This window comes from Hippoglossus hippoglossus, chromosome 7, assembly GCF_009819705.1.
Source record: "Hippoglossus hippoglossus isolate fHipHip1 chromosome 7, fHipHip1.pri, whole genome shotgun sequence".
NCBI lineage: Eukaryota > Metazoa > Chordata > Actinopteri > Pleuronectiformes > Pleuronectidae > Hippoglossus > Hippoglossus hippoglossus.
This window is the reverse complement of record NC_047157.1, coordinates 14,141,626-14,264,678: the sequence shown is the minus strand read 5'-3', so window position 1 is coordinate 14,264,678 and position 123,053 is coordinate 14,141,626. Positions and strand designations below refer to the sequence as shown.

Below are 123,053 nucleotides of genomic sequence, written 5' to 3'. Positions count from 1 at the left end.
GACATAACATAATAATAGTACTAATAATAAGTTTATTTGTATAGCACTTTTCAATACAAGTAATAAAGTGCTTTAGTTAATGGTAATGGTAATGCAACCTGCTACAAGGAAGTGAACCAAAACGAGTACTGGAATGTTTGTGGTCATAATTAATGTCTGAAGCTACAGAATAACCACTTCATTGGGTACATCTGTGTGATTGATGCGATTATATAATATCTGTGTCGAGGATAACATGTTCAGACTTTATTACCACTGTGCATAGAGATGTGATGATTCACCTTTATGGTCATTTTTACAGCTCTAGTTAGTGGTATTGTTGGGCTCAACTGCACTGTTCTGAAAGGTGTTTTCATTTCACTCAATGTTTATGGACGATGACCAATGCCACACACACACATGCCACAGCATTTATAGCATAAGCCTTTTTGCGACGCCTGTCTGTCTGCCTTCTCCCCCCTATATAAAATAATAAAGACATCACATCACCAAATTAATGAATCAAGCTCTTTTGGATAACGTTTTTATTGCAGGGTTGTTGCATTATATTGTATTTGACTGCTTATCCAATTAGCTGTGGTATCAGACAAACTGAAATTACAAATGTGACTCAGCCATGAAGCAAATTGCTGCATCCTGGATGGACCAGATGACTACAGCTGTTCCCTCCGATGTCTACATGCACAGAGCATTTATTCACGAGATTGATTTTCAATAATGAGCCCGAGCAGCGAGTGTTCATTTGTCTTCATTACCTCTTGTCTGGTATTTAGCCGAGTTTAAAGAGAACTCAAATTAAGTAATCCACTAAGGCAACATTCAGCTGTGTGATCCCATGTCAGCAGACCACACAGGTCCCACAGAGGGATGCTGTAATGGACTCTGCCTCCACTGCCATGCTGATGACATCCAGCTCTCCACAAAATCCATCATCACTGCCTCATCACCTACTCCACTCACACCAACTGCTTCAGTTGATTAAGTCACCGACAAGTCAACTTCCTCATACTCAACTGTGACAAATCAGAGATGATCATCGTCGGCTCCAAATCCTTCACCCGACCACTGATACTCTCCTGTCTCTCCCTTACCACACATCCACAAGCCTTGGAGTCGTTTTCGACAGCAACCTCTCCTTCACCCATCAAATCAACCAAATCACCAGAACTGACTATTTCCATCTCACAAATATAGCTCGCCTCAGCCCGTCGCTCTCCTTCTCTGCTGCTGAAACTCTAATCCATGCCTTCAGAAAATCCAGAACTCTGCTGCTCGCCTGCTCACCCGCACCGGCTCCCGTGACCGAATCACCCCCTGTCCTTCAGCTCCAATTTAAAGTCTTTCTTCTCGCTCACAGTCCTCCATAACCTGGCCCTGTCCGACCTCACCAACATTGCTCCACCACCACACGGCATCCGCTCTTCTCTAACCCCCTGTCACCTCCACTCAGGACCAAGCAACGCACCTGGAGCGATAGAGCCCTCTCCAAAGCCGCGTGCCTCCTCCATCTGGAAGTTTCTCCCCAAATAAATCAGAAACTGCACCAACCCGTCCACCTTTAAAATATTACTCTTCAGAGCTGCTTTTAATGTGTGATTAATGATGTGTATTTTAAATGTCTAGTTATTTGCTTTTATTTGCTTTACTGTGTCTTTGAACATTGTTAAAATCGCCACATAAATAAAAGGCATTATTATTATTATTATTGATAAGAATAATGATAATAATAATAACGCATCACACAACAATCATTGATAATCATTCAACCTACAATAACAGCTCTTGCCACTTGAGAGGAATCAGAAAGGTGTAAACATATAAACATCAAACGTCTTGCCTATTTACAGATACAGCAGACGTGTGCATTCATTTGGAGGGGTCACCTGATGAACATAGGTTCAATATTCACTTTCCTTTTCACTCTGCTTTGGTCGCCACCATCACCCAAAGTAATTATCTGGCTCTTAAGCTGTTAAATAAACCACTACAGTATGTTCACCATCTAGTTTCTAATTGTGTCAGTCTTCTGTTTGGTGCTGAGCAGGGAAACTGTTTATTATCAAAGCTAATTTAGCTTAACGTGATGATGTTAATGGAGAGTGAACCGAAATAAAAATGTTAGGTCAAATATATGAGCTAACAGAGGCAGTAAAGATCAGTAGGCCTCAGGGGAAATGTTCTCCTTCTACGGTTAATTTCTTCAAGTGAACCCTTTTATATGCGATCAACTGTTAATGCCAGTTAAAAATATTGATTTATATTTTAAAAAATATTGACAGAGTTGCTTCATTATTTATTTAACAGACTGGTCTCTGGTCAGAAAGGAATGAAGCAGTGTTATGAGTTTCCACTCCTTCTACATTTAAGAGCATCTTGAGTGTTGTTAGCACAGTAGGCGGGACTTAATCATTTGCATCTTGCTGCACAAGGAGCAAAGACAGGTTTCCATCCTCTCCGCCTCTGAGATCGAAAAGGTTTGGATCCACATCTTTCTCCATCTGTTGTGTCACCTGACCCTTTAGATAAACGCTCTGCAGTTTGACGTTCTTTTAAGTTTCATCCTATGTATAGGGAGTGAAATATTCATACCTTCAGCAGCCCCAAGAGAGTTGGGGTCTTACACCCGGGCTCGTAGTGTTAACAAAAGATGTCTGCTACTCACTGGGGACTGCAGCAAAGAGCAGCAAGATTAAAGAAATAGCAGCCAGAGTGCTTTGGAGCTCTCCCCATCGGAGCCAACGGAGCACTTGCGCATGTGCTATTCCTAAACAGACAATTAATTTACTGCTTTTTTTTCTTTTTGCTACTGTCAAATATATATTATTCTCGGAAGCAACGGCAGTAGAAGTAGGACGCACGGCACCCTCTCCAAACCAAAGCGCTAGGTGTCGGTGAAAAGAAACTGCTCTTTGCATTTGTAGACACTGAGCCAGCAAGACAAAGTTAAAACGATCAAAAAAATATTCCAAGACGATTCTCCTTTCCAGAGTTCAGCATTTTTCAAATGGTGAAATAAGCAGCCAATCTCGATCTGCTGCCAGTGCATTTGTGTTCTCTGCGTCTATCTCATTGTCAGCAGCGCTCGCATTACCATTTCATGAGGCCCAGTTGGCAGAGAGTTATTGGCAGAGTGCTATTTGCCTAAGAACTCAGTTGGAGTGAATAAGCCTAAAACAGGATTCAGACATTTGCCTGAGATATTTTTAGTATCTCTCTCAGGCGGAGGCTGCAGGGACAGAATGTCCAGAGCTCAGACAGTAAATTCGAGATCTGTGCTGGAGCCTCTCCTGCAGAGCTGATAACAGCTCAGGACTGAGAAGTTTTAGTCTGTGGAGTGTTTGACTTTTACTTTATTGCTCTTCTCCTCACTGTTACAGAGACAAAACGTCAGGATCTAAATTCACAACATCTGGCTTCCGGATCGGCGAGATATCAAGTTTAAAAAGACCACATAACCACTATTGATTTCAGCAGGAAAAATCAATACAAGTGTGAAACTTAAGTCCAGTATTTCTCTCCCTTTTTAAAATGAAATCACTTCGAACAATAATTTTAATAAGACAAGTAAAAAGTCCTGGTGTGCTGAGATGCTGCTGTCCAGTATAATCCTGTTCAGTGTCCCTGGAAGCTTAGAGTCTTTATTAGACTTGAATGAACTACTCCCACCACTAAGACGAATCATTCCAGTGATATACTTTACAAATCAGCTGCAGCCGTCAGTGTATCATAAACTGGGATGTGTGCTTATCCTGCTGAACAAGATAAGCCCACTCGAACAGAGAGGGAAATGCCATTACTACTGTAAAACTCAGCACCTCAGCCCTTTGGGCTCTGTTGATCTTTTCCCTGTGTCCAAAAAATGTAATCGGATTGTGTGAAACTCACTGAGTCTCTTATTATGCAGATAGACAGAGCTGTGTGCAAACAGGAGTAACAGAAATTGTTTTTGGGAGGGGTTGTGAAGTGCAAAGTCATGCACAGGAAAGATTTTTCAAATATGACACAGACTTTTAGACAGTTCTCTGAGTTGCATATGAAAGTGAGTGAGCAGAAACCGAGAAGAAGAAGAAGAAAAAGATTCCCACAGCCCCAGATCTACCCTCACTCCGTTTGACTCATTAAGGAGTGCTTGTGCAATTAATGGTCAGAGGAAAGCGAGCCCTCGAGAGAGGACTGCAGTCTCACTTCATCAGGAATCTGCCTTTGCTCTAATGTTTTTCTTGAGGCCACATATTCTCATTGAGAGTAAGAAGTACAGTCGAGCAGTGAGACGGCAGAAGCACATATGTCTGCAAAAAAGACGCTTTGTTCCTCTTTCCCTTCACCATCATCAAAGCGGTGAGTGATTGAGTTCAGAAAAGCCGTCGAGTTTCTCTCCGAGGTGGGCCAGATTTGGAAGGTGCACTCCAGCCTTTCTATAACCTTGAATATCCTCTTTCCTTTGGTGTGTCAGATACTGTCTGAACATTGACCTACCAGCTATTGATTACAGCAACGAGAGAGGCAATCCAATATTCAACATCCTTCTGCTGTCATGCCAGGCTGGCATGTTGACAGTTGACTATTTTAAGCGCAGCATGAGTGGACATTCATTATTCATGAGGATATAGAGCACTTACTGTATGTATGCATCTTATGTATACAGATGTTTCATTTGTAGCTGCACGGCTTGTGTTGGATTTTGTATCAAAAATGATAGAAATATAACAAATATTACACTTTAACTGAAGCTAATCCTAACTCTGCTTGTTATTCTACTGACTGTCCTTTTTTAAATACAGAAACTCTTCCAACAATCCTGGCCAACTCATCCGCCAATGGACAACCTGCAAAGGGAAAAATTGTTGCAGAATGAGGCGCTGACAACTCATCAGCCCTGATATGTCTCCCTGCCTCGAGGGGGAGAGACATTTATTTTGAAAAGCAAGGTTCCTCCAGGTTAGCGAGAGAAGCGCTCCTCAGAGAAAGCCAGACAACTCGCAGAGCTGTTAGTGATGGAGTCTCTTCGAGGAATTCCGCTGTTCATTACAACTGCCACCACGTCAAGGTTGACGATGTTAGTGTGTGTCATCCAATACCTATAAGCAAGTGACATGACATGATGTATGCGTGCAAGGAGAAAATTAAAACACACACACACATTCACATAATAATGAACAAAACAATGTGGCAATCTAAAATGGAAAAGGACACAGGGAGTTAATTCCACCATCCCCATTAAGTATCCCCATTTCTCTGATGACATGTCAAGGATCAGCCGTCAGTTTCATGGCTCGGCTAAGTGTCATCCCTGATTGTATTCTGATTGAAATGGTGCTTAGCCTCCTGCTGAGAGCACCCCAGTGTTTTACATTACAGCTCTCCTCTAATTGACAACGCGTGTGACAGCGTGAGCGTAATGCTTACGCTGTGTGGCAGCAGCGGGGGAAACACAAAAACACAGGGTTAACACACGAGTGCATCAGTAGTGTGTTTTCTGAGTGTGGGAGGTGGGGTTTGTTGTGCAAGTGCAGGAGTCGTAAGATGGAGAGCTGAAAGAAAAGAAGAAGGGGTCGGTGAAGTGGAGATCTCAGGCTGGAAAGAGAAATCATTTGACAGGTGGAGAAAAGGTGAAAGACAGAAGAGAAAAAGGACCAAGAGAAAACATCAAGAGGAAAGGAACTGTAGTTGTGTGATTATAAAGAGAACAGTTTGACGAGATGGCCAGAAAAACCTCTTGTGTCAGCACAGGGCGGCCATAAGCTGAAGGCAGGTGTGACTTGAGCGAGGGGCTGAGATTGAGGCCAGGGCCACGAAATATCTCAGGAAAAGACAGACACTCTGCTCAGGCAGAATCATCTTGTCTTGAACAGATACAGAAAGATAGACTGAGTGGATCTGGAGGGAGGGAAGAATAAAATATTTATCTCTAACCAACCTCTCTCTACTGAAATACAGAGCTTCATTTTTTTCTTTTAAAAGAGCTCCTCTCGCTCCCACTCTCCACATCGCGCTGTGTTACTTAAAATGTTTTCCATTAAGAGAAACTGCCTTTCCAGTTGTCCAGGTCATGTATAATTTAGCAGACTTGTCCCGTGGAGTTGCTTACTTTAGAGCGTGTGTGTGTGTGTGTGTCCTCTTCTTCTTCTTCTCTCAGTCTGTGGTACAACCAGAGTGGCCCTCGCCAAGTGCTGCTGATTTGATTTTACATCCAGTGTTGCCTCAAGTGCTCTCAGGGTGGGGAGTCTAATTAACTCAATTTGACCTATGGGTTTTCGAAGACAAACCTTTGTCTTAGTCTAACACAGATATTTTTTTCCTGGAAATATGTGAAATGGACATAAAATAATAATTCATGGCGACTGTGCTTAATTGGAACGGCTTCTGTCAAATTGTGAAAAGGGCAGGTGGAACTATTTCCGCCTTCCACAATGAACCAACAAGCAAATCCATGTTTAACCTTCATGTTAAAGGAAAAATGCAGGTTAACAAAGCCAGATTCACAGCTGTGCTCATAACAAGGATTTAACAAGGGTTCAATTCTGAACACGGCTTGTTTTATCCTGAATGAGCTGACATCTCGCCCTTTAGCCATGTTCTGCCCTGTTTGCCACTCTAACTAATTCAGCCATATCAACAAAATACTAATCAACCTTCAGGATTACACATATTTCGCTTCATCTAATCTGATGTCCCTATTGGATATATAATACACTTGACTATTTTTTTCTAACACTGCTACAGTTTATTACATTTTGTCACAAAGCCACATGATTAACGTGGGGTGTCAAGCTGGGTTTTATTTGAACAATGACCCAGTATCAAAATAATCTGGTATGAATGTTCAAACACGGAGTTAAACCTGTGCTCGGTGTCTCCTGTGTGCCAGAGGTTGTGCACTGTAATGCTGGTTCGTGATCAGTATGCGCAGAGGCAAGGTGTCCTGCCCTTGGGTAAGGACCCCTCAGTATATCCTTTAGAGAGAATTAATAGAGGGACATGACCTTAACTTGGCATGTATTATTCATGTGCATTTATTGTGAACACCTCTAGAACTGTATACAATTACAACATGGGAGCACAGATTTAGTATACAGCTCCAGCCTACAGGGAAGGGAAGGGATTTTCATTGTGTTGTAGAAGTCTGTAGTGCAGAGTGTAAGGGCTGAGACAGACTTGACCAGATAAAGAGTATCTCAGCAGATGTCTTAACAACACTGGGATTATCCGGATCCCACCATCATGGCATGGCATGAGTTTGTGTGTGTGTGTGTGTGTGTGTGTGTGTGTGTGTGTGTGTGTGTGTGTGTGTGTGTGTGTGTGTGTGCGTGCACGTGTACATGCGTGCACGTGTACATGCGTGCACGTGTACATGCCTGCCTGTTTAATCTGTGCCCTCGTTTGTCAGTAAACCACACAACATGATTCCAGCCGAGACGATCTCATCCCTCCTTAAAAGGAAGTGCTCAGTGTGCCATGTCATTGAGGTTTTTCGGATTTATAACGAAACGTTTGAAGGCATTATAACATAACTGGTCCATACCCTGTCAATGAGAGGAATGGGCATCTATAAAACTGGGATCATCTTTATCTTTCTGTGTGGCAGAAATATGGCTAAGAAATACCCACGAAAAACAAATCAAACAAACAAAACAAATAATGGAATAGAGATGACCATCTGCGTCACGACTCATCAAAGACATCAACAAAGTGCTGTACATTCAAGTGGAGGAGACCAGAGGAATAAAGCTCCACCGGTGGCTCCTACAGGCTGAAATATGTATTACATCCTTTTATGTAAAAATGTAAACACCAAACGATTGAAGTGGAGCCATAAGTATAAATAAAATGATGAATGGATAACAGTATACTTCATTCATATTGCACCTTTTGAATAAAGATTAAGTATTTTACATGGAGAGATCAACATTAATTTAATTCAACTGCCCAGCATCCAGCTACTACATGGCAATATGATAATGAAAGGCTTTTTAGGTTTTAGGAAATGTCTTAAAATCGCCAGATGCCAGAGAAAATCCATCGTCAATGTGATCCATCAATAACATGTGATGATTTTTATTTCAGCCAGAAAGTGGAAATTTTAGCGGGTTGTAAAACATCCTGTGATAATATCTGTACAGGATTTCATGACAAGAGTGATTCAGGTACAGGGTGACCAAAATAAGAGAAAGCCCTGTACCCTGTAATCTTTTTGAACAATGATGCAAATGAGAGAGGAAAATATTAGAAACACAAACTACAACGTAATTAAGTCAAAACTTTTCTGCCAACAAAATATACATATGACTGCAGAAATTTGGTTGGTTATAAAGCCTTTTCTATAATAACAGTATACAGATAGTATAACATACCTGGACATCATTTGAATGCCTTTGAGATAGAATGGAATCCATCATGTGAACTAATACAATCCCTCAGTTTTCAAACAGTGACCTTTATGTTACATGTCGTGATAATCAAGCTCATATCTTCAGTCATGTTTCAGCCAGTGTCTCCTTGTGAAAATTCATGTTTTTAACACGTGAATTAATCTCTGTCAGCGTTCATGCAATCCCCTGTAACTCATTTCTGATGGAATGGTAAAACTCCGTCCAATGAGACAGAACCAAGGGAAAGTAAAGGAACGAGAAAAGGAATGACAGCCTGTGCAATGAATATTTATCAGTGCACATGATACGACGTGGACATTACTGTTTGCAAGAATACTGGCCGTGCCCTCCTGAACCTTGAAAGTGCACCACCCTATTTAAATGTAAATGTATTTATCAAATATTAATGTTGACAAATTTTCATCGTGTGTGCACTCTTACCCTGACAATGTATCATGAATTAAGGAGCATTTAATAGCATAGACTTCTGCAGCACATTTATCAGAATTTAAAATGCCTGTAGGGACAGAAGATGATGACACAAGTGTGAAAATAACTCTTGTTTTGGTTTGTGCTGTGGATCTGTGGGTGTAGGGTGCAAACTACACTCTGCTGTTGTATTTTTAATGTCATAGCAACAAGACGGATATTTATTATGTTATTGTGAATAATGTTGTTCTGGATACAAATACATACTTTGTTTCATCTCACATCAACTCTTCTTTATTCTGACTTCTAGTTAGTTTAGAATGGAGACAGGACGAACGTCCTCTGGTCTCCAGGAGTAAAATAACATCACAGCAAATCAAACCTTGTAAATCCTTGCACTATTTAATTGATATATCTCTGTGGAAAAAACGATATAATTTTCTGGGGATTTCAAAGCTGTAGAGTGAAGCCAAATGCACTAAAAGATTTACAATTTGGGCCCATATAGACTACGCGGTTAATAATGTATTTCCTCTGATGATGTTGTTTGTTTACTTTGTACTTGTTTGTGGCTCAAGGAATTTGTAATTTTAGTTTAGCACGATGCTTGAAATAGCTTTATAAGTGACAATATTATAAATGCAGTGTCTGGATTTGATGAGACAGGGGAAAGGTCCTCCAAGGCTGTCTATCACTCTCGTCTCAGGTATAATTAATGTGTGTCAGCCCGGTTCCTCTGTGATTGAGGGGTTCAGTTCAAGCCAGCAGAGTCTTTATCTTGATGAAATTGCATTGCCGTAAGTGGTGATGCACTAATGTAAAGAAGGTATTTTACATTGGCTAAGTGGGTCTAAATATAAATATCAAGACAAACAGACTGGAATGGAAAAAGAAATGTTTTGTAAAGGTGTTATTCAGCACTTCTGTGGCCAGAGAATATAACACAGGCCCCTGTTAATTAATTTAATATATCACATAATGCAGCACAGAGTCTCAGGTTGCAGCTGCAGTGTGCGTGTGCGTGCGTGTGTGTGTGTGCGAGTGTGTGCGCTTGTGTGCATGTGTGTGTGTGTGTGTGTGTGTGTGTGTGTGTGTGCATGCATGTGTGTGTCTGTGTTCTGTTGTGTCAGACAGAATCAATTCCTGCACATGAATATGCAAATGGAGAGGAATATGCCACTGGCTGGTTTCACAGCCTTGTAACACATCTGCTTTAGGAACACTGAGTCCGTCAGCAGTTTGTCTGCTGCCAGCGTTAACACTGATCGGTTTTGAGGCGCGGAGTGTCCTTAATGCATTCCAGCGGCTCTCTGTGGTGACCGATAAACTCTGTTTCTTTCTCTCTCTCGCTCTGTGTAATGAGGCACGGGCACTCCAATAGCCACTGGAAACTCAGCTGTCATTTAAAGTAAATGCCAATGTTGTTTTTTTTTCCAGTGACAGCAGTTCTGGCTGAATCCTGAGGTGGTTCACTTACCTTTCTTTCCTCACTGCGTCACATTTAATGACAGGTTCTGCTTTTTTTGTATCCCACCAGGCAGCAGTCCTCATATTTGGCCTGGTTTCTTCTTTCAACAACCCACCGTCTATGTGATTCTTAATGGACCCATACACACCTGCAAATATGAGGTCTTGATCCCTGAAGACCACCTCACCTTCTCACTTTATTTCTTTTCACAGGCCTTACTCAGTCTCTCCAGGACTGTGTGAACAGACTGGGATTGCCCAGGCATAAAACATTTAAGTTGTTTGCAGCCACGCTCCACATGCCTGGGTTAAAAGGTTTTGGGGCAAATGAGGGACAAAATGCAAACTGAGTGGTTTTGGAAATGCAGTCCCTGCTCCTTTCCACAGAAAACCTCCAGCTTGACTTCACTGCAGTTAATAAGAACTGAGTGTGACTTCAGTCTCTTTGAGTGATTGTATCACTAAACACTGCAAATGTTTTCTCCACTGAAAATGTTTACAATGCATTCGTTCCCATATCTGTTGCCATAGAAACACACAAATTCCCATATGGAGGGTGGGAGATGATGGAGGACGCATGCACCAGTGCATAAGGAATGCATTTCACTCTGAACAAAGCATTTAATCAAGAGCTTTTGCACGGCTGTCACAAGCACTGTGGGTCAAGAAGTAATCAGAGAGAATTTCTTATGAACATGCAAAGCCATGTAGCAATCTGCAACACATACTGTATGTATACTGTAACCTCTGAGTGGGGAGCAGTCACATCAATCTACACTCAATGTGGGGCAACGTGTTGGTGAATATTCATCGGTGACTTAGGAGGAATAGCTCACAGAACTGCCACCGAGAACCTTGCAAATTGTACACAAATCATCCAGAATCAATTTAAATCAATGGTCGGATGGATTGATGGATGGCTTGAACATCAGTGGAAACTAAATCAAGTTAAATGATGACCAGCTACATCATTGTTTACATCCTAATCTCCAGGAGCTGCACTCGGGTGCCTTGATGCTAAAACTCCTCAATTTAACTGTTAATGAAGCTAATGAAAACCCGCTCACATTAAATCCGTCAAAGCTGAAGCCGGTGAAGTGTATCTCGGTTCAAAGATGCAGGGCACAGTGCACCACATGATTGCCTTGATAATTTAATCATCACAGTTCAAATGACAGACTAAAATGATGCCTGTACTCACTCCTCTCTGCAAGTTAATAATGCATCCTCATATTTCACTGGGATTCTATCCCCTCACTCTGTGACACAAGCGCTCACATTGCAGAAGTTTTATTGCCTGGCGTTTTCCCACATCCACACACATAAGTGAGAATTAATGCATTTCACATTGCTGTAATTATTTCCTGTTGTGGCTCCAATATTTAGCGCTCCCATCTGTGTCAACTAGTAATTCTCCAAAATGGTGCTTTATAATCCCAGAACCAACAATTTCCTTAATTGGCAATATTGCACTTGAATGGAAATGGCAAATGGCCCCTGCAGTGCAGGGATTTATCACAGTAATAAACTATCTTGCCTCCACTCAGGCCTCAGATGATTGAGAGGAACTCAGGGTGGCAGAAGTTAAAGACAACCTCTAGAATGAATTTTCAGTGTCTCTTACAGGGAGCGTTAAGGGGTGGACATGCACATGCTGTATAAATCTGACAAGGAGGAAACGTGTCGTCGTGTAAAACTACATCTGCACGCCTTTTTTCCTCCTCTCTGACTCAAGTGGTGGTTTGTTTTCAAATATTGCAGATAGTAATATTCTCTTTCCCCCAGGCGGTTAAATTTTAATGGAGAGACCAAAGAGAATATTGCGTTCTGGACCATGCAGCTATGTTCTCTCTTTTTTGTTTTTATTGGGAGAATAGGAGTAGAAAAACAAGGCAGGCGGACTGCGTCTTGCACAAAACACAATGTCTTATTCATTGGGACTTGTCACTGCTGGAGGCTGCAAACGTAAGAAGATGCTGTCGTGCCCACAGTGTTAACTCCATGTGTCGGATATATCAAAAGCCTCAGAGGGGGGTGTTTTAAGGAGAATGGGCGACACATCTTCCTCATGTACAGATGTGTGACAGATGCAGTAAAGAGAGACTCTGAATCATTTCCACCCAAGAAGCCATGGAAGCGTAATCCTTTTGTTTTTTTCCCTGTCTTTATTTAGGAGTGATCTTTCAGTTTGAGAGCAGGGCTCATTGATTTCATGTTCAGTTTTTGTAACGCTTTCACTCAAAACCCTGCACTTGCATTTAAATAGCCCCTGCTTGTCCTTAGATTTACTCTGCTTGTGCTCTAATCGTGCGATGGCTTGGACAGATTTCCTGCGCTCCAGCTTCTCACGTTGCATCTGTGTGCGCGTGAAACGTCTGTTCTCGGATTTCTCCTCCGCTCTTTAATTTTTTCTGCCGTGTTAGCTGTGTAAATAAAACGGCATGCACGCGGTTAAAGGAGCTAAAGGGACTCTTCATGTAAAGCTAACGCACCCACAACGAGGGAGGGGCAATTTCCTTTGTCAACACTACAACTTGCAATGAATAATTTTGACAGACCAACAAATCCAAGCGCACACATAAAAATAATCCAAGAGCACTGAAGCAGCGTGAGAACCAGGAGAGGAGCTGAATTAAGCTTGAGCGAAGGAAATCTGTCCAAACAACCAGCAGAGTAAATCCTAGCACAAGCAGTGGCTGTTTGAGTGTGAGCTCTGGGTTTTGAGTGAAAGCAATAAAAAATCTGAATGCGAAATCAATAGGTTCTGCTCTCAATCTGAAAGAAACGGAAATCCTATGATTTCTATAGTCAGTATAGCTGGAGGCAATAGTTATTCGGGATTAGTCAAATCTTTTGAGGCCAAGGGGTCAACAAATCAATAGATCTCAATAGGGTTTTTGTATTGATAATGTACACTATAAAAATGGAAACCTAATGGAAACGCAGAGGGTCACAGGTAGGGTCACTAAATAAATAGATAAATAAATACTGCATTGGCTGAAATTGATTTTGATTCACAGTAAGTTTTCTTCCCAGAATAAACAAATGGATGCACTTTGGCAACCAAACGTCTTCGCCCAAGCTCCAAAAACAAACACTTCTGTGCATACTTAGGCCAATCAGGGCAGTTTTTAGAAAACAATAGATCACAGCAATGAAGGGGATGATTTTTTTGTCCAAATCAAGTCATCGACATCCACTTCATCATGCACGAAACAAGCTGTAGACAATCAGACAAACACTGAGGCACACAAATCAGAGTAATTTAGGGGATTAAAATGCGTCCAACCCGTCTAATCAGCAGCAACGAGAACATGTTTGCGTATGATCCATCATTCCCCATCGTCTGCCAGCGTCTGATTAGTGGCAGCCAAACTGTTGTGCATGATAGACCCGGACCAATCCAGGGTCCCAGCCCAATTTTATTTTGCGTTAGAGCAATTGGAACAAACGTCCACAATTCAAACAGTCTTCAGTACACAGACTGCATACTGAATAGTGAAGCCTCTTGATGTACTCCGCTATAGAATTAGACTTTATTATTGATCCTGTCTTTTACACCACTGGATCCCGACAACCTCCAAAATCACTGACCCAACATGAAAGAGGAGCTGGAGCATCACAGGGAACCAAAACTATACGTTTGACCCAGTTTTCTTTTTACTCCTCAGGACCCAGTTTTGCAAAGAGTCTTTTCAAAGTAACATCGCAGCAAAGTGGGCAGACAACGGACGGACACATTCGGAAGAGATACATGCTCAAGAGGCCACAGGAAGTCCTTTGATTGGATTGACCACACCTCTAGAAATAGATTAGTTTCGGAGATTTGTCATTAAGCCACACATTTTTCCACCTCTCCCTTCATTTCCTTTCATCTGCTTTCTCATCTATCTGATCCTAACTGATGCCTCTCTCCTACTCCTCAAACTAATTATATTATCCTTCTCTTTCGCTGGAACTCCACCAGTTTCTTTTCTGCTGCCTCCATATTTGGTGCAGAGAGCGAGTTCACTGCTGTTGAAGCGCAAAACAAGAGTCTGATTTCAAAGGGCAACGCTGACATGTGTTTTGAAAGCTACAGTTATTCCTCTCGCTTCCTCTGAATTCAAAGTGATCTAATTGTATTGTGAGACTTGTTTATGCAGCCCCTGTGCCATTACACATTGTTCTCCCCCTAATTACCATCTTTGTTGACAAATTAGAAAATGGCAATCAACGGCTGATATAACATAAAGCATCAATATTTCATGTCTAAGCTGTGATCATGGGCGGTACGTTACTGTACATGCTGGTGTTAAAGTGCTTCCAATTATTGTTATGCAGCAGTAACAGGAGCACATGTTGGGAAAAGACATTAAACATTCCTCCTCATTATCCAGACCCCTTTCGATATGTGCGCAGCCATGACGAGAAATTGAAGCTAATCATAAATCTTCTCTACAGGGTTAGCATCGGCTGTACCCGGGACACGGGGGCAAATTTAAGTGATGTGAAAAATAGCACAGAGCAACACATAATTAGATATAGCTCTGTATGCAAATCTGTGAAAGGTTTGAAGGCTACAGCAAAATCATCTGTGGGAGCAGCAGCTCAGTGCAACGCTCACTGAATATTGAACATCTCAACATCCAAGGTATGGCCGTGTTACACATTTTACTTTGAGAGAATCAGAAAGCGACTGTTTTTCTGTGTGCAGACGGATGTAGAGCGGCGTCGTGGGAGATACAGTGGAACGTTTCAGAGGCTCAGTATTTTATGCACCGTAATCTTATTTGGGGCAAAGAGTTGGATGACGTAGAGATGCCCTCCCCACAGAGCTGCATGAGGGACCTCTGGGGTTTGGGTTTCAGTTGGAGTCGCCCTCTTCTTCACAGTTTAGCACACGGGGAAGGAAACACACTTGGGAATCCCCTTATATGTGCAACTGAGGAAACCTTCAGAAGGAGAACAAATAATCTTGAAGCAACATACCTGAATATGTACAGACATAACATACAAACAGATATATTGCATGCAAGCCTTCTATCACATGAAAATATCTTACAGGACAGATATGGTTAAAGTTATACTCTGAAAAAGTTAAATGAGAAGAAACTTTGGCTTGAAGTCATACAAACAGAAATCATACAAACAGAAATCTAACACAGCAATATAGAGCTCACTAATGATCATCTTGCTTGTGTAATCCCTCGCAATTAAGTGACCGTATTGGGGCCAGCTCCACAAACCAGAAGGTTGGTGGTTCAATCCCAGATACCAAACCCCGAATTGCCCTTGATGGCTTTGCCGACATTGTATGGTGTGTGATAGAGAAAGTGTAGTTCTGTATTAGTTTGTGTGTGAATGGGTGGATGTGATTTATAAATAATAAAGTCTTTGGTTTTAGTATGAACTAGGATTGCACTCAGGAGAGCACATACCTCTGCCAAGGCCCAACATTTCCCTTAAAACAAGCCTCATCGCTAAGGCCACATTACGTTTCTCAGCTACATATTGGTGGTAGTTCCCAGTTTCAGGCCCTATTTGTTACCATATAGTGGCTGAAAATAGCCTAAACGCAGATAAAACCACATTTAAATGCACTAGATTCAGATATTTATCTGGATATGCGAGGAATCGCACACACTCATTGATACCTACCCCCTAAACATCAATATTATCCTGCATGGGTCATAACCCACCCCTTCACAAAGTCTCATGGAAATCAGTTCAGTAGTTTTTGAGTAATCCTGGTCAGTGGATTTTGTCACCAGGCTAGCTGTTTCCCCCCCCCCCCCCCCCCCCCTTCCACTGCTATGCTAAGCTAACTAGCTGCCCGTGGCCTCTATTGGAGGATGACCATATTTTCAATCCCTGAAACTAACTCAAACTGAAGTGCAGTGCCCCTTCATGCACGTGAACATCTATGAGCTTATATACACCGCAGGCGTTTTCATCAGGACGGGGTAAAATAATATCATTGCTTAGCAACGCATACCAAGTGCTCCTCTCGGCTCCATGGACACCTTGAACACAGTGTTTTCATTGCCAGCCACCTCAGGAAGAGGTAACCTCCTGGAGCTCAAAGAAAAGGCCGACTCTCTTCAGAATGACAACTAGCTGTTGACATTTTTCATTTTCACCTTCAAGCTTCAAGCGAGTGTAGTGCTTAATTTCCCAGACTCATTATGGGCCATGAGCAGGTGAGACGATGTGGAGCGGCCAGCTGGCAGCGCTGAGAGGAGCCCTTACACCAGCATGTGCCCACACGGTTGGAAAACATTACTTTCCTCAGTATACGGTTGTTTTTACCCCACATTAGCAATATGTATTTATTATTCTTGTCAGTCTGGATGATATCGAAGAAAATATAAAAATTGTATTTGCCCTGGAATGAAATGAGTAATGTGTCTTTCCATGCAGTCATCGATCTATTATTCCTGTTCTCACTCTTATGTGTATACAGATGATCTTGCTAATATCCACCATTACCTTTATAGCAATTTATTTTAGTTGTGTAGAAGTAATAAGGTGAATTGATTCCTGTTTGTTTGAGAAAATAATTAGTATGGAAAAGATTAATATGCTTTGGAACATATCTGTTTTTCTCTTTTTTCTTTTGAGCCAGTCTCAATATAAATTACAGAGGACCACAAATTCCCAGCAGCTGTATTAGTTTAGCAGCTATCAGCTATTTGCATGGAAGGTTTTCTAAACAACGGAGCCCAGGCTATCCATCATGTGTGTTTTTTTCCCCCGGCAGTGTCCCGTATTATAACGCTGCACCTTTATTCCTCAGTGTGTCCGGTCTAATTTGAAATGTTTAAACTGTTTTCTTGGAAGGAGTCCTGGCTAATAAGACGAGGTCCCAAGCCTTTGTCAGTTTTAATAATGTTGTCTGCCGTCTGGTTCATCCGTCCACTGAGAACACCACTGCTGTTCATCAATGGGGCTTTTTTTCTAATGACTGAGCAATATAGTTCTTTAAGCCAGTTCAGCAGAGAAGACACTGGGGAGGAGGACGCTATGTGATCTTTTCTCATTTGAATACGGACATGGCTCAGTGCTTGGTTTCTCCGTCCAGGCAGTTCAGGCCTTCGTATAAATTGTCAGTGTACTAAGGTTGATGTGCGTTACAAGCTGTCAGGATTTCCCAGTGTGCCTGTGCCCATTAGAGGGATTTCTATGTCATCTTCCTGGATGATTTAGGTTCAATGAAGAGGTTTTGCTAAGAGCCAGTTAACCTAATAACCTAACAGCGTCTTTTTTACACATCAAAAGCTCCGATAGTGGTTTTTTTGAAGGCCACACATAAATTGTGGATTTGTATAGTTGCTGAGATATCTTTGATTCTGGGCTCAGTCAGGAAAAGAGCACTGAACTGTAGAATCTGTTTCATAAAACTGATGCACATTGCACTTCACTGGCCTCAATGGCCCCGAGTGGCAAAATCTGACAAACATTTAGTGAAGCCTTTCCTTATCTCCAGGCTCTGTGAACAAGGCAGCTATTGTAAGTGAATTGTCTGCCTAAGAAGAACTTCAGGGTTGTTGAAATTCAAACCTTGCTGGGATGAAGTTATTTTAGGATAGTTTTACTTCTTTCACATTGTCCGGTTGAACTGACAAGCACAAACAGCATCGTGAGGTATTGGCTTCTCCGCGTGTAGAGCATGGCCGTGCTCCGAGCTCTGAGTCTCTAAGCTGCTAAAAGAAACATTGAGAAAACAACAGTCTGAGATGATGGAGTAATACTATTTCCAGAACCCTGTGCCTACTCTCAACTGAGGCTTGACTCAATATAACAGTGGCTGTCATAAAGACTGATTCCTAATTTAAGGTGAAAACATTAAAAATCTCTCTGTTTTTTTCAGCCCAAGTGTGTTATCTCACAGCATTTGCTCCATAATGACTGATTTCTCATGTGTTATGCTGAAACAATGATATGCTCATTAAAATGTCAAAAGCGGGTCCTGTGCCAATCACTGCAACAAGACCATATGGCTGCTTCCTTCCTCTGTGCATGTTGGCTGACCTCATACCTCACGCTAATGCCTCCGACCGTGACGCTGGCCACAGATGGAAGCTGTCTTCACTGGAGCTTCTGCTAACTGTTGGCCGTCCATCACAGTGCCTGCAGGTGTGAACTCACGACCACAGTATTACCCTACTTCGCCATTTGTTTTTGTCTCACTCTGAATCACATGCCGACGCTCAGCAGATACTCTCGACTTCCCCTCTCCTGCATCTTACATGAGGAACAGTGAGCGAATACAGTCACGCACCACCTGGGACCCCCTTACATCCAGCAGTCATTCCTGCCTGGATGTGAAAAACAGAGATCCATGCCATGGTCAGAGCTCACGCTGCTGCCTGCTGTTGACCTTTGAACCCCAGCGGAAAAAGGCCCAAGACACCAGTGCTGTTGTTTTCTCCTGTATGTTTTCAGTACTTGGCTGTTTAAGGCTACATCATTTTCATTTGAAAAAAGGCGTATTGGGTCTGTATCAGATTTAATCCTCGACCATGACACGCTCAGCTATCACGTGACCACTCGCATACACTGGGCATGCTCGTGCCAGTGTAAACAGGAAGGCATGTTAGGTGTGTTCCTGTGAACACACAAATTGCTCGAATAATAGCCCATCTCCTACACATTGAAGCAGTTGTGTCATTGTAAAATGCAGAACTTAACTTCACAGCAGCTGTCAGCAAAGACAACAGGGTCAGCAACCCTTGTGATTAATCATCCATGTTGCATTCTACACTGCTATTCAAGGGTAATGCCGGTTGTTGTCTTTCGAAAGGGGGTCATGTGATAGGGTCATGTCAGGGAAGGCAACACGTCATGTCCGGAAAAAAGACCCAATCAGCAAGCGGTTATGAGTGTCTACTAGTCATTGTTTCCAAACATTTACGTTTGTTAATTTGGTTTCAAATGTGGTTTCAAACCAAAACGTATTAGTATGGATGTTGCCTAAGGTTCATTTGGGGTTTTTCAGGGAGTGACAGGATGGCTTATTGTGTCACTGGTGTCCTGTTCCAGAATGTTCAGAGTCGGAGGCAGGAAATTCTTTTCACAGACCTGGCTGATCAATAAGTCTATATCCGTCGTAAGGTTTCCAAACCTTGCTGTAGATTTCCCATTAGTTTGGAGGCTTCAAGCTCTGAGTGGAGGTCTTTGAAGATATATTTAGAATCACCTGAATATCTCTTTTTCTTCTCTTATAGGTGTTTTGAATTGAATTAAATGAAGTGTAAGTTATTGGCTAAGCCAGGAAAACAAGTGGGCTGTGAATTGTTAAATCAATTGCACCACTGTTGACTCATTTCTTTGTCACTCAGTAACTATGCCACAATGATTGCTGCCATTTTAAATACCTTTATCTGTATTATTGTTCACTTCCTGGCCTCTTATCTGAACAATGGTGAGCAAGGTTCACAAACATGTGCAAGGGTGTGGGAGTAAGGCGAGAAAACAAGTGGGAGTAGGTGGATGAACTCTGCACTACCTGACTTCCTTGGGACAGTCCCGCAGAAGGCTCCAGCTGCACCATTTATATTTCTGCACCGAACATGAGGCTGTGGCGCCCACCACCACATCAAATAGATCAGTATCGAGTGGGACCGGGATTAGTGAGGAGGCCTATATGTCCCGCAGACAGCAAATCTGAAAGGAACATACAAAGAGAGGAGAAAAATCGCCTTTCTGCTATTTCTGCATCATTGTTCTTACCGAGATCGCAACAAGGGGGAGAGGGAAGGAGGGAGTACCCGCCTGCCTGCCTGTCTGCCTGTGCGTGCATGGAGCTGCAACTGTGCCTTTTGTCCACTATATCTCATTTGCTTTGCTCAAGAGCTGCTTTTTTAAAAATTAAACCGCAGCTGAAGACAAAGCCCTCCACTGGATGAGCAGGAGCGCGGGGGACGGACGCTGCCCTCGGTGCACGGGGCAGGTGTATTCGGCCAAGCGGAGGCGCACGCAGGGCGCAGAGAAGCAGGAGCGACGCACAACACAGCAGCCTGCAGACCTCAACACCTGCTGCAAAGGAAAAAGCCTTCATCCTCAGATTTGCTGCTTCTTAACGCTTTTATTCCCTTGTAAACAATTACTGGATTCTTCCCCCTGCAACTTATAACCGAAGTGATGGACGCACACCTCGTTTGGAAAACAGTTTTACGCACAAAAGCGCACAGTCGGCTTCACTGAAATCAATCTTATTCTCATCATTAAGGACATAGGGGCTTTTGCGAGGATGCCCGGGGCACTTCTCTCAGCGCAGTCGCTCTACATCGGGATGGAGGTGGTGATCGCGGTCGCGTCTGTGATCGGGAACGTGATGGTGGTCTGGGCGGTGAAAATTAACAAGTCGCTGCGAGATAACACGTTTTGCTTCATCGTCTCTCTGGCTCTGGCGGATATTGCGGTGGGCGCCCTCGTCATCCCCCTGGCCATCACCATCAGCATCGGACTTCAGACTCACTTTTACAGCTGCCTGCTCGTGGCGTGCACGGTGCTGGTGCTGACGCAAAGTTCAATCCTCGCCCTCCTGGCCATTGCAATTGACCGCTATCTCAGGGTCAAGATCCCGACCAGGTAATATGGGGACTTCACAGCACATGCACATTATGTGGAGAGACATGGATGTGCCACATGAAAAGATGATCCTGATGATGATGATATTTGATTATAATTATTTTATGTGCAAGCCTTCGCTTGCACATAAATCTCTCTATCTCTATCTCTCTCACACACACACACACACACACACACACACACACACACACACACACACACACACACACACACACACACACACACACAAGCACACAGAGCAGAAGTCACACACAGCTCCTGTGCTGTAGGCATTGCTTCCCTCATGGGTCTTGTTTCACTTCACAGGATGCGAGTCCCTTTACCTGCACATATATATGACTCACCAGTCCTGACATGACAGCTAACCAGAACATGGCTGATCACCTAACAACTCTGATTAGTGCCTCCCTCCTCAGGATCTCTAATATGTGTGGAACAGTAAGATAGTGACAGATTTAGAACGTTTCAGGGTTTGGGAGGGATGTTGTATTCACACGAATCTCTTCTTGTGTTTCTGGAGGAAACAAAAGAGGTCAGGTTTGCTGTCAACGCTGTTCAGTCTACCCCTTTCTGTATCGGATGCACAGCACCAGCGGTGGTTTCTCATGCCAGGCTGAAACAAAAGGCTGAGCAGTGGAGCTGAAAGGCTCCACAGATAAGCCTGTAGTAGAAGAGAGGGAATATATTGTCTGGGAATATTGTCTGTGAGGGCCTCAGACTTTAATCTCATGTCTAAGACACCAGAAGGTCTTCCAGGTACATGATAGCACTTTTATCATGCATTTGAGCTTTTTAGTCTCATTTGTATAAAACAGCTTCGTACATATAGATGTGTCTGTCATAACAAGCTTCATCACTACGACAACGATGCCTTGCACATGTTATTCAAATCAAACATCAGCTTCTCAGTTCACGAAGCACTAACGTTCCTCTTTCTTTCTTTTTTGCCATACTCTCTGTTAGATCATTATCTGATCTTTTTCCGAGCAGGCCGGTCTCCAGGCTCAGTGTGAAAAACGATCTTCAGACGTAGACACAACTTAACACATGCATCCCTAATCAATACTATATTCCAGCCCACAGAACCTATGAAAGCCTTTTTCTCAGGCTATACTTAAACAAAGCTGAGGTTATCGTTACTAGTGTTTCCCTTACAATTAAAACATATCAACCATTCACTATCCAAGAGGAATTAATTGTTTCACACTTTCAAAACATGCCGGATCAGATAACTGTTTTCCTCTCTGGCTGTAGGCAAGTATAAGGCTGAGTCTCCCTCTGTGTCACAAGCGGTGATAAGATTTTAGTGCCTCTGCATCTTCGACCTTCCTCTACCCCCTGCTTCTTATCCATAAACACTGTTAACAATGAAAGTCGGTTGTAGCATGCCAAACACTGCAGCTTGTATTTTTCGTGCTGCTGTTGTAAATTAGTAGATGATATTGACTTTTACCAACTATAATTCAGTTTTCCTCTGAACGAAAGAAGTATGAAACCCAGCAGAGCTGAAAAGGGCAAGGTTGACTGACAAGGGTTTTCAGAGGCTGGCTTGTTCAAGCGGAAATATCCTGCAAGAAGCTTTGTGGAGGGAGTCCAGGGGTTTTTGCTCTAAATGATAGCTCTTTCCTCTGAATCTCGCTTTTTGTCAATACATGGACACTGCCAAAAAATGAAGATCGAGGCAGAAGAGAAAGCTCGCTCTCCCTGGGAGTGCTGTTAGAGAAAGTGCTGACATGAGGCTGTGTTGTTTGCTCCTGCAGGTACAAGCAGGTGGTGACCCCTCGGCGAGCGGGGCTGGCGGTGGTGGTGTGCTGGACGGTGGCTTTCATCGTGGGCCTCACACCCATGTTGGGCTGGAACAACCTGAGGCGCCTCCAGCAGGACGGCTTGAACAGCTCCAACCTCATTATCACCTGCCAGTTTGAAAATGTCATCAGCATGGACTACATGGTGTATTTTAACTTCTTCAGCTGGGTGCTGCCGCCCCTCCTCCTCATGCTGGTTATCTATGCAGAGATCTTCTACATGATCCACAAGCAACTGAACAGTAAGAAGTTCACCACCAGCCACACCGACCCCAACAAGTACTACAACAAGGAGCTGAATCTTGCTAAATCCCTGGCTCTGGTCCTCTTTCTCTTTGCTGTCAGCTGGCTCCCCCTCCACATCATCAATTGCATCACACTCTTCTGCCCTGACTGCAAGAAGCCCATGGTCTTCATCTACATCGCCATCCTGCTCACCCACGGCAACTCCGCTGTCAACCCAATCATCTACGCTTTTCGCATCAAGAAGTTCCGCACAGCCTTCCGGAAAATCTGGTATCAGTACTTCTGCTGCAAGGACACGCCAGCTCTGGATATTCAGCCCAGCGACAGGAAGGAGATGCCCAATCCAGAGCCACTGCAGGCCCTGCCACCGCAGAAGGAAGTCCCTAAGTCTGATCCACCACAACAGCTGCAGTCTCCACCTGAGCAGCAGGAGCAGCAGCAGAACCAGAGGTCCGAACCACTGCAGCAGCCCAAAGAGCATCCACCCTCACTGGAGCAGAACACAGTCTAAGCCAAGGGATGGAACTGATTACTGGGCTGAAAAAGTAATGATCAGTACACATGCATTGGCTCGCTCCTCACCTGAATGTAGTGAGGAGTCTGAAGCGCTGCGATGAAGTGACTGAAACGACTTGGATAATAAATACAGGAAGGTCATTTATCTTTATCTCAGGAGGAGAGGATTTACTGAGGGTTTGGTGAGAAAAGAAAAACAAGGCAAAAAGGGTATTTATAAACCTTCGCAATAATGGAAGTTGTATTGACAGTGACAGCGTCTATCTTAGTAACGGACTGAAGATATTAAGCTTTAACAGTTTGGTTCCTTTTGGTGAAACAACTTGGTGTGAACATTACAAAAACGTGCAATGTAAGTTATTGTGGTTGCTCAGTATCAGATTATCCAAACTTGCTGTAGAATGAACATTCATGAGTTCAGTGTGGAGCAGGATCATCTTACTACTGTAATACTGTGTGTGTGTTTCAACTGACAGTGGCTGAAGAACATGAATGTAATAATAATGTAAATAGGAGACTGTGGCAGCACAGCTGTGAATGCTCATCACTTCTTCAGGGTCTTAATAGCACAACAGTGGCAGAGCAAGTAGCACTATGGGGATATATTTCTCTGCAGCGAGGCCGTGTGCATGTCTTTTCCTCCCATAACTCTTCCCCACTGGAGCGGAGACCTTCAGTCACCCAACAGCAAGGATCCATTAAAACGGAGGTGGCCAGGGATAAGAAACAAAGAGCTGGAGGGAATGGGAGGTTCTAACCTTTTAGAAGCTGCGTGCAGGAAACTCGTGTCTGCAAGACGAAAGCAAGTCACAGGGGAGAGAGACAAGATGCACTTAAAGCCCCTGTTTATCCAGCCTCCTTGCCAGCTGGTGCTATGAGCGGGCTTTTTGTTTCTTGTGTTTTTTCTGCTCCCCCCACGTGGACTGATAATAACCTTATCACAACTGACCACTAGAGACAGTGGCTTCCATTGCCTTATTCAGTATTTCAATTAGATGGACTGGACTAGAAAGGACAACCTGAAGATTGTGAGTATCTTTACCACTCTACAAGCTCAACTTTTTTTGCATACAGCCAAACTGGAGCGTGTAGAAGTTAAACTATGGTCAGTGTCGCTGACATGAAAAGAAAAGACTGTGTAAGAATGTAAAGTCATTTCGTTGTGTCTCTTGTGAAGCCTCCGAGCTCTGGTTTCACTGATGTTCTCCTAAGTGGGTGACAATCTCTTATGTAAGACGTTTTCTCTCGCTGTCTTGACAAACATCTTTCTGTCAGGGACGAGCAGGGAACATTTTGACGACCGACGTGACGGTGTCGACTGAAACCTTAATTCAATCCGCACCACCTGTCTACAAATCATACAGGCCAGGTAGACTGTACATATCACAGATGTGAGGAAAACAGTGGATGAATAAATGTATGATAATCATGTGCTTTCTATAGCTAATTCTTTTTCTAAGTAACCTTTACAATGTTGATCCCCATAGGACAGTGGAAAATACAAATTTGTTTCACTGTTTTATGTTTTTTCTGAGCTTGATGAATGACTTGTGGTGCAAACGTGAGGACTGACCCCACAATCCAAACCTGTCTGCCAGGAATCTTGTTTATATGCAGCTAATTTGCAACAGCGAATATGTGCAAGAAATGTAATCCATGCATCCATCATCTTTACCACTTATCCTTTGGGGGTCTCGTGGGGAGCTAGAGCCAATCACAGCTAACATTGGGCGAGAGGCGGGGTACACCCTGGACAGCTAAGAAACGTAATGCTGATTACTTCTGCCAAAGAGGTTATGTTTTCACCCCTGTCTCTAGGTTGATTTGTTTGATTGTAAGCAAGATTACATACAATTTTTGTGTGGACTTTTTTTTAAGATTGCGACATAGGGCTTCTTTCAACATTTTCACCATTTCGCAGGGAAATGATACATGGATCTTGATGTAACATATCAGGCACATTGTGGGGACTGATATCAATGAGTGTGTGGAAGTTGGTGAGGCTCAGTTGAATTTAAGAGGACTGCTGGGCCTTGGTGGAGGTATCCACTCTACTGAATAACATTCTTGTTGGATTATGTTTTCGAATAACATCCTGGTTACAAAATGTTGTCATTTGGTCCGGTAAAAATGTAGATACAGAATGTCAAGTTATTTGTTGATGTCAAGTATTTCTTTGCCAATCTTGCACTGTAACTGCTCGCAGTGACTACAACTTTATTAAACTTTGTATGGTTTAAGGCACAGCACAGTCTTGTTTAACACAGAAAAAGTCTCAGCTGATTTTCAGCATCAGACATGTATTTATTACAATTTAACAAAAATGTCCCTCACCTGACACTGTTGTGATATACACAACTTCTGGAAGACACATTCTGAGTGCACTAATTTCATAAGAACAACTACTTGTTATTCTTTATGTTAACAGTTGGTCTCACTAAAGGGGTCGATTGAAGTGATGTATCTGCATTGCTTTGGTTTGTTGCTTTATTTGACATTAAATGTAGAGACAGACAGACAGACAGACAGACAGACAGACAGACGGTTCTACACAAGTGGATGTGTAGAAGTTGCGGTTACATGGTAAACCTTAACCTTGCCTATGGTGCATGTTGCAGTCTAGGTGTTTTGTTTCTGGCTGGTGATGAAATTTGAGCCTCTTGCAAATGAAGAGCCAGACAATGAAAACATTTGACTTATATTCATCAGGTGCCCAAGATTATGCCTCCGAAATGAGTACTGATGTTTCTGTGACTGTTTGGAAACAGTTTTGCCATACTAACTTAAAAGGTGATATCATGTCACAGGTGAATAAACGAGAAATTAAATGCGGGTCTAAAGATAAATGCTTTTCAGTCTTTCCCTCCTACAAAACCACTTCCTGTCTGCAAATTGATGATACACTCATTCATACAAACACCCTCCTACGTGGTGCATCAATTCAGGTGTTTTTTTTTAAACAGAACACTATATCAGTCATATTTTCTACCCATTCACTCCTCTTGACAAGAAAGCCCTTCCTGATTTATAATTTTCCCACAGCAATCAACACATAAGGCCCCGGATATCTCTACTTTGTATTGGCACCTTGTTGCAGCTCAGCAGCGCTGTCAGAATTCTCATTACCACGGTGCAATAATGCAGAAAGCGGCTCTTGGATAACAGTCGAGAGTTGTCACAGCTCTGACAGCCCATTTCTCTCCTCTGTGTGTGAATTCCTTTAATATCTGGCAACGTAAGATTTTCCTGGAGAGAGCACGTAATCTGAGTCAAGCTGTCAATTTATTCACTTCTGTCACCTCTTTCATATATAACGTGTCCAGAATCCATAAAAAAAATTCACTGAACATGAATGCACTTTCATGCAATGTAATACTGACCAGAAAGCAATGCAAATCAATAATCTGGTTCAACTGCTGGAATGTTTTACATATTCAGCCTGTGAGGCTATTCTCATCATGTTGGCTCAGTTTCCTGGGCAAAGATGCAAAGTTTCAGGGCAGGACTGAATATCAGGTTGAAGGAGACTAAAGATAAGAACTACAAATAAATGAGCAAAGGAAATACCACTGCTGCGTATTTCTAATATAGCAGAGGTGACCTTTCCCTGTGGTAACCTCCTGTCCTTGGGGCTAACGTGGCTATTAACCGCGGACCCTGAAGGGAGGAGCGGAGCCCACAGCACTGGCCTGTTGTTATCAGAGTAAAGATGTCAGAGTTTATTTGCATTTGTTTGGTTTGCAAAGGAAATTCACAAGAAATATGTGTTGTGGTAATCATGTTTTTGGGAACAAAGGTAAATTAACATCAGAGGGTTGTAATAACAAGAATGCAAGTGACCTCCACGCCTGCCCTTTTCTCCGTTGGTGAAATACTCCTATTTGGATCAATATCTACCATGTTTCAGGTCAATATTTTGCTCTGTACATTAGCCGAAGCTCTAACAGACAAAAAACGTTTCAATTCCCCAACGACTATCTGTTCCTTCACAGGGGGGCAGGCTGAGGGGAAAATGTAAGGAATGATATTTGTGTCCCAGTGCAGGGCTTTTTTTCATAAAAAATGGAGGAGCGCTTTGATCTACCTGGTCTTTGATCAGGCATTAATGAATAAGCAAGGGTGTTGTGCCCCCAGTGCTGCTGCACAACTGGAAACAAGGCTCCTTGTCAGAACAGTTTATGCACCACCACAACATCTGTCTTGGATTACGTCACATCAGCATTTACAGTATGATGGTGTTACACAAGATAACGCAGGGCAACATCCGCCATCACGTATACGGTTGACTGCTGGCGTTCTTCTGTGTGATTTCACAGAAAAGCAATCATTCATGAAAACAGAGCGATTGTGCTGAGAGAGCATCTGTGTTTGTGTGGGACCATCCGTTTGGCATTGTCACTAATGAGAATCTGCAACTGAAAACTTAAAGAAAACGAGTGGATGCCAATTTACAGCAGATGGGAAATTTGCATCCATGCTGTAACAACTGAACAGGGCCGATGAAGACGTGATAATATGCAACGTGTCTTAGATAAGCATTATTAGATTAATGTCATCAGTCCTCCTTGTGAATATAATCTAAAAGTGCTGGGACTCTGTGATTAATTGTCTTCTACAAACCAAAAAACAGCAATGACGGATCACAGCATGCGTGAATACCCTTCAATATAATGGCATCGGGGCGCAACAAAGAAAACAAATATACCCAAACAATCAGTCATTCACCAAACAGGCTTTTAAAACAACATCAATCATGTCTTAAATCCAATCTCTGCCTCAGGAGGCATTTTGAGCGCACAGCCTTGAAGAAAGGTTGTAATATGGAAACATTTCCTCCTGCGTCAACCCTGACGAAGACAATTTGGAATAAATGGTTCACATTATTTCAGTGGAAAGGACGTTTTTATGTAACAAATCGAGCAGCGATGTTTTCTGCTTTGTTTGCTACATAATTTACACCCTCGGGTCAAAGAGAGATTTTCCACATACAGTATGTGGCTGTCAAAGCTTGATGCTACATTTTCCTCCTGACACTAATTCCCTGTACCAGAGCTCTATTTCACCACTGACTGTGCTTGTGAGAGAGGGCCCCCTGCTGGTAAAGATGATTTTTGCTCCACTGAGTCAGACTGAGCAGGGCCAGGAGGACTGTGTATCTGGCTCTTTGTGTGATGAAGGGGAAGAAGATCACATCTGGTTCCTTCATCAAGCTTCTCCCACGGGTCCTGGTGACCAGTTCAGTATCCGAAGGCTTTTATTCAAAATCTTCTGATGGCACTTCCAAAGACCTTCTTGAAAAAAAAACTAATCATAACCTAGAGACATATCTACAATGAGATCTTGGAATGGGAATAAAAGTTAGAAATTTAAAAAAAAAACACTGTTCCACATTTTAATTGACATGATCCACTGTGCTCAGACAGACTCTGAAGCCACTCTTGTTCAGTTGGACCACATGCTTAAACTGGCCTGTTTCATACTGTTCAGCAGAGCAAACACCAAAACAAGAATCTGCACTTCAAAAGGCTGCACAGTATAAATGACAGTTTATCATCTACTTTTTATCATAAACAACTTTAACTTTGTTATCATTGTAGATTTGTAAGCAGCAAACCGCTGGCTGAAGTTGTTGATTATCTCACAAAGATCCTAAAAGGATGATCCCGAAAATGTTCCCACATCAAGATCACTCACATGCTGTCACAGGGACCCACCAACGAACTTCAGAATAATGTACGACTAAAAAGACAATGAAACCAGTTTGGGTTTTATTTATTGCTTCTCTCCTCTGGCATTTCAAACAGGTAACTTAAGGTAAAAATGCCATATGCATGGGGTGGTGTTATGCTGGATTTATTGCTATCAGCTGCAGTGACGTTAGCAGATTTTTACAACCTCTAACAAAACAACCAGGAGTAATGTCAAGGTACAAGTTGTTTTTCTGCATTGCAGGAAAATGACACAGTTTGTACGTAACAAGCCACGTCATTGTCCCGGAGGGAAAATGCTGCATTTATTTAAGGTCCGTGCGAGTTCAAACCTCGGCAACCCCACATGCGGGAACTTTGAGCAAACACATCAGAGGGAGAAATAAGTGCCTGCCTCAACAAGTCTGAGCCAGAGTGTGCAGAGGCAGCTGAAGTGCTGAGCCTGACTCACTTCCCGCCTGCTACCAGCTGCTTGTCCTTTGTCAACAAGGGTAAATTCCCAACCTCTTCCCATTCTCTGAAAGATTGTTTTTAAAAACATGTTGAATGGAGCGTACCATGACCTCCTTATTATTATTGTTTGAATGACAGCTCACACAACGTTAACTGTAACACAGCACTTTAATTGTTTTAGTTTACAGGCTCTCTGTTTTCCTAGAAGATTTTAAAAACTACTCTTTAAAAAACGTTATGGAGGCTTTGCTCCACGTGACGTTAGATGGGAATATAATAATATTAGATGAAATCAGAGCTCACATCGTGGCTCAGGGAGTGACACACTGTGGCTGCGATTTGGATGGCAGAGAATGGAACGCCCATCGAGGCCACTGCCTATGACTGGCAGTAATGAGCTTTTAACAGTGGTGGTGAAGATGGCTGTCCATAAAGTCAACACAACACTGCCTGCCTGGACTTGTTCTGCAGTGGCAGCCCACGCCTCGGCAGGCGTACTCTACCCTCTCGCTCGGCTTTTGGCCAAACCCGCCTGCTGCTTGTTGCTGCTTGTTGATATTATATCATTACACGAGGTCATACAAATTGTCAGCAGCATCATTTAAAATTATAACTCCCTCGGGTGGCCTCGGGATTAAGGCGCCTACGATGAACCAGAGTGTCCCTGACCGGCCTCTGGCATGGGAATCTTTGTTGTGTGTCATTCTCTCTTCTGTCTTCGTGAAGCTATCTATGTGTTTCTCTTTCATATATATATATATATATATATATACATTTATAGATGTATATAGACGTGTACATACGTGTGTGTGTATTTATGTATATTTATATACATATACCAAGTCATTGCAAAATATTAGTCTACGTGCATCCCTGTGGTTAAAGGCCTTTCTGTCACATCCTGCTTCACTCATCAGTTTGTGTCCCAATCCTGTAGAGTACCTGAGTGGAAGAAGAGGAAGTTTGCATTTTTGGTCTGTGGTTTCCACCAAAAAATCGGTGCCAGAGCAGTGGGAACGAAAACAGTGATAAGCAGAAGTGGTTTATATGACATGCGTTTTTGAACAGCTTTGATCAAGTTGACATTGAACTGTGCTTTGATCCGCAGCAGTGAGCTGGAACTTCACTCTACCACATCAGATCGAGAGATGTAGTCATCTGCTAATGTGAACCAGATGAAGGTTTCATCAGATTAACACAGCTAGGATCTTCTTTTTGTTTTATTGTATTCCATTTTCACACAGTATGAAGTTCTCTTGGAATGACCTACTTTAAGCTAACCTCGTATTTTATGTTGCTCAGCCCGGGCTGGCTGTGACACAGGATAACACAGCACAACTGTGAAGATTGTCATTATCACTATTATTACACGTTCGGCATCTGAGAGTCATGTCTAAGAGTGTTGAAAAATATTTACATTGTATGTTTGTTACATTCCTTTCATTTTTGGAATCCACCTTTTCATGGTCATTAAGTGTTTAAACACAGGGAGAGAGAAATATTCCCAAAGGTGACTAAAGGTGACTAATTTTGATAAAGGGTTTTGTGAAGCAGAAGTAACACTCCTGTCTGTAGCCCCGGGGAGACATGAGTCAAATCTGTGGCCTCTTGTGCTCCTGCGATCCCACTCAGATGACTGTACACAACTTTACAGTGTGTTCATGGAATTATATCTGTCGCATTTATCATGCTGACTTATGAGTCACTGCAGACAAGCTGTTATATGAGTGACACTTGAGGGCTGTAGAGGCCACAATATGGATTCCTCCCTGGCCATTGCCTGTTTTGATCAGTTTCTGTTTTGGTTGTGTCATTTGTTTTGTTTGTGTTTGTATCAGTGTCACCCACAAGCATGCTTAGTATCCTGCCTAATTAGAAAGGGGTTACAAATTTTCAGAGACAGTACATTAGACATGCTGTTTATAGTTTCATTGTCATCGTGAAAAATGAGGTCGAACAACACACAGTGACCGAAAATAAAACAAAGGAAACACAGAGGCAAACTCCTTGGAAAGCCAAGATAAACTGTTGTGAGAGGTTAGTGGGGTATAAAAACAAAACTCTTCCCAGAATAACTGCAAAGGCACAGCAGACTCAGCAGGGCTGGGTAAAGTACCTGGTGATGGGGTAACCCGTCCTCCACATCAAACGCTGTGATGGTCCTGCGAGTTGCACAGTCTCTGTGTCCCACCACAAAGTCAGCAAACCAGTAAAACTCAACTCAGCTGAACAAGGAAGCCGGCCAGGGAGCCACATCAACTGCCGCAGACAGGAAGTGATTTTTGCATTTATAACTGCCCGCTAGAAACATACCATAAGACGTAAACAGATTGCTTTAACAAGGCAGTTTGAAACTAAACAGGGCATGTCACAATTAAGGACCTAGTTGCACAACTTTCTGTACAGCGCTCAACTGTAAACAGAAAGATCCAGGCCAGCTACTTAAAATCAGGACATGAAATACATCGAATTTTCATGCGAATACACGACTACATTGCTTCACACATCATCAGAGTTTTCACCCTGAGCAATTACTGACCTTAAAATGCCAAAATTCATTCAGTGTTTTGTCGTATTCAGCCTCTCTGTGTGTTTTAACAGCCCCAGGAAAACCTTTTCAACATTACACGGCTCTGTTGCTTACACGGTTAACCTCATCATAAAGATCCCACCCATGTAAGCAGTGAGGGTCTCGCTCCTCTACGATGATATTATCCAGTTCTGTGATGACGCAGTTGGCCACCTCACACAGCTCCATGGCGTGTGCCGACTGGCAGCGCTGCCACTGAGGGGAAATTTGGGGAAGAATGTCATGCCAAAAAAATTGTATTATTTCGAGCGTCTCTGCCAGCCGTCTTTTTGAGAGCAGAGTGGTGAAACCGAGTGAAATGTGGCATTTGTTAAAATACACAGAGCCATATTCATTAAGGCTTTGACGCCATGTGAAATTAGTGGCAGATGTTTTCAAAGGAGGCCCAGGGATCTGCCATGAGACACATAAAAAGAAATAACCTCACGTCAAATGGAAGTGGGCTGTTGTTGAGCGTTCTATTTGAGGCTGCATAGACCAAATTTAGTCTGAATGAAACATAACCCAGCTGAACAAAACATATTTCATAGACTGTGTATGTGGTAAATGCAACTACACTGTAGCTGGCATTCTCTCTGTGTGTATCTGTCTTACATCTCTCTAATATCTGTTTATAAATCTATTCATTTCCATACCAATGAAATCAATTCATATTTTTCAGTTCAATGCAGAATTAACATTTCCAGGAACAATGTGTTGGGTTTGTTGTCGAGAACATCATATAAATAATGTGCATATAAATTAAGAATCAGTAATGGCATTAAAAGCATTACAAACTAGAATGGCCCTTGGAGAGTCCATAACACCAAGGCCAAACAGTCCACTTATAAAACCATATTTAAATTCACTAGATCCGGATATTTATTTGGATCTGCACCAAATTTCACACATTCATAAATATCTGTCTCCTTAACATGTCTTATTTTTGATCCACGCCAAAATTCAAAGGCTTATTCTTTGGGTCATGCCTCACGCCTGCACAGAATTTCATGGAAATCGGTTGTGTGGTTTTTGCAGAATCCTGCAAACTAAGAAACAAACTCAGATGAAAACATAACCTCCTTGGCAGAGGTAGATATGGGAAATAAAAAATTTAGTACCTCTCTTGAGTATCATCATCAAAACTGGAGATGTGTGTCATCAGGACTAAGAACATATAAGGGCTAATGAAACCGATGTAGACATATATGGATTTCACACAGTTAAAAAAGAATATATGACCACATTTCTTAAACACGTCAACAATGAGTTAGCAAATGGTGTGAGATTGTTCCAATATGTGTGATGTGTCAACCACATCAGGAACCAAGCAGTCACAAATGAGGAAGGATGCACCACCTCATCAAACCGCAAGAACAACCCACAGCCTCCTCATTAGGACATTCATAGGTACAAGATTTAATTTACCATCTGATTTGTAAAAACTTTATTGGGGGATTGGGCAGGAAACACCCTCTCTTATGACTTATCAGCTGAAAATAACTGTGTATTTAGCTGCATCTGAAAATGCAGTGGAAGTCAGCCCCTCATCTGCAGCTGTGGCCACTCATGTGGGAGCAGAGTGACTCATGATGTGCTGACTGAGACACATCTGAGCCCACAACACCTTGATACTCAAACATCAGCCTCTACCCAACGACGCACCCACGACTCCACATAGCAGGCACTCTCAAGATCAGAGACTAACCAACACTCAATTTGTTCTTTAGAATAAAAATATATGTACATATCATTGTTTTTTGTTTTAGGTTTTTTATCCATGTCACAAGTTGTTATGCAGCAGAGATTTCTCACGAAAAATAAAGGTCCTCTTTTTTGGAAAAATACAGAAACATTGGTTAATCATTACCAAATGAGACATAGGCGGTGTTACTAATGCAATGTATTGCATTCATTAGTGGGTATGATGCCAGTGGGGGTGTTGAATCAGCAACAGCATAAAGTGATCATGAAGGAGGAAGTTCCAGAGAATCTGGCCAGAAACAACAACACTGTAATAACAATCAAATCTAAAGGCTTCAGCACCTCAGTAATTTGTCATCTTAGAAAACAAAAAAGCAACTGAGCCACTTTTGACTGGTCCTCATTTTATTCAGAATCCAACTTTAGATTAAGAGGAAATTTCTATTTATGAAAAAAAAGTGGAACCATATCACTACTTTAAGCATAGAAATAACAGAAGTGTCTGGCCCGGTCCCATGATGAGTGTGTTGTACTCAGGTAGAAATACAAATACTGTACATGTGCATGACAGCTTCTCCCAGGAATTGAAAGATAATATCAACAATCTACACTGAGCATCTTCACAATGTGTTTAGACTCTTTAGGTTATTTCCTTAAGCTATTTTTTTTTCAGTTTCAATTATTTATGTTCCTAAGAAAACTGAAACTTTAAAAGCTTCTAAAATTATTTGTCATTAGGTTAAATAATTTGTGTTGGTTTTTCAGGCATGCATTAACTTATACTATTTTGCCATAATTGGTCCTATCCACCACCACTACTGTTTACACAACACCACGCCCTTTGAGCTTGAAATACCTCCCAAAAAAGAATGATTAGTTCACCACTCAATACCTGTTGGTAAAGCTAAGTGTGGATATTTTGGAATTTCCCCCACGTCCATGTAACTAGACAGTTTGTCAAGATGTAAGTGGGAGGTTTGAGATCGGTAGTAGGCGGGGACAAGGTTATGTGACTAAGAAGTTACCCTGCATAAATACAAGGTCCACAACTAAGGGCACAAAGCAGAGAGACAACAGCAGGAGCCACCGGTCAAAACAAAGAGGAAAGCCAACGACACTGATCTTCAAGGGGCTTTTTCATTTCATTTGGCTGACTGAGCACTTGCTCCCTGCGGGGCTCTTTTTGTTTGTTTTCTCACATTTTTTCAGCAATCCAAAGTAGCTCTCATCATGAGATGCTGCGCTTTAGCTGTGTGTTTAGTTTTGGGGATAAGCATCCAGGACGGATGGAGCATTCCCCTCAGGACCGTCAGCGTCACCTTCCCAGGAGACATCCTCAAAAACATGACTGATTCGGATTTGGCAGAAGTGAGTAGCAGATGGTTCATTTTGTCTTAATAGACTGGAATCCCCAAAACAGAATGCAATAAAGCTGTGCCAGGAGGAAATTTACTGAACAGAAATGATTGTTATTATATAAATAAAAAAGATAAAAAATATATTTTCTACTCAATTTAAGCTAAATGAGAGTGTTAGGCAGGTGTCACAAAAACATGTGGACAGAATGGTTAACTTCTTAAGGACCCACTCCACCCTGTTTCCCATGTGATATAATCGTCTGCCTGGACCCGCTGACGTTAATTGTCATTTTCTCCTTCAGACTTATCTGAAGAGGTTTGGCTACTTGGACAGCTTGCAACGCAGTGGCTTCCAGTCGATGGTGTCCACCTCCAAGGCTCTGAAGAGGATGCAGAGGCAGATGGGGCTGGAAGAGACTGGAGAGCTGGATACGTCCACCAAGGAGGCCATGAAGCGGCCTCGCTGTGGGGTTCCCGATGTGGCCAACTACCAAACCTTTGATGGAGACCTCAAATGGGACCACAAGGACGTCACTTATAGGTGAGTAGAGAGAAAGAAAAGTTCAACACAAGTTTTTAATATATTCTAACGCTATGGTTTGCTTTGTAATGTAGGGGACAACATACGAAGGGTATCCAGAGGTCTCATTGTCATTCTGCTCTCTCTTCACAGAATCCTTAATTATTCTCCAGACATGGAGAGCTCCCTGATTGATGATGCCTTTTACAGAGCCTTCAAGGTGTGGAGTGATGTGACCCCTCTAACTTTTACACGCCTCCTTGACGGAACAGCTGACATCATGATCTCATTCGGTAAAGCAGGTATGTTCGTGTAGGGTGGCCATTTCTATTGTTTGTACACACTGACATTCCATATTTGAAATGTTATTTAGAAGGTAAATCAAGGATTGATGTATGATTTCATTTTCTATTCAGACCATGGAGACCCATACCCATTCGATGGTAAGGATGGCCTTCTGGCTCATGCTTATCCCCCTGGTGAGGGGATCCAGGGAGACGCTCACTTTGACGATGATGAGAACTGGACCCTGGGTAAAGGACCAGGTAATTGGCAATGCATAGCAAAAGATACTACTCCCCTAAACACTACATGTGTAGATGTCTCCCCCTGGTGTTCATATCATACATGCATTCAATTAATATGTTTCATTTACTCAACTAAGCTGTGAAGACGCGCTACGGGAATGCGGATGGTGCCATGTGCCACTTCCCATACACTTTCGAGGGCAAGTCCTACACCACCTGCACCACTGATGGCCGCTCAGACAACCTGCCATGGTGCGCCACTACAGCTGATTTCAGCAGAGACCAAAAATATGGCTTCTGCCCAAGTGAACGTAAGTTTATTCTTCTAGGGCAATCATAGATCACCTAGATATGGGCATTTGCTTTTGTGACATGTGGACTCGCTTCGCCCGCTCATCCTTGCCCCCAATTCTCCTCCTGACAGTTCTCTACACAATTGGAGGAAACGCAGGCGGAGCTGAGTGTGTCTTCCCCTTCATCTTCCTGGACCAGGAGTTTGACAAATGTACCACAGAGGGCCGCAGTGATGGTTACCGCTGGTGTGCCACCACAGGCAACTTTGACAAAGACCAGAAGTATGGATTCTGTCCCAGTCGAGGTGAGTGACAGGAACCACAACACGTAAACAGTGTGGAGTGCAGCCACAGCGGATTGTGTTCTGACTGTTGTCTCTTGTCATGTCAGACACCGCTGTAATCGGTGGCAATTCAGAGGGAGAGCCCTGCCACTTCCCCTTTGTGTTCCTGGGAAAAGAGTATGACTCCTGCACCAGTGAGGGACGAGGAGATGGCAAGTTGTGGTGCAGTACCACTGACAACTATGACGATGACACGAAATGGGGTTTTTGTCCTGACCAGGGTGAGTAAACATAAATATAGGACACAGTGTGCAGAATGGACAAAGTGATGTGGCTGTGTGTTTTACGTTCATTATTCATGAAATGTCCTTACTGTGTGTGGAACAGGTTACAGTCTGTTCCTGGTGGCAGCCCATGAGTTTGGTCACGCTCTCGGCCTGGATCACTCCAACATTAGAGAGGCTCTCATGTACCCCATGTACAGCTATGTGGAAGACTTCTCCCTGAACAAAGATGACATTGAAGGCATTCAGTATCTCTATGGTGAGGTTACAACAGGCTTCCTGGAAAAGTAAAAAAAAAAAAAATCACTCTCAATCATTAAACTTCTCTCTACCATCTCTGTTTTTAGGAAGCGGAACAGGCCCGGATCCCACCCCTCCTCAGCCCAACTCCCCCACCACCACCCCCTACCCAGAACCTGAAACGACTGGACCCACCACCACACCTCAACCTGTCGATCCAACCAGAGACGCTTGCAAGTTGCCCAAATTTGACACCATCACTGCAATTGCGGAAGAACTTCACTTTTTTGAGAACGGGTGAGCAAATCAGTCTTTTTCTAAAAGAGAAGTATAAATGACCACAAGCCGGCAGCATTGATGGATGTCTTGATTTTATCTACTAATCAACAGAAATTACTGGAAGATGCCCAGCAGGGGTGATGGAGCAGTCAAGGGACCGTTTTCTCTTTCTAAGAAGTGGCCAGCTCTGCCAGCGGTCATTGACTCTGCTTTCGAGGACCTTCTGACCAAGAAGATGTACTTCTTCTCAGGTAAAGAAGCTTCATAAAGTGTAGATATAAAAGTAACCACTAACACACAAAACAGAAGTGCAGAGCTTCACGCTGTCATTTTCCCCCCATCTATTTAGGGAACAGATTCTGGGTGTACACAGGGCAGAGTGTTCTGGGGCCCCGCAGCATTGAGAAGCTCGGCCTCCCCGCCAGCATTCAGAAGGTGGAGGGAGCTCTGCAGAGAGGGAAGGGCAAAGTGCTGCTCTTCAGTGGGGAGAACTTCTGGAGGTGAGTTGAACTTGGGCCTTTGAGTCATTTTGTTTAAGTTTGGGAAGAATGTTGTTGCTGAAAGATGTTTGGCTCAAATTCAACCATTTCTTCTATTCTTAGCATCTTATTTGTTTTTTTTAACGAGGCAGTTAAACCCCACCCCCGCTGTGGTTGTTCAGTCAAACTAACTGTTAACATAATAACAATTTTACGACATTGTTAAAGTCTGTGCTTTAAGAGGAGAGCGACTGTTTGTTTTGGACAGTTTTAGTGACATTTTCTGGGATGGTTTTGTGTCTTATCAACGCAGGCTTGACGTGAAGGCCCAGAAAATCGACAATGGGTACCCCAAGTACACAGATGTCGTCTTCGGTGGCGTCCCCAATGACGCTCATGATGTATTCCAGTACAATGGTAAATAGATCTGTCGATTTCAAATCTTTGTTTACTCTAAATAACCAAAATCACATTACTGTAACAGTAGATATTTGCACTTATCTGAATTTTGCAATTGATTTGTTTCCATTGTTTCTACTTTAGGTCACCTCTACTTTTGCCGGGACCGCTTCTACTGGCGTATGAACTCCCGCAGACAGGTGGACCGTGTTGGCTACGTGAAATATGACCTCCTCAAGTGCTCTGATTCTGCAGGCTACCAGTACTGAGCAGATGAACCCACAGGAATGAGCTCAAAATTGGGTCATCAGGGAGAATGTGATGCAGTATTTGTGTGTAGTGCCTGTTGTATGATGCATGTGCTTTCTGGGATGTAAATAATTGACCATCATTGCTGTTGGTACTAAAACATACAGCACCGGCCCAACAATCAGTCAAAGGCCCAATACAGGAAAGCAAATTGTGATCTTTGACACTGACTTGCCCTCAGTCAGATTATCTGTGAACTCATAATGTTATGGTAGCCTAAAGTCTGAGACCAATAACCACAACTTAACTATTCTCAAAAGCTGTTTGGATCCGATTCCAAACAATTTCTTTATGTCTGACGGGTTCAGACTCAAAACAGTATTAGATTATTTTGGTATTTATAGTAATATCTTTTATTTTTGTGTCCTAAAGCTTATTTGTTTTGTGTAATTCTATTTGTGTTTTTCTCAAGATGGCTTCAGAGCCAATTAATTGCACTGGAAGACAATGCATGTCTCCTTCACTGAAATTATTTATGTAACTGATGTGTTTTGTATTACAAGTTTTGAACTTTAAATGCAATAAACATTTCTTGGAAACTTCCTATAACACTGTCACCTGTCTCACTTTTTCACATTAGCATAGATTTTTTTTTATTTCTATCACACCCAAAAGTACTCTTCAAATGTTGGAACCACACTCTCACATCAGTGAGAAAACATAATGCAGACTGTGATTTACAATATAATTTCATTGTGTCAGGCATCAATAAGATTCTCTAATAACTGAATTTGTACATTTTTGTATATTTCTTGTAAATACTGGATATCAAAACAGGGCACAGTATTGGGAAACAAAAAACATGTTTAATGGGAAAAAATGATGTTAACAATGTGGATTAATGATTTAATTGCCGCCCAAACATCCTATTTGGCATCGAAATAACTCAAGTTTCTCATATAAAACAGTTTTAATCCCGAAGGCAATTTGGTTTTAATTTGGGTAAATAACAGAATACAAATATGCACTGATAAACATACACCAAACAATAACACAATAAAAGAGCTATTCAACTGTGTTGAGCTAAAAGTGCAATGTATTTTAAAAATACGTTGTGATATACATATATATATATATATATATATATATATATATATATATATATATATATATATATATGTCATGAATATTATATTATTTAATTGTAATTTCTATTATTTCACCTGTTATAAGCTGCTGGATGAAAATCCCTGCAAAAGGCAAATTATCACAAAAAAAAAAACCTTTAAAATTCTAAAATTAAAACGACAAACAACAGCACAGTGTGTGGTTGAGCTGCAGAAAGCATGTGTAAACTGAGCATGCTTTTTATATTGACTTATACTGTATATGCCTAGAATGTTGTTAATGAGTGAAACTCATCTGTATATTGCATTACAGTAAGAATAGATCAACAGGTTGTAATATACACCCAGTTATCATTATTATGGTAGTTGTGTTTGGTTCAAACAAATAAAAACAATAAAGTCAAACAGTCCAGCAAAACTTCTTTATGTTATTTCCCTTTCCCCCCTTGTCCTTCTATTGAACATACATTTTATACATATTAATATATTTCACTATGATTAATGTGACTTAAATAACCACAACCATCACGGTGGATGCATTTTAAAACTTATTCAAAGTTTAAACCGGTATAAACAGAACCTCTCTATTGACATAGGCGGACACATATTACTCCGCACCCAGTTGCGTAATGTGCCTTCCCCTAGAAACAATAGTCCACTGAGTGTTTATTAACATCTCAATTACTGAATATTTCGAGCAACACGCGACGGCCAAACTATCGCAGGATATATCAAATTAAAACGAGTGAATATATGAATGTGTAATAAGACAACAGGTCGGGTTTAAACAAAAAATAATAAATAAGATCCGGTTGCAGGGACAGGAAGCAAGGAGATACTCATGGCGCCCGACTAGAAAGAGGCAACAATTATCGGTTAGTAATTTGTGTCGTGTTTGGCGCCTCTGCAGCGGAGGACACCGATCTGCGCGAAACCCCACGGTAAGGAAAAAGCGTGGAGATCGAGGTGGCGGGCGGAGAGAAGGTTTTCATTTTCTTCAGGGAGAGAACCCGGACGGTCTGCGGCGGCTCAGGCCCTCGAGGTCCCCAGTAGAGCTCTCTGAATGCCTGAGTGGAAAAGCGGCTGCCTGGCGGAAAATGGCGACGCGGTGCAGGCAGGGTTACGGGCAGCTAGGCCCGTTTTAAAAACTCGGCTAGCGCACGTCACTCCCGAGGCTGTTTCAGCCGATGTGTCGAACAGTTCACATCTGTGACGCAGCTTTCCACTCACAGTTCATTCAGACGTTCAGACCCTCCTGGCTCGAGGAGCAAATGTCGTGCGAGTGTTTTAAAGCCTCGCAGAACACGACAGAGGCAGGAAAACAAAGCAGGTCTGCCAGCTACGTGCTAGCGTTAGCTGCCCTGCTGCACTGGGAGCTAACGCTAGTGTCCGATGACATTGGGGCTCTGAGGCACAAAGATGTCGTTTTTCCGTGTACAATCGCGGGTAAATATGGTCCATAGAACATTGAGATTTATTTCCCACAACCTTAACGTCCGTGAAGGGAAAGCAGTCCCTTCAGTCGGTTAATGTGTGGAGTGGCAGCGGTACTCGTGTATAAGTTATCTGGAATAAACACCTTCCCACTAAGTGATGGATGACAAACAATGTGCTTGCATTGTATCAGGCGTCAATAAAATTCTCTAATATACAATAATAACAGAAGTTGTATGTTTCTTGTAAATTCTGGATATCAAAACAATGCACAGTATTGTGAAACAAAACATGTTTAATTGGGAGAAAATGGTGTAAACTGTGGATTTAGTGTGGGAACAGCCAAACGTTTCATTACAGCCCAAACATCCCTTATGGCAGCAAAACAACTCCAGTTTCTCATACAATACAACTTTATTAATTCAGAAGGCAATTTGGTTTTAGTTAAGAGAAGCTCGACAAACATGCACCAAACAATAACACAATAAAAGAGCTGTTCAGCTGCGTTGAGCTAAAAGGGCAATGTCTTTTAATATATATATATATATATATATTAAAAGACATTGCACTTTATATATCATAAAAATGTCCCATGTTTGTCTTGTCATACACAACAGGCTGGAATATGCACCCATATGGTAGTTTTTGTTTGGTTCAACCAGATAAAACTAATATTGTCTAAGAAAAAAAGTGAAACTTCTTTATTCCCCTTTGATATCTATTCATTCTCCATACAGATCAAAGTAATGTGTAATTCACCTGCATTAACAGCCACTTAATGCAGTGGTTCATAAGCATCACTTCATACAAAAGATCCCCACATCAAATCTGTTCATGTGAACCTAATTAAATGTAGTTTTCAGCTTCTGCCTGTGGACCGTAACTTTATTTCCATATGTTCTCTACTGCTCTTTGTAACTTCTTTCCTACAAACTCATGACTGTTACAATATAATCCTCTTAAACGAACTCACCGTGACACACACTAAACTCGGTGACCTTTGAAACTGGGAAAGTGAAGTATTACAGAAAAACTGAAGAGTTAATATCCAGTTGGCTGAGCATCTGTCCGAATTAGTAACGCATAGGCGACACACACTGTACAACAACCTAAAGGTGTTACATATTATGTTCGATAGCAGGGCTACTAAGTTACCTCGTTCAAAATCATTCATTCATCACAGTTGTTGGAGAAACTGTTCCTGTTTCTGTCCCAACGCTTTTAAGATTTGTTTTAGAAGTCATTCTATATTTTTTGTTATCCAGTGAAACATCAGCAAAGATCATAGAATATCTTAAGTTGTGCAATTACTCTTGACACGAATGTTCCTGAGGGCAAGCGAACAAGGAATTATACATGAGTTGTGTTAATTTGAACACAATGAACTTGCAGTAATCCTGCTCAAGGGGGGGCTTTAAGTGTGGTGCACATAAAAAATGTGTTGTGTTCATGTCAAATTATTGTAGATAGTTATGGATTCGGAGGAGAATGAGGTGGAGAGCAGCAGTGATGCCGGCCCCTCGGGGATGGAGGAGCCATCCGAAAGCGGCATGGGGGTGGAGTCATCAGAGGCCATGTCTGCAGACAGCAGTGATGCTGCTGCCTCTCATACACAGGCCCCAGAGTCAGACTGCCATGTGGGACAGAGCTCAGAGGGACTTGTGGTAAGTTTTGCAAACATGCCTGTAAAAACTGTGACATGTTCAAGCCAGAAAAAACCAACAGTATGGCAGTTGTTTTTTATTTAAATATTTTAACACATCATGTTCTCGCCCTTCCCTCTCAAGGTGTTCATCCCAGAAACCAGCTCCAGTACAGATGTCCGAGTTTCATCAGTCCACCTCCCCGACTCCTCCTCAGTGGCCCAGTCCACCAGCGTGTCCAGTGTCTCCACGGTGACTCAGTCAGTGCTGGTGTCTGGGTCAGCCCAAGTGCTGGTCCACTCCAGCGCTGTGTCTGAAGGAGCCATGATGGTTTCTGACTCAACTGCTTCTACCTCATCAGACCTGGGGTCTGCCATTGACAAAATCATAGAGTCCACCATTGGGCCTGACATTATGAATGGTATCTCAGCTGTTACTCTTACATCTATTGTATTTAAGGCTGAGCAGCTTCAAGCCTCGTAATTCTACTTACACTGTACTGTACTGTTCTGCTTCTCTATCAGGTTGTATATCTGTGACCAGTGCAGAAGATGGGGCTGCAGAAACAACCCAGTATCTGATATTACAAGGACCAGATGACGGTAAGTGTGCCAATATTACTTCTGACCCATTAATACTTCAGCCCCTTTCAAAACATCAAAACATTGAAAGTTAATGACTCCCAGAAAATATATGACCATCATGTTCATACAGCATTTATTTACACAGCAAATAACTAATTTAATATTTCCATGTTACGTAATAAGAATATAACGCACCTACTTTATTTTAATCCTATAATAAGTGAGTTTTGACCTTTTTAAAAGTGATTTAAGTTCTACTTAGTGTGATGAGACGCAAGTAAGCATCGGAATGCAAACATTGGAATCCTTTTAAGTCAACTATGTACAATCCATCTGTTTGTATTTTCCACCATAGGTGCTCCCATGGTAGCTCATATGTCATCTTCAGCCATGTCCAATCGTATAGCCATAGAAGCTCTCGCTGAAGGTCCCACATCCACCTGTCTGGACCAGGGGGACCTGCAGGGCAACCTTGACCAGCCCGATGATCAGCCTGGACACTCGGGTTACCCAGAGGACAGCAGCAGTCAGCCTGACCAGCCCCAGCACTCCCACCCCTCCCAGTACATGGACTGCAGTGCAGATGGCCCAGACCAGACAGGGGAGTCCTCATCTTCATATGTGGAGTGTTCTGGCGAGGAACCTGACCAGACACGCTCCCATTCAGGCTTCCCTGACTACAGTGGGGATAACAGTGACCAGGACCTGCCTGGATACGTGGAATGCAGCGGAGCTGACTCGAACGCTACCAGCCAAGGTCACTATGTGGTAGAGTGCAGCGCTGGGTATCTTGAGTGTGCAGTGGACGATGGACAGCAGGCTCATCATTCACGCAGTTACATTGATAGTAGTGCAGACCACCGCTCCCTGGTAAGTCGGCAGTATGTGACGGAGTATGGCGGAGAATGTATTGCAGCTGCAGACTCTGAGCAGCCGGGTTGTTCTCAGTACCAAGCTGGGGATGATGATGAAGATGACGAGCAGAACCAGGAACCGGATCAGCCACAGCACTCCCGACAGCAGCCGCAACACTCCTGTTACATGGAGAGCAGCAATGGCCCCGAGGCCTCGCTCTATGCCGATGACAGCTCTTCATCAGACCACCCTCTGGCAGACACAGCGGGCTCAGGCGGGCTTCCTGAGGCCCTGGAGAGCAGTGAGAGCCAGTCTGGGCCCTATATCAGCAGCAGTGGGACGTATACCTCAAATACAGAGCCTGAGCTGGCTCAACAGTGCTCACCCAGCCAAGAGGAGCCGCAGGGCTCCCAGGGGCCTCAGATTGAAGCTGAGCTGGTCAGGGAGATGGAGACATCAACAGTAGCAGAAGTCCCAGGGGACAGAGCACCAAACCTTGCTGAGCTGGAGGAGATGATGGAAGTAGTGATTGTACAGCAGTTCAAGTGTAAGATGTGTCCATACAAGAGTGCTTCCAAAGACACACTCATTAACCACATGAGAGACAAACACTTTAAACCTGCAGGTGAGGTAGCTGATTATGTATCAAAGTGAAACTTTACTTTGCTTGTAAGTCGTGAATTCTTTTCTTATTCATGAAATGTTGGTTGTTCAGGGAACGTGCCAAAGAAACGTAAACGTGGACGACCTCCTAAAAGTGAGACGTTGGCCCGTCGTCAGGCAGAGAGGGAGGAAGCTGAGGAACGAAAGGCAGCAAAGGTGAAGGCTGCGGAGCCTCACCAGGCAGAGGAAGAAGAGGATGATGTTGTGGATTCTGGTGCTATTGACGATCCTGAAGGTCAGACTGGAAGATTTTTGTTGAACCCCAAATCAGATCATATAGAAATGGATACATTTTTTTAAGTCAGTGAAACAGTTACAGTATAAGAGTAATATTCACTGTCCCTGCTCTTCTGTTTATATGCAGAGGATAGTGACTACAGCCCAACAGAGGAGGACTGCAAAGAAAGACCTCCTGCCATACTGAAAAAGCCCACTCCCCCTATTTCCTCCTCCTCTTACGGTCGTCCTCGACGTAAGGTTGGTCGTCCGAGGAAGTACAGCTCTTTAGAAGACGGCTACAACGGCAAAGGTGGGTTCGCAAACTTTAACAAGCAAAACAAAAACCAGCCTGTCACTGCAAAGGGAACCTAAAATAGACAACTCACCCTTCAGATTTGTTTTCTTCATTCCTTCTCATATGTTTGTTACAGAATCGGAAAGTATTGCTAAGAAGCCCAGGGTTAGCGCTGATGCTAGTGTTCCTGAAGAGGCGAGCTCTTCCGGGTTAGGCAGCGGTTCTGCTATCGCGATTGATGGGGACACTGCTGAGGCCACAATAAGCCAATCTGACTCTGAGAACAAAGACCCTTCATCCAACTCTCAGCCAGAGGAGGAGTTCTTCCAGAGGAAACGGGGCCGACCCTCCAAGCGCTTCCTTCGCAAGAAATATAAGAAGTACCTAAATCGAAAGTAGGTAACTTTTCTTTAAGTTGTGTTGTTAAAAGTATCACATAACTTTCGCCATGCTTATTTCTGTCCCGCCATTATCTTCCAGTCGTTACTATAAATCCCTCAAACCTCTCCTGAGACCTCACAACTGCTGGATCTGTGGCTCGCGCTTCCTCACTCAGGAAGATTTGCGTTTCCATGTGGATTCGCATGAGGGCAATGACCCAGAGCTGTTTAAGTGTCTCCAGTGCAACTATCGCTGCAAGCGCTGGTCCTCACTCAAGGTTAGTCCCAATACAACTGCACAGCACTCAGGTTAACCTCAGTTTACATGCACGTTTCCATGGTGTTTTATAATGATTGGGAACTGTTTTACAGGAACACATGTTTAATCATGAGGGTATCAAGCCTTTCAAGTGTGAGGAGTGTGATTACACAAGTGTCTACAGGAAAGATGTACTTCGCCACTCAGCAGTCCATAACAAAGAGAAGTAAGAAACTCGGACAGCATTTACAGCAAGTTATTAAATGAATAACTTGATTACGGATTTTCATATGTTGTTACTCTTTTCTTTTCTTTATACAGGAAGAGAAGGACAGAGTTGGTAAGAAACCTCAAGTTTCCCATATTTAAATGGTGGTTAAATTCTATTTATGATAAACTCACTGTGTGATTATATGTGCTGATTCACGCAGGTGCCAAAGGTGTCCGAGTTCCCCTGCCCTGTGTGTCACAGAGTTTATCCCATGCAAAAGAGATTGACCCAGCATATGAAAACCCACTGCGCAGAGAAACCACACATGTGTGACAAGGTCAGACACAAAGACAATACAATTCATTAATAAATAAATATATATGAAATACTAATATTTTAGAAAAATATATTATGGCATTAAAGTTGCAGTGTGTAGAATTTAGGGACATCTAGTGGTGAAGTTGCATGTTGCAGCTGAATACCCCTCACCTCATCCTCCCCTTCCAAACATGACAGAGAACCTTTAGTAACCTTCACTTTTCATAAAAACTCAAAAGGTGTTTAGTTTGTCCAGTCTGGGCTACTACAACAAACATGGCGGCCTCCATAAAGATGACCCCCCCCCCCCGATGTAAATATAAAGTATTTCAATATAAAGGGCCCATTCTAGGGTAAATAAAACAACAAATTGTACAATTTAGATGAAACACACTTAAATATCACTAGGATTATTTATATAAAATTTCTGTCAATAGATCCCTTTCACCTAAATCTTACACACTGGACCTTTTAAGTGATTAACAACAATTGCAAGTTGAAAATCCCTGTGCTTGGCAAAATGATCACATGTTCGTCCATGAGAAACAAAATTGAATACATTTCAATGTTGGATTCAAGTAATTAAGGATTTCCTATGAAATGTTTTTTAAAAACATCAACTGTTATCATTTTTTACAAATTGTATGAAAGCATGATTTGCTGCCCAGCAGAATAATTTGGTGTGTTACTGTGATACTGGAAATTGAACAGATCATTTTTCCTACTGTGAAGTTCTGAAATATCTTGGTGAAGATGCCTGTCTGTCTTTGCAGTGCGGCAAATCTTTCAAGAAGAGGTACACATTCAAAATGCACCTACTGACCCACATCCAGAGTCTTGGAGACAGCAAGTCAGTACTGCAAGCAATACTTTCTCTCGTTTTCAATTACCAGTTTTCATGTCTTGTGGTTAGGAATTCTGGGCTAGAATACGTCATTGACTTTGATGTTAGTGTGATTCGATATCATAATGAATAACTTGTTGATGTACATGTACCAGGTTCAAGTGTGAGTTTTGCGACTACAGTTGTGACAACAAGAAGCTGCTGCTCAACCATCAGCTGTCCCACACCAACGACAGGCCCTTCAAGTGTGACTACTGTAAATACACCTCTTCTAAAGAGGAGTTCCTGGTCTCCCATCTAGCCATCAAACACACAGGTCAGTGATCAGAGACACTTTCATGAAGTTTCTTTAAACCAGTTTTATTGACATCCTCATGGATGAATGATACCTCTTCATTTTGTGTTTAAAATGTCTACAGGAGAGAAGCCTTTCTCCTGCGATATGTGTCACTTCACGACCAAGCATAGGAAGAACCTGCGTCTACATGTTCAGTGTCGCCATCCTGAGGCGTTTGAGGAGTGGTCTTCGGCTCACCCTGAGGAGCCTGTGAGGAGACGACGCAGACCCTTCTTCACCCTCCAGCAGATAGAGGATCTCAAACAACAAAATGACGACACACAGGGTTTACAGAGCACTATTGTGAGTCTGTTTTCTGTTTTTTTTTCGTTCTTTAATTTATTTTTGTGTTAAAGGTTGTGGCATTGGGAGATCATACTTTTTGCTCTCCGGTTCGTTAGGTTGCAGTGGATTCCGCGACACTACAAGCCATGCAGGGTATTGAAAATGCCTCCGTGTCCCAGGATGCAATGGGAAACACCACCATTATTTATGAACAAGGTCAGCGAACATTCCACATGAGAATGTTTTCATATTTCTGGTCATGTTATGTCGCTTTGCTGACTTTGTCTCCATCCACTCCTCAGCTGAATCCAGTGAACTATCCGCCCAGAATGCCCTTGACCTGCTGCTGAACATGAGCAACGCACGTGAACTGGCTGGAAACTCCTTACAGGTTGGTGCTGGTTGAAAAATGTCTGTTTGCATTAAAAGGGCAGAGTTTTCTACACAAAGTGTGCTGTCATTTTGGAACAAAATAAAGATTAAAGATGTCCTTATTGTGCTCCTCAGGTGGCTGTGCTCAAGGCAGAAGGTAAAGCTTTGGAGAAGGGCACTTGGAGCACAGTGACCACAGAACCGGGCCAGACCCAAAAGGTCATGACCTTCCATGTGTCTGAGAACGGTGACACGGTGCTACAGGAGGCCTACGACGCCACCCCCTCTGAAACAGCAGAGCTCACCCAGATCGCAATAGAAGCCTACGAAAGCGTTGGCGACTTCAATGTGGTGGAGCAGGCTGCTGAAGAAATCCACAGCCCTGGATACAGGTAACCTAACGCACAGTCTCACTTTCTTTGATTATGAGAAATGTGCTGTTACATTGAGAATCATAGTCACGTGACTGAAGATTAATTGTAAAGCGACTTTTTAATGTCTCAACAATCTAATTTCATGAAACTGCTGTTTTTGCAGTAATGATGAGAGCAGTCCATCGCAGACTTTAGATGTCTCTGGATCAGAGAGCATAAAAAGTGAAAAGTTCTATCTCACTTCATCGTTGCCCGATGGCGTGTTGCAACAAGTAGAGGTAAGTATCAACTGTAATATACAATTCAGGGGACATACCGATGTACTCGTCTGTATTCCTATCCTTTGACCATGTTTTTTTGTTTCTGTCAGCTAAGCAGTGAAGCTCCATCCTCTCCCTCTGCGGTGGGCTCTCCCAATTTCGGCTCCAAGAGGTTCTCCTGCCGAATCTGTATGGAGTCTTTCCATGGACGCTCTGACATGGAGAACCACAAGAGGGCGCACATAGATCCCAACACGTTCAAGTGTCCTGACTGTGACTTCACTTCCTCCTCCTGGCCTGAGGTTAAGGTGCGTCTCTCAAAGTTATGCAGCGCTGTGGTATGTGAGTCATTACGTCATCATGCTGGCATTTGTGACTATGTAGACAGCCGTGTGAACACAACACGCACCTCAGACGACATATATGAAGTAGAGGTTTTGATCCCATTTGGTGTGCAATCCATGTGCCTCTTGCGTTCTTATTTCATCATAATATATTTGTCCTCATTGCAAAAGCCATAAATCTTTGTAAGGTTTTTTCACGGGGCACAGTAATATTAATATTTTCACAGCTCATCAAATTACATTGTATTAGTGTAAAAGTAAAAAAAAAGCATCTCCACCCTCATATGTCAGACATTGTTTTGTATTTTTCAGAAGTGTAATTTCAAAGGCATTTCTGTCCTTTGGACCTCGACTTTTCTGACATTGATTGATATCCTGCTTTATTTTAGGATCACATGGAGCTGCACTCCTACTTACGTCCCCACAAGTGTCCAAACTGCAGCTTTGCCTCCAAGAACAAGAAGGACCTGCGTCGACACACGATGACCCACACCAACGAGAAACCCTTTTTTTGCAAACTCTGCGGGCAAAGGTCAGAAGGAATTTGAGTCGCCGCAAAACATGTGTTTAGTAAACAGCATAAACTCCTTTGAGACATTAGACCACAAAGTGGTCAGGAAAAGCTGTTCATGTTAATTAATATCAATTTTTTCTCCAATATCTCAGGTTTAACCGTAATGGCCATCTGAAGTTTCACATGGAGCGTCTCCACAGTCAGGATCATCCTACTCGCAAGACACGTAGCGACTCATCTCAGCACACCATCATAGTCAACAGTGACGAGGAGGCTTTAGCCACGCTGCAGTGTAAGGAACCATATATATATATATATATATATATATATATATATATATATATATATATATATATATATATATAAATGAAGGAACCCTAATACATGTAGTATTAGGGTTCACATCTGATCTATATAACGGAGGACACAAAAATAAATCTAAACCGGTATGTGTGCGTGTCTATATCTGCAACAGCCCTGCAGGCACATCAGACTGTCATTACTCCAGAGCGGCTGCAGGCCTTGGGACAGGAGCACATCATTGTAGCTCAAGAACAGACGCTGTCAGACCAGGTACGCTCCCTACCTATTTGTAACGTCACACAATTCTTTGAAACTCTTTTTTTTTTTTTTTGCATGCAGTAAATTTATAGTCTTGACTTTATAACTAAATACATTAATGTATGCATTTTGCAGGAGGAGGGCACATACATTCAGCAGATAACCACCATAGATGGACAGACAGTTCAGCACCTGATGACAGGAGACAACCAGGTGACAGAGGTTAGATTCGACCACTTCATGTTCTAATGTACATGACAAAAATGAAAGTTAAATAAATATATCAGAAGAATGTTCCAGTTCCGCTTTCAGCTCACGTTTCTTGTTTCACGTCCTGTTTCAGGTCCAGTACATCATCTCACAAGATGGAGTTCCGCATTTGATCCCTCAGGAGTATGTAGTAGTAGCTGACGGTGACCACATACAGGTCAGTGTAACCACTGCTGTTTTTAGTTACTCTAACTGATGAGGATCTTATTACAGGCTGTGTCTCTAGTTACTGATCTCTAACTGTTCCTCAGATGCCAGATGGACAGATCATCCAGTATGAGCACGATGGGACCTTTCTGCAGGAGCAGCAGGTGAGGAGCATCATCTGAAATGCTCTACACAGAAACAGTTTATGTTTTGACAGAAGTTCATTGCTCCATATTGTTTATGTGTTCAGATCGCCGTGAGTCATGACGGTCAGATCCAGTATCTGCCCATCAGCTCGGAGCAACAGATAGTGAATCCTGAAGACCTGGAGGCCGCGGCCCAATCTGCTGTCACAGGTCGGTCCCTAAAGGAACAGATGGCACGAGTCCTACACTACACTATTAGACTCTTTGTATTTCAAACACCATGAATGTTGTTCTGTAAATCACATTTACCAAAGGAGGCTTCAAATTTAAAAACTAGTTGGGCTCTAGTTAACTATTATAACTAGAGCCCAACTGAGTTTGAGTTTTTAATTTTTTTGGGGCCGATATTAGACAGTAAAAATGTCTAATACGGATCATATAAATATATATATATATATATATATATATATATAAAAATTACCAATGTTTCTTAAGATTGAAGAAGTCATTGAGCTTTGATATTTTACAATTTAACTTTAATTGTAAACTTTATTATAAATATCTATAAATAAACACAAAATAAAAATACAACCAAATATATAGATATTTAAAATTAACATAAATGTCCTGTATTGTCTAGTCTGTAAAATTTAATTCTTCCTCTCGACACATATCTGAAGTGTTTATAAATCAAACATAAATACCGATGTGAAAGGCTCATATTGGCCGATTTTTATCACCTATATGATTAATCGGTCGGGCTCTAATCATAATCTATCAGATAAAAATAAGTCAGTTTAGATTTTACACTCAGATTAAATACTTCATAAATTGATTGTTTCGACTATTTTCATGAATTTGAATTTAAAATCTTGCTGTGGATTAGTTGATGCACCGTCAAGGAGACAAGAACGTAGCTATTCTCTGCAGGTTGATTTTCAAACTTTACTAAAATGACTGGGAACAATCTGGTTATCAACAGTGTTTAATGCTGTGTGGAGGATCACCATTCATAGATAATGAGCAAACAACAGATGGGTTGCTGTGGGCAACCAGCTCATGATCTTATTTACCAATGGGCTTAACAATAACATGAAGTATGAAATCACCTTTATGAAAATTAATAGCAACAATGGCAGCAGACAACAAATCACACTAAATGGATCATCTTTGTTCCTGTAGCAGTAGCAGAGGCAGCGATGGCGCAGACTCAGACGGTCTACACTGAAGCTACACCTGAACAGCTGGAACAGCTGCAGCAGCAGGGCATCCACTATGATGTCATCACCTTCACTGATGAATAGACGGCTTCTTAAAACTACTTGGACTCAAACCTGCGTCGCCCAGGACCAATACAAACCACTATGAGCTGACAAGTACCGTGCAGTGACCTCAACCTATTTATGCATTCAGCTGGCTGTGAACTAAAGCATCGTGTCCTCCACGGTATCATCTGCTCGGGGGTGTTTGCACTGTTTAGTAAGATCAACAGCTTTTTGTAAATTCAGATTATTGCACCCAGCGCTTCTAACTTAATCATAGGGGCTGTGCATTTAGAAGCGGGATTGTAATTATTAAAATGTATTTGTGTTTATGTGCCTCAACTGCTTCGATTTGCAAGACAATGTTATCAAAGAAAATGAAACGGCTTATATCGTGTGTTTGGAAATATACAGAGTATCCAAATGAACATTTTAGTTTTCAGATGGAGTAAATGGAAAGGGGAGCGTTTATTTTTGATCTGTAATAAGACATGTTGATTGCTAGAATGCCACAACCTCATGTTTACTGAATATGAACATGTACATACCTTTTACATTTGTCTTTTGTTCTGTAAAGAGCGATTTGTTTTGGATTAGTGAATATGAAGTGTTTAATAAGCTAAAAGCTGACACCAAATAAATCACTTTGTGTATATTCTCTGTATCCATAAATGCTCAGTGCTTACTTTATTGATTTCTTATATCTATTCCTATGTATTTGTATATACTGAATTACTGCAGCAGACATTTAAAAAGTTATTCAACCACAATCACTCGGCTGAGACACTTTTTTCAGGGTCAGTTTATTCACCTCTTCAGTCATCATGCAACACGCTTTGTGGTTTTCTATTGCGACATGTTGGGCTAATTGAAAATGCATGCGCAGCATTTTGCAATAGAACGGTAGATGATATAATTTATTCAAATGCAATTCAATCGTAACCAACACAAATAAACATCACATAACAACTAAAATATACAACATCCAAAATGTTCTGTTAAGAATTCTTCATATGTGAAAAGTTTCCTTGCTGAATACTGGAGATAAATGCAATAGTTTTTAAATGATCTACAGTTCAGCTTCAGCTCCCTCCAACCCGCTGCACTGGATTCTGTCAAAATACAGTGCATCCGGAAAGTATTCACAGCGCTTCACTTTTTCCACATTTTGTTATGTTACAGCCTTATTCCAAAATGGATTCAATTCAAAATTCTACACACAATACCCCATAATGACAAAGTGAAAAAAGTTTGTTTAAAAGTTTTGCAAATTTATTAAAATTAAAGAACGAAAATATAACATGTACATAAGTATTCACAGCCTTTGCTCAATACTTTGTTGAAGCACCTTTGGCAGCAATTACAGCCTCAAGTCTTTTTGAGTATGATGCCACAAGCTTGGCACACCTATCTTTGGGCAGTTTTGCCCATCCTTCTTTGCAGGACCTCTCAAGCTCCATCAGGTTGGATGGGGAGCGTCGGTGCACAGCCATTTTCAGATCTCTCCAGAGATGATCAATCAGGTTCAAGTCTGGGCTCTGGCTGGGCCACTCAAGGACATTCACAGAGTTGTCCCGAAGCCACTCCTTTGTTATCTTGGCTGTGTGCTTAGGGTCGTTGTCCTGTTGGAAGATGAACCTTCGCCCCAGTCTGAGGTCCAGAGTGCTCTGGAGCAGGTTTTCATCAAGGATGTCTCTGTACATTGCTGCATTCATCTTTCCCTCGATCCTGACTAGTCTCCCAGTTCCTGCCGCTGAAAAACATCCCCACAGCATGATGCTGGTATTGGCCAGGTGATGAGCGGTGCCTGGTTTCCTCCAGACATGGCGCTTGGCATTCAGGCCAAAGAGTTCAATCTTTGTTTCATCAGACCAGAGAATTTTGTTTCTCATGGTCTGAGAGTCCTTCAGGTGCCTTTTGGCAAACTGCAGGCGGGCTGTCATGTGCCTTTTACTGAGGAGTGGCTTCCGTCTGGCCACTCTACCATACAAGCCTGATTGGTGGAGTGCTGCAGAGATGGTTGTCCTTCTGGAAGGTTCTCCTCTCTTCACAGTGCAACGCTGGAGCTCTGTCAGAGTGACCATCGGGTTCTTGGTCACCTCCCTGACTAAGGCCCTTCTCCCCCGATCGCTCAGTTTGGCTGGGCGGCCAGCTCTAGGAAGAGTCCTGGTGGTTCCAAACTTCTTCCATTTACGGATGATGGAGGCCACTGTGCTCATTGGGACCTTCAATGCTGCAGACATTTGTCTGTACCCTTCCCCAGATCTGTGCCTCGATACAATCCTGTCTCGGAGGTCTACAGACAATTCCTTGGACTTCATGGCTTGGTTTGTGCTCTGACATGAGCTGTCAACTGTGGGACCTTTCCAAATCCTGTCCATTCAACTGAATGTACCACAGGTGGAGTCCAATCAAGTTGTAGAAACATCTCAAGGATGATCAGTGGATACAGGATGCACCTGAGCTCAATTTTGAGTGTCATGGCAAAGGCTGTGAATACTTATGTACATGTGATTTTTTCGTTTTTTATTTTTAATAAATTTTCAAAAATTTCGAAAACCCTTTTTTCACGTTATCATTATGGGGTATTGTGTGTAGAATTTTGAGGGAAAAAATGAATTTAATCCATTTTGGAATAAGGCTGTAACATAACAAAATGTGAAAAAAGTGAAGCACTGTGAATACTTTCCGGATGCACGGTATATTTGCGACAATCAGTCAGTTCCACACTTCTCACTGGAAATCGAACCCCCTCACTAAAGTTACATTGAGCAAGAATAGATGACCAGGGTGAGTTATGGGAATGTAAGAGGAACCATTCTCCCTATTACCACTCATTTTGAAGCTGCTATTTTAAGGTTAAAAAAATATGTGTGCATGTGTTTTGCTTTTATGAAACGTCAGAAATGTCAGAAATGTTCTGCAACACATGTTGCATGTTTAGAACAACACACAGCTGACCGAAGAACTCCACAGGCTTAATTACGAAAATAAAATGTAAAATGTAAATAAAACTGAATAAATACAAAAACCAATTGAAAGTTAATCATCATAAATATTTGAGAATTAAAATGCACAATAGCTCAAACTCAACTCCAGCGATGATGATGATGATGATGATGATGATGTTGGGACCTCGGGATGGAGGATAAAAGTGTAACTGTTCAACCAAATAAACAAAATCTTAAAAACAATCAATAAATTCTTTAAATAAATTCTGAATTTGACAGGAAGCCAGTAAGGACACAGGCCAGTCCCTGAGCTGATGAAATGACCACTTCCTCGTCTTCCCCTGGTGAGGAGGAGCCTCGGATCCTTTAAAAATAATGTCAAACCATGCTGAGACTTGATAATGGCACTGAAGATGAAGTTTTCCTTCGTCTTTCTTCTTTTATTAGGTATGAAATAATTATAATACCAATTTTTGCACTTTGCAGTGTGTTAAGTGACATATTGACAAGAGATGTTTGTTTTCCAGATTTCCCTCATCTCAACGGGCAGGAGAGGATCAAGGAGTTTGAACCCATTCTGCTGAGACTCGAATTCCCTCCAATTTACAACAGTTACATCAAGTCCTGCTGCAAACTCTACCAAGACATTTGTTACCCGCTGATGGACAGCGATGGGTCCACCTACGGGCTGCTGAGAGGAAGAGTGACCAAAACAGAGGGGGACGGCTGGATCGAGTTCAAAATATCAAACGTTAGGTTAGAGGATGCAGGAAACTACAGATGCTTTGTGTCGGGAATCCCATACATCAACATCGACAAGTTTGTCGTGGTCACAGGTAGGATAAGTATTCCTACAATTTGCATTTTTGTGATGTTACAAATGTGTCTTATACAAATATTACAGTGTTACAGCTTCGCAAGATAAATGTTTTTTTAGCAAAGTTGTATTTTATTGTTCCCCTCTCACCTTTGTAAAGGATTAAAACTCTGCTTCTCATCTATATGATGTTCTTGCATTTTGCAGAATCCTCAATTCCCCACACTTCGTCTCAGCCTCCCCTGACAACAACCATCAAAACCCTCAGCACCTCCACATCACTCCGACCAGAATCCACCGGGCCCGTCCTCTCACAGGACAACGCCGACCGTCCCAGGTGGATTAACTCATTTCCTGTTTCATGCTGGTTGTACAGTGTTTTCCTACTTAAGAAGAATAATATTTCATCTGAATTTCTGTGTCCCCCTCACAGCATGCCCTGGAGTTTTAGCCTGCCCCTATTGGTCGTTGTGTCCATTACAGTGATGATTGTGATCACTTTGGTTATGGGTGTAGTTTGCTGCATAGTGAAGGCAAAACCTGAAAAGCCAGGTTGGTTTCCTTAAAATGTTCATTGATTCAGTGATTCAGTAAAAAAAAAATATGTATATATATATATATGAACGAGTTGTTTTTCTTTGCAGACAAATGTGGAGAAACTCTGTGGGAGTCACAGAAGCAAGATGCAACGGTAGGTGCTAAACAGGGAACATGCCACCTCATGTGACTCATGGTCACTTGTCTTTATGAGAAGATTTCTTCCTCTACCGTCTCTTGACTAAGTTTGTCTCCTGCAGGAAATAAGTGGCGTCTCCGAAACAGTGGCCATCACAGCTCATCAGAAATCCACACAGCAAACCTGAGGATTCCCAAAACACGAGCGGCAGCCCCGGACCCTGCAGCGGACACTGAGACGGTGGAGGACTCCACACTGGCAGTCCACCAGTGAATTCAGGGGAAAGTCTCTGATTTTAACGTGGGAGAATGAGGGGTCCACCAGCGCTTTTGGAGCTTGAACTGCACAATGGACGAGATATCTTGAACTCTGCAGCTTTATTTGTCTCTTTGTCACTTTTGTGTATGTACATGTTAAACCTCTGGTCTACATCTTTAAATGTATACAACATGAGCTTTTGTGTAAATGATTGAAGGCCTAAAAAATGAAATGATAATGGGATTAAAGAAATGATCTCTCATGATAACAGCGCAAAAGGTTTGTGTGGATTCCTTGAGGTTTGATGCTTTTTAAATCTTCATGGTCAAATACCGTTGTTAGCTTGTGACATCTTATCTCTTCTCACAACACCGCTCGATTTTCCTGTCTTTACACAAAAACATGGTGTCAGTCATTTTTCTATCATCCATATAAGGTCTGGTTTCTCTGAGGAGTGAGCCGACCAAACTTATTCTTATTCCTGTGACATTTCGGAGCAACACTGTACCACAAACCTCCTGTGGCCGAAGATTTCAAATGTTTTTTAAAGCCCAAAGAAAGTTGTTGTTGCTTTAATCTTTTTTATTGCAAATGCAACATATACACATCTATATTTTCCACTTTGTCTCCTGCTCAGTCATGTCCTGACACATTTACAGGCAATCCATCAGGTGTCTCATCTGATTACACAGACTTGGCCAGACCGATGTACTGAGACTGCACTGTAAGAAATTGCTGGAAGAAAACGGCCAAATTCTGACAGTAACATTCTGTTTTCCATTAAAACGGCACTGTGCTGTAGAAAACAATGCATTCTGGGAAATATTTATGAGCAGCTTGCTGTTTTCCTTAAAACATTGCAATATACTGTGAACAGCATTGCATTCTGGGGGTGATGTCAGAATCAACGGCAGAGAGGTCCTGCAAAAACGGACTGCTACTATATTTGTAGAAGACACGTGGAAAAGTGTCTGTGACAGTTGGATACTGGATGATCAGTCTTGAGGATCATATGTGGGGGTATCCACCCAATCTTTGGGACAGGGCCTGTTGTTTACAGTGTTCACATCTTTAACTGGGAAGCTGCCTGTACAAGGTAAGACTTGTACACTCTTTTATTTCACATTTTTCACATTTATTTTCAACCCTAACTTCATAAACACTTGTATAGACATCATATATCATAGACTTTATTTCTATCCAACCTCTAATCTCAGATTCCTGTGTTTTGTAGATGCTTCTTTTGAATCAACCCAGAAAGAGGAACAAAACCCGTTTGGGGGACTCGTCTCCAAGAGGACAGGGAGAGTCATTCAGAAGAAATCTGTAACAATCAACCTTGTAGACTTTGAGTGGAGTTTCATAGGTCAGTGAGAGCTCTCTCCCCAGGTTATTTGTTGATTTTTCTCTTTAATTTTGTACATGTAATCATATTCTTGTTCTCCTGTCCACTAAATAGGAATTATTTCACTTCAAAAATGTGGGTATGCTTACTTTTTATGTACACAAAAGGGAACATACTCACTTGTCCCAGGGCAGGTATACCATGGTAGGATTTGATCACTTAAGCTTTTAAAGGTTACTGTGTATATTATCAGTATCTGAGCAGACCCTATATCCTCCGCTTTATTTCACTCTGTTAGAAATTCGGATCAGTTATTGGATGTATTTACTTCATGAATGTCACTTCTTGGTCTTCCATGCAATCAAGTTGCAGAGCTCCCACTGTCCAATACCTCAGAAACCATGTTCTAATGACAGTGTTTAGAGGACAATGTATCCTGCCATTGTGTTGTTAAATGAATAGTTTTAAAGAGATTTGTCTGATAAAGGCACTATTAGTTTACCAGGAGTTTACCATTTAAAATTTTTAAAATGTAATCTTTCATATAGTATTTCATTATCACTTGTTATAGATTACGTTTGTAGGATTAATGTTTTTGTCCTAATACTTGCAGTGTCAAGATGCACCATTTCTCCAAGTGTTTTACAAGGTTTATTGGTTTTATCCCATTTAATGAACATACTGATAACTGTCATGTTCTGTTGTGCACAGCTGAAATCTTCAACTGTAATGGACAACTTTGTTTCTATCAACAGAAAACAGCAAGTATTTCAATTGGTGTCGCCTTTTATAAATAAATGTTGGTTTAATCAATTGATCTTGTTTTCTCCAAGTCTCCTCTTTTCTGTAAAATGTTTTGGTTGCTCCCCATTTTATTTACCTTAATCATTCAGTATACGTTGTTCAGATTATCACATCAAAATAGCGAACCAAGGTTTTGGTAAAGAGGAGTTTAATTTATAGGAATTGACTGTCATCCATGCTGCTATTACATTAAATTACATTTTACGGTATTTGAGATTATGTTGAATTTCATTTAAAACAATAATGTACAGACTGATGCTAATCGTATTCTGTAAATATAAGAAAAGGAGGGGTGCCGATGGAGATCACACCATAGTAGGCCAACTAGAGGGACAAGAGAAGACACATATCCATGACAATATAATCATTACGCAATGTAAACTGCCTGTAAAGTGTGCACAATGTGATACACAATCGTGTTGGTGTCCTTCAGTCATAGGGTGACTGGCAGAAAAAGTGAAAAGTAAGGTGGCCCTGAGAGCTCAACGCACTGCAACTTAAGAAAACACATGCAAGTGGACAAAACACAAGCAAAGTAAGAAAACATCTTCATCAATTTCACAACACAACACAACACTTTACAAAAACGCGCTGCAAATACAGAAACGCGCAGCAAATACAGAAAATGACATCGGAAGTGTTTCAAGAGGACACCTAAAAGTGATGGACATGTCCGCTTGTTGTTGCTGCCGCAGTTTGGAGTTGTTAAAATCTGTGTCCGTCAGTGATCTTGGAAAATTTGCTAAACTGTAAACGTTTTTGGTTTATTTTAATAAATAATAAACTTTATTACTGCAGATGTATCCTGTTAACCCTCTGAGACCCACTGGGCCGTATATGATCTCAAATATAATGTTGTCTTTAGAGCGTCATGACTCCTCAACGGTCTGAGCTAGAGACATGCCGTTTTCTCCTGTTAAACTGAATAAACAGCGCTAACAAGCAAGCCCCTGTTCGTGAGGCAATGTATTGTCCATATTGTGCAGGGGTAGGTAACCTTTACTATCAAAAGAGCAATTTTTCCCCCTCTTCCGAGCTCTGATCTCACTGGAGCCAGTGTGTGTGTGCGCTATTTGGGAGCACACACACACACACACACACACACACACACACACACACACACACACACACACACACAGACACACACACACTCCTGGTATTTCATGATGGCCTGATACGATGATGATTTAAAAAATGAATGTGACGTTCACTTACGTTCATCGTTACGTTCACGTTAATCATATAAAAACTGATTCGTTAAGTTCACCGTTCACGAAAAATATGCACAACACTGTACTGTACAGCCACTGCAGAGGGGCTGAAGAGCTGCGGGTTGCCGACCCCTGTGTGGAGCCGAATTTGTTTGATGTATTGGACGTTTTTGTATCTCCTTTGGCAGCAGTGTCCATCACTTTTAGCTGTCCTCTGGAAACACTTCCGTTGTCGTTTTCTGTATTTGCTGCGCGTTTCTGTATTTGCTGCTTATTTCTGTATTTGCTGCGCATTTCTGTATTTGCAGCGCGTTTCTGTATTTGCTGCACATTTCTGTAATGTGTTGTGTTGTGTTGTGAAATTGATGAAGATGTTTTCTTACTTTGCTTGTGTTTTGTCCACTTGCATGTGTTTTCTTCAGTTGCAGTGCATTGAGCTCTCAGGGCCACCGTATGTTTCAGGTCCAGTACATCATCTCACAAGATGGAGTTCCGCATTTGATCCCTCAGGAGTATGTAGTAGTGGCTGACGGTAACCACATACAGGTCAGTGTAACTGCTGTTTTTAGTTCCTTTAACTGATGATGATCTTATTACAGGCTGTGTCTCTAGTTACTGATCTCTAACTGTTCCTCAGATGCCAGATGGACAGATCATCCAGTATGAGCATGATGGGACCTTTCTGCAGGAGCAGCAGGTGAGGAGCATCACCTGAAATGCTCTACACCAGTGGTCGCCAACCCGTCGATCGCGATCTACCGGTCGATCTCCCAGTCTTCACTGTCGATCCCCCAACTCTCTGGACTCACTGGCTATCGTCGCCCCGCAGATCAGCTGTTTGTCGGTTGTCTGTTTTTCACACGCGCTGTGTGTCCGCTACTGGCGGTGGAGTTGCAGGTTTATCTCCTGCATTTCCTTCAAGAACAAGTTGGTTCATGTACTAAACTAAATGTCAGGACTCTACGGTATGAAGATGCGCATCTTTCGGTCTGTCGATAACAATCAAAGACCCGCTGGAACAAATGAGTCGATTCAGAAGGTGAAACGCTGGAGTGCTTTTACTTTGAAACGGGTTCGGGAAGTGATGTAAATACGTTTGTGTCATAGAGAGATGAACATCGTGGTTCACAGCAGAATAAACAGAGAAGATGATCTTTCACCTGAGTTTTAAAGTGTTTCTGATGAATTTATGTCACAAACAAATGGTTGCAACACTTTCTGTATGCCTTTTCAAAATAAAAGCACTCCAGCGTTTCTGTTGCTGGAATCCATTCCCGTGTTTAAAAAGGGGTTATTATTGTGAAATATTTGCAAGAGCGGAAGATGCACGGCTTCATACTGTGTAGTACTGGTATTTATCTGAGTACAAGGGACTTCTTTCATGCAGGGTATTAATCATATTTGTGTACATATTCAAATCAAAGCCTATATGTACAAAAATTGTGCTGCAGTAGCAGCTCCTCTGCAGAACATGTTGTGGAACTGAGAAGCTACATATTTTGCATTGTAAATATGAATTGATATTAATTTGAATATTGCGCATTGAATAGAAAAAGTTGCACAACTGCCCTTCTTTGTGTATATTTATTTCTTGTACATTCAGCCTTTAATGAAATGTAATGTAATGGTAGATCTCGGCTTAAGTTTGGAATTAAAAAGTGATCTTGGGCTCGAAAAGGCTGGCGACCACTGCTCTACACAGTAACAATTTATTTTTTTGACAGAAGTTCATTGCTCCATATTGTTTATGTGTTCAGATCGCCGTGAGTCATGATGGTCAGATCCAGTATCTGCCCATCAGCTCGGAGCAACAGATAGTGAATCCTGAAGACCTGGAGGCCGCGGCCCAATCTGCTGTCACAGGTCGGCTCTCTAAAGGAACAGATGGCACGAGTCCTACACTAAACTATTAGACTCTTTGTATTTCAAACACCATGAATGTTGTTCTGTAAATCACATTTACCGAAGGAGGCTTCAAATTTAAAAACTAGGAGCTGGTGACTCCCTCTCAATTAACTATTATCACTAGAGCCCAACTGATTTTTTTGGGGCCGATATTAGACAGTAAAAATTTGTAATACTGATATATAGGATCATATATATTTAACGAAAAATTGCCAATGTTTCTTAAGATTGAAGAAGTCATTGAGCTTTGATATTTTACAATTTAACTTTAATTGTAAACTTTATTATTAAAAGCTATAAATAAAAACAAAATACAAATACAACCAAATATAAAGATATTTAAAATAAACATAATTTGTTTATGTAAAATATAAACATAAATGTCCTGTATTGTCTAGTCTGTAAAATTGAATTCTTCCTCTCGACACATATCTGAAGTGTTTATAAATCAAACATAAATACCGATGTGAAAGGCTCATATTGGCCGATTTTTATCACCTATATGATTAATCGGTCGGGCTCTAATCATAATCTATCAGATAAAAATAAGTCAGTTTAGATTTTACACTCAGATTAAATACTTCAAAAATTGATTGTTTCGACTATTTTCATGAATTTGAATTTAAAATCTTGCTGTTGATTAGTTGATGCACCGTCAAGGAGACAAGAACGCAGCTATTCGATATGATGTCATCACCTTCACTGATGAATAGACGGCTTCTTAAAACTACTTGGACTCAAACCTGCGTCGCCCAGGACCAATACAAACCACTATGAGCTGACAAGTACCGTGCAGTGACCTCAACTTATTTATGCATTCAGCTGGCTGTGAACTAAAGCATCGTGTCCTCCACGGTATCATCTGCTCGGGGGTGTTTGCACTGTTTAGTAAAATCAACAGCTTTTTGTAAATTCAGATTATTGCACCCAGCGCTTCTAACTTAATCATAGGGGCTGTGCATTTAGAAGCGGGATTGTAATTATTAAAATGTATTTGTGTTTATGTGCCTCAACTGCTTCGATTTGCAAGACAATGTTATCAAAGAAAATGAAACGGCTTATATCGTGTGTTTGGAAATATACAGAGTATCCAAATGAACATTTTAGTTTTCAGATGGAGTAAATGGAAAGGGGAGCGTTTATTTTTGATCTGTAATAAGACATGTTGATTGCTAGAATGCCACAACCTCATGTTTACTGAATATGAACATGTACATACCTTTTACATTTGTCTTTTGTTCTGTAAAGAGCGATTTGTTTTGGATTAGTGAATATGAAGTGTTTAATAAGCTAAAAGCTGACACCAAATAAATCATTTTGTGTATATTCTCTGTGTCCATAAATGCTCAGTGCTTACTTTATTGATTTCTTATATCTATTCCTATGTATTTGTATATACTGAATTACTGCAGCAGACGTTTAAAAAGTTATTCAACCACAATCACTCGGCTGAGACACTTTTTTCAGGATCAGTTTATTCACCTCTTCAGTCATCATGCAACACGCTTTGTGGTTTTCTATTGCGACATGTTGGGCTAATGGAAAATGCATGCGCAGCATTTTGCAATAGAACGGTAGATGATGCAATTTCGTCAAATGCAATTCAATCCTAACCAACACAAATAAACATCATATAACAACTAAAATATACAACATCCAAAATGTTGCACCTGATTCTGTCAAAATACATTTGCGACAATCAGTCAGTTCCACACTTCTCACAGGAAATCGAACCCCCTCACTAAAGTTACATTGAGCAAGAATAGACGACCAGGGTGAGTTATGGGAATGAAAGAGGAACTGTTTCATCAACTAATTTTGAAACTGCTATTTTAAGGTTAAGAAAACTATGTGTGCATGTGTTTTGCTTTTATGAAACATGTCAGAAATGTTCTGCAACACATGTTGCACGTTTAAAAAAACACACAGCTGACCGAAGAACTCCACAGGCTTGAATACGAAAATAAGAGAATGAAAAAATGTAAATAAAACTGAATAAATACAAAAAACAATTGAAAGTTAATCATCATAAATATTTGAGAATTAAAATGCACAACAGCTCAAACTCAACGCCAGCGATGATGATGATGATGATGATGATGATGATGATGATGATGATGATGATGATGATGATGATGATGATGATGTCGGGACCTCGGGATGGAGGATAAAAGTGTAACTGTTCAACCAAATAAACAAAATCTTAAAAACAATCAATAAATTCTTAAAATAAATTCTGAATTTGACAGGAAGCCAGTAAGGACACAGGCCAGTCCCTGAGCTGATGAAATGACCACTTCCTCATCTTCCCCTGGTGAGGAGGAGCCTCAGATCCTCTAAAAAAGAATGTCAAACCGTGCTGAGACTTGATAATTGCACTGAAGATGAAGTTTTCCTTCGTCTTTCTTCTTTTATTAGGTATGAAATAATTATAATACCAATTTTTGCACTTTGCAGTGTGTTAAGTGACATATTGATAAGAGATGTTTGTTTTCCAGATTTCCCTCATCTCAACGGGCAGGAGACGATCAAGGAGTTTGAACCCATTCTGCTGAGACTCGAATTCCCTCCAATTTACAACAGTTACATCAAGTCCTGCTGCAGTCTCTACCCAGGCAGTTGTTACCCGCTGCTGGACAGCACAGGGTTCACCTACTGGCAGCTGAGAGGAAGAGTGACCAAAACAGAGGGGGACGGCTGGATTGAGTTCAAAATATCAAACGTTAGGTTAGAGGATGCAAGAAACTACAGATGCTTTGTGTCGGGAATCCCAAACCACATCTACATCGACAAGTTTGTCGAGGTCACAGGTAGGATAAGTATTCCTACAATTTGCATTTTTGTGATGTTACAAATGTGTCTTATACAAAAGCCCCCAGTGTGCCCAATATTACAGTGTTACAGCTTCGCAAGATAAATGTTTGTTTGCAAAGTTGTATTTTATTGTTCCCCTCTCACCTCTTTGTAAAGGATTTAAACTCTGCTTCTCATCTTATATGATGTTCTTGCATTTTGCAGAATCCTCAATTCCCCACACTTCGTCTCAGCCTCCCCTGACAACAACCATCAAAACCCTCAGCACCTCCACATCACTCCGACCAGAATCCACCGGGCCTGTCCTCTCACAGGACAACGCCGACCGTCCCAGGTGGATTAACTCATTTCCTGTTTCATGCTGGTTGTACAGTGTTTTCCTACTTAAGAAGAATAATATTTCATCTGAATTTCTGTGTCCCCCCCCACAGCATGCCCTGGAGTTTTAGCCTGCCCCTATTGGTCGTTGTGTCCATTACAGTGATGATTGTGATCACTTTGGTTATGGGTGTAGTTTGCTGCAGAGTGAAGGCAAAACCTGAAAAGCCAGGTTGGTTTCCTTAATACGTTCATTGATTCAGTGATTCAGTAAAAAATATATATATATATATATATATATATATATGAACGAGTTGTTTTTCTTTGCAGACAAATGTGGAGAAACTCTGTGTGAGTCACAGAAGCAAGATGCAACGGTAGGTGCTAAACAGGGAACATGCCACCTCATGTGACTCATGGTCACTTGTCTTTATGAGAAGATTTCTTCCTCTACGCGGCACCGTCTCTTGACTAAGTTTGTCTCCTGCAGGAAATGAGTGGCGTCGTCTACACAACAGTGAACTTCACAGCTCATCAGAAATCCACAGAGGTGTACGCAAACACGGACACTGAGACGGTGGAGTACTCCACACTGGCAATCCACCGGTGAATTCAGGGGAAAGTCTCTGATTTTAACTTGGGGCTGATTCTATATACGCCACTGTTTGTTTGTTTTTTACATAATCCCCCTGCCCCCTTCATGAATGGAGAATGAGGGGTCCACCAGCGCTTTTGGAGCTTGAACTGCACAAGGGACAAGATATCTTGAACTCTGCAGCTTTATTTGTCTCTTTGTACTTTTGTAATTTTCAGTTTCACAAGAATAGACTGGCGAGTTTCACATGAAAGTTCTCTTTTTCTGGCCATTTTGAGAGTATAATCGAACCCACAAATGTGATGCTCCAGATACTCAACTAGCTCAAAGGAAGGCCAGTTTTATAGCTTCTCTCACCAGCAAAACAGTTTTCAGCTGTGCTAACATAATTGCACAAGGGTTTTCAAGGGTTTTCTAATCATCCATTAGTCTACTAAGGCGATTAGCAAACACAATGTACCATTAGAACACTGGAGTGATAGTTGCTGGAAATGGGCCTCTATACACCTATGTAGATATTTCATTAAAAACCACCTAGAATAGTCATTTACCACATTAACAATGTATAGAGTGTATTTCTGATTAATTTAATGTTATCTTCATTGAAAAAAACAGTGCTTTTCTTTGAAAAATAAGGAAATTTCTAAGTGACCCCAAACTTTTGAACGGTAGTGTACATGTTAAACCTCTGATCGACATCTTTAAATGTATACAACATGAGCTTTTGTGTAAATGATTGAAGGCCTAAAAAATGAAATGATAATGGAATTAAAGAAATGATCTCTCATGATAACAGCGCAAAAGGTTTGTGTGGATTCCTTGAGGTTTGATGCTTTTTAAATCTTCATGGTGAAATACCGTTGTTAGCTTGTGACATCTTATCTCTTCTCACAACACTGTTTGTTCTCATCAGCTTCTTCCGGATTATAGCCCAACCTTGCCCTCTGGTATTCTGCCGCTCGATTTTCTTTTCTTTACACAAAAACAGTCATTTTTCTATCATCCATATAAGGTCTGGTTTCTCTGAGGAGTGAGCCGACTGAACTTATTCTTATTCCTGTGACATTTCGGAGCAACACTGTACCACAAACCTCCTGTGACCGAAGATTTTAAATGTGAGCTTTGGTTTAGTCGCCATGGATACAGAGGAAAGCACACAGAAAGTTGTTGTTGCTTTAATCTTTTTTATTGCAAATGCGACATATACATTTACAGGAAATCCATCAGGTGTCTCATCTGATTACACAGACTTGGCCAGACCGATGTACTTGGATGGGGCATCAAAGACGGCGTAGTACTCCCTGATGAAGACGTCTCCCAGGATCCAGAGGTTAGAGCCACCCTGACCAAAGCCAGTGCTGCAACCATAGTAGCTCTGTGGTGAGATGGAAGGAAAAACAACATGTTATTCCATCAATCGTCATTATAGGGTTGAACAGTTTTCTGTTGCAGCCAGCGTTCAACTGACCTGAGAGACGTAGGCAGATGCGGGGATGGTGAAGGCCTTTCCATCGAGAGTGAAGGTGACATCAGGCATGCTCTGGATGTTCTGGCAGTTCACTGTAGCCTGTGAGAAGAACATCACACGCAGAGTTGAAGAGACCGTGCAGCAGAACAAGTTTTATTTATTGCTATTTTACAGTTTTCCAGCTGATGCAAGCAGTCAAGGTTCTGCTTAATTATTTTTATTAGAGAGTTTTGACGTCAGAGCGTTACATGTCTGTTTACTGTGGGTTCAGAAAAAAGGGAAAATCTCTGTCGATGGTGTGGTGTCATGGTGTGACTCACCTCTCCGTACTGGTTGGTTGAGGCTCCAACCCAGGAATTCATGTTGCTGATGTCACTGGATGGGCCAGCGATCAGGGAGGTGCCGGTGTCGATGATGGCCTGGCAGCCTCCGGAGCAGGCCACGGTCTGTCCGTTGATGGTAACACTGTGAGAAGGAACAGCAGAAGGTGGATTACACTCAAGACAGAGCACATTTACATTTGCATGTGATAAGGGAATCATCCACTTTGCTCTGCGTCACTGATTTCCGATGCATTTCCTCCTACCTGTCCATCTTGATCTGCCAGTAGGTGGCAGAGGTCAGAGGGATCCAGCTGATTTGACCAGTGAAGTGGTTGGCATCGTAACCACCGAAGACCACCTCACTTCCCTGCTGACTTTTGCTGGGGAATTAAAAAAACAAACATGAATACATGAATTACATTTCTTGTTACAAACTCGCACACCCAAACCAGAAGATTCCCGTCCTGTTTAAGCACCTGCTCAGGTAGACGGAGAACATGGGCTGGGACACAAGGTTCTGACTGATCATGTTATCGAAGACGGGCACGACGTTGTCCGAAGCGATGGTCTGGAAGGCCAGACCCAGGATGCCATCAGCCTTCATGTGGGCCATGAAGGGAGCCTCTGTCTGGCTGATTCCAAACACCTGATTGGTCACAGTGAGGCCGCCCACCTGGACATAGAACACAGCTGTCAGTCACATCGGAACAGATCAGCGCGACACTCTTTGCCTGTTGGACGTCCTAATTATCTGTGCATTTTGTTCCCGAAGGTTTATTTACCTCAACAGTGTCAGTGGCCAGACGTCCAGTCATGCTGCCAGTGCCATACTGGATGGACAGAGGCTGGCTGCCCCATTTGAAGGTGGAGGACTGCTGGGGGATGAATTTCTTGTGGTTGTCTGCAGAGGAACAACTGCTTTTTCAAAGTTTGCAAGCAACCTGGACCCTTTCTAGTGATGTAGTGAGTCACAGACTGAATTCATAAACTGTTACAGACCATAAAACCAGTGGTGAATGACGCATTTAGAACTTTTATTTTTAATTTTGTATCATTTAAATTGATCTAGTCAAAGTAGAGTTATTATTTCCATACACCCAGGACATTTGATCTGTGCACTGTGTGTATGAGATTCCATGTAATAAAACAATGTCAATTAAGAAACAAAAATTAAAACACTAAGCCACAAAGTAACTCGCGACTCGTTCTGTCAAAGAGAAAAGTGGTGAAATTAAAGGAAGAATAAAGAAGTGTGAAACAGGAGTGCCTCAAAATCCACGATTTTTAGAACAATTAAAAAAAAAAATCCAGTAAGTTGCATTTGACAACTATCTAAAAAGCATTGTCTATAAATTGGAAGCATTATTCGCTAATTCTAACCCACAGAAGGAGTATACTTGAACAACAACCTGGGCTGCAGTTGTAATCTCAGTGGTACTCACCACAGGCCTGGCTGGAGCAGTAGATGGAGGGGACCCACAGGTTGGAGGAGCCCGTGTCAAAGATGACAGTGAAGGACTGAGGAGGGGTGCCGATGGAGATCACACCATAGTAGGACAACTAGAGGGACAAGAGAAGACACATATCCAGGAAAATATAGTCAGTACGCAATGTAAACTGCCTGTAAAGTTTGCACTCGTGTTGGTGTCCTTCAGTCATAGGGTGACTGGCAGAAAAAGTGAAATGAATCAAATGTGCTCTTTCTTACGTCAGCATCATTAGTCATGGACTCAGTTCCACTCTGGATGAACTTGGCCATTGGGTTGTATGGGTGCTGTTTCCTGTACTCCTCCCATAGTCCTTTCTCCTGCAGGTCTTGCCTGGCAGTCTTCCCCTTGATCAGGGGGATCCTGCAAACAAAGTGTATAAAGAATCAGCAAAACTCACAGATGTCCAGCAGTTTACAGCTGGACACGTTAGACAATAAGCTCTACCCTCTACTTTGTGCAAGTTTGAAAGGCGTGAACGCTGAAAGCAAGATGGAGCACGATGGCCTTTAGAGTTTTCCTGAGGAATACCAGATGAAGAGATTGTCTTGTGACACTCGCAGCCTATTCAGGTGTAAAATGTCAGAGAAAAGAAAGTACAGGTAGCTTTTTCAAGCAGCCAAGTAAGACTTACCTATGGAGGCACTCGGAGAAAGCCACAAGGGCAGAGAGAACAATGAGCCACTTCATTATGTCGGTCTCTTTGCTGCTAGACTCAGAGGAGTGAAGTTCTAGTCGCACAGTTCAGCCCTTATATACAATGTATCAAGGTTGTTTCCAAAATGTCCTTTCCTCTTAACTCTATCAGCTGGAGATTAGAGCTATGTGATATGGTGATTAATGGCTTATTATCTACCAGCAAATATCCCATTAAACAAACAGAAAATAGGAAAACACTGTAAAACTTGGAAATGTGGAACTTGCATGTTGTTTATATAATACGTGTACATTCAGGGATATCTCAACATCATGAAAACACTGGGGGGAAAAGTTGAGAAAAACTAAATTGCTGAGAGAAACGTGACAAACAACTGACTGTTATTATCCGAAGTGTTTGTCAGATCGGGTGCAGTGTGCACTTAATGTGTTGATATGTAGCTCAGGAGATCTGATGTCTGCAGCTTTTGTTTATCACTGATATGAAATCTTTCCACAGGTTTCCAAAGGTGTGAGCTGTGTTGACTTGTGCAAAGTTTAACTGATAACGATACACAAAACAAAGACACAGAGGAGTGACTCGTAGTGTGAGCAAGAATTACAAAATGCTCCATGAATTCTTACAAAAATTTACTCCATTTCATTAGTTGTACTTTATTATTATTATTTCATATAATGTTTACAAAGTAAGTTTTACATAATTGATTTGATTTTTAAATAATTTATATTGGGTCTGTAGCCTTGGGTGGCATACGGTTTCATAAAATAGGTTTAAAATATTGACAGTAAAATTTGTCAAAGCACAATTTTGATTGTAAAAATTGTAACAAAACCACAAAGAAATGAATCAAATTATGTTCTCTAATAAAGTTTTAGGTTTTTAAGTAAAATGTACACACATGTTAAAAGTAAATACAGAAAAGGGAGTTTCGTCGAACTTTATTGTTTTATATTACCAAATTATCTCAGTTAATCTATATGAGCAGCTCAATAAAAAACATTACATAATATTTGATGAGCTCATCATAGGTTTTTTATATAGGTTGCAAATCTAACTAAAAATTGCATGTAATTTTGTAAAAGTACCATATTTCCCTCTGAGATGTAACACAATAGTGAAGTATTCAGTAGTACTGAACCTATATACTCAAGTAAAGTATTTCACAGTTGTTTTTAAGTAAAGTTAATACATTACGTAAATGTATGAGCAAGAATATGATGATCATGATGATTTATCATATCATTTTCACTTTATATAAAATGGATTCACTTGTATCAATTGCATCATCTGATAAGGTTTATTTCAAACCATCTTGTACAGAACATTCACACAGTTCACATCACTGCATTATTATTTACTCTATTGTTTTAGAGCTTTAGGAGCTTTTGAGCTCTTTATGTTCTCTCAACAATTATTTCAATGAAGACAAACGGAAACTTCTGCTGGAAAATGTTCTTGTGGAACAACCCTGTGACGGACATGTGCACTAATCAAATTTTTGGCCCGTGTCAGATGCCTTTGGTCATCAGTGTGGTCATATAGCAAGGTCATGAGCCTGCTGGTGGAAGTCAGAGCACATTATGACCTTCATCATAATCAGTCTACGATTAAAACCACTTGTTTTCTCCATCCCATTACACACGTTATCTTTAATGAAGCAACACGGAAAAAAACATCCACACGCACTACACGTTACATGACAATGTTCTTATTGTACCTTTATTGACAATTATATCTATACATTACTCTTCTGATAAATTAACACAAGATGAGCATGAAAACTAAACAGCAAATGTTATATGGTTTACAAACAATGAACTGTGTTTTCATTAAGGAAAACGTGTCTGAAATCAACTGTGGCTCTTGTTAGTTGCCTTGACGTCTCTTTTTGTGTGTTTGTTGTGTGCAGTAATAGAATATACAAACTATATATTATAGTGCATAGAGTACACAAATGAGGAATTACAGCCAGCGAAGATAAAATATATGTTTTTGATCCTCCGCCTCTTCACATCTTCACTCTGAGATGCTCTCTCTGCTGCGCCTCTCTTCATCTGAATGTGTGGCCGTCCATTAAAAGTCCATGTTTTTGAAGTCGTCAGTACATCTATACTTGCTATCAGCGTATCTGGTGCACACCAGGTGGGGGAGACAGGGGCAGGTGTGGTGTTGCCTTTTCCCCGGATACGGCACCTGAAAGTGGGGGCAAAGAAAATAATCTGACAGTTTAAATCCTTCTCCAAGTGACAGGTGGAGCTGCAGGTCTTTAAACGTCTGAATTCACAGATGGATGTGGTGCTAGCAGAACTAACTGTTGCCGTCGCCTGCGGATCAGAGTGATGTATGACTCTGATTACTGTCGAGTGGATCAATAGTCTCTGCATTTATCAGCAGCTTTTTCTAAAGCTCCACTCAACCTGCCAGCACGGGGACTTGTTTTCCTAATGGGGATAAAAAGCAAGTCCCCATGATGTTAACAGTAAAATTGTAAGGTGAAGGCATGTTTTAAGGTCAAGGTTAAGTTTAGGTTAGGTTTAGATTCCGATTAAGTTTAGGTTCAGGGTTAAGGTAGAAGTAATTGTGGTTAAGGTCTCCAGAAAATCGATGTCAGTCAATGTAATGTCCTCTGAAGTCATGGAGACACAACTGTGTGCGTGTGCGTGTGCGTGTGCATGTGCGTGTGCGTGTGCGTGTGCGTGTGTATGTGAATCTGTTCAGATTAGTAACACAACATTTCTCCCCCACCTTGTGGCTGATGGGATGGCACTCGTCCCCCTCCACACCTCTCGGGACGCATATCCTCAGACCTCTCAGCCACAGACTGACGGCACAGCACAGACCGAACCCACACTGCACATCTCTGTCACAGGCCTGCAGCACAGACGGAGACAGACAATGTTGCACAGGTACAGACAGAGAAGAATAAAGAGGCAGAGGGACAGAGAGGAGGGGGTGCTCTTTTTAAAGCCAGTGAGCCATGTTTTATTTTTGTTTACGCTAATAGTGATGGCCTCTCATGTTAGTACAGTGAAAGCCATTTTATTTATTGCCTGTCATTTCCCTAATCCATTTACAAATGAATATCAATCAGAGGACTGAGATAATTTCCCCTCGTTTGTCTAGGGAACTTGAAGCGGAGCAGGATGTGGTCTCTCATCATTCATGCGTAACCGGATTTTACAAAATCCTTCACCAAAGTGAGCTGTTCTGTTTGCATTACAATAACGTTCACGCTCATCTGAAAATATGAGAGAATCAACAGTAAAATGTTTTATTAAAATTCATCGTGGATTTTTTTTTGTGCAGATACATCACTTCCAATTTCGTAGACTGAAACAACTAGTCAGTTAATCAATCGGTCATTTTCCAACACAATCACTGATTGAACATAAGCTCAATGCATTTTACAGCACCTGCTTCACAAATGTAAAGACCTGCTGTTTTCTATGGTTTATATTGTCAAAAATTTAATATATGTGGGTTTTAAATTGTTGGTCAGACAAAACAAGCAATGTGAAGACATCGTCTGAGGGGCAGGAAACCTGTCATGTCATGAAACTATCATGTCTGTTACTCAATATCTTCATTATTTGATTACTTGTAAAAAAATAATGATCAGACTATCCAATAATAAAGATAATTGTTAGTTAAAGCCATTATTACACAAGTAAGTAATTTAAATTTCAGTGTAAAAACACAGTATCATATTCAACTTTACAGAAAAGACAGAAAAACTATTAAAGAAGGGGATGATAATTAACAATGTAAAATCGAATTAGATTAGTCATCAGAGTAATTAGTAACTCACCCCTGTGATGATGGCTCCTCTGGACCAGCTCAGAGACACCAGGAGGAGGGACAGCAGCACCGCCGTGAAGCCCATGACAGCAACAGGAGAACTGGGCTCTCGCAAGACCAGACAACAGCTGCTGTTACACACTCTCCTCCACCTCACTCTGGATCCACGACTCTCCAGTCAGTCATGAAGCTTCCCAGAACTCCTCAGAGGTGGGGTGGGGGAGCCACACTCTCCCTCTCTTTACCCAACTCCGACCCCCCCCCCCCCCCCCCCCCCCCCCCCCCCCCATGTCTGAGAGGGCAGGGAGGGCGTGAGATCTCCCCACGCCCCCTCCCTGTCTGTCTCCTCAGATGCTTCGTCATCTTGCTCCTCCGGATGATGGTTGATGGATGGTCACCGTAGCCCTCTCTACTTGTATATTATTTGCCTTTTACATCCTGTGAGGTTTATCAAAGTTTCCATGACTCGAATATTTCAAGCCCACACATATTATATGGAAACCTACTTCACAACTGAGGGCATTGATGTGCAAGTGAAATAAATCTGACATCTCTTTGTGAAAAAAGGAAAAACCCCGAGTTATTTCTCAATCTGGGGCAGAAGAAAGAAGAACACAATTTAACATTGCAGCCATTTATCAAGTTTACTGAAATTATCGCAGGCTGACTCATGGACCAGGCTGCAAATAAAAAAAAAAGTTATATGCTGGAAAGTGATATTCCTTATTCTATTAAAGGATATGTGTGCCAGTACTGCCATGTACAGCTGTTGTCACCCTTAGCTGTATCACCTGTTATTCCACACTGAGAGAATAAAGCATCTAAGGCCACAAACTAGTCTGCTTTGTCACAGAAGCTATTCTGTAACTTCTGTAGGGTGTATGATGTTAAAGATGCTTTTAGTGCATATCGTAGAAATAAATGTCAACCTTAAAATTTGTTACTTTTCTGTCCAGATGATGCCAGATGGGGTCATTTTGAATTAAAGAAAACTTGGTTTGCTTCCAGGTCTAAAGTAAATCCATTATTATACATTTATTAGAAAACCAATAAATAACACTGCTAAAGTTTTAATATTTGAGGAACCTGCCTTAACAGCTTTCTGACATTACTTATTAAGCCATGTTGTCACTAAATGGAAAACAAAACATGAACAATGAGTCCCGATATATATATGAATTATGGAAGCCATTATACAGGGTATGGCAGGATGATGATACATTGACTCTGAGTCTGATTTATATTTGAGGTTGGATTTGTCTCATCTGCAGATTTACTGTGGTGGTAAAGTGGCCATATGTAAAAAGTAATGGGTGTTTTTTTAGTGTTTATGGTAACCTGCTTTCATACAGGATAAAATATTAATTATGTGTGTGTGTGTGTGTGAAAAAGATATCTTGCCAGATGCGTAAACCTGCACCTGTGTGTGTGTTTGCCTACGTGCATGCTCGGACAGTGATGGGCAGCAGGCTGTCAGCGGAGGCGGCCGGGCTCTGTTGATTTAAGCAGTGGGAAAAGAAATATGAGTGTAAGAAGAGGGGAGGAAGAGAGAGATGAATTAGAGAGGAGGGGGCTGCGTACCCCATGAGTTAGTCAGTGGGACATTACCCTGCTGCTGCACAGGTGATGGATTCCTCCAATGCAGTGGCCACATAATTACATTCAGCCTTTTCTGCCCTGTCAGCAGGAGCGGTGAAGCTTCACTGTCTTGGGACAGGCAGTAGAAATCCTGCAGGGACGTGAGCCAACTGGTGGAGGCCTGCAGCCAACTTTTAAATAAAACACATTTCCCGAAATACATCATAAAAGGTCTCTGATGTATACTCATTGTATTAACACCATATTTTATGAACAATAAAGAAAATTCATTGGTAAAATGTTTATTGCATTGGTCAAAGTTTAAAGTGTCCATCAATCAATCAATCAATCAATCAAATTTGATTTGTATAGCCCATATTCACAAATCACAATTTGTCTCATTGGGCGTTAACAAGGTGTGACATCCTCTGCCCTTAACCCTCAGCAAGAGTAAGGAAAAACTACTAAAAAAACCTTTTAACAGGGTAAAAAGAACGTAGAAACCTCAGAGAGAGCCACATGTGAGGGATCCCTCTCCCAGGACGGACAGAAGTGCAATAGATGTCAAGTGTAAAGGAGAACATCATCAAGATAAAGGTTTTAGCAGCATTGATAAGGGTAAACATTTTGAATCATGCTGAATTGTTTCTGAATTACATTGTTATGATTGGGATGGTGGGGACAAAGGTTTATTTTTGTTTCTATGCATGATTTCATTTCTTAGTGAAAAGACATGAGTGCACTTCTATCTGTCTGTCTGTCTGTCTGTCTGTCTGTCTGTCTGTCTGTCTGTCTGTCTGTCTATCTATCTATCTATCTATCGTCTCCTTTTGCTCCGTCTTGTTTAAACTCGCTTTAAATCGCGGTCAGTGCAGTTTGCTCCTCGTAGGGACCCGTAGAGCACGTGACGGTCACCTGACTGCAGCCGGAAGTTGTGAAGAAGCGGTAGTCAGCCATAACAACAAATCTGTTGTCGGAATTTGTTGGTTTCTGAAGTTGCTGCCTGTGTTAATGATGGAGTCGACCCTGGAGCAGCACCTGGATGATACGTAAGTGAAGACCAGCCCGTGTGTGAGGTCGTGTGTGAGATGTTTGGATGTTAAACACGACTTTTCTCTCCTTGTTTCGTGTGTTGTGTTGTGTTGTGTTGTGTGTCTGTCTGTGTGGGTGTGGCAGCATGAAGAACCCTGCAGTGGTCGGTGTGCTCTGCACGGACCAACAAGGACACAACCTGGGCTGTAAGTTAACACTGAGTTAGATACTGGTTCTGTGAGAGCTCTGAAATGTCTTCACACCAAACTGACCTCGGACCGAACGAGGAGTCAAATCCTATGTCAGCTGAGTTTAAACAAACTGTGTTGGCTGCTGTCAAATCAGCCAAAGTAAAGTATAAACACTTTTTGCTTTGGTGGATGAAGTACTTAGATATTTTACTTATATATTTACTCTTGTACGAGTAATACTCAGCAAAAATTATATAAGCATCATGAATGTCGGTCAGTCGATATCAATTCTTAGCACGATAAATGTCACGTTATTATTTCTTTTAAATGTTAAAAATATTTAGATAAATCATTATATCCATATATTTTGGATATAATATATGTATGTTCATCTTTTGTTATATTACTATTTATTAAAATTATATTGTGATATTGTTTTATTGCCCAGTCCTAGCTTCAGATAGAGTTAATTCATATGCACATTTAAAAAACAACTGGTGCTGACCATACATGCTTTACAGTCACTGCACATGGATTAGCAATAGAATAATATGCAAATAAAGGATCAGGAAGTTCAATGATAAAGCAGAAATCAAGTCAACAGAAATTTGAGATTCAAGAGAAAAATTTAAAACACAATAAAATGCTTTGAAAAGAATGACACTTGGCAGAGGGCATAACTCTGCCGAGGCCAATTAATCCTGCACATGGTTTTCCAGCGCTGATAGTAAAAATATACAAGGAAAGGTGAAGTTGTGATTTATTTGTCCTAAAACTTGAGCAAATACAGTGAAAAAAATCCTGGATCTGCATCTTAATCAAGTTGTTCTCAAACTATCCGCTTCAACGATCCCTTAACCTGCACAATCTAAACCACAGACCCCCATTTGACAAGATTTTTGCTCTTTAATGTTTTATTACATGAAGAACTTGAAGTGTGGTCAGTCAGTCATTAGGATGAAGATATATTGAAAATAGATGATACCCCTTTTTGCCAGAGTCCCCCTGCAACTCCTCAAGGACCCTTGCGGGTCCCTGGACCCCACTTTGAGAACCCCTGCCTAATCCACATCCAGACCAACATTTAATGGGGTCTTCTCAGGCCCAGGCCCCATCCCCCCTACATGTTTGGTGGAAATCAGTTTAGTAATTTTTGTGTAATCCTGCTCACAAATAAGCTAACAGACCAACATGGGTGAAAACATAACCTACTTGCTACAGGTAATAATATAAAAACAACTAAGAGTGAACATTGCCAAAATCATGGGGCAACCTAAGAAACCGCAAGATAAAAAGGGTCAATCTTTATGTTTTACTAAAAACTGTTAATGGTTGACGTAAATTATTTGAAGTCAAACTGCAGGATGTCTCATTTCAGAATAATTTATATTATCTTAATAGATTTAAATAATCAATAAAGTCTGAACTTAATCTAAAATTATTTGTCATACTAAATTTTTTGGAGTATAGTTGTCTAATCTAAATCTGTAAAGAAACATGTAACTAAAATCAATAAATGTAGATGTGGGAAATATACAATATTTACCACTGAATTGCTACAAAGGAGAAGTGAAAGGTAGCAGAGTAAGTGAGTAAATGTACTTATTTATGTTCCACTACTTGTGTTCTACACATTAATAACACAAACAACTGACTGATTATGTTTCTTTATACAACCGTGAGTTATCGTTAGTATAAATAGTATTTGAGATATTGGAAAAGCAGATCATAGATCATTTTATGTTCACACTTTTGTTGAAGCTTTTACGAGCCTCAAAACATCAAATTCACTCATCGAGCAGCACAACACTTCATTTGTCCTGCATAACTAACATATCAAAAGTAAATACACCTAATAACCAGATCACTGCAGCCATTAAACTGAAAATCACTCTACCACTAAGAAAGACGCTGTTTCTCAGTTAAACTTAAATTTAGAAACCCAGGGAGACAGGGGGAACAGATAAAGCCTGGCTCTGTCTAAAGGTAACAAAACCCGAAATACAGCATCTCTGAAATTAGCACTAATTATCATGTAAGATCTGGTCTGTTTTATCTCAGCAAAAAATATGACAAAAACATGTTGATTTGACTTCTCAAGTGTTAAATGCAGCTTGTAACTTCTAAGTGAAACAGGCAGAAATTGTAAATGACATGGTGAAGTTAAATAGAAAATGTTTATGCTTGATGTGTCTTCAGTATTGCCCACTGACATTCCTTTAATTTTCACAATCGCCAGGCCGCGGCTCGCTGTCTGATGAACATGGCGGTGTTGTGTCAGTTCTGGCCAAACAAGCTGCAGCTCTCTCCAGAGACCCAACAGACGCTCCGACTGTGTGCCTGGAGTCTGAGTCAGGGTGAGCACTGACACCACCTTTTCTCTTTTATTGGACCTGGTCTCCTTTTTGTCAGCTTCCATGAATCGACAATTTTTTTCTTTGGCGGTTTTGATGAATACCTGTCGAGCTCTGTAAATCTGGAAGAAGCCGCTGAAGATGATGCAGAATCAAAGATGGAACATCTCTGCTCGAAAGTCTTGGCTCAGGAGTGTTTTCTCATTTGTGTGGTTGTGCTGCCACCCTCTGGACGCTGTAAAACATCAAGTTGCACTTGTATGAGTGACTTCAACAATACTTAATACTTAAAAACAAATGATAATGAGTAAGAAGTCATACTAAACGTTTGACCTTATATCGATTTATTCTACTTGTGTCAACAAGGTGTAGATCAATGAGCATTAATATGAATGAAAATAAATGATCAGGTCAGATATTAAGTCTCAGCTGGTGGCGTTAAACTGTTCTGATTATTAATGATTAAATACCATTACACATTACTCAACTAATACATTGTTTAAGTGTTGGTGTGATCTCTATTAGAAATTAAAGGCTAATGTTCAAATCATTTACATTCACACTAATCTTACCATATATTCACTTTTTGTTCTGTTTTTTCTGTAGAAACATTCTGGTGAGGAGTCATGGGACCATCACAGTCGCGGTTCACAAGATAGCATCCTGAAGACAGCGGTGCCCACCGAGGGGGATTATTGTAAAGAAATGTACAAACTAACAAACAAACATCTGAATGAGCTCAGAGAAAGAGAAGTTCCTCATTGATTTGCTGTATTCAAACCAGAGTGTTTGCTAATGTTCTAACAGCTACGGAAAACTGGAGCGTGAATTACCTGTTTTATTCTTTAATAAAAAATGAACACACCAATCTGGTGGTAATATTATATAATTGATACTGTGAGCGGAACAGGTCCTATGTGATGTAACGTGTGTGTGCACATCCATGTCCTCCAGTCATGCAGAGAATAACAACTCTTAATAAACTTTAACTTGACTTTGTGCTGCCCTCTTTGTTAAGTATTTATTATTTTGTCCTTTGCTCAGTGTTTCGCGGTTAACCAAACATTGTCTTTGGCAGCTGTGCATCATTCATCCTAGACCTGACAAGACAGGATTTACAGTTTGCAATCATTAATGCAGCCATGAAGCAATGCATGACGCAGAGATGTCGCATGTATTGCCTGTATGGGAGCGTGTGCGGACAAGTAAAGGGGCAGCACCACTTCTGGATGCAGGTATATTCCGATCAGAGTGTGTTTGTCAGCACTCTGCCTCCTGCCCTCCTCAGCACACACACACACTGCTTCGAACCGCAGAGGCTGACAGCAGAGCGCATCTCGGTGGCGCACCAGAGGGACGTCTGCGGTGGCACCTGGTGTTTAGACCGCAGAGCTCTCTTATCTCTCTCTCTCTCTCTCTCTCTCTCTCTCTCTCTCTCTCTCCCCCCTCCTGTGCCCTCAGATGAGGTTCATTGCTTCCCATCAGTCACGTGGTTTTCCTCAGTGAAAGCTCCTTTGCCTTCCTGCGGCTCCTCGGCTCAGCCCAGCGATGTTGAGGCTGAGATGTAAGATGCAACTCCAGAGGGGCCCGCTAGTATAGAGGCAAAGTTATGGCACGGCCGTCCTCGGAGGAAAAGGTCCTGCAGCAGCTCCTCTCTGCCAAAAAGTCCATCACCGGCGACGCGCACGCATTTCTGGGACGCACCACACCGGAGCGAGAAGCCCCCACATTACGCACCAAATTAAACTAATTGAATTCTGGGGACAGAAGCGAGTCGAGGGTAGAAGGAGAATTCAGGTAACTTTCCCAATTTTATCCACATACTGTGTATTATTAAATTTTTTTCATCTTTATTTGCTTTCAACTAATGGAACAAATTAAACAGTCCAGATATGTAGATACAGCCTAGAATCTAAGATAATTGAACTAAGAATTTATATTTACAATTTAATTTAATGAACTATTTTTCCTCGCAAAACTTTTCTCTGCAAAAAAAACAAACAATTGTTTGTTCTCTGCCCCCACCCCCTACATTGCGCAGGTTTGTGGCTCTTTTTTTTTTGTCCGATGGCAGCTGGATGACACCTTGTTTAAAATTCTCCGCTGATTTTCTCCCATTCTCACTGAACGACCCCCAACCCCCCAGCAGCATTTGACTGGAGTTGAGTGAGGGGCTGCGATGCAACAGGCCTGAGTGAAGAGGAGATCACCTCTGGATCACAGCCTGCCACAGTAAGACCTCTCTGTTTTCTCCTCACAGTCATACGGTGTTGTGTGGACTAAGCCAAAAAGCTCTCAGCTGAACACTCTGCATTTAAGAGCCTGTAATCTCACAATTCCTCAGGACTGATGTCTGGATTTTCTCAGAACAAAATGTAGAAGTGAGGCTTAAGCTGTCTTGGAGGAAACAGTCAGACAGACAGACGATGCAGGAGAAAGTAGCAAGAAAAAGTTACTTGGAAAAAAACACAGGTATTTTCAGTCAGAAATGTGGAAATGCAGGTCCAGTTTGAGAAGAAATCTCCCAGTGAGAAATATTTCAGCTATCAATGCATAATCGTCTAAGAGCCTTTTATTAACTGAGGTAACTGAGGTTTGGTAACACGCAAAATGTCACGATATTTTCCTGTTTCTTAAATGATCATTAACCTTTTAACTTTGACAATAGGCAACTCCTCTGAGCCCAGCGACGCTTTTCAAAAAGTAGCCATGTGACTTAACACTTGTTCATCTCTGATGATCAGGTAGAGATTCTGAATGGGCTTTTATTTTATTTTTTTTATCTCCAGTCATCACCGTGAGTGGAACACATATATTTGTCTGCAAGCTAATGGGAGTTTAGAAAATCCTTTCATTCCACAACTGTAAAACAGCAGAGGGAGATGAATGGGAGTGATGCTGAGGTTGGCTTTAATCTGCCTTTAATCTTTAAGTGAATTTCAACTTGAAAGTTTCCCAATTGTTTATTTTGCTGAACAGTTTCCAGCCACAGTTTGCTGTCGGGCCTTATCTCCCAATCGTCGCTTCTGCATTCCACCTGTTTTCAGTGAACACTGTTAAGTCTCCGCCTTCTTTATGTGCAGACTCCAACTTTCACTCTGCAACTCTTAGATTTTAGCTCATAGGATTTTCAGTTAGGAAAGGCATTTCAACCTGTTCAGGTAATTCAGCTCAGACCTCGTGTTGCTTCACGTTTCTCTCCTGCTAATTCAGTTCATATTCAGCTGTTTGAAACATGTCTGTGCAGATGTTCTGTCAACTCTTGCCTTCAAGCTGACATGCATTTAGTGAGGTGTCGTTTAATGCTCTCTTTGATAGGTCCTTTCAAAGCACTGGCATGCAGTCGAACCACAAACTCTTCTTCAGTTAGCATTTATTGACAAAGGGACACTTAACTAAAACAGGAGGTGTCACAGCAGGACTAACATGACACTCTAAACCTGAGGAGCAGGGTGGTTGAGGTTTCTTAATGCACAGCTGTGGAAGGTATTCTCCTGCTTTCTGGACCAACAGCATTTTCCCTCCTCACTAAGTTTGGGGTAAGAGCTCTGAAGTCAGCCGCAACACGACACCGGGCAAGTTAGATTTAATTGATTTAACTTCCTATTATTAAGGAAACATATACGGATTGCAGGAGCTTGTAGATAGGCCATTTGATAGTTATCTTTTTAACAATCCACCAGATGTGTCTGTGTGTGTGACGGGTCTCCCTGAGAAAGAAATATTCAGTGCAGCTATTACAACTTGGCTGAACTTCTTGTTGACTTTCCGTCACAGACGAGCATGTTTTAACCATGAGCTCTGCTTGTCACAGTTATCATAGTAAATGAAAAGAGAGTGGGAGGAAGAAGAGTGCGACACTCTGTCTCTGTGCTGCACGTGTTGAGTCAAACTGCTGACCGGAGCATTATTTCTGCATCCCAGTGCAGGGGCTGGATTCTCTGACGTCTGCATTTGTTCATTAAATATGTCAACAGGTCGTGTCATTTGCAAATATAATTATCGCTCATAACCTGAACCGATGTCCATGAAATTTTGCTGAGGGGTTGGGGTATTTAAATTTGATAGCAGATCCCGATAAACGTATGTGACATTCCAGTTTAAAAAGCAATGGGGACACATAAACACACAATAAACTGTGACAATGCCAGCAATTATAAGTGAGGTATTTCCTTCAAAAATTAAGAAAACATTGAGGTTGAAGTACCAGTGCTTTACAGCTTGGTGACAATTAAAGATTCATTTTCTGTGACAAAATTGGTAAAACTTACAGCTGTTTATTTTCAATAGCGGTGCGGCTCTAATAAAATGCCTGGACTCTGAAGGATCCAGGCTCTGAGCACGGTCTATAGTTTGACACCATCAACTACATTTAATTTAGAAATTTCAAGTACAGAATATTCATGTCTAGTATCCACGTTATTGTCTGGTGAGTGTAACTTTACAGTGTGTCTCTGCTTTCAGGTTTCAGAGATTGAGGTTTTGTTGTTTCAGTTTTTCTGTGTTCTCTTCTTTTTGCAGGTGCTAAGCTAATCTTGATGCAGCCATAGTTCCAAGTGCCCTTCCTCCAACCTGAAGATGACACTCAGAGAATAGGAGTTCTGACTTTATTCTTCACCTCTGCAGCCTGCAGGCAGTACGACCAAACCCGTAAAACAGGTAACCACACAAGCTGATTCAATCAAAATTATCTGTTTCATTCCTTTCCTACACATTTGAATAAGCTGCCAATGCTATTCTAAATCTATATCCTGCTGGAGGAAACATACATTATGCTAACTCTAAGATTTACTCAGCTAAATCTGTAGCATTTTTTTAAATTGTTGCTGAGATTGTGCAACTTTGAGGAATAGTTCACCTGAAACTGTTTTGTATAAGATGATCACCACATAGACTGTGTATAAAGATGGACGACATGACAGCTCCTCAAAAGTGAAGCCGATTGCCACCTGGTGGCTGGCTGCAGTATAGGTCTATATCCAGCCTCCTCAATGTTAACGGATGGGACATTGACAAAATGAATAGGTAAAAGTACAAGTCAAATACATTTTTCTCAAAGATGATTTTAGGTAGTTCAAATCACACTGACATATGTTCAAGTGTTCATTTTTCTGCCAAGTTTGGTTTTAATGAATTATTTGATGCTATAAAAATGGGGTGAATACTTCATGATTGACAGCTGAGACTGACTTGTGATTGGTCGAGCGCATGTATCGATGGGGCCTTGCTACCGTGGCTCATCCCCAGATCCCTACTGCGCAGACTCTGTTCCACATACAGTACAGTCCAAGGTTTGTCTTCGTCAAGGAAAACAGAACCTCTATTATTCGTAGTCATTTCTGATACAAGGAAGGTGAATGTCAACAGAAGTAAATAAACTAGGATGAAAATGGCTCAATGGGCCACTTCTCAACGACGGAACCCACAAGATCCTTGAGCACACAATTCACTTCAGAAAAAGGTTTTTTCAGAGGCAATTGAGTAATGGTGTATATTTAAAAGGTGAAATGCAAAGTCTCATTGGTTAAAAATGGTGGGGGTGGTTGGTCAGTCAGCCACTAACGCAGCACTCACTCAAGAGGTGAGGTGCTATATTCTAAAACTGAGTGAAGCAGAGGTCAACCCCAAATATCACAGTTAACAATCAATATCATCAACAAATACTCTTCGCAAAAAAAAAAACGAGAGGCACAGTTCTTCATTAACCTCTCTGTTTGCAGAGGGAATGAAGTGAAAAAGATTCCTTTAAAGTCTTAAATAAAATAAGACGTATATAAGATCTCTCAGAGCAGCTGAAGAATCAGCAGGACTGCTGCCTTACGAAACAGGTCAACTATCTGAAACTGAACTATATGTCGATAACAAAAAAAGCCCTTGAATGGCAATAACTTTTTATTCTGCAGAGACAACAAATGCAAACGTTTACTGTGTCTTGTTGCTCTCGCCAACTTTGGCGTAAATCAAAAAATGAACACAAATAAATTATCACTGATTGTAATATAACAAACTGGTTCCATTACTAAAATTCTAAGAAGATCAGAAACCACGGTCACTCCCAGGACATTTAGAGACAAACTCAACAGCTTCTTCTCTGTTTCTGATGAATGTTATAAACTTATAAACATATACTGTAAAACAGAATTATTTTCTTACCATTAAAATTGAATATATATGGTTAACAAATCTGTTGACTGGTATAAGTGTGGAAGGGAGGGTGTAGCAATCCGGGCAAAGAGAGTGAACCTCTGCATTCCTTACATTCCCTCAGCTTATGGGAAGCAAAAGTTTCTTTTTCTGGGGATGTGTCTTAAATCGTTCATTCACTTCTCCCTCTTTAATGGTAGTTCTTTTGTGTTATAAGGAGTAAATTTAAATTGTATACACTTAAGAATCATCATTCATAATAAGGTGTAATGTTGTGTCTAATCTTTTGCATCCACAATGTCATTCCAATGCATTGTGGGATAACAAGAAAGTTGTGTAATGCATTGTTGTTGTTTTTTTTATGTTCCACTGTTTTATTCTCTGTACATGGCAGACAAATATAAATATAGTGTACGATGGGGGTGATGATGGACAGGGACTCTTTTGTTAGCTTTTTTTATAAACAGATTATATATGAACATTTGGTTATCCCCTCTAATTTGAAGGACAAAAATGGAATTTAAATGGGAAATATTCTTTTGACAGTCGATATTTTCCGAAAAACTAAAACCTGAATTTTTAATTCAATCCACATACGATTTTACCTGCTTTGATATTACAGCAAATAAAACGATAGCTGTATTGAACTAAATGTTGCTACATGGTAAATGGTTTAGCTCTAAGCATTTATATGCGTGTATAAATGAGGGTTACTTTTAAAGCTAGTTTTAAAACTCTTGCTTCTAATGTTGAGATGTGAAGATCTATCACTCTGACATCCGTCTGTCGAAGGATTAGCTAAAGAGCCAGTTTGAATGAGCCTGATGCAGCAGATAAAATCAATATTCTTCCCTATAATTTACAGGTGCTATGCTCAGGTTTGTCAGTAGAGGAGACACCGGACAATTAGCCTTTACCAACTAAAGCCAAAGCTCCGTGTTTCTTTTCTACATTCTATGATTACAATGTCTTATTTAGGGAAATGTTAATATACACTTATCTTGAGAATTTATAGAACAATTTCTATTAATTAAACATATTGTTATACCTAATTCTGTTATGCATAGGTCTATTCATTCTGAGACCAAAAGATGAAGTGAGTTGTAGTGTGTTTGTCATATGCCACGGGTCAGGGAGGAGCCTCTTAGCAGAATTTGCCCAATGACACACCTGCACAATTGGAGGCAATGGACCATCAAAAAGCCATAAAGTTTTTACTGGCCCTGCGTGCCTTTTTACCGGCGCCCACTCTGTTTACCTCCCTTGAACTGATGAACCAGACTTTCAGAAGATCTGAGTGGTATCTCATTGTTTGTTGTGAGTCTTTCCTCGTGCAGGAAACAAGTTTGTAAATGTATATCCCTACAAATGGAATGTAGGTCAAATGGAGACAGAATCCGGAGAACATTCATTCCATATGTCCTGCTGGAAGTGTGCAGTAAGATGGGGCAACCCCTCACAACCCGGCACGTTTACAAACATGCACACTCTGGGGACAACTTGTGAACAGCACATGGGGGAAATATTTCCCCCGCAGTACACTGGCCCAATTCATTCCCCTTTTTAATCCGCTCTCTGCTCTCTAATTTGGTCACGGCTTCTTATGCAGGTCTAAGTCAGACTGAGTTAGTGGTGAAGGCCACAATAGACTGGTTATAAACACTGGTTTATTATGCCCCCTGCTCCTACTGTGTCCAAGGTGACTTTCAGCATCTGAGGCGAGCTTTCTCCACGTGTTGACAAAGTGGTTAGGAAAGACATTTTTTAACAGACGTTTTAACAGTCGTTTCAATTTAATTACTTGGTGACGCACGCAGACCTGAGAACAGTTAGAGACATGTCACACAGCGATTTATTATCTTTAAAAGCATGTTAACTCAGGACATGTTGGCACATTATCATACTCAGGGGTGAAAGTGGGATTCAGGCTGATGAGGAACGATCCACATACACACTTTAAGATTAGGGAAAGACCGTAGTGTGTTTTAAAACAATAAAAGTGATAAGAAGACACAGTGTGTGATGCCAAGGGGTCCTGACCAAACACCCATATGTGATGAGTTCGGAGTAAAGGCCCCGGTCACGTGAATGTATCAGCGGCAAACCTTCGCGTAAAACATTCGCATCCTGTGGCAAAGCAAATCGTAGTGTGGCTTCATGTGGAGTTCCACTTGGGTGAACTTTGACCCATGAAATTCCTTTTGCATTTTGACCTGGCCCTAAGGCTGGAGTGCCAGCTGCAAGACACATAGAGCAAACTCACCTGACCTTATTATGTATTAAACTGCCAATCTGATTAATTTGAATAATGGAAGATGGCACAATGTTGTTCTTATGTATGTTTTGTACTGCTTTGTATTGCTGACTAATCTAGACCAACCCTAAGAAAGAAGTTTGTATTTTTTGCGATAATTTCTGATGTTCTTTTTCAGAAGAGAATGTCTGAGGAGCACGGGACAAATGAGACTGAGGGCAAAGTATCAGTAAATATATATAAATGATAAGTTGTTGCAAAGGGAGTTGTTACCCGACTTAAAGCAATCTGAATTCAGGACAGGGGGAGGATCCGATGGAAACATGTTACAAGAAGGGCTCGCTGTGATTCAAGGTCACACTCTGCCTGCTGGAGGCTGCAGTGCGGTTGATTCACATCACAGGCAGAAACATAGCTCCTGACTCACATCTCAACAGGAGTACAGGTTAATTTCACTAAGCCGCAGACTTAGGGCTTAAGTCTTTATTTCATAAGTTACACATATACTGTACACACACACACACACACGCATGGCAGAACATTATGCACACCAAAAATACATGGAATTATTAATGCACTGAATTGACCCTCCGCTCCCATTACACAATAAAAACATCATATCCTACAGACCATAAGTGTGAACACACATTTAAATAGCCTGTTTATTTCAATGTTTTTAAATGCACTTTATAGCCTGCTTATTAAGATTTCTATATTAATGTCACTTTGTAAATTTAAAATTGATTTACCTTAAGGTCTCCTAAGAAGGAGTTTCTTCCTCTTTCCCATTAGAACCATTTCTGTTTACCCTTGAGGGCTTGTGAATGTGTGGGATGCATTTCCATCCATATAGTCGCTAATTTTGGGAGGAACTTTAAATGTGTATTGTTAACATCCTTGTTTACATCCCTACATCCCTAGCAGTTTTCGTCCCAGGCTTTTTTAGCACATTGCTACATTATAGCCACCAACTCTTACATAATATGTGCATGACAAAGGTTTTGCTGTGACAGCATGAGAAGGAAAAAAAAAAGCCACAGGGCTTCAAGTCCTTTTATCCGAATTAATTAAATCCTGATTCTGACGGGAAACGCAGCGTACGTTTGAGCAGGTCGGTCTTGTTCAAACTGTTTCCTGTTTCTGTTTACTGAGTGTGAATACCTGAGGGTTTCCTGGTTTTACTCCGCAAAGTTTCCAGATAACTTTGTATAACCACCTCCTGGAAAAGCCCCAGGGTTTTCTGTTCACAGACTAAATTATCACGAGACATCATCAAAGCGAAGCAAATTCATGCATGCTGTTACATGCTGACAGGGATCTTAAATATTGCTCAGACATAGTCACACTAAATGTAAACACTGCTGAGACACAGTCCTGTGGGGAAGCCGCACTGTAACTGAGCAGTTTCACAGCTGCCTTTTCAAGTTAATACAATAAAACCGTCGTCTGTCGTTACCCTCAAAGCAGCAATTTGATGTCACATATCATATTTTGAATGGATGAAAAGGATTTAATCGAGTTTTTGTCGTGCAGGTTTCTAGGTGGTTGCATGAACCAATGGCAGTGAAAAGAAAAATAAATATAATATCAGTGGTTTATTTTGAAAGTAGTTGAGCTTTTTTTATGAAAGAAAACTCTTATATGCTTCATATTTTTCTTAAAAATGTAAAAAGATATAACATGTGGATTCAACTGTGAAACACATGTTAGTTACTATGTGAATATATAAATGTATATATATATATTTTTTTCAATGAATCTTGAACATGACCTTAAAATGCTGCACCATTTGTATTTATATCCATGTTCCCACGTGATTGTGGATGCCTCTTATTATTCAGCCTGACCTGAAAATAATTTAACTTTTTCCTTTTTTTTCCTCTAGTGAAACCAAGGCAGCCATGAACCTGTTCAGGAAGGACGCCATTTGCTCAAAGAAGGAGAAGGATAAAGAGATCCAGTACGAGGAACCTCCAGATGGAGGTTGGGGCTGGATGGTGGTGCTGCATTGCTTCCTGGTATGTCCGCCTCATTTGTATGATATGGTGGTGGCTTATCCAGTGTAATAACATCAATTCAGTCAGGAACACTTTGTCATGATTTTACCCATTTATTGCACAAAATGTAATATACAGTTATGCTTGGCTCCATTCTTTGGATGTTCCCTGGATTAGCCAAGAAGCATGCTCTCTCTTCTTCTAACCATGACCTGACTATCACCATTGACAACTCCCTCGAAACCTCCACAGAGTTTCTAGGAACCTGGGTGTGACACCCGACAGTCAACTCTCCCTTACTGCCAACATTACTGCAACAACCGGTTCCTGTAGATACATGCTGCACAACATTAGGAGAATACGTCCCCTTCTCACTCAGAAGGCGGTGCAGCTTCTGGTCCAGGCTCTGGTCATCTCACACCTAGACTATTGTAACTCCCTCCTGGCAGGTCTACCTGCTAGTGCCATCCGACCTCTGCAGCTCATCCAGAATGCAGCAGCTCGACTGGTCTTTAACTTAAGTTCACTCACACTACTCCGCTCCTCCGCTCCCTTCACTGGTTACCAGTGGCTGTCCGCATCCGTTTCAAAACACTAGTACTTCACTGCGTACCGTGTTGCGACCGGATCGGGTCCAGTCTACATCCAGGACATGGTCATGTAGACTGTATCTTGCCTGCTGGCAAGATACATTTCTTTCTCTCTTCTTCCACCCACGACCTGACAATTACCATTGACAACTCCGTGTTAGCCCCCACCCAGACTGCTAGGAACCTGGGTGTGACACCCGACAGTCAACTCTCCCTAACTGCCAACATTACTGCAACAACCCGCTCCTGTAGATACATGCTGCACAACATTATGAGAATACGTCCCCTTCTCACTCAGAAGGCGGTGCAGCTTCTGGTCCAGGCTCTGGTCATCTCACGCCTAGACTATTGTAACTCCCTCCTGGCAGGTCTACCTGCTGCTGCCATCCGACCTCTGCAGCTCATCCAGAATGCAGCAGCTCGACTGGTCTTTAACTTAAGTTCACTCACACTACTCCGCTCCTCCGCTCCCTTCACTGGTTACCAGAGGCTGTACGCATCCGTTTCAAAACACTAGTACTTCACTGCGTACCGTGCTGCGACCGGATCGGGTCCAGTCTACATCCAGGACATGGTCAAACCTTACACCCCAGCCTGTCCACTCCGCTTGGCATCTGCCAATCGGCTTGCTGCTCCCTTACTGCGAGCTAACCACTCAACAAAATCACAACTGTTTGCTGTCCTGGCTCCTTAATGGTAGAACCAGCTCCCCATCGACATCAGGACAGCAGAAAATCTATAAATAATCTGCCGCAGACTAAAGGCACATCTCACTACACCTTGGATAAAAAAATGCAAAACATAAACAAAAATTTAGTTGCATTTATATGGCACTTTGTAGTTTGGTTCTTTTGAAGCAAATTGTACTTCCTTGATTCTTGTTGTTCTGGGTTTGTACCCTCATGGTTAAATGCACTTATTGTAAGTCACTTTGGATCAAAGCGTCAGCTAAATGAAATGTAATGTTATGCAATTAATTTGTAATGGACGACTGTAGAGGTGCAACAATGGCAGACTCTGTGAAACACAACCCTCTACCTGTGTAGTATAAAAGGCTCATTCTAAGGTAACGGATTCACAGTGATTTTTAGCTTCAGGTGATGAGCTGATTGTGGAATTTTTGCACAAATTTGCTTCGATACTGTGAAAATAGAAGTTTGTCTTAAGAGGAAATATTTAATCCAATAACATTGAACAGGTCCCAGCTTGTACTGCAGTACTTGTGCCACTTTTTGATAACACGTTATATTTTCATGTTATTGCCCATATGTGTGTTATACAGAGTTTGAGCACAAAGCCTGAAATGACAACATAATAGAGAAAAATTCATCTACCTCCGAGACAGACTCAGCTAATAATGATCTTTATTTCCATGTGTGCAATCAGGTAAATGTCCTAGTGATGGGAACACTGAAGAGCTTTGGGATCTTCTTTGTGGCTTTCCAAGACGACTTTGGAGGCTCGTCAGAGAGCATCAGCTGGATTGGTTCCATCATGTCAAGCATGCGGCTGTCTGGAGGTTAGAATCTGCATCATCTATGTAGCTCATTTGATGGAATTCTCTCTCCTTCGTGTCTTCTTTTAATGTAGAAAGATGAGATTAAAGCTGCATGTATATATATATATATATATATATATATATATATATATATATATATATATATATATATATATATATATCATTTGAACTCTGTTTTCCTCTGCATGCATGTTTACTCTTAAGGATTGAACAGGAGAAAACAAGCGATATTTTTAGATCCTGAGGTTTTGTGCTTCCTCCTCTGCGTGTTTTGCAGCACCCATGGCCTCTGTGGCGTGTGCCAAGTTTGGAACCCGGACGACCTCCATCACTGGGGCGTTGCTGGTCAGCGGAGGCTTCATCATGAGTATTGCCGCAAGCAGCGTGGTGTTCCTCTACGTCAGCATGGGAGTGATAGTTGGTGAGTAGAAATGAGATTCAAACCCAAATGTTTAACTAATGACTCTAAAAGGACAAAGCAAAACTACGGCCCTCCTCTGCATGAGGACAGCTATTTAAGTCAGTGGTTCTCAAACTGGAGGGTGGGGGCATACAGCCAATGCAATGGTTGCTGGGAAGGTAAATAAACAAGTTAAATTCAAGTTGGAATTTCTTTATTTGTTGATTCCCCTATCATTATGACATATATATTGTTTTGTGACTTCGGAAGTGGGGCACGACAGAAAAAGTTTGACAACTACTGATTTGAGGTCATTGTTTGTGAACGACTCTCTCTTGACTGCTCACATTCCTCTGACTGACACGTTCTTTGACAACAACTCTCTTCACTTAGGGATGGGTTTCGCACTACTATACCAGTCCTTCTCAGTGGTCACAGCTCTGTACTTTCGAAAGAGGTTAGCAACGGCGTATGCGATTGGACGTTCTGGGATGGGTTTGACCTTTGCCCTTGCCCCATTTACTCAGCTGCTCCTGGACCTATATGCCTGGCAAGGTAGGGAGCACACATCTTTTAATTTAGCAAGCAGTGTTTTCTTAGCATCTTTTGTGGAGGGTTGAGTTTTATTTTGTTCCACAGGGGCGATGCTGATTCTTGGAGGTCTAATGCTGAACCTGGTGGCCTCTGGGATGCTTCTGCGACCAATCAATGTAAAGCCTCCTGTACCAAACGCTACCTCTTCCCCCACCCAAAAGAGCCCTGCTGTTTCCCTCAAGAGCTCCTTAGAGAAGGAATACACCAAGAGCTGCTTGAACGGCTCCTCTCACTTATCCAATGGCATCGCCAAATCAGACTCATCCCCTTCCCTTCCTCCCCCTCACAGGGACACTGAGAACCTGGGGGGCCAATGTACTCAGGCACCTGAGGACCAGTCAGTGACACCTGAACTGACCAGACTAGTCCTCAGTGGTGTGAATGGCCACGAGCCTTACCAAGACTCGGTTCAGTGTAAACCCATCACTCCGGACAGCTCAGCCGAGCACAATGGCGGCATGAATGGGTCCACCATTGTTGGACATCCCTCGCATGCCAGCACACCCAGCGAGGTGGCCGTCGTACAAACCAAAGTACTGGATTTTTCCCTGCTAAAGGACCCGTTCTTTTGCATCTACACTTGGTCCGTGGTCTTCAGCCAGCTGGCCTACTTCATCCCTTATTTCCACCTGTCTGCCCGAGCCAGAACCCTGGGCATCGATGCCATGGATGCTTCATTTATCATCTCTGTGGCAGGTGAGACACATTGGTCAAATGTTTCTGTGCTGTTATTATCCACCTTGAAGGAATAGTGTGGTAGAAGTCTATTCGCTTTCTCTTGATGAGGGTTACATGATAGGATTTACACCACTATCATGTTTATTAGCAGAGCTGCTTCTCGTAGTATAGAATCAATTAGAAAAGCAGAAACAACTCAAATCAATAATTCGCAAATGAGTTGAATCTCTTAAGTGGAATGTGTACAAGCACAAGAGTCTAAAAACAAAACGTCATTCAGCAGATTACGTGAAAGAATGAAATCTTTTTTTAACTCAAGACAATCCATCATATATAAATACACAAACTGTGTGTTCGCACACACAGATGGTTTTGTTTTGTGGTGGATCGGTAAAGGGTGCGTTCTCTAATTGCTGTCACCATATTTAGTATTGAAGTTCTACCAGAAATCCCCTCTTTGACCTCACCTCCCTAATTAAAACATTTTTGAATTATTCTAATATCTAATAGAAGCACCCATTTCACAAGACTTCCATCCCTGGTTAACTCTGTAGAGCTGTTTTCAGACATTCACTGGACTTCTTATGTGAGAACACAAATGTCCGAGTCAGTCTCTGTGGATATTCTTCCTTTCAGCCCCCTGGTAAAAACTCAGGAGAGTGAGCCTGTGTGAGAGTGGAGATTGATATTGCATGGAGAGTGAGTGAGTGAGTGGGCATGATGATGATGTGACAGACATAAAAACGAAAAAAATAACAAAATTAATACAAAAATGGCAGAAGGAAAGACAGCTATATTTGAAAACTTTTGGTGATAAGGGACACGCCTGCGTTGTCGACGTGCTGGTAACAAAAACATGTGGAGGAATTTATACGTCATGTCCAGCCTCCTGTATGATCTACCCAGCAGGCACCACCCTTAACCTGAACACTGCGGACATTTTCCTGTTGTTTTAACGCGCCCGGACCAGGACAATCTCCTGCTGCGTTCTTCAGATGTGAAAGATAAAGTCAGGAAAATGTCTAGACAAATTGATTTGCACATTATCTGGAGTTCACGTGTAACAACTGCTGCTGTGTTCTCTGTAACTTTTCATTTTTGTCTTACCGCTTCATACTTTTTAAACATGCGTAATTGTTTCATCATGACCTTATGAAGGTCAAAGCTAGTCTCATCACGCAAGCTGTTGCACAAATGTCTATTAGATAAGACCCCACTTTTACATGTCTGAGATGTGGATAAAGATCAAAGTCAAACAATCGCACTCCTTATGAACTGACTGACTGTCGCCGTGTGTCTTTTTCGACTGTGGCTTCCAGCAGGAATTTCACAGAGACTGTGAGGCAGGAGGTCCAGGTTTAAATGGTGATCCCAAAAAAAAAATTCCCTAGTCAACTTCTAGGCATTCATTATTTGTGAGCTGCTCAGTCTCTGCAGTCTTATGTAATGAATGTGCTTACATAAAAGCTGAACTTTGGTCCACTGGCCAGGGTGTGTGGGTTCAGCAGTACGCCATTGAACAGAAAACAGCATTAACATGTTGACCACATGCCACATGTGCACGTGTAATTCAGGTGCTTGGTCAGGCTTTGTGAATAATTGAAATGCTCCAGATGGGGTCGAGCATTTATAAGTTATAGGCTTCTGTTTTGTAATCTCTCCCTCAGTACTCAGTAATCAGCAGACGGAGAGAGTATTACCTTTTAGATGTGACTTTCACATGGTATGAGACACATTTGTGATCCCAGGTCTGAAGATGTAATGAAGTTCAGAGATCAGAGGTGAGAGATGTGATTGTGATTCTAAACAAGGAGGTTTTTTTCACAGAGCATCTTTTAAATGTAAAATTACATCTGATTGTTTCCTTAAAGGGATAGTTCACCGAAAAATTCAAATTCACTCGTTCTCCACTCACCACTATGCCGATTTAGGGGCGGGTTAAGTGTTTGAGTCCACAAAACACTTTAAGAGTTTCAGGGGAAAACAGCGTTGCAGCAAATCCAATACAATCAAAGTAACTGGTGACTGATCCTTCAAATAGAAAAACTTGACATTCAAATTTGACTCGAAACAGCACCATTTACACCATGTTTTTAGCCTAAATGTCCGCTACCGGAAGTAGCGATGCTACCACACACATGACTCATACCCTTTGGTGAGAGCTTCTGTGCAGTGTTTGCGTGCGAAAGCACCAAATTGCACAAATCAAGATCCATCAGTTATTCCCTGGGAAATCACAGAAATGGTGATATTAAGTAAAGAAGAAAAAAACTGTCTCTGCCCCTTGATCCAGATCGGCACCAAAATGTAATAAGATCTTCCCTGACCGATACCGCATCCTTCCACCAAATTTCATGGTAATCCGTTCGTTTTACATAATCTTACTTGGGGTAAAATGGTCAAACAAAATAGAAATTAAAACATTTGCACAATCTCCTGGTTGTATGTGCCAGTTTATCAGCTTGGCACATCTTGACTTGACTTTATTTGGCCACTTGTCCTTACGAAAACGTTTCTTCAGTTAACCCTCAGGATTACACAACGGTTTTGGGAGCTATTTTCGACGCCACCTCTGACACAGAGAAAAGCATGATGCTGACACCGTGATAGTACCCGTTAACATTTATAGTAACACTGACACACTACACTCTGTTTTATGTTTCACCCTCCGTAATTGTCATTTTATGCTGCATTTACTTGAGATATCTCAGCAGTGTTCGAATTAGTATCGAACACTGCTGGTTTCTCTCTGGTGGAAATTTTGTTTTAACCTCTTATCAGACAACACGTTTTTTCATGTGGTTTTGAGAGACAGAATATTTTAAAATGTAGCATGACATATTTTTTTATAGCCCAGATATTTGTCTCCTGGAGATGGAGATGTCACATGTAGGAAGCAACCACTGCCAATTGCTACTCCTGTGTCAGAGTCCTGTCCATGCCTGGTTCTAGGCTTCGTTCTTTTTTGAATTGCCGTTGCTTCTTTAGTGTTCGTTTAGGTCTAATGGCTTAATCCTCACTGACCAGTTCTCTTGTTATCCGTTTTGGAGGGATGTCACTGCTGAGCCACAGTTTGATCTCTTTCATGTTTCAGGCTCCTTATGGAGGATGGATTTTGCACAACTGAGAAAATCTTATTTTATTTATTTATTTCGAGGTTTATCAGTCATTTGAATTGATTGCAGGAATACAAACTACTGTTGAACATGAATAAGAATGTGATTGGTTGATTCTGATCACAGCCACATCCTTCATTGTAACACCCTTATGCAACAAGTAATATAGTACTGTATTTTATATTCCCCAAGTTGTTTTAGGTTAGAGGTCACTTTGAAGGTGGAACAAGTTCTGAAATTATTTATCTTTGTTAAATTTTTCACATCACATATCCCTGTCTTTTAAACTGGGCTGTGTAGGCTTTTTTATTTCCACCATATGTTATGTAGACTTCCTGGAAAAATACAGTGTTACCTTTGTCAGTGTAGAAGAAACAGCAGCTGAGCACCGCTGCAAGAGAAAGGGGGGGGGAAAGACAGAGGCCTCAAGAAAACAATGTCCTTCACGAGAAAGGCAGCTGGGATGGAAGCATTAATGGATCGAGACCAAACTATGTTTGGGGTCAAATAACATGGCTGTGTAAAATTACATTGGATGTACTAAAATTAACAGGTATTAGACCAGTTTCTGGGGAACCTCATCTATGGAGCTGTAAACAAACACTATCTGATGGGCTGTTGGTTTACCAAGATGAGGATTCGAGCAGCACGTTTGTTCTGTCACATTGTCTGGTCATGTGCGCTGTAATGAGAGACAGAGCGAGGGAGACGGGGTGCCACCCGCACCACAAAGCCCACATCCCAGTGTCCCACTGTGCCTCTTCCCCCGGGCCCAGCGCTCGTCATAGGGGCCCATTGACTGGGATGAACGAGGGAGGCCACTATCATCCGGGTCGGGTCTGTTCGTCAACTCTCAGTCACCGTCACTGGAGCTAACTGAAGTCGCTAAGCAACAGCTTACCGAGTAAAGTTGTTGGCGTGGTGACAACAGGGGCTCTCAATGTTGTTCATGTCCCGTTCTAAAGTGGCCGATCCTTTTCAGAGGAGCACTGAGGCGGCAATACGTACAAAAGAGGAGGCAAGACAAGCCAACAACAACCTCAGAGAAGCTGGAAGAACCAATATTCCTTTTATGAGCCGCTGCTTTAATCTATTGATGAAATGTCCTGCTTTGAATAAGAGGGAATGCAGCTCCCATTTGTTGAAATTCTCCCTGTATAAGAAATAGGCACAAGCAGACTCAAAGACCCAAATCACATCTCAAACACAAGGCAGTCCGAAAAAACTGAAAATCAGATCAGGAAACAGTGGCCGTAGCACACTAGACACACCGTGGTCCTACAATGAACAAATGGAGAGACTAGATCAGGACAGAGACTGTTCTCTGGGGGAGGGGAGACAATAAATGCGAGAAAAGAGGTGAATATTTCATAATAAAACAGGAAATAATGACAGGAACACGAGGGTCTCTACTGAAACTCTATAAGTGCATGGTCTAAAGCACATGACACAAGTGCATCTGCTGTTCGGACAAGAAAATGTACGACTGAATGAGTCTGAAATTAACACTCGCGTTGCAAATTACGTTGATTTGCATTGTGAAATGGGGCCCATAGGAATACACAATCACGACATTAGCAGAAGGAGGAGACGTGACAGCTAATACACCCATACCTGCTAGAACTACAGAGAGAACCGGACAAAAGTGATCACGTCCCCAGTGCACTCAGCTTCAGCTGCTACTCGGAGAGGCCACATCTAAACTGCAGAAACTGAGTTTGAACACGACCAGCTGCAGCCCTGGGCCGACCTGCTGAGCCTTAGACACACAAACAGACTCACAGCTCATCTGTACGCAAGCAGGGGACACCCCGGGACATTGTCTTTGGGTCGCCAGAGGAGGACACACAAACATAGCACAGCTGCATCATGTCATCTCTCTAACCTCGGAGGAGAGGGACGCTCACGATTCTGTTATGTAAGGAAAGCGGAGGCGTTCACTGACGGGACTTTTCACCGTCCATTCATTTGGGTTTCATTCGGAGCCTCAAAGATTGAAGATGTAACTGATCATCATTTATTAACGTCCACGTGTTGATGGATGTACGATGACATGTAAATATGCGTACTTAACTTAGTACGTTCGCGTAAGTGCTGCATGAAAGCTCAGTAGTTTCTTCTGCATCGGGATTCGAGCTCAGTTTGCAGTTGTGCTGCAGAGGCTGAGAGAGAGGATGGGTAACTCTGATCTGCACAGAACCAGTTTGTTTCATTGATCAGTGACTAAGCGCAGGCTGCTTGTAGCTATTCCTGTGACGGGTCAATACACCACTGCAGTTTCCGCATCGCCTATCGCGTTCCAGTTGACCTCAGCACTGAGCAGCACATATTTGGCCAGTCATCATGCTGTACCTGCACGGAGCATACAATCAATAAGGATGGGCTGGAAAGTAGCTGAGCTGGGTGTTGTCGGTGTTATACAGGTGTTAACAAGAAATTTGTTAGTGCCTTCTCCTTCTTCTGGTACGGCAGCATTTTCGTTTCACAGACAGGGACGACAGGGACTCGTCTGGACTTGGTGCAAGATATTAATTACATCTACGCCCCTTTGTAACAGGGTGCATCACACCCTGTTACAAAGGGGCGTAGATGTAATTAATTCTTTCTTTGCCCTACCATCACGCACATGCACATGCAATGTATGCCCACACCTCGTCCTGCCTTTGTTTTTATGAAGCAGACAATAAGGGAATTATTCTGAAGACAATACATTTAAATGCTCAGAGCTCCCTGCATTCATCTTTCACAGATTATCTCAGGTGAATTGAAACTACACTACCTACCATCAGGTCATGTGTTTGACAGATGAACAGATACATGTGCATCTGCCCCACTAAGCCTAAACAGTAACTAGGTTTATAAATAACTGTAAGTCACTCTGGTTTCTGGACTGGACTGGATCTGGATTTCTAAAGGAGAAGAGAGCAGCTCTTTCCAAACAGCAGCTTCCTGTCACTACCTGAATATTTTATTGTGTTGAATGTTTTACCCCCTCCCTGTCTCTCATTCGTTCCTTTTAAGAAACTCCAGCAGGATGACTCAGTATCACTGCTGCTCTTCCAGGGAGCTTGTGTAGAGGTTGTGCAGGAGTCCTCTCACAGTCACCTTTCATCTCACTCTCTCCTTCACATTTTACTTTGAGTACAATTATTTTTAACGTCGTTTGGTTCTTTTTTTTCAACACACATGATTGATTGGTTGTTTTATTGCAAGATACCATTATATAAGAAAGAAACCAGGGTAGCAGCATCAAGAATATTTTTGAACAAATAAACCATCTTGTTTTTTTCTCCAAGATTTAAAAAGCAATTTAAAAGCAGTAAAATTAAACAACTATTCCATTCTGTCGTCATCAGTGAAACAGATTTTGATAAGACATCTTCAATTTAATTGTATTTGTATAGCGCCAAATCACAGCAGACATTATCTAAATGTCTCTCGACCGGTTGGAGTGAGAGGATAAAAATGGGGAATGAGGGGAGAGAAGAAAGAGAGAGGGACCAGGAACAGTTATGTAACATTTCATATAATATAGATATTCTGAACTCTTCATAATAAGGGCAATACAGAAGAAAATGTGATTCATTCTTAACCTCACATGATTCAAACAATTTACCTGTTGTCCCCAGAGATGTTGACCTTTGACTCCTCCATCGGTTTGCTGTAACATCCGATTCAATGCGTGACGTGAATATACATTACTAATTTTGTATTTAACCATTTTTTCTTCCAATGCACCAAGTAACTTTCCTCTAATTGTGTTCAAGCTGCATTATAAATTCTTCTATATGTATAAATGTACACACAACTCACACAAACGGGTCTTCACTCCACCCGCACAACCCCCTCGCCTGTTTGCTTCTTGTTGCAGGTATCACAGAGACCATCGCCCAGCTAGCCTCAGGCTGGGTGACAGACAGGAACCTGTTTCATAAATACCACTACCACAAAACCTACCTGATCCTCTGTGGCCTGGTCAACCTGCTGTCGCCGCTCGCAGACACCTACATCCTGCTCATGGTCTACGCCATCTTCTTTGCCATCTTCTGTGGCGGCTACATGGCGCTGCTGCTGCCTGTTCTAGTAAGGAGGCCGTCTTATCCGAGCAGTGTCGTGCATTTGTTCTCACTTCAATCTACCTCTGTTACTATAGTTCACCAGGGTTGTAATTTTTAAGCAATAATAGATAAATAGATAGATGGGTTTATTTGGCCAAGTTTGTTTTGCATGAAATAATGACCAAAATAAATTGTCCGTAAAGGTGAAGGCTAAAACTGAGACGCCCACTCTCATCACACATAGCACTTTCCTCCAGCTCATCCAAACTTTTAACTGTCCAGATAATAACTATTACTTTACTATTATCATCTCTAACACAAGTGCATAAACCCAATATTATTAATTAATTAATAATATGATTATTTATCAAGTGTCTTTATCAAGATCATTCCATAGATTAACCCCTTTATTGAAATATATATTTGTTTCCCTTTAGTCCTCGCCTTAAATGCTTTGTTACAGGTTACATGAACCATAATTTCCTATAAGTGATGAAAAATGATTAATGAAATTCATGTGAGGGCTTCCTGGAATTAACCGAGAAGATTGTCGGATAAATGAAGATCGTGTTCAGTTGGTTTGTCCACATGGTTAATTTTTGATTCATTTTTAGTGGAATTTGTTTTCCTGTATTCAGATCTGTTTGCAGCAGTTAAACTGAACATGCAACAAGCAAACAATACAACATAATGAAGTGGAAATAATGCAAAAACAGGACTTAAGCCTGCTAGCAGCTCACGTTAAGTATGTATTATGTTAACCATGCTCACCATTAGCATGCAAGCAGTTGACAATTAGCACTAAACACACAGAAGGGGATGTCTTCAATTTTTTAGACTTTTGGTCACAAACCAAAGAATTGGACACATTTTTACCTGGTGATGTCACTAGATGAAAAGTCATAGGATTGTGATTACAAGACATTCTCTGGAGATAATGAATTTCTGCACCAAATTTCATAGAATTTCATCCAATAGTTGTTGAGACAGTTCATCCAAAGCCAAGTTAAGGAATTGCTACAATCATTGCGATAGACTATACCATTTAAAAAAAAAATACAAAAAAACATAACAATTTCAAGGCAATCAGTAACCTCAAGGCAACCTCTGTCTGGACCAAAGAGATCAAATGTCACAGCATGGCTAAGAATGAAAGAATATATATATAAGATTTCATTACTTTTTAATATCTTCCATTGTTAATTTGTTCCCTTTTGTAATTTCAGAAACACTGAGACATTGAAATATGCAAACTTGCATTTTTTTTAAATGGAAGTATTCTAAAATCTTTGACCAGTATTGTACTTTTTTCAGGAAAGAAACATGAAATATACTGTTGCCAAACTTTCACTGATAAATTCAAAGATGTTGAAATGTTTCAACTCAGCTTTAGTCATTGTCATGGTCACAGGGCAGTTAGAGTTACGATTCTGTGAATACGTGGTTCTCACACAGTGTTCTCTCTATGTCACTTGACTTTTCACACGATACCATCAGCGTCACTCTCTCTTTTATCAGAGGGTAGATTATTTAACATGCAAGACCCTCCAGTATTAGACCATATCAGACTATTAAATCGGGTGAATTCGCAGTAAAGTCTATTTGTGTGAGGGGAACTTTTGTACCACGTAAAGGTGAAATTACATCATCACATCATTGTGTCACGTACTGAAAGAGAAAAGCTGAGGCAGTTGATTGGTGATATTCCTCAGCTGCCGTTATGGGTGGAACGACGCATTAGGTCAGCGAGTATCCAGTGTCTCGAGGTCACATCACACCTGAAACCAAAAACATGAGAACATATGTGGTGTGACTTTATTTGGCAGTGGTGTTGTCTCAAAGGCCAAGACGTGCCTCAGGGCCAAAAAGATGAGAAGCGTGACTGGAGACCATCTAGGGATGGGATCACACCGACAACATGTTGACGTCCTGAGCCAGTGCTTACTGCCTTATTGGATTTGTACTCATGGGTTTATCCACACCCATCTTCAAACTGGGACTTCATTGGGATCTGGGTTTTGATATCGTGATACACATTAACACAAAGTACTCAAAACCCACTACAGTTGTTGCTCCCACCACGGCATGACTACATTTTGCCATGATTACACACACACACACACTCACCTCACACACATACTTCCATCTTTTTGAGGTCACTCATATTGGCACTTATCCAAGGCTTAACCATCACAAATGCCTAACCTCAGCCCTTAGCCTTATTTTCATCTAAAACTGTTTCTAACCTGAAACTTAAAACCAAGACTTAAGCCTTAAACACACACACGCACGCACGCCCATTCCCTTTCCTTTAGTGAACTTCTTTGGTGGTTACAACTTTACAATATCCAACTCAAATTAGTAGAGGCAGAAATAACCTCACTGTCAAAGTGCCACAGCAGTGTTTACTGCTGATGAAGAAGCTGTAATTTATAGCTGTAGGGTGAGAAGAAGCGCCGCAGCAGTGGGGCAAATAATGTATTAAATGTATTAAGTTAAGTAATGTACATTTACTGTCATATAAACCTATTCTACCAGAACGTCCCAATTATGAAGCTGTAGATATGGGCACTTTGAATTAAAGCATGTCTGCCCCTGTTTAAAAAGTAGAACAGGTGTCTACACATCATAAAACATGCTGGCATCTCATCATGCCATGTCATCTAGTTTGAACGAAAGCAACTAGTGACTGTTGTAATGTTATCTCACGTGTGTGTGGGTGTGATGACAAACGTGTGCAACAAAATTATACACCTGGAAGCTGCTGTTACGCCCAAACAGATTTATGACTCTTTCAGCTCGAGACAAAAATTAGATCTGAGTTACTGATGTTTGCTGTCGCAGCTGAATCAGTGACATATACCTATATTTAAAGTTATACCAGGTTTAATAAACTCAGTGCTGGGTGCGAAACAGTAAGAGAAAACACTGTGATTTGGACATTTGGTCATTTGAGGTCTCACTTGCTGTTCTTTTTCCTTTTTTTTATTATAAATCAAGTATATATCCTTCATCTGTTTTAGTGTACGCATTTAAATTGATTGCTCCAGGACTAGATGATATGGCCAAAAATTATAGACTGATAAAAATGTTCATGTCGATATCGATAATTATCATGATAAAGGTCACATTATTATCTCTTTTATCTCTTCTTTAACTCTTCTTTATGAGGAGAGAATGACAAAAAGATTTGTAAGTAAGCGTTGATTACCACCAAACATTTATGATTGATTTAAAAAAAAAAAAGTAATCATCACAGGTAATGAGACAAAGACAAGAGATTTAAATTCCACGTTGTTCTTATTTTATCTGACCTATATAGCAGGTGTCATTGTTTTTGCTGACCGTCACATTTACACTTGAACGCATCCTTAGAGGGGGGAATCATAGGTGAGGGAGAACTTTGTTGTGAGCTGGGTCGAGCAAAGATGGAGACGAGGAAAGCTGCTGATGACGAAGGGGAGTTCAGAAAGTCCAACTGAATCATTCAGAACTAAAAAGAGGACTCGCAGAAAGGATTCAAGTGAGGACCTGTCGCTGTGTGTGTGTGTGTGTGTGTGTGTGTGTGTGTGTGTGTGTGTGTGTGTGTGTGTGTGTGTGTGTGTGTGTGTGTGTGTGTGTGTGTGTGTGTGTGTGTGTGTGTGTGTGTGTGTGTGTGTGCTGTGCGCTGAGATGCGAGCTAACGAGACCCTGGGACCGTGTAAAGTGCGCCGCCGCCATTTAGAAACTAAACATGGACAATATTTATCCAAGCCTCGAGCATCTTTTTAAAAATACGCCGAGAGAGCATCGGAGCCAGCTACGCGGCGACATCAGCCCTCTCATCGGGGGACACAGTGTCACTTCACGCGATGTGTGATTCAATATCGAGATAAACTGCTTGAGGTGTTGAAATCCAGTGTTACTGTCAGTTTATGGACACGTGATAGCGAGCGATTCTTTTTTTTGGGGGGGGGGGGCCTTAAACGCTTCAAGTGTATCTGGTTACGCCTCAAATGTGTTTTTCTTCTCCCTGATATCCTTGTCCTGCTCTGTTATACAAACAACAACAATATATTTTTAACAATCCACTATTTGCACTTCATGTTTTTTGTTACATTGGTTGCTTTGCTAATTGTTTCGCTTAAATGTGGATGTTGTTGGATTTGCACCGCACATACCTGCGTTCATATACAATTATTTTTGCTATAAAATTAATAATATGTATGATTCTAGTCCTGTGTGTGGATCATATAGTTGTAAATTGGGCCGCGACATTCTTAAGTTTGGGAACGGCTGCTTTAAACTATCTGAAGTAGATCAATCATGTGTACCACCTCCTCACTGTGCTTACAAAATGCTTCTCTGCTCGCGTTTTATTGACCAGCCTATCGCTATTTATTTAAAATCAATACCTGCTTTGGACCATTTTTCTTATCGTATTGCCATAGTAATATGAAGCATATGTGAGTTGTGCAGAGATAAAATGTATACAAAACTCACTATTGGCAGTTAGAGTAAGTACAGTCGTAACATGTGTTGTTCTCCTCTTCAGGTGGATCTCGTGGGGGCAGAGAAACTCAACAACTCCATGGGCTTCTCCATGTTCTTTGTCGGCCTGGGCTGCCTCACGGGGCCTCCTTTAGCCGGTGAGTGGGCCGTGCCGTTGTAAACCTTCAGGATGCGTACATGTGTTAACCCACTTTTTACACGTGCGCACAATAACAAACACTTACTACACGTGTGCACTGCATGTGCGCGGGATTGGAGCCAAAAGCACAGAGTGAGGGTGAGGCTTGTACACAGGTGTCATAGCTTCAAACAGGCAGTAAGTGAGTGGAGGGATCGGGGATGGGTCTGAAGAGCCCAGCTTTGGGAAAACTCATTTTGCGTGTTTTGCAGCTCATTTTCATGGGCCCTTGAATTCCTTGCAGTGCTTCTAAGTGTGTGTGTTTGCCTGCCTATGCGAGCATTAAAGAGACTAAGGAGTGTGAAACTGAAATGCACCGGAGAACAGCCTATAGTTAGTGCAGCCCTCAATGCAGACTTGGACTTTGGGGGTTGCCGGATCAGATTCCACGCAGCCTATGGGCGAATCATGTGTTCATGGCATGGTATGAGTCACTTTGTTTAAGTGATGGCAGATTATCCCTGTTAGCCGCACGGAGCGGTCTCTAATCTGAGATCAGTTTTTTGTTACAGTGTTTTTTTGTCAGATCAGGTTGTTGCATATTTCGTCTAATGAACAATGTCTTTTCTAGGTCAGCTCAGAAAATACCAGCAACACCGATCATCTGGTCAACACATGAGATAGAACCACTTTTTCTCTTTATTATATGGAGCCCTGAAACTTTGCGAAGAGCTTCCTGTGGTTGTCTGAGGTATTTCCAGGAAAAAACAACTCCTCTGGCCCTTGCTGTTAACATTTGGCCCCAGTTAAAGTGTAGTGGGCGGGCGGGAGGGGGGGGGTATTGACCTGGTCCCTGTATGGGGGTTTCGGGATTGAAATATGACTAATGACCCCCTTTAAGGTGAAACGGAAATAGCATGAGGCTCTGTTTACAATCCCACTGGTTCAAGTAAGAGACTGGTTTTAGGTAAAGTGTGGTTGTGCCTTCGGGCCACAGGTTGTGATAAAGTCCCGGTTGACCAGTTCCTCCCCTGTCAACTGTTTGACCAGCAGCTGCTGCGCCTGCTTTTCATTTGCCCCCCCACAATTCCCCTGTTTGAAATTAAATGTAAACATGACTCATTGTTAAAGAAAACAAATAAGAACACAGGAATGAAGTTATGTAGACTGTCACCTGCAGTATAGTCGACACGTGGGTCAGCCATATGCCAAACAACTGAGCCCTCACTATCTGTAATGTGACATGTGAAGAATGAAAAAAAAAAAACAGTTCCAATAAGAAACATGTGGAGAATATAAATGCATATAATATAATGCAACTAATGGTTTCTAATGGTAATGGTTACTTTTTATGAAGCGGTTATGAAGGATTAATAAGAATAATTGTTATGCAAGTAAATGTTAATTGATTGGTTAAGTTGTTTTTTTGTTTACTTAATAATGGGCTACGGTGGCTGTCTTGTGACATCTGGGGGGAAAATCGTATGTGGCCACGAAATTATTACGTGTGGGAATTAAGAGATAAGTTGTGGCCACAAGTTGGTAAGTCGTGGCCACGAGATGTAACACCTCACTTAATCACATGATGGAGCCTCTTTAATGGGCCTTAGTTGGACACACACACTGTGCATTAGCTCTGATTGAAGCCACACTGCGGTGGAAATGTGAAAATTACTAGTCAATGAAAACAATGATCGCCCGAAGGGGAACATTCTCTCCGGCTCAAAGATGAGCAGATACGGGATTTGTGGTCGACTGTCGAAACAGTCAAAGCTAAACTTAAATTTGATATCATAATGTTCTATTCTACGAAAAGAGCAACCGCACACTCAAATCTGTGCAAAACATTTGTAATTTGCCATTAGTAGATCTTGTCAATCAGTAGAAAACTTAGATTTGCCCAGATTTGAGTGTGTGGTTGATCCTTCCATTGAGTTGGAATTTGGAAACAACACGTCTGATGCCACATTAGCTGTGTAGATGCATGTATTTTTTCTCTAAATAATAATACACAGTGTGAAAGCACCACCTCAGCACTTGTCTCTACATTATATACAGATATAGTCATGCACTGATGAAGTGACAGGCTCTTGAAGTGATTCTGTGTTGTTGGTGTTTTGCAGGGTTCCTTTACGACTACACTCAGACTTACGACTGTTCTTTCTACCTGGCCGGGCTCTGCTACCTGCTCTCCTCCCTCTCCCTGTTCTTGGAGCCGCTGGCTCAGCGCTGGAAGGCCAAGAAGGACCTGGCCCTGGCCAAGACGGCAGAAAGCAGCTGCAAGACAAATGGCTGCTTCACCCTGGAGCGCCAGCAGAACGGCGTTGTGTAAGAATGACACCCAGGGAGAGCCTTGCAGTGGGCCTGCCAACCTTGGACCATGGACTGCAACTTAAAGTTGGAACCTAAGTGACTCTTAATGTCTGCAAGAGAGTTACATAGGCTGGGGGGGAGGGGGATATGACCACAGTAGCATGATTTTTAAGAGAGTACGGTAGTATGGACATTATTAGATTATTGTGTTGAACTTTTAAAATGCCAACATTTTACTGTAAAACTGCAAAATATTATACTCCCCATCTTTATATTATCAGAGGTGTATGCATCCCAACCGAGAACAACCCCCTACAGACCACAGCCAGCATGTTAGCAGCTAAGCAGCCACAACTTACTGAAACATGATCTGTTTTTCTAATACAACAGCTTTGCAGTAACATCTCGTAGCTGGAAACTAAGCTATGCAGTTGAGCTTGACTTCCTGTTTTCAATACATTTTTCTGCGACGACATTAATGCAAGCACATATCCACAAGGGGAGGCTTTTCACCTGACCTCCTTGAAAGCCTTTTCCTGTGTCTGTACACCTTTACTCACTGATATGCACTTTGGGGCCAAGTTGTGATCATGCTGCATGACATTTCCTCTGACCTTTTACTTCCAGATATTTGAGATACTGAACAACAACGTAATTGCAGCCTGTCTCTAAAGACACGATGTGTAATTTGCTCCATACAGATCCACAAAAAAGAAAGAAAAAGATTCTCTTAACCCAAACAAATGTTTGTTGGCACAAGAGTAGATTGTATGGCAAACACTTATTGATCAGTTCATTTCACATTGACACATCATTCAGACTTGGCATTTTTTTATATCTTACAACCCATACATACTCATTCATACCTTCAGCTCTTTCATACCTTTTACAGTTTTACTGGAAGTTGAAGTTTTATTCTTTTTTTAGGAGATTTTTTGAAACTATAATGGCTGGTGACACTGATCTGTGCACCCAAGGGAAAGGGCTTTACAGTTTTTCTGAATGGCCAAAACACTGAACCCTGTTCTCCAAACAAAACTGTCAACTGGAAAAACAACTTTATCGAACCGATGACTTAGTTGGCAGGAATGTTCAGATATCTAACAATAAATATTTTTCTGTAATTTTACAGTAAAGATCTGCTCAGAGTGCAGTGTTTTGCATTTATTTGTGTAGTGTGTAATTATTGCTGAGTCGTGTTTATGCATTAGCTGGCTTTCTTTGTTATTTGATGGCAATGTTTGGTTCTGGGTAAAGATAAAATAGTTTTGAATCAATTGTTTGATTTTGCAAGACAAGTCAAACGCTTTGTGAGTGGAGCTTGAATTTTTGTGTTTGTGTTTACTATTGATAATTGGAGAGGAGGTTTCAGTAAATTTGTTTTAACAATTCAGAGAAACTGTAACATAACGTTTTAACCCTTCAACCCTTTCAAAACCCCGTAATATAAACTGACTTATCTCTCACCCCTGAACTGAGAGCTCAGCTACTTTCGGAGTCCGTGCTGACATGTTGGACAAACCTATATGGAAACTGCTCACAGTGCACATGCTTCAACTGTATCCTGCATGTTCACTTAAGATGAAATTCCAACAGCTTTAAAATCAACACTGGAATGTCAAAGTTTGACATACCAGCTGAAACATGTTCCGGTTGGTTTCATACAATGTAATTTAAACTGCTCACAAAAGGAGCTGACATCTGCTTAAACTCGGTTAAGCGCATAACTCCGCCAATATATGCCTTTCAATTGATTCCATGGGAAATCAGTGAAAATATCATAAAATTGTATCCAACAATGTTACAGAAAACTAAATCCTGGATCCGGTCCCTGATCTGGATCTGACCCAAAATTAAATGGGTTCTTCCCTGAGTGGTACCACATCTTTCCACCAAGTTTCAAGCAAATCTGCTCAGTTGTCTTTGTGTAATCTTCAACTCAAACAAAACACCACCGGACAGGGGTGAGAACATAACCTCCTTGGGAGAGGTAATGCAAACTCTGCTGCTGACACCTGCGCTGCTTTCAGTACTTCAACCAACCCTTCAGCTCCTTACACCACATTTAACCCCTTTTTAACCTGTTTACACTCATTGCATTGGCAATTTTCTACACAGATGAGCTCACTTTATTTCGCTTAGAAATGTTGATATTAAATTAAAACCTCAGTGATGACCTTTTTAAATGCTGCAACTAGAAACTGCTGCTTTGGTGGGTCACAATAATAAGCATTTAAAATGGTATGTGGTAGTACCTGCTGTTAAGAAAACACTCACGCCCTGCTCGTCGTCGCCTGTAAGCCGTTCTATGCAAACACACACAGAGCAGGATTTACATTTGACCACCCCGCCTATACGCACAGTCATTTTAACCTAAGCAAAGGTTACAGCTCTTTTAATGTTTCCTGAACATACGAATCACAAAGAGAGCTGATGGAGCTGATGGAGCTGTTGTACGCTGAACAGCCGGAGCTTCTGTGTGATCAAGTGTCATTTTTATCAACTTTTTATGTCTGTAAATCTCTGACCAAGTGTGTTACAAAGATGTTTTGCCAATGTCGCCCGTAAAAATGCAAGGGCCCACCACACTGACTGTTGCCCAGCCTTTACAGTGCCTGCAGGCAGCCAATTAATGGCAATGCAACATATTATTTTATTTTGTTTATACATGGGAGTGTATTGGTTGTTGAATCTTTTTTTTAATATATATAGTAGAGGTTTTTGTTTTTTCAGGGGGTTCCTTGTTTTTCACCGGTTTGCCTTACAGGGTACTGTGCTGTATCTTTATTAACTTCCTGTGATGTCAGTCAAAGACACATTAGAAACCTATCGACAACTTGAAGCTCATGAGTGATGAGATGGACAGCGTGTATAATTTAGACCACTATGACCATCCATTATTCAGTCATTTCCCAGTCTTGATTATGGATGGCCCAGAATCCAGAGATGGACATGTGTTTTGTTATGCTGCCCTCTTATGGCAGGGGAATGCATCTACTCAAAGAATGCTGTGTCAATTAGTACCAAGTTATTCCCCCTCAACTCACTTTCACAATACTGAGCAAGGCTCTTTGTATTGTTTCAATAACGACAGTCATGCACAAAAGCTCTTTAGCCTCACGGGTTGCATTCACCACCAGTATGCTATCAGGATTTAGGGCCTCTGTATATTTTGTACCATAATAAATCTTTTATGAAATGTATTTGATGCTTTAAAAAGGTAGATTCCGTTTGGAATTACTTTACTTGATAGTTATCTGGGTATGGCAAGGAACTGTATCTTTAAGAAATACTTTTTATGGCTCTTTGGTAATGTCTCAAACCTCCCTGGTAAGGAAGTGAGTTCTGTTCAATGATGTTGGATGTTCTCGTTGCAGCGGATGCATTCATGGGTGAAGCACTGTTTTGTTACAACTCTTTTCTCCTGGATTTGCAAACTGAGTTTAGAACATATGCTTAACGAATCATAGATATCGTTTTCCAAGCCTTGTAACAGTGCCAACTCAGCTCTAATAAACTGACGTGTAACTCAGTCTGTTTTTGTATCATTAAGACGACTCAAAGTAATAAATGCACTGATACCAGACCAATTTATCTCAATGCAAAAAACACACAAGTTGCAATGGATTTAACCTTTTTATTGACACATTATTACGACATACTACAGTGAATAAACAAGATTATTTGTGAATATTATGGCATTCATTTTTATCTTGGACCCAGCAAAGGCTTGTTACAATTAATACTCTGAAAATATCAACTTTATAATGTAAGAAACACTTTGTTATTTAATAGCATTAATCAAAGCAGGGTTACTTACAGGAGATGAGACCTGATGGTGTGTCTATCAGATGCACCAGCGGCCATCCAGTGGAGTTCTGTATGGGCGACATGCAAATAGGTTTTCATGTCAACAGAAGTAAACAGTGTGAAATGGTCACAAACAACGGTTTGATTGTTTTGAATTTAAAAACCAGTAAAAATGTTTGTTATTACAAAGTTAAATGTATATTCTGATTGGTACTGTAACAACATCCCTCTAACTTAGGATACTACAGTGAACTGCAGTGCAGATGATGAAAATCAATGTGAATTCTTAATTATGACTTTTGTAGCTTTATTTTCCCACCAGTGAATGAGATGATCTTTCTCACATTAATGCGTGAGTCAATACTTGAATGGCACTCGGTATGAGCGCAAGCCTCCGCCAAGGCCATCATTTCCTTTAAATTCAGTCAAGCTGCATCAAATGTCAAACACTCATAGATATCAGTTCCCTAAATGTGCCTGATCCATGAATTATTCCCTGGGAAGTCAGTGAAAATTTGGAAAACCAATGCCCTGTCTTACTAACACTGGCACAAAATTATAATGTGACATTTTTGGAAAGATTAATAGGTGAAAGTCATCATTTTGAAAAAGTAAAGACACTGAGTACAACCAGAATATAACTTCATGGACTGTGTTAAGATTTTTGTAAATGGATTTTTTAATCTGTCAATATTTAGTAACTTAAAATTTCCTTTAAAAAAATTGCGCCTTTCTCTTGAACCCTGTGTATAAAGACAACTAACCAGAGTCTAACCTGTGAAATGATAGATGTTTCTCAAACTTAATTTCTTGCCTTAATTTGTCTGTATCTCTGTATTTAACACATCAACAAGCATCGTAACACTGCTCCACTAGCATTTGATGAGTCAGACCTCATTGAGTACAAATATATATGTAGTTATATAGCTCGGCGTTCATCCGTGTGGCAGTAGAGCATGCCTAGCTATTCATACACCCTGACAACACAGGGAGCAAAGTAAAAGTTATCTGTGACATGGTGGCAGTCAGTAGTGATCAAATATTGATAATGTTCATTTCTACACGGTATATTTTGAATGGCAGCTGGTCGTATTTGATGCTTTCTCCTGGGGTCTGTGAATCGCATGTTAACATTACCCATTTTTCAAGATTCAAGATTCAAGAGTTTATTGTCATATGCACAACGATAACATTAAGCAGTCGCTTGCAATGAAATGCTTGGGTCACAGGCTCTCTTATAACAATGCTCAATCAAAATATTCTATATATATATTTCATTAAGTGGAGGTTAAAATCTGTGGCCTGTAAACTCCTAAAGCAAAACACTATTCTTTACCAGAAGCCATTTTCTACTGTTATTATAACTCTTTAAAGGTCCAGTGTGTCAGATTTAGGTGAATGGGATCTATTGGCGGAAATTGAATATAAAATAATCCTAGTGATGTTTTCACTAGTGTGTTTTTAACCTAAATTGTATGAATTGTTGTTTTCTTTACCCTTAAATGGAGCTTTTATATTTAAATACTTTATATTTACATCGTGAGCGGGTCCGCTCTATGGAGGCCGCCATGTTTTTTACAGTAGCCCAGACTGGACAAACTAAACACCTTTTGAGTTTTTATGACAACTGAAAGCTACCAAAGGTTCTCCTTCATGTTTGGAAGGGGAGGGTGAGATGAGTGGTATTCAGCTGCACCATGCAACTTCACTAGATATCTCTAAATTCTACACACTGAACCTTTAAATTACACTTCTCTAACTGCTAAATGATAAGAACACTTCAGCATCACCAGTAAATTTGTGCATGACCAGGAGTTGCTTAACGATGATGATAATTGTGAGTTTGAAAAGAGGAGACAATAGCTTGAGGTGGATTCTTGCCCTTTTACGACAAACAATCAAGTCTTTACAACTGAATATAAAACCAAATGTCCTCACACCACATCACGATAACCTTGCCTCTAGTTACTGGCTGTTTTTTGTCTCCATCAGTGACATAATAAATCTTTACCAAAGTGAAAGGTGAGGTCTACATTTACATGTCTAATTAGGCTGCAACCAAATGTGAAGCATTTTCTTACATGGATCTAATCGAGAAACTACAGCTGCAGTTTTCTAGATTTAAAAACTCGTCGACTTTCTTTCCCTTTAAAGTACTTCAGCCTTTTTCTAAACCAGCAATTTGATAATGAACAAATCTGCAAGAGTATATTATTAAGGAGTGGATTGTTCTGGTACATCTATCATTCTTTCAGTAATCAAAACAGCACTATGCATGTTACTGTGGGCAGTAAATGATCCTATTATCTCTGGTCTGGGACATATGCCAGCTGCCATCAGAGGGAAATAACCCCAGTAATGACTTTGGATTGAAACCAGAGTGTGCCAGTTTGCATTTGTCGTTGTAAAACATGTGGTGTTGACACATTGTACTTACCACTGCTGCCTACGCCACCGACACAGACCTGGCGAGCAGCACTTGTTCTCCTACTCACCATTGTGCCCTTCTACACTGCAGTCGTACAGTGATACCAGCTCTGTCCTGGGTGTCTGGTGTGCACGAGTGAGATGTATCAGGGAGATGACTGTGAGAGAGGGAAGCAGGTGCTCCGTGGTCCTCAAGATGGCAATGTTTCTCTGGTGAAGAGAGGGGTCCTTCTTGGCACAGAACACCTCAATTGTTTTCATTCATGACTAAAAATGGATGGCAGGGAGGTAATGGAGAACTTTCTTTCCTGTATAAAAGTGGCCTTACACTAACAAAGGGGCAAAATAAAAAAAGGTCTCCTAGATGAATTTGGGGAAGGGTGGGGTCCGCAGAGTGGGTTCCTTCCAGCGGTGTCAAAAAAGGTAAACAACCCTGGCCTGTGCTTGTTTTGTTTCCAGGCTGCAGCGGACCTCAGGTGACAAGAGTGCAGCTTCAGCGCAGCAATCACTTGTTCACTCATCTCCTCGGAGAGCGTTCAATCGGAGGAGAACACATGAAGATGGGGGCAAACAATATTCCTAGCTGATCCTCTTCCCTGAGCCAAACAATAAGTCGAATCAAATCATAACTGGGAAAAGAAAAACATAACCAAAGACAGATCAGCCCAGCGGTTCAGCTCGGCCTCTGCGGTGACACAGCTTGAACTGGAGACGCTATGCACATTTCAGAGCGGTGTCACCCACAATCTCCCAAGTGGAGCGTGTGACGGCAGGTGATGAGATTTCTTCCTCAGCTCCTATGCAGTACCAGGAACAATGCACGTGGAACCTTTAGAGTAAAGAGCAGGGAGAACAGGATACTGGCACGTGCTGCTGTTTACTCCGGCCCTCGCCTCCCGAACTGCACCGCTGTCTGCTTCTGCCACTGCTTCACGCTGCAAACTGGAATCTGGCTGTAAACAAGGGATGCGGAGGCTCCTCCATCCTGATCAGGTGTTCACGTGCCAACAGGAACAGTTGAGGGTATAATACGGGGTCATGGGGGAGTAATTTATGTCGGGCACCTTAGCAGCTCAGAACAGGCATGTAAGCAAACAGCGGTCCTCACACGAAACAGGGGTCTCTCGTCGGTGTTGCTAAACAAATTGCAAATTGTCTCCCTTCGCGTGTGCAGAAACACAATTGCAAGTGACAACTCCTTCGAAACACAATAAGGCATGGCAGCGTGTTTCTTCAATTGACTTCCATCGAAGAAACATGTTTCCCTTCAAATGAACAATTTATTGATAATCGGTCACATTAAGTGCCCAACCGCACTTTTCAGGTATGTGAACAGCTTCGCGTGGGCTCTATGGATTTTCCTTTCCCATGACATCAAAGTGTACATTGCTCAATTTTTCCATTTTTAACAGAAGTCATCACAGGTGCAGATGGGCTACACAACTTAAAAGCTGCCTCATCAGCGAGGACTCACAAACACAATGTGGCCTTCTCTGCAGAGGCTTTCAGCTCTGCACTCCTCTCCTCCGGAGTCCAGCGTCGCAGTGGGCGGGACGTTGACACACAACAACTTTCCCACACATCAATGTTTTCAATACATGTTAAACCAAACTCAGCAAATTATAATTCAGAGTGGATTACTATTGCAGGCTAAACATACAATGGCAAAAGAAAATACGGGAAGTATGCCTTTGGAACATGTTAGCAGTCATGAGTAAAATATATAAATTTAGACCTCTAAAATTAAAATTCCAATGTTAACCGTTAAGTTACTGCAAAAACTTTAAAATGACACAAACCATCTTACTGAAAAAATGGCAGGTATTTGTTACTTGTTACCAACAATTTCATTATATTGATTATTATTATTCTTGGAGAACTTACTGGTTTCAGAGCAATAAGTGAAACAGACTGTCAAATATCAACACAAACTTCTCTAAGCTTTTTATCCATTACTACTGTAGTTTTTTTTCCATAGATAACATTACACAACCATTCCTAAGGTAGGGATGCACAAAATAAAATATTAAGTAGAAAATATGAGGAAAATGTTAGTATTTGCTTTACTATGCTATGCGTATTGAATTACGGGCTGTTCCCTGGGCAAAACTCACATCTGTTAGTATTCAGCATTCCACAGAGTTGACAAGATGATTTGGTTTTACCCGTGGACGGGACACACACCGAGTTCATTGTCTATCTTGCAATTTGGTGTTCCAGTACTGAGGAACACAATAAAATACACTCAGATCCAAAACCATGAACCTTGACAATTTTTTTCAAACACATAACAATGTAGGTAACTGAAATGCATCTGGTGAGCTTATTTTTTTTTTTCTTTGAAAACACAGGGACCGAGTGAGCTTCAATTCAAGCCCATTCAAATTAAAACAAAAAGCACTACACTTCTTCTGCACACCACTGTCCTTTTACCATATTTCCAAGTTGTCATGCCTTCATCACGATGGTTATCTGATGAAGGCATGACAGCCAGAAACCTCTTGTCTGTGGATCGTGGTGCACTGAAGAAGAGCTGTGCAACGTGTTTTAACCAACAAAATGTTAACAGGACCGTTTCTTTGTACCTTCAGTACAAAATAATTCATTAAACCTTCATTGAAAACCCTGATTTCAAAATTGCCATGCTCACCTTTGTATCCATCAATCAAAACATGAACGTAGTAGAAATAGCTTTGAAACAATATCTTCCAATTACCCCTTGTGTAAGTACCTGTTCAGGAGGTAGACACAGCAGCACCTGTACAGACAATATTTTTCTTTATACTTATATTAGTCCAGGAACTTTGCTAAGCTTGTCATTGGTAGCTTTTGTTTACACTGGATTCCACTCAATTCATCATTTGTGGTTTTACTGTCGTAGAGGTGTTATTGTGTCCACTCCTTCTATTTCAAATTTATCGATAATTTTCTCATGATATATCTGGATAGCTGAGATATTAAACTTGCAAATGGACCAAGTTTTCTATATAATCTAAGTGTTGTTAAATTACATCGAAATTGACTCCTCAAATGCTCCTCGTGTTTTACAGTATTCTGACTGAATGGTTTCTGACTTAGTGAGCAATTCTTTCATACACCCTTTTAAAAATAATTTCAAAACCAAATAACCTCTTAGTTTTGTAGGGCACAGTTTGTCCTTTTTAGTGGATTACATGGCAACATACAAACACTCAAGAACCATACTAGTGCACCCCATAATGCAGAACACACAGCATGCAATAGTTACTGACATACAGCAGATCTTTTTTTTTTTTTTTTAAACATGACTTGAACTTAGTGTGTTCTGATTTTTAAGATGCTCCACGCACCACAATCATGACCAGATAGTCCTCTTCACTTTTAGCCAGAGCTTTAGCAGAGGAATCCAGGAACTGCTGAGAGAATTCACAGGGAGGGAAAGCATGAAGAACCCCTGTGTTGTCTTTATCTCGGCTGCCTCCCACAGGCAGGCTGATGACTCCTGCTGCTTGTTTTTGGTTGAGGTAGGACACCAGGTTCCGAAGCGGCCGCTGGGTTGAGACTGCGGGGTCAGACGAAGATGCATCCTCTGTGGTGCCGGGAACTGCCAGTAGAATGGCGTAGCCGTCGGGGCCGGCCACCTTGATGCGTCGGGACACCTCGTCGAGCTTGGGCTGGTCCAGGCGGAGGCGCTGGGTGATCTTTAGCTCGCTCACCTGCCTCCCCATCGTGCCGTCAGCAAGCAGGTCACTGGCTACATTGTGGTCGCCCTCCAGCAGGTGCATGTTGGCTGGAAAGTTGCTGTTCTTCAGCAGCAGCATACCTTGCCAGGCCAAACTGAGTCTGGTGCCGTCCGACTTGGACAGCTGGCCTCCCTTGGAACTGCTCTCAGAACGTTCTCTCTTGGCCGGCCCTTTGCCACCTTCACCTGCTTTGCGCTTTCGCTCTCCAACTGCTGAAACACTGCTGCTTAAAGGTGCCTTGTCAGAGAGGCCCTGGTTTTTTAGTCTCCGTTCAGCACCACTTCTCTCCAGGCTGGTGTGGCGTTCTCGTACTGGGGAGGGTCTTTCGCCCCGCACAGGACGCTCTGAGTCACTGAAGCGGCCCCCATCTCTGCTGCTACCTCCAGGACTGCCATCCGGAGAAGCACGCCTTCGCCTTACTGTCCTATCAGTGCTGTCAGGGGAGTGGTCTATGTGACGGCCATCCTCCATTACACGCCGTTTGCGAACAGGTTCTCGTCCCTGCAGCTCTCGTTCCAAAGACCAGGGCTCCCGTGCCCTCCGCTCACGCTCCAAGTGATCCAGAGGCTCGAAGGGTGAGGCGCGTACTCGTTCGCGAATAGCTGGGTTGGGCCACTCAGCTCCAGGAAAGAGTTCTCTCTCCCTAAAGTGAAGCGGCGGTGGAGTTCGTTCCCTGACCCGCAGCGGTTCAGGTGTGGCACGATGGACAAACGACTCAGCCACCATGTCAAAAGGTGGTATAGGGAGCGGCTGCAGGAACTGCTGCTGGTAACGATGTTCAGTGTCAGCAAAGTCCACTCTGAGTCTTCTCTCGGGACCTCCCAATGGGAAGCCCCTCATGTGTGTGCATGCCGCCTGAGCAGCGTCCAAACTTTCATACTGAATGTAGGCCCAGGTGTCCCCCTTCCTGTAGTCAATGGTCCTTATAGTGCCAAAGCGATCAAACTCCCTTGCAAGAGCAGCTAGGGGAACCCAGGGTCCAAGCCCACCCACCCACAGGCGGGTGGTGGGAGTTGCTTTCCCATAGCCTATCTTTATGGGGTTGCGGCCCACTATTTTCCCAGACATACTAAGCTTAGCACGGTGAGCCATGTCAAGGTTCTCAAATTTCAGAAATCCATACGTGCTGGTTTGTCCCCGTGTGGGTCTTTTAATGTCCACCTCTGTGATCACCCCGAACCTGTCAAAGGCTCGCCTCAGGTCGGCCTCTGTCACCGTTATGTCCAGGTTGCCTAAAAACAACGTCCTGTTGGCTCTTTGGTCGTCTTCTGGGGAGATAAAATCCTCCTCGCGAAAAGCCGCTCGCTCCGCAATGAAAGCCGGACGCGCCCTGGCTTCGAACAGAGCGAACTCCCGGTCGCGCTCCAGATCTCTGGGCAAAGGGGGCGGCGGGGGCGGGGGGAGCCGTCCCAAGGCCAGCTGCTGCAGCCGGTAGTCCCTGTACCCGAGCCCCGTGGGCGAGAGGGGTCTCTGCAAGTGTCTGTGGCTCTGGGTGGCCCCGTACAAGTCTCTCTCCACCGGGGAGCGGCTTCTCCTCCTGTTGATGTACACCGCCTCGATCTTCAGCGGCCGGTCGTACAGCACCAGCCGGCCCCTGGCGTGCTTCGCGGCCCGGGCGTCCTCCGGCTTCCTGAAATTCACGAAGGCGATCCGCTCGTCGTTGCTGCGGCTGATCTTGACGCTCACGTCCCCGAATTTCTTAAACTCGTGAAAGAGTCCGTCCTCTATGTCCTCGTCGCTCAGCTGGGTGCCGAGGTCGCTTATTTTCAGCGTCTTGTACTCACTCTCGGTGCTGGGCGGCTGGACCCGCTGCTCCCCCCGCGACGTGGTCCTCGGCGAGGCTAAATCCAGCGTCAGGCTCAGGCTGTGGTTTTTGCCGACGGAGCTGGCGGCCGCAGACTGGCAACTGTGATTATTCCCAGTCCGGCTGTGGCTGTCGAAATCCCGGTCCCTCTTCTCGCCGAGTAGGCTCCGTCTCGTGGAGCCGCCGCCGTCGCCTTTGGTCGAGCTGTTCCCATTATTACTCCCACTGGAAACGGAGAGAGCCCCCATTTTCTTGCTGGTCGGGTGGCATCCTCCTCTGTCTCGAATATCGTCCAAGGCCCGGGAGCGCTTTTTAATCGGCGACCGCTCTTTGCCTTTCATTTCAGTCGTCACGGAGCCGTTCCCTGGGGCGTTTTTTGGAGCTGTTTCTGCAAATTAGTGCAGAAAATTTAAGAAAAGAAAAGCGGATTTATTCACTGACCCTGCGGCAAAACAACAACAGTCGCCATTTTGTAAAGATTAGCGTCAAGGCCCGCCCCTTCCCCCCGATTGGCTAAAAAGTGGGTGGAAAACTTTGAAAGCGCCTGTCAATCATCCGATGGGGATGGAACATTTCGATAAATGTTTATTTTTCAGATTTTATCACCAAGGTGACGAGGAGGACGAAGTATTAGACAAAACGTAGTTATTGCTTCAATCTTCCATAATTTTTTTTCGTCTTTTACTCTGTGCCTGGAAGTTTGTTTAATATTATTCACATATCATTTAATACTGGAAAAGATCATATATTTTGATTAGTGAAATTCCCTAAAAACCCTCAAAGAGTGTCAGAGTCAATGTCATAAGTTCTAAAAAATTACCAGAAATACATCAGGGAATAACTAAAAGTATCTTGAAAAATCCTCCCAAAATATTGAATTAATGAAGGAATACTGTAAATTAACAGAAAATTACTGAAACAGACAGTCAATGCAATCATATAACACATATAACTACTTACCCAAGAAAAAGGGCCCTTTCTTTTGGAACAAAAAAGTTCGGGGCTCAACTCCTTTTTATGTCCACATGTGCCTGTTCTTAATCGTGGCTGATGTAAGTTTTTATGTTGCAGGAGTTAAGTTGTTGTTATGAGCACCATGTGGACCCAGGGGCCTCAGTAACGACAGGGCCCAACTGAATTTGAGAATTGGATGAAGACTTGATATTGTTTTTCTGAACATGGGCTGGATCTGTTAGATTTGGTAACCATAGCAAACATGACATTCTGTAGTCACTTTTGTCCCTGCAGACTCTAAAGTCGCTGCCTCTCACTCCATTACTTTCCTCTCTATCTCCAAATCCTCCCATCTTGTCTCTTTGTCCTCCCTTTCCCTTTCTGTCTGTGTCTTTGGTTAACCCTAATCTTAAACTAACCAAAAAAACCATGATGGGGAGGAACAGAGAAACATTCCTATCTCAGTAACACAAAGTGATTTTATACCACAAGATGGCAGTGTTTGAACAGTAGTTTAGGTACAGTAGCTTATAAAGCTCTAACTAATCATTGAGAATGCCTGTAGATGGTTACAAGGAATTTCTCTCTATAAACATCTGTGTAAAACATGTAATAAACAGTCTTTAAATAGAAAAGTAATTCAGCTTAGTCAAGCAATGGAGGCTAATTGGACATTTCATATTGCCCTGATAGAGTTTTTTGGAGTGGGAAAACACATTTACATGATAATGACCTACTGATAGGCTGTTTGGTCTTTACTGGAGTAGTTTCCCCCTGTTTTCCAGGTCAAGGCCCAGCTTTCAATTGATCTAAATTCAACAAAAAGTTTACAACCAGATCATGTACAAGGAAAACACAAAAGACACAGAAATAAACAGAAAACCTGGTGCATTGCAGTGTATTTAAGGTAAGATAAGACGCGATGTTGTTGTGTGAGGTCATAGTTCTTGCATGGCGACTATTAACATATTTTATCTGTTGGTCCCAGGATATTTTTTATTTCTCTATAGAGCTGTTGAGGGTGCAGCAGAGTTTTTTTTCCAGCCTAATGCCCTGCATCACATCTCTGATCCATTGGCTCTGGACGGGACACATCTTTCCATTTGTGCAAGATTGAACACCTAGCTAATAACAAGGAGAATGCAATGACCTTCTGTAAGCGAGTGGAGTAGATGCAATCACTCTGAGCCGAGAGTATATCAAAAATACCAATAGTTAAAGAAGGTATAATATTGCAGCCTAAATGGTATAAAAAAAATGAAACCCAGAAAGACACATATTGATATTCCTTAAAAATATTTTGTGCAAATCATCACTTTTTCTTTTCTAGATGATGGACTGCCAAATGGAGCTGCTGTGGCAGACAGTCTTGTAATGCTGTTTGACCACTTCAAATGCAAGGAACTGCTGGGTCACAATAATTGCAATATGAGTCTACAATAAATCTTGTTGAGTTCAAAGCTCAGAGCAGTGGCCATTCAGGAGACACCTTTATAGCTTTTAATGAGCAGTAGATCATATTTAGTCCATTAATGAGGCTGAGAGTACAGTAACTTCCAGACTCTAGTGACAGTCGTCACCTTCTGACCCTGACACATTCAGTGATGCTTTGTTAGTGACTGCCTCCGGCATTGTACAGTCAACTTTTTCATTTACTCCAATCAGCCACAGCATTAAAACAGGTAACTGGTTTTAATGCTGTGGCTGGTAGGTGGATTTTGTTTTTTAACTTGCCACAAAGGCATAGAAGGAACAATTACAACTACAAAAGTTTTAAATCACAGTACTGACGGTTCAGAATGAAGTCTTTCCACACAGCCCACAGATACACCCTCATCAGTTACAACACTAGTTACCTGTTTGAATGTTGTGGATGAAGCATTTTTTTCCTAACAAAACACACATACGGCCATTGACACTTGGGTCATAAAATCAATGCCCGAACCACTTTAACACCAATTTAACTCTAGTGTAAGATTAGGTCTTTTAAAGTTAAATAAAGTTTTCTCCACTGGACATGACAAGGGGCAGAGATCATTGCTTCAAATCCTTTATGATTTGATTGCAATTTCATTTGGTTAAATTTCAGCAACCTTTGGGTTATTCATATGCAGCTGCAACAATAATATAAATATTTTTAGTGTGTTTCTCCAGAGGGGCAGCTCAGTGAAAGAGTGAAAAAAAGGTAGCTTTCAAGGCGACTTTAGCCCTTTGCTGTGCAGGTCTAACTTAACCTTAAAATAACCACAATTCACATAGATTACATTTACTGATGATTCAGAATGAATTCTTTCCAACAAGCCACCGATATATACACGGCAGCAACATTAGTTACCTGTTTAAATGTTGTGGCTGATTTATTACTGTTATTGTTATTTCTAACAGATAACATTCGGTCTTTGAGTCAGTGCAGATTAAGAAAACTAACGCCACACCCCTGCATTCACTGCAGCTATCATGAGTTCTCGCTGATTTTGCCACGTGCCCCTTGGGCGAGAGCATAGAGGCGAGAGCTTGTGCGGTGTGTGTGCGTGAACGTGAACGTGACTCCGGGCAGGAAGATAACAGGGGACATTTGGGCTAAAAACACAGTGTAAATGACGATGTTAGTGTCAAATTTGAATGTCGGTGCTTGGATGACGCCACAGGAGCAGTATGGAGGCATTTTATGTTTTCTTTCTGTTGTTTTTTTTTACGTTTAAAGAAGGAGTCACCAGTTACTTCAATTGTATTGGATTTGGCTGCGATGCTGTTTTCCCCTGAAACTCCAAAAGGGTTTTATGGACTCAAACACCTCACCCATCACTCCATCGGCATAGTGGTGAGTAGATAACGAGTGAATTTTAAATTTTTCGGTGAACTATCCCTTTAAGTCTTTTTTCAGTTAAATAAACCACACTGCAATTATTGTGTTGTGAGCTACTCTATTACAACCGTCCTGACAGTATTCACAATTTAATGTAGAAAATTCCCTAAGATGCCGTTTCCTCGTGTTTATGGACAGATCAATTTGATTAACCTTCT

General features: G+C 41.7%; 9 protein-coding genes and 1 long non-coding RNA gene across 14 annotated transcripts; 7 read left to right on the top strand and 3 right to left on the bottom strand.

The window, feature by feature from the left end:
• Positions 1-19,760: 19,760 nt before the first annotated feature.
• adora1b (adenosine A1 receptor b) lies at positions 19,761-23,791 on the top strand. Its single transcript, XM_034590914.1, has 2 exons — positions 19,761-20,840; positions 22,601-23,791. Exons 1-2 carry the CDS (start codon positions 20,500-20,502, stop codon positions 23,400-23,402), a joined length of 1,143 nt encoding a protein of 380 aa, XP_034446805.1. The 5' UTR covers positions 19,761-20,499; the 3' UTR covers positions 23,403-23,791.
• A 10,871-nt stretch (positions 23,792-34,662) lies between these two features.
• On the top strand, positions 34,663-39,362 carry mmp9 (matrix metallopeptidase 9). The gene is made up of 13 exons (XM_034590888.1): positions 34,663-35,209; positions 35,502-35,740; positions 35,873-36,021; positions 36,136-36,264; positions 36,384-36,557; positions 36,671-36,844; positions 36,931-37,104; positions 37,211-37,366; positions 37,455-37,644; positions 37,738-37,877; positions 37,976-38,126; positions 38,419-38,522; positions 38,649-39,362. The coding sequence occupies exons 1-13, from the start codon at positions 35,072-35,074 to the stop codon at positions 38,771-38,773; spliced, it is 2,043 nt and encodes a 680-aa protein (XP_034446779.1). The 5' UTR covers positions 34,663-35,071; the 3' UTR covers positions 38,774-39,362.
• Positions 39,363-40,430: 1,068 nt separating this feature from the next.
• Positions 40,431-63,747, top strand: LOC117764513 (zinc finger protein 335-like). 4 transcript variants are annotated; one of them, XM_034590362.1, is made up of 29 exons: positions 40,846-41,326; positions 42,781-42,978; positions 43,102-43,378; positions 43,482-43,559; positions 43,897-45,021; positions 45,112-45,294; positions 45,424-45,588; positions 45,710-45,968; positions 46,054-46,231; positions 46,326-46,438; positions 46,534-46,552; positions 46,644-46,760; positions 47,515-47,591; positions 47,741-47,901; positions 48,005-48,225; positions 48,324-48,423; positions 48,510-48,598; positions 48,715-48,971; positions 49,117-49,231; positions 49,324-49,521; positions 49,947-50,089; positions 50,224-50,363; positions 50,547-50,644; positions 50,768-50,854; positions 50,976-51,059; positions 51,154-51,213; positions 51,300-51,405; positions 52,378-52,475; positions 63,114-63,747. In XM_034590362.1, exons 1-29 carry the CDS (start codon positions 41,300-41,302, stop codon positions 63,135-63,137), a joined length of 4,797 nt encoding a protein of 1,598 aa, XP_034446253.1. In that variant the 5' UTR covers positions 40,846-41,299; the 3' UTR covers positions 63,138-63,747. The 4 variants fall into 4 exon arrangements, with proteins under 4 accessions (XP_034446256.1, XP_034446253.1, XP_034446255.1 ...); XM_034590365.1 differs by lacking the exons at positions 40,846-41,326; positions 63,114-63,747 and adding an exon at positions 40,431-40,821 and having other exon boundaries at positions 52,378-53,227; XM_034590364.1 differs by lacking the exon at positions 63,114-63,747 and having other exon boundaries at positions 52,384-53,227.
• Positions 60,980-62,394, top strand: LOC117764516. The gene is made up of 3 exons (XR_004614404.1): positions 60,980-61,065; positions 61,157-61,216; positions 62,277-62,394. It is a non-coding gene; the product is annotated as an uncharacterized LOC117764516 (long non-coding RNA).
• Positions 63,748-64,745: 998 nt separating the features above from the next.
• LOC117764515 lies at positions 64,746-66,354 on the top strand. Its single transcript, XM_034590367.1, has 6 exons — positions 64,746-64,842; positions 64,923-65,234; positions 65,443-65,572; positions 65,670-65,788; positions 65,887-65,933; positions 66,047-66,354. The coding sequence occupies exons 1-6, from the start codon at positions 64,809-64,811 to the stop codon at positions 66,164-66,166; spliced, it is 762 nt and encodes a 253-aa protein (XP_034446258.1). The 5' UTR covers positions 64,746-64,808; the 3' UTR covers positions 66,167-66,354.
• A 1,037-nt stretch (positions 66,355-67,391) lies between these two features.
• On the bottom strand, positions 67,392-70,119 carry LOC117764514 (pepsin A-like). The gene is made up of 9 exons (XM_034590366.1): positions 70,064-70,119; positions 69,651-69,792; positions 69,385-69,502; positions 68,725-68,843; positions 68,419-68,615; positions 68,206-68,322; positions 67,940-68,084; positions 67,620-67,718; positions 67,392-67,526 (listed from the first exon to the last, which is right to left on the bottom strand). The coding sequence occupies exons 1-9, from the start codon at positions 70,117-70,119 to the stop codon at positions 67,392-67,394; spliced, it is 1,128 nt and encodes a 375-aa protein (XP_034446257.1).
• A 1,291-nt stretch (positions 70,120-71,410) lies between these two features.
• Positions 71,411-74,110, bottom strand: prok1 (prokineticin 1). The gene is made up of 3 exons (XM_034590542.1): positions 73,896-74,110; positions 72,833-72,958; positions 71,411-72,280 (listed from the first exon to the last, which is right to left on the bottom strand). Exons 1-3 carry the CDS (start codon positions 73,968-73,970, stop codon positions 72,161-72,163), a joined length of 321 nt encoding a protein of 106 aa, XP_034446433.1. The 5' UTR covers positions 73,971-74,110; the 3' UTR covers positions 71,411-72,160.
• Positions 74,111-76,353: 2,243 nt separating this feature from the next.
• lamtor5 (late endosomal/lysosomal adaptor, MAPK and MTOR activator 5) lies at positions 76,354-80,034 on the top strand. Its single transcript, XM_034590543.1, has 4 exons — positions 76,354-76,512; positions 76,640-76,701; positions 78,926-79,043; positions 79,647-80,034. Exons 1-4 carry the CDS (start codon positions 76,475-76,477, stop codon positions 79,705-79,707), a joined length of 279 nt encoding a protein of 92 aa, XP_034446434.1. The 5' UTR covers positions 76,354-76,474; the 3' UTR covers positions 79,708-80,034.
• Positions 80,035-80,166: 132 nt separating this feature from the next.
• Positions 80,167-108,163, top strand: slc16a4 (solute carrier family 16 member 4). 2 transcript variants are annotated; one of them, XM_034590541.1, is made up of 11 exons: positions 80,167-80,837; positions 81,190-81,272; positions 83,562-83,699; positions 89,324-89,456; positions 91,412-91,544; positions 91,822-91,965; positions 92,338-92,499; positions 92,584-93,234; positions 100,204-100,415; positions 104,925-105,018; positions 107,123-108,163. In XM_034590541.1, the coding sequence occupies exons 4-11, from the start codon at positions 89,340-89,342 to the stop codon at positions 107,329-107,331; spliced, it is 1,722 nt and encodes a 573-aa protein (XP_034446432.1). In that variant the 5' UTR covers positions 80,167-80,837; positions 81,190-81,272; positions 83,562-83,699; positions 89,324-89,339; the 3' UTR covers positions 107,332-108,163. The 2 variants fall into 2 exon arrangements, with proteins under 2 accessions (XP_034446432.1, XP_034446431.1); XM_034590540.1 differs by having other exon boundaries at positions 81,187-81,272.
• A 6,646-nt stretch (positions 108,164-114,809) lies between these two features.
• rbm15 (RNA binding motif protein 15) lies at positions 114,810-119,563 on the bottom strand. Its single transcript, XM_034590478.1, has one exon. The coding sequence runs from the start codon at positions 119,414-119,416 to the stop codon at positions 116,861-116,863; it is 2,556 nt and encodes an 851-aa protein (XP_034446369.1). The 5' UTR covers positions 119,417-119,563; the 3' UTR covers positions 114,810-116,860.
• Between the last annotated feature and the right edge of the window lie 3,490 nt (positions 119,564-123,053).

Bases quoted from the DNA above. Each gene is read 5' to 3' on its own strand.
- LOC117764514 (XM_034590366.1), bottom strand. From the start codon at position 70,119: ATGAAGTGGCTCATTGTTCTCTCTGCCCTTGTGGCTTTCTCCGAGTGC. The intron at 69,503-69,650 runs GTAAGAAAGAGC...TTGTCCCTCTAG, and splicing joins CCATGACTAATGATGCTGAC to TTGTCCTACTATGGTGTGAT. The intron at 68,844-69,384 runs GTGAGTACCACT...GTTCCTCTGCAG, and splicing joins CTGCTCCAGCCAGGCCTGTG to ACAACCACAAGAAATTCATC.
- LOC117764515 (XM_034590367.1), top strand. From the start codon at position 64,809: ATGAAGTTTTCCTTCGTCTTTCTTCTTTTATTAG. The intron at 65,573-65,669 runs GTGGATTAACTC...CCCCCCCCACAG, and splicing joins GACAACGCCGACCGTCCCAG to CATGCCCTGGAGTTTTAGCC. The intron at 65,789-65,886 runs GTTGGTTTCCTT...TTTTCTTTGCAG, and splicing joins GGCAAAACCTGAAAAGCCAG to ACAAATGTGGAGAAACTCTG.
- slc16a4 (XM_034590541.1), top strand. From the start codon at position 89,340: ATGAACCTGTTCAGGAAGGACGCCATTTGCTCAAAGAAGGAGAAGGAT. The intron at 100,416-104,924 runs GTAAGGAGGCCG...TCTCCTCTTCAG, and splicing joins CGCTGCTGCTGCCTGTTCTA to GTGGATCTCGTGGGGGCAGA. The intron at 105,019-107,122 runs GTGAGTGGGCCG...GGTGTTTTGCAG, and splicing joins CACGGGGCCTCCTTTAGCCG to GGTTCCTTTACGACTACACT.
- LOC117764513 (XM_034590362.1), top strand. From the start codon at position 41,300: ATGTCGTTTTTCCGTGTACAATCGCGG. The intron at 46,761-47,514 runs GTCAGACACAAA...CTGTCTTTGCAG, and splicing joins AACCACACATGTGTGACAAG to TGCGGCAAATCTTTCAAGAA. The intron at 49,522-49,946 runs GTGCGTCTCTCA...GCTTTATTTTAG, and splicing joins CCTCCTGGCCTGAGGTTAAG to GATCACATGGAGCTGCACTC.
- mmp9 (XM_034590888.1), top strand. From the start codon at position 35,072: ATGAGATGCTGCGCTTTAGCTGTGTGTTTAGTTTTGGGGATAAGCATC. The intron at 37,105-37,210 runs GTGAGTAAACAT...TGTGTGGAACAG, and splicing joins GGGTTTTTGTCCTGACCAGG to GTTACAGTCTGTTCCTGGTG. The intron at 37,367-37,454 runs GTGAGGTTACAA...CTCTGTTTTTAG, and splicing joins AGGCATTCAGTATCTCTATG to GAAGCGGAACAGGCCCGGAT.
- prok1 (XM_034590542.1), bottom strand. From the start codon at position 73,970: ATGGGCTTCACGGCGGTGCTGCTGTCCCTCCTCCTGGTGTCTCTGAGC. The intron at 72,959-73,895 runs GTGAGTTACTAA...TCTGTGCTGCAG, and splicing joins GAGGAGCCATCATCACAGGG to GCCTGTGACAGAGATGTGCA. The intron at 72,281-72,832 runs GTGGGGGAGAAA...CCCCACTTTCAG, and splicing joins GCCATCCCATCAGCCACAAG to GTGCCGTATCCGGGGAAAAG.
- rbm15 (XM_034590478.1), bottom strand. From the start codon at position 119,416: ATGAAAGGCAAAGAGCGGTCGCCGATTAAAAAGCGCTCCCGGGCCTTG.
- lamtor5 (XM_034590543.1), top strand. From the start codon at position 76,475: ATGATGGAGTCGACCCTGGAGCAGCACCTGGATGATAC. The intron at 76,702-78,925 runs GTAAGTTAACAC...CACAATCGCCAG, and splicing joins ACAAGGACACAACCTGGGCT to GCCGCGGCTCGCTGTCTGAT. The intron at 79,044-79,646 runs GTGAGCACTGAC...TTTTTTCTGTAG, and splicing joins TGCCTGGAGTCTGAGTCAGG to AAACATTCTGGTGAGGAGTC.
- adora1b (XM_034590914.1), top strand. From the start codon at position 20,500: ATGCCCGGGGCACTTCTCTCAGCGCAGTCGCTCTACATCGGGATGGAG. The intron at 20,841-22,600 runs GTAATATGGGGA...TTGCTCCTGCAG, and splicing joins AGGGTCAAGATCCCGACCAG to GTACAAGCAGGTGGTGACCC.